This window comes from Triticum aestivum, chromosome 5D, assembly GCF_018294505.1.
Source record: "Triticum aestivum cultivar Chinese Spring chromosome 5D, IWGSC CS RefSeq v2.1, whole genome shotgun sequence".
Lineage (NCBI taxonomy): Eukaryota > Viridiplantae > Streptophyta > Magnoliopsida > Poales > Poaceae > Triticum > Triticum aestivum.
Genome location: NC_057808.1, coordinates 478320363 through 478464541, shown reverse-complemented (window position 1 = coordinate 478464541; position 144179 = coordinate 478320363). Strand labels below are relative to the sequence as shown.

General features: G+C 46.0%; 5 protein-coding genes and 1 pseudogene across 7 annotated transcripts; 3 read left to right on the top strand and 3 right to left on the bottom strand.

Annotated features, from left to right (window-relative positions):
- The first annotated feature begins 66198 nt into the window (after positions 1-66198).
- LOC123122943 (CCG-binding protein 1) lies at positions 66199-67874 on the top strand. The gene is made up of 3 exons (XM_044543332.1): positions 66199-66540; positions 67087-67160; positions 67286-67874. The coding sequence occupies exons 1-3, from the start codon at positions 66285-66287 to the stop codon at positions 67607-67609; spliced, it is 654 nt and encodes a 217-aa protein (XP_044399267.1). The 5' UTR covers positions 66199-66284; the 3' UTR covers positions 67610-67874.
- Positions 67875-73283: 5409 nt separating this feature from the next.
- Positions 73284-114461, bottom strand: LOC123120949 (uncharacterized; annotated as a pseudogene).
- A 9929-nt stretch (positions 114462-124390) lies between these two features.
- LOC123122941 (nuclear pore complex protein NUP58) lies at positions 124391-129567 on the top strand. The gene is made up of 6 exons (XM_044543331.1): positions 124391-125193; positions 125460-125574; positions 126295-126729; positions 126824-126985; positions 127177-127242; positions 128988-129567. The coding sequence occupies exons 1-5, from the start codon at positions 124484-124486 to the stop codon at positions 127213-127215; spliced, it is 1461 nt and encodes a 486-aa protein (XP_044399266.1). The 5' UTR covers positions 124391-124483; the 3' UTR covers positions 127216-127242; positions 128988-129567.
- Positions 129568-129919: 352 nt separating this feature from the next.
- Positions 129920-132888, top strand: LOC123122939 (probable thylakoidal processing peptidase 2, chloroplastic). 2 transcript variants are annotated; one of them, XM_044543329.1, is made up of 6 exons: positions 129920-131371; positions 131453-131521; positions 131600-131668; positions 131778-131864; positions 132218-132285; positions 132376-132888. In XM_044543329.1, exons 1-6 carry the CDS (start codon positions 130289-130291, stop codon positions 132503-132505), a joined length of 1506 nt encoding a protein of 501 aa, XP_044399264.1. In that variant the 5' UTR covers positions 129920-130288; the 3' UTR covers positions 132506-132888. The 2 variants fall into 2 exon arrangements, 1 of the variants encoding a protein (XP_044399264.1); XR_006460425.1 differs by lacking the exon at positions 132376-132888 and having other exon boundaries at positions 131600-131687; positions 132218-132257.
- An 877-nt stretch (positions 132889-133765) lies between these two features.
- LOC123122940 (uncharacterized) lies at positions 133766-136433 on the bottom strand. Its single transcript, XM_044543330.1, has 2 exons — positions 135772-136433; positions 133766-134757 (listed from the first exon to the last, which is right to left on the bottom strand). The coding sequence occupies exons 1-2, from the start codon at positions 136303-136305 to the stop codon at positions 133990-133992; spliced, it is 1302 nt and encodes a 433-aa protein (XP_044399265.1). The 5' UTR covers positions 136306-136433; the 3' UTR covers positions 133766-133989.
- Positions 136434-138029: 1596 nt separating this feature from the next.
- On the bottom strand, positions 138030-142062 carry LOC123122938 (serine/threonine-protein kinase Aurora-3). 2 transcript variants are annotated; one of them, XM_044543327.1, is made up of 7 exons: positions 141907-142062; positions 141571-141813; positions 140717-140812; positions 139388-139602; positions 139228-139300; positions 138999-139133; positions 138030-138320 (listed from the first exon to the last, which is right to left on the bottom strand). In XM_044543327.1, exons 1-6 carry the CDS (start codon positions 142000-142002, stop codon positions 139017-139019), a joined length of 840 nt encoding a protein of 279 aa, XP_044399262.1. In that variant the 5' UTR covers positions 142003-142062; the 3' UTR covers positions 138030-138320; positions 138999-139016. The 2 variants fall into 2 exon arrangements, with proteins under 2 accessions (XP_044399262.1, XP_044399263.1); XM_044543328.1 differs by having other exon boundaries at positions 139009-139133.
- Positions 142063-144179: the final 2117 nt, after the last annotated feature.

The following is a 144179-nucleotide window of genomic DNA, read 5'->3' as shown; positions in this document are numbered from 1 at the left end:
ACACCAAATAATGCACCACAAGTAGGATATAATTTCACTGCATGACTATTGACTTTCGTACTTGCATAGGGAATCACAAACCTTAACACCAATATTATTACTAAAGCATAATTACTCATCAACACAACTCACATATCACATCATCATATCTCAAAACTATTACTAAGAATCAAGTTTATTTTGTCCAATGATCTTCCTGATTTTTTTTACTTTATCCTTGTGCATATCTATCACTTTGGGACTAATTTTCATGTGTTGCTTTTCATAAGCTCAAACAAATATAACTGAAGATCATGAGCATAAAAATTTATTTCTCTCAAAATAATTTAAGTGAAGCAAGAGAGAATTTCTTCAAAATTTTACTAATTCTCAAATAAGTCTAAGTGAAGCAAGAGAGCATTTATTCAAAAAATACTAAGCACACCGTGCTCAAAAAGATATAAGTGAAGCACTAGAGCAAGTCCTAGCTCATAAAAGATTTAAGTGAAGCACAGAGAACAATTCTAACAAGTCATGACATAATTTTGGCTCTCTCAAATAAGTGTGTCCAGCAAGGATTGATGACTTCAAACACCATATAAAACAATCAAAGACTCAAATCATACAAGACGCTCCAAGCAAAACACATATCATGTGACGAATAAAAATATAGCTTCGAGTAATATACCGATGGTCGTTAGAATAAAGAGGGGATGCCACTCGGGAGCATCCCCAAGCTTAGTTGGTTGCTCATTTTTGGATAATAGCTTGGGATGCCGGGCATCCCCAAGCTTAGGCTCTTCTATCCTTCTTTCATCCATCGTAAGATAAACCAAAACTTGAAAACTTCAATCACACAAAACTCAACAAAACCTTCGTGAGATCCGTTAGTATAAGAAAGCAAACCACTACTATAAGTATTGTATCAAACCAATTCATATTTTGTTTTTTTATTATATCTACTGTATTCCAACTTTTCTATGGCAAAAACTTATCAAAGAAAACCATAGAGCCATCAAAATAAGCACACAACACAAAGGAAACAAAATCTGTCAAAACAGAACAGTCTGTAGCAATCTGACTATTTTGAATACTTCTGTAACTCCAAAAATTCATCCAAATTAGGACGACCTGGCTAATTTGTATATTAATCTTCTGCAAAAATAATAAGGGCAAAATCACTTTTATGTGATTTATGAAAATTATTTTCGTGAGTGCATAAGTTTCTGTTTTCAGCAAGATCAAACAACTATCACCCAAGAAGATCCTAAAGGCTTTACTTGGCACAAACACTAATTAAAACACAAAAAACACAATCATACCAGTAGCATAATTGTGCAAACACACAAGAACAGAAAGAAAAAAGCAAAAAATAAATTATATTCATTGGGTTGCCTCCCAACAAGCGCTATAGTTTTACGCCCTTAGCTAGGCATAATATTTCAATGCTGCTCACAAGAAAGATAGTAGTTGAAACACGAAGAGAGCACCATCAAACATGTGACAAACACATTTAAGACTAACATACTTCCTATGCATAGGAATTTTATAGGAAAACAAATTATCAAGACAAGAAATATCTAGCATATGCAAAGGAGAGAAATAAAACATTGACAATCTCAACACAACGAGAGGGAATTTAATAACATGAAAATTTCTACAGCCATATTTTCCTCTCTCATAATAATTATATGTAGGATCATAATCAAATTCAATAATATAACTATCATATAAAATTTTCTCTTTATGATCCACATGCATGCAAAGTTGACACTCTTCCAAAATAGTGGGATTATTTTTAGCTAAAGTTGACACTCTTCCAAACCCACTTTCAATATTATCGCAAACATATTCATCATGAGGCTTAAATAAATTTTCAAGATCATAAGAAACATTATCACCCCAATCATGATCATTGCAATAAGTTGCGAACATGACAAAACAAGCATCCCCAAGCTTGGGGTTTTGCATATTATTAGCACAATTGACATTAATAGAATTTATAGTAAAATCATTGCAATCATGCTTTTCATTCAAGGAGCTATCATGAATCACTTCATAAATTTCTTCATCACAATTCTCAGATTCACGAATGTCAAGCGAAACTCCATAAAGATAATCTAGTGCACTCAACTCACTAGCAATTGGTTCATCATAATTGGATCTCTTAAAAAGATTAGCAAGTGGATGAGGATCCATATCAACAGATTATTAGCAAGCAAAGATGCAAGCAAATAGAAGGCACATGGCAACACAAGCAAACATTAGATCTGACGAGAAAACAGAGAACGAAAAAGAAAGTGAATAAAACGGCAAATTTTTGTGAAGTGGGGGAGAGGAAAACGAGAGGCAAGTGGCAAATAATGTAAATTGCGAGGAGATTAGATTGTGATTAGGAACCTGGTATATGTTGAAGATCCTCCCCGGCAACGGCGCCAGAAATTCCTTTTGATGTCGCTTGAAGCTACGTCGGTATTTCCCCAAAGAGGAAGGGGTGATGCAGCACAGCGGTGGTAGGTATTTCCCTTAGTTATGAAACCAAGGTTATCGAACCAGTAGGAGAACCAAGCAACAAACCGTAAACAGCCCCTGCACACAAATAACAACACCTCGCAACCCGACGTTAAAGGGGTTGTCAATCCCTTTCGGGTACGGCGCCTCAAACAGTGCGTGGATGGAAAAAGTTGTAATAGATTGAATAAATAGATCGCAAATAAAATAAAGTGCAGCAAAATATTTTTTGTGTTTTTGGTTTAATAGATCTGAATAAAAATAGCAAATAAAATAGACCGCAAAGCAAATATATGAGAAAGAAGACCCGAGGGCCGTAGATTTCACTAGTGGCTTCTCTCGAGAAAGATAGCAAACGGTGGGTAAACAAATTACTGTTGGGCAATTGATAGAACCTCAAATAATTATGACGATATCCAGGCAATGATCATTACATAGGCATCACGTCCAAGATTAGTAGACCGACTCCTGCCTGCATCTACTACTATTACTCCACACATCGACCGCTATCCAGCATGCATCTAGTGTATTAAGTTCATGGAAAAACGGAGTAATGCAATAAGAACGATGACATGATGTAGACAAGATCTATCTATGTAGAGATAGACCCCATCGTTTTATCCTTAGTAGCAACGATACATATGTGTCGTTTCCCTTTCTGTCACTGGGATCAAGCACCGTAAGATCGAACCCACTACCGGGCACCTCTTCCCATTGCAAGATAAATAGATCAAGTTGTCCAAACAAAACCCAAATATCGGAGAAGAAATACGAGGCTATAAGAGATCATGCATATAAGAGATCAAAGAAACTCAAATAACTTTCATGGATATAAAAAGATATGACTGATCATAAACTTAAAGTTCATCAGATCCCAACAAACACACCGCAAAAAGATTTACATCATATGGATCTCCAAGAGACCATTGTATTGAGAATTCAGCGAGAGAGAGGAAGCCATCTAGCTACTAACTACGGACCCGAAGGTCTACAAAGAACTACTCACGCATCATCGGAGAGGCACCAATTGAGGTGGTGAACCCCATCCGAGATGGTGTCTAGATTGGATCTGGTGGTTCTGGACTCTGCGGCGGCTGGATGAATATTTGGTCGACTCCCCTAGGGTTCTGGGATTTTTGGGGTATTTATAGAGCAAAGAGGCGGTCTGGTGGGTGATACGTCTCCGTCGTATCTATAATTTTTGGTTGTTCCATGCCAATATTCTACAACTTTTACATACTTTTGGCAACTTTTTATACTATTTTTGGGACTAACATATTGATCCAGTGCCCAGTGCCAGTTCCTGTTTGTTGCATGTTTTTTGTTTCGCAGAAAATCCATATCAAATGGAGTCCAAACGGGATAAAAACTGACGGACATTTTGTTTGGAATATATGTGAATTTTGGGAAGTGGAATCAACGCGAGACGATGCCCTGGGCCCTCGTGGCCACTCCGTAAGGCGGTTGGTGCCCTTCTTTCGCTGCTAGAAAGCCAATATCCGGATAAAAATCGTGTCCAAATTTCAGCCCAATCGGAGTTACGGATCTCCGGGAATTTAAGAAAAGGTGAAAGGGCAGAATCAGGGAACGCAGAAACAGAGAGAGACAGAGAGACAGATCCAATCTCGGAGGGGCTCTCGCCCCTCCGCCGCCATGGAGGCCATGGACCAGAGGGGAAACCCTTCTCCCATCTAGGGGGAAGGTCAAGGAAGAAGAAGAAGGAGGGGGGCTCTCTCCCCCTCTCTCCCGGTGGCGCCGGAACGCCGCCGGGGCCATCATCGTCACCGCAATCTACACCAACATCTCCATCACCTTCCCCCATCTATCTACAGTGGTCCACTCTCCCGCAACCCGCTGTACCCTCTACTTGAACATGGTGCTTTATGCTTCATGTTATTATCCAATGATGTGTTGCCATCCTATGATGTCTGAGTAGATTTTCGTTGTCCTATCGGTAATTGGTGAATTGCTATGATTGGTTTAATTTGCTTGTGGTTATGTTGCTGTCCTTTGGTGCCCATCATATGAGCGCGCGCGTGGATGACACCATAGGTTTAGTTGTATGTAGATAGGACTATGTATTGGAGGGCAAGAGTGACAGAAGCTTCAACCTATCATAGAAATTGATGCATACGGGATTGAAGGGGGACCAATATATCTTAATGCTATGGTTGGGTTTTACCTTAATGAACGTTAGTAGTTGCGGATGCTTGCTAATAGTTCCAATCATAAGTGCATAGAATTCCAAGTCAAGGATGACATGCTAGCAGTGGCCTCTCCCACATAAAACTTGCTATCGGTCTAGTAAGGTAGTCAATTGCTTAGGGACAATTTCGCAACTCCTACCACCACTTTTCCACACTCGCTATACTAACTTAATTGCTTCTTTACCTAAAACAGCCGGTAGTTTTTATTTACGTGCTCTTTATATTCTTGCAACCTATCCCACAACACCTACAAAGTACTTCTAGTTTCATACTTGTTCTAGGTAAAGCGAACGTCAAGTGTGCGTAGAGTTGTATCGGTGGTCGATAGATTTTGAGGGAATATTTGTTCTACCTTTAGCTCCTTGTTGGGTTCGACACTCTTACTTATCTAAAGAGGCTACAATTGATCCCCTATACTTGTGGGTTATCAAGACCTTTTTCTGGCGCCGTTGCCGGGGAGCAATAGCGTGGGGTGAATATTCTCGTGTGTGCTTGTTTGCTTTATCACTAAGTATATTTTATTTGCTGTTCTAAGTTGTTCTCTATCTTTAGTTATGGATATGGAATACGAAATACCAGAAAAAATTAGGTTTACTTGCTACTCATGGAGATGGGGAACCTCCTAAAACCCTCGATGCTCATTATGTGAAAGATATTATGTACTATTTTAATAATCCTGAGAAAACCCCATTCAATTATGTTATGGGAGACACATTGGATAACGTGAATACTTTAGGGATTATCGCTTGACTCAAAAAGGAAAACTATTATGGGATCAAATTTATATGTTGCATTGGTATGCTCTGCAACTATGCTTGAGATATGATTATACTTGTTGCTCTAGGATGAAGGCTCGACACCTTACCTTTTCATGCAAAATTAATGATAATGATGAAGGAAATATGCCCTACAGGCAATAATAAAGTTATTATTTATTTCCTCATATCATGATAAATGTTTATTATTCATGCTAGAATTGTATTAACCGGAAACATTTAAATATATTATAACTGCGCACCTTTCCAGCCTTCTCAAGCCATTTGCATTTTTGGCCATTGGATCTTCATATCTATGCGTTTTTGGCCGTGTGATTTCTGCCAAGTCACACCCGTGCTTGCTTCCTTCAGTAACCACGAAGCAGTAAATGGGTGGGCCGCTGCTCCGGTAACATTTTTGGGCTTCGCTCGTTGAATTGGGCCTGATTGGCTTCTCTCTCCGCCGGCCCCGTAGGGAAAACAAGCATGAGAAAGGCCTTCCTTCGTCTCATCCTTGTCCGCGCAGACGCCACCGTAGTATTTTTGTGTACTCGAACGGACTGCCTTAATAAAAGCAGAAAAGGAAAGGAAGCTTGGGCGGGCGATTGAAGTGCTCCCTCGAATTGATGTGTTAAAGTTAAATTTCCGTTGCTACAACCCATTAATGGCACTATGGTAGTGAAGGTGCTTTACTCCCTGGTCGCCAATAAGATTAATGGTATTCCACCGCAGTCCCCTTGCCTCCCTACTGGTCCTATATATACCTTCTCCCGGTCTCCTGTTGCAATGTCTCCTTGGGGATACATCCTAGAGCAGCTATGTGGCAGTCTGAAGGTGATTTTTCTTTTCTTTTTTTGCGGGAAAGAAGGTGATTTTTCTTGTAGATCTGTAGTGTGTATAGGTTTTTTTAGGACCACGAGTAACAAAGTGTGTGCATAATTTCTGATCACAAGACCACGAGTAATAAAGTGTGTGCAAAATTTCTGATCACAAGAGAAGAATGAGGAAGCGGCGGCAGCCAGTTTTGCCGTGGCGGACTCTTGGTGAGCTGCCGCCGGTGTCTTGACGCTCCAAGTTGTCCCTACGTTGTTTTATTGTAAGGCATAGTGATCAGAACTCAGAAGGGATTGTATCTGTTGTTCTTGGACATGCTATTGCAGAACAACATCTAGGACCACGAGTAACAAAGTGTGTAGACAACTTCTGGTCCAATTTCCATATGAGAGAGTCATCTTGGCTAGAGCATCCAAAATTCAGTTGCTTATATCAAGAACCTCAAGTACCTGTAAGATTTATTTCCCCGGTTCTTGATTGTTAATTAAGCCATCTTGTTGCATACAAGAGTTTATATTATTTCTTGTTATCTTGCTCCTACGCACAGGAAGTTGAACAGCAAGAGCACCTATAATATTATATTAAAGTTACACCATCATATGCCCATGCTTGCTATTACGTATGTTTGTCAGTCCTTTTTGCTTTCCCTCTGTAGTTGCAGCATCATGTCTGGAGATAATTAAACACATGTGTCATGAGGGGAAATAGGTTAATGTTTTGCATGTTTGACCTGAACTGAATACTGAGATCATGATCACTATTTATATATGGGGAATATATGCATCCACCATATCACCGAACATGTCTTGTGATAATCCACTCTATATGGCTTTACAATGGTGTCTATGTCAAAGAAAACGAACTGGTGGGTGTCCTCTTACTAAACAAAACCCATTTCTAAACAAAGATGTATTATGGGTTGTTTTGCCGACATAACATTCAAGACTCCAGAGTATGTATCTTAATTTTTTACCTTATTAAGTTCATGAAATTTCCATATATGCATGTATTACTATTATAATTATTCCCACGAGCACATTCATCCATTTTTTGTCAGATTTAATACAAGTGCTCTGGTCTGGTTCTGGTCTGTTGGTTTGGAGGATTCTTGGAGGCTTGTTATCCCTAATTGTGCATGAAACATGTTGGGGACAAATGTACATGCCAACTTTTTGGGTACTAGGGAGTAGCAGCCAAATAATTATTAGGACGTGGCATATACAAAGAAAATGCACACAGTTCTCTCTTACAAAGTTATTTGCAGGGAATGGGTGAGAGCAGCTCACCCAATAGATTTCTTACAAAGAAGGTGTTGTTCAATTAAGGTATCTTCCCGGTAAAATTCACATCCTACACGTTTATTCGATCTCTTTGTGGATATATGTACACAGTATCTTTTGGAAAATCCAAATTGCTAAATACTACCTCTGTACACTTTTATAAGATGGATTAGATCACTAAATTAGTGATCTATAACGTCTTATAAAAGTTTACGGGGGGAGTACTTGTCTTTTGATGAAATAATACAGGATGCCCTCGTATCCCGAGAAGACGTTAGATCATCAAAACTAGATCACACCACGACCTTAGTCACTTTATTGGACATATATGGCTCATGCAAATGCACTTGTATGCCAACAACTATATATTAGTTCATATAAATTTTACTTTCATGCTTTGTACCACCCTTTAATTTAGAAATATCACTATCATTCTATTGCCAAAATAGACGGGCGCGGCAACGCGCGCCGTAATGGTCTAGTAATACATGTGTGAATACATAGACAAACATAGTGTCACTAGTATGCCTCTACTTGACTAGCTCGTTGATCAAAGATGGTTGAGTTTCCTAGCCATAGACATGAGTTGTCATTTGATTAACGGGATCACATCATTAGGAGAATGATGTGATTGACTTGACCCATTTCATTAGCTTAGCACTTGATCGTTTAGTTTACTGCTATTGCTTTCTTCATGACTCATACATGTTCCTATGACTATGAGATTATGCAACTCCCGAATACCGGAGGAACACTTTGTGTGCTACCAAACGTCACAACGTAACTGGGTGATTATAAAGGTGCTCTACAGGTGTCTTCGATGGTGTTCGTGGAGTTGGCATAGATCAAGAATAGGATTTGTCACTCCGATTGTCGGAGAGGTATCTCTGGGCCCTCTCGGTAATGCACATCACTATAAGCCTTGCAAGCAATGTGACTAATAAGTTAGTTACGGGATGATGCAGTACGGAATGAGTAAAGAGACTTGCCGGTAACGAGATTGAGTTAGGTATTAAGATACCGACGATCGAATCTCGGGTAAGTAACATACCGATGACAAAGGGAACAACGTATGCTGTTATGCGGTTTGACCGATAAAGATCTTCGTAGAATATGTAGGAACCAATATGAGCATCCAGGTTCCGCTATTGGTTATTGACCGGAGACGTGTGATGACCCACAAGTATAGGGGATCTAACGTAGTCCTTTCGATAAGTAAGAGTGTCGAACCCAACGAGGAGCAGAAGGAAATGATAAGCGGTTTTTAGCAAGGTATTCTCTGCAAGCACTGAAATTATAGGTAACAGATAGTTTTGTGATAAGATAATTTGTAACGAGCAACAAGTAACAAAAGTAAATAAAGTGCAGCAAGGTGGCCCAATCCTTTTTTAGCAAAGGACAAGCCTGGACAAACTCTTATATAGAGAAAAGCGCTCCCGAGGACACATGAGAATTATCGTCAAGCTAGTTTTCATCACGTTCATATGATTCGCGTTCGGTACTTTGATAATTTGATATGTGGGTGGACCGGTGCTTGGGTGCTGTCCTTACTTGGACAAGCATCCCACTTATGATTAACTCCTATTGCAAGCATCCGCAACTACAAAAGAAGTATTAAGGTAAACCTAACCATAGCATGAAACATATGGATCCAAATCAGCCCCTTACGAAGCAACGCATAAACTAGGGTCTAAGCTTCTGTCACTCTAGCAACCCATCATCTACTTATTACTTCCCAATGCCTTCCTCTAGGCCCAAATAATGGTGAAGTGTCATGTAGTCGACGTTCACATAACACCACTAGAGGAGAGACAACATACATCTCATCAAAATATCGAACGAATACCAAATTCACATGACTACTAATAGCAAGACTTCTCCCATGTCCTCAGGAACAAACGTAACTACTCACAAAGCATATTCATGTTCATAATCAGAGGAGTATTAATATGCATAAAGGATCTGAACATATGATCTTCCACCAAATAAACCAACTAGCATCAACTACAAGGAGTAATCAACACTACTAGCAACCTACAGGTACCAATCCCAGACTTGGAGACAAGAATTGGATACAAGAGATGAACTAGGGTTTGAGAGGAGATGGTGCTGGTGAAGATGTTGATGGAGATTGGCCCTCTCCCGATGAGAGGAGCGTTGGTGATGACGATGGCGATGATTTCCCCCTCCTGGAGGGAAGTGTCCCTGGCAGAACAGCTCTGCCGGAGCCCTAGATTGGTTCCGCCAAGGTTCCGCCTCGTGGCGGCGGAGTCTCGTCCCGAAAGCTTACTTCTGATTTTTCTTCGGACGAAAGACTTCATATAGCAGAAGATCGGCACCAGAGGGCCAACAGGGGTCCACGAGGCAGGGGGCGCGCCCAGGGGGTTAGGGCGTGCCCCCCACCCTCGTGGCCAGGGTGTGGGGCCCCTCTGGTATTTCTTCCGCTCAGTGTTTTTTATTATTTCCAAAACAACTTTCGTGGAGTTTCAGGACTTTTGGAGTTGTGCAGAATAGGTCTCTAATATTTGCTCCTTTTCCAGCCCAGAATTCCAGCTGCCGGCATTCTCCCTCCTTATGTAAATCTTGTAAAATAAGAGAGAATAGGCATAAGTATTGTGACATAATGTGTAGTAACAGCCCATAATGCAATAAATATCGATATAAAAGCATGATGCAAAATGGACGTATCAACTCCCCCAAGCTTAGACCTCGCTTGTCCTCAAGTGAAAGCCGATAACGATAAATATGTCCACATGTTTAGAGGTAGAGGTGTCGATAAAATAAAATACGGACATGAGGGCATCATGATTATTCTTATAACAGCAACATATATGGATATTGTCATATGATTTCTTATGCTCAAGTAATAATCTATTCACAATGCAAAGTATGAATCAGAAACTTTATTGAGAACTAACAAACTATAATCTCAGTCATTGAAGCAATTGCAATTTATCATAACATCAGAAAGAGTCTATGTCAGAGCTTTTTAGCAAGTCCACATACTCAACTATCATTTAGTCTTTCACAATTGCTAACACTCACGCAATACTTGTGGTTACGGAGTTTTAATCGGACACAGAGAAAGATAGGGGCTTATAGTTTCGCCTCCCAACCTTTTACCTCAAGGGTAATGTCAACAATAATAGTTCATGCTAACTTACATCCAATTAGATATATATATCAGGATCTTTCCAACACACTGTGCTTGCCAAAGGATAAAATGTAAAAAGGAAAGGTGAAGATCACCATGACTCTTGCATAAGGTAGAAGATAAAAGTAAAAGATAGGCCCTTCGCAGAGGGAAGCAGAGGTTGCCATGCGCTTTCAGGGTTGGATGCACAAAATCTTAATGCGAAAGAACGTCACTTTATATTGCCACTTGTGATATGGACCTTTATTATGCAGTCCGTCGCTTTTATTTCTTCCACATCACAAGATCGTATAAAGCTTATTTCCTCCACACCAATCAATCATACATATTTAGAGAGCAATTTTTATTGCTTGCACCGATGACAACTTACTTGAAGGATCTTACTCAATCCATAGGTAGATATGGTGGACTCTCATGGCAAAACTGGGTTTAAGGGTATTTGGAAGCACAAGTAGTATCTCTACTTGGTGCAAAGAATTTGGCTAGCATGAGGGGGAAAGGCAAGCTCAACATGTTGGATGATCCATGACAATATACTTTATCTCAGATATAAGAAAACATAACCCATTACGTTGTCTTCCTTGTCCAACATCAACTCTTTAGCATGTCATATTTTAATGAGTGCTCCCAATCATAAAAGATGTCCAAGATAGTATATTTATATATGAAACCTCTCTTTCTTTATTACTTCCTATTAATTGCAACGATGACCAAAACTATGTTTGTCAACTCTCAACAACTTTTAATCATCATACTCTTTCTATGTGAAGTCATTACTCTCCATAAGATCAATATGATCTCTTTTTATTTCTTTTTATTCTTTATTTTTCTTTTATTCATTCAAGATCATGGCAAAGTAATCAAGCCCTTGACTCAACACTAATCTTTACTATATAGCTCACGGACTCGATTACATAGAGGGATCATAAAGCAAAACTCAAAACTAGATCATACCAAAACTTTATTCTACTAGATCAAGATATTACTAAAAGGATCGAACTAAGAAAAAGGGTAAAGATAGAGATGTGATGGTGATACGATACTGGGGCACCTCCCCCAAGCTTGGCGGTTGCCAAGGGGAGTGCCCATACCCATATGATTATGTCTCCTTCTTCGGAGATGATGATGGGTTGTTGATGATGACAGTTGTGTCTTTAGCTTCTTCATACTGTAATTGAGAAGGGCAATTTCCTATTTTAAATCATCTGCCTCCGATTCCAGTTTCAAGATCTTGTCACATAAATCTCCTTTGCTTTTCTGCCGAAAACGAGAAGGAATAGATCGGTTGTTAGATAGTTTAGCCCTTTTAGGGAGACTAGATTTCTTGAACTTCCCGTGCATATCCCCAGGTTGAGGTAGAGGGACATCCTCCTCCTCCGAACTTGAATCATTGATCCTCATCAAATGAGCATCCTCCTCCTCATCTGTAGTTTGATCACAAGGGGTTAGATCCCCATAGGTCTTTGGGTCAGCAATGAGGTGTGAGACATAGCTCTCTCCGTCGGAATCCTGAGATGACATCTTGCTCCAAATCTGCTACAGAAACAGCTCGAAACAAGAGCAAAGGACAATTGCGTGATACGGGAGTCAAAACCTTCGGGAGATTATATAATGAATTTTTACCGACCAAAATACGTATCATGCAAGAAAATGGAGTACGGATAGCGCACGAGGTGCCCACGAGGCAGGGGGCGCGCCCAGGGGGGTAGGGCGCGCCCTCCACCCTCGTGGAGCCCTCGTGTCCTTCCTGGATTGCTTCTTATTTTTCTGTTTTTCTAAATATTCGAAAACGAAGGAAAATTGCCATTAGAACTGTTTTGGAGTCTGTTTACTTACCGTACCACGTACCTATTCCTTTTCGGAGTCTGAAACATTCTGGAAAGTGTCCCTTATGTATTCCTCCGGGGTTACCATTTCAATAACATTGGTTTCAACATTTATAGGATTACCTAAGATATAATGTTTAATTCTTTGACCGTTCACCACCTTCGGATTTGTGCCTTCAAAATTGTTGATTTTTATGGCACCGAAACGATAGACCTCCTCGATAACGTAAGGACCTTCCCATTTAGAGAGAAGTTTTCCTGCAAAAAATCTTAAACGAGAGTTGTATAGCAATACATAATCACCTACATTAAACTCACGCTTTTGTATTCTTTTGTCATGCCATCTTTTAACTTTTTCTTTAAACAAATTGGCATTCTCATAGGCTTGGGTTCTCCATTCATCAAGTGAGCTAATTTCAAATAACCTCTTCTCACCAGCAAGTTTGAAATCATAGTTGAGCTCTTTAATAGCCCAATATGCCTTATGTTCTAGTTCGAGAGGTAAGTGACATGCTTTTCCATAAACCATTTTATACGGAGACATACCCATAGGATTTTTATATGCAGTTCTATAGGCCCATAATGCATCATCAAGTTTCTTGGACCAATTCTTTCTAGATCTATTAACAGTCTTTTGCAAAATTAATTTGAGTTCTCTATTACTCAATTCTACTTGACCACTAGACTGTGGGTGATAAGGAGATGCAATTCTATGATTAACATCATACTTAGCAAGCATTTTACGAAAGCACCATGAATAAAATGTGAACCACCATCAGTCATTAAATATCTAGGGACTCCAAACCTCGGAAAAATAACTTCTTTAAGCATCTTAATAGAGGTGTTATGATCAGCACTACTAGTTGGAATAGCTTCTACCCACTTAGTAACGTAATCAACAGCAACTAAAATATGTGTATATCCATTAGAGGCAGGAAACGGTCCCATATAATCAAAGCCCCAAACATCAAATGGTTCAATAACAAGTGAATAATTCATAGGCATTTCTTGACGTCTACTAATATTACCAATTCTTTGACATTCATCACAAGATAAGACAAACTTACGGGCATCCTTGAAGAGAGTAGGCCAATAAAAACCGGATTGCAATACCTTATGTGCAGTTCTATCTCCAGCGTGGTGTCCTCCATAAGCCTCGGAGTGACACTTGCGTAGGATCTGTTCCTGTTCATGCTCAGGTACACAACGTCTAATAACACCATCTACTCCTTCTTTATAAAGATGTGGGTCATCCCAAAGTAATGTCTCAAATCATAGAAAAACTTTTTCTTTTGCTGGTATGTGAAACTAGGTGGTATAAATTTAGCAACAATGTAATTAGCATAATCAGCATACCATGGAGCAGTACGAGAAGCATTTATGACATTTAATTGTTCATCAGGAAAGCTATCATCAATAGGTAGTGGGTCATCAAGAACATTTTCTAACCTAGACAAGTTGTCTGCAACGGGGTTCTCAGCTCCCTTTCTATCAATAATATGCAAATCAAATTCTTGTAGCAAGAGAACCCATCTAATAAGTCTAGGTTTAGCATCTTTCTTTTCCATAAGATATTTAATAGCAGCATGATCAGTGTGAATAGTTACTTTAGAATCAACAATATAAGGTCTGAACTTATCACAAGCAAATACAACTGCTAAGAATTCTTTTTCAGTAGTAGCATAATTTCTCTGGGCATTGTCTAGAGTTTTACTAGCATATTGAATAACATTTAATTTCTTATCAACTCTTTGCCCTAGAACAGCACCTACAGCATAATCACTAGCATCACACATAATTTCAAAGGGTAAATTCCAATCAGGTGGCTGAACAATAGGTGCAGAAATCAATGCTTTCTTAAGTATTTCAAATGCTTCTACACAATCATCATCAAAGACAAATGGTATATCTTTTTGTAATAGATTAGTCAGAGGCCGAGAAATTTTTGAGAAGTCCTTAATGAACCTCCTATAAAACCGGCATGACCAAGGAAACTTCTTATACCTTTGATGTCCTTGGGACATGGCATCTTTTCAATAGCATCAACTTTAGCTTTATCAACTTCAATACCTCTTTCAGAAATTTTATGCCCCAAGACAATACCTTCATTAACCATAAAGTGGCACTTTTCCCAATTCAAGACAAGATTAGTTTCTTCACATCTCTGCAAAACTCGATCAAGGTTGCTCAAGCAATCATCAAAAGAGGATCCATAAACGGAGAAATCGTCCATGAAAACCTCACAAATCTTTTCACAAAAGTCAGAGAATATAGCCATCATGCATCTTTGAAAGGTAGCAGGTGCATTACATAAACCAAAAGGCATACGTCTATAAGCAAAAGTACCGAAAGGGCAAGTAAAAGTGGTCTTAGCTTGATCATCAGCTGACACAGGTATTTGAGAGAAACCAGAATAACCATCTAGAAAGCAAAAATGTGTATGTTTGGATAATCTTTCTAGCATTTGATCAATAAAAGGTAAGGGGTAATGATCTTTTTTAGTAGCTTTATTTAATTTGCGGAAATCAATTACCATCCTATAACCTGTAATAATTCTTTGCGGAATCAATTCATCTTTATCATTAGGAACGACAGTAATACCTCCCTTCTTAGGGACACAATGGACAGGACTTACCCACTGACTATCAGCAACGGGATAAATTATACCTGCCTCAAGGAGCTTTAGTATTTCCTTTCTTACCACTTCTTTCATTTTAGGATTCAGCCGTCGTTGATGATCAATAACTGGTTTGGCATCTTTCTCCAAATTTATTTTGTGTTGACATAGAGTGGGACTAATGCCCTTAAGATCATCAAGAGTATATCCAATAGCAGCACGGTGCTTCTTCAGAGTTTTCAATAATTTTTCTTCCTCCTTCTCTGAAAGGTTAGCACTAATAATAACAGGATATATCTTCTTTTCATCAAGATAAGCATATTTAAGAGTATCAGGCAATGGTTTAAGCTCAAACACGGGATCACCCTTGGGTGGAGGAGGATCCCCTAGGATTTCAACAGGCAAGTTGTGTTTCAGAATAGGTCCCTGTTTAAAGAACACTTCATCTATTTCCCTTCTTTCATTCATAAACATATCATTTTCATGGTCTAGCAAATATTGTTCTAAAGGATCACTAGGAGGTACGGCAATAGAAGCAAGACCAATAATTTCATCTTTACTAGGCAATTCCTCTTCACGGTGTTGTCTACGAAATTTAGAGAAATTAAACTCATGAGACATATCACCTAAACCAATAGTAACAACATCCTTTTCGCAGTCTATCTTAGCATTAACAGTGTTTAAGAAGGGTCTACCAAATATAATGGGACAAAAGCTATCTTGTGGGGAACCAAGAACAAGAAAATCAGCAGGATATTTAGTTTTCCCACACAAGACTTCAACATCTCTAACAATCCCAATTGGTGAAATAGTATCTCTATTGGCAAGTTTAATTGTGACATCAATATCATCTAACTCAGCAGGTGCAATATCATGCATAATTTCTTTGTATAAGTCAATAGGTATTGCACTAGCACTAGCACCCATATCACATAAGCCATGATAACAATGATCTCCTATTTTAACAGAAATAACAGGCATGCCTACCACAGGTCTATGTTTATCTTTAGCACAAGGTTTAGCAATTCTAGCAGTCTCATTACAGAAATAAATAACATGCCCATCAATATTATCAGCCAAGAGATCTTTAACCATAGCAATATTAGGTTCAACTTTAACTTGCTCAGGAGGTGTATAAGTTCTAATATTGCTTTTACGAACCACAGTTGAAGCTTTAGCATGATCCTTTATCCTAACAGGAAAATGTGGTTTTTCAACATAAGCAGTAGGAACAATAGGATCATTATAAGTGATAGTCCTTTCTTCAACTTTAATAGGTGCAGCTACTTTTACTTCTATGGGAGGATGATATTTAAACCACTTCTCCTTAGGGAGATCAACATGAGTAGCAAAAGATTCACAGAAAGAAGCTACTATCTCAGAGTCAAGTCCATATTTAGTGCTAAATTTACGGAAAACATCGGTATCCATAAAAGATTTAACACAATCAAACTTAGGTGTCATTCCTGACTCCTTACCTTCGTCGAGATCCCAATCTTCAGAGTTGCGTATAATTCTTTCCAATAAATCCCATTTGAATTCAATAGTCTTCATCATAAAAGAGCCAGCACAAGAAGTATCGAGCATGGTGCGATTGTTATCAGAAAGCCGAGCATAAAATTTTGAATAATCATTTCTCTTGAGAGCTCATGATTGGGGCATGAATATAACATTGATTTAAGCCTCCCCCAAGCTTGAGCGATGCTTTCTCCTTCGCGAGGCCAAAAATTATATATACAATTGCGATCACGATGAACAAGATGCATAGGATAAAACTTCTGATGAAATTCCAATTTCAATCGTTTGTAGTTCCATGATCCCATATCATCACATAGCCTATACCATGTCAATGCATCTCCCTTCAAAGATAAAGGGAAGACCTTCTTCTTGATAACATCATCGGGCATACCTGCAAGCTTAAATAATCCACAAACCTCATCCACATAGATTAGGTGCTCATCAGGATGTAATGTTCCATCTCCTGCAAAAGGATTAGCTAGCAGTTTTTCTACCATACCCGAAGGAATTTCAAAGTAGACATTTTCATTTTCAGTAGGTTCAGTAGGTTGAGGAGCAACTCTTTGCTCTACTGGTCGGGGTGAAGATACCCCGAACAAGCCCCTCAGAGGATTACTTTCCATAGTAACAAGTGACAGTAAATTTCAGCACACTATATAAATTTTTCCTTACCAAATTCCACCTACCAAAGGCGCTTCACTCCCCGGCAACGGCGCCAGAAAAGAGTCTTGATGACCCACAAGTATAGGGGATCTATCGTAGTCCTTTCGATAAGTAAGAGTGTCGAACCCAACGAGGAGCAGAAGGAAATGATAAGCGGTTTTCAGCAAGGTATTCTCTGCAAGCACTGAAATTATAGGTAACAGATAGTTTTGTGATAAGATAATTTGTAACGAGCAACAAGTAACAAAAGTAAATAAAGTGCAGCAAGGTGGCCCAATCCTTTTTGTAGCAAAGGACAAGCCTGGACAAACTCTTATATAGAGAAAAGCGCTCCCGAGGACACATGGGAATTATCGTCAAGCTAGTTTTCATCACGTTCATATGATTCGCGTTCGGTACTTTGATAATTTGATATGTGGGTGGACCGGTGCTTGGGTGCTGTCCTTACTTGGACAAGCATCCCACTTATGATTAACTCCTATTGCAAGCATCCGCAACTACAAAAGAAGTATTAAGGTAAACCTAACCATAGCATGAAACATATGGATCCAAATCAGCCCCTTACGAAGCAACGCATAAACTAGGGTTTAAGCTTCTGTCACTCTAGCAACCCATCATCTACTTATTACTTCCCAATGCCTTCCTCTAGGCCCAAATAATGGTGAAGTGTCATGTAGTCGACGTTCACATAACACCACTAGAGGAGAGACAACATACATCTCATCAAAATATCGAACGAATACCAAATTCACATGACTACTAATAGCAAGACTTCTCCCATGTCCTCAGGAACAAACGTAACTACTCACAAAGCATATTCATGTTCATAATCAGAGGAGTATTAATATGCATAAAGGATCTAAACATATGATCTTCCACCAAATAAACCAACTAGCATCAACTACAAGGAGTAATCAACACTACTAGCAACCTACGGGTACCAATCCCAGACTTGGAGACAAGAATTGGATACAAGAGATGAACTAGGGTTTGAGAGGAGATGGTGCTGGTGAAGATGTTGATGGAGATTGGCCCTCTCCCGATGAGAGGAGCGTTGGTGATGACGATGTCGATGATTTCCCCCTCCCGGAGGGAAGTGTCCCCGGCAGAACAGCTCTGCCGGAGCCCTAGATTGGTTCCGCCAAGGTTCCGCCTCGTGGCGGCGGAGTCTCGTCCCGAAAGCTTGCTCCTGAGTTTTCTTCGGACGAAAGACTTCATATAGCAGAAGATGGGCACCGGAGGGCCAACAGGGGGCCCACGAGGCAGGGGGCGCGCCCCCCACCCTCGTGGCCAGGGTGTGGGCCCCCTCTGGTATTTCTTTCGCTCAGTGTTTTTTATTATTTCCAAAAATTACTTTCGTGGAGTTTCAGGACTTTTGGAGTTGTGCAGAATAGGTCTCTAATATTTGCTCCTTTTCCAGTCCAGAATTCCAGCTGCCGGCATTCAACCTCCTTATGTAAACCTTGTAAAATAAGAGAGAATAGGCATAAGTATTGTGACATAATGTGTAGTAACAGCCCATAATGCAATAAATATCGATGTAAAAGCATGATGCAAAATGGACGTATCAACGTGTCCCGGTCATGTCTACATAGTTCTCCAACCCGTAGGGTCCGCACGCTTAAAGTTCTGTGACAATCGGTATTATGAGTTTTTGTGTTTTGATGTACCGAAGGTAGTTCGGAGTCCCTGATATGATCACAGACATATACCGGAGTACCGGGGGATTACCGGAACCCCCCGGGGAGTATAATGGGCCTATTGGGCCTTGGTGGAGAAGAGGAGGGGCGGCCAGGGCAGGCCGCGCGCCCCCTCCCACTCTAGTTTGAATTGGACAAGGAGGGGGGCGGCGCCCCCCTTTCCTTCCCCTCTCTCTCCTCCTTCCCCCTTCTCCTACTCCTACTAGGAAAGGAGGAGTCCAACTCCCGGTGGGAGTAGGACTCCCCCCTTGGCGCACCCTCCTCCTGGCCGGCCGCCTCCCCCCTAGCTCCTTTATATACGGGGGCACGGGGCACGCCAAGACACAACAATTGATCATTGATCTCTTAGCCGTGTGCGGTGCCCCCCTCCACCATAATCCACCTCGGTCATATCATAGCGGTGCTTAGGCGAAGCCCTACGTCAGTAACATCATCATCACCGTCACCATGCCGTCGTGCTGATGAAGCTCTTCCCGGAAGCTTTACTGGATCGTGAGTTCGCGGGACGTCACCGAGCTGAACGTGTGCTGAACGCGGAGGTGCCATACGTTCGGTGGTGAGGATCGGTCGATCGTGAAGACGTACGACTACATCAACCGCGTTGTTATAACGCTTGCGCTTACGGTCTATGAGGGTACGTAGACGACACTCTCCCCTCTCGTTGCTATGCATCACCATGATCTTGCGTGTGCGTAGGATATTTTTTGAAATTACTACGTTTCTCAACAGTGGCATCCGAGCCAGGTTTATGCGTAGGTGTTATATGCACGAGTAGAACACAAGTGAGTTGTGGGCGATACAAGTCATACTACTTACCAGCATGTCATACTTTGGTTCGGCGGTATTTTTGGATGAAGCGGCCCGGACCGACATTACGCGTATGCTTACGCGAGACTGGTTCTACTGATGTGCTTTGCACACAGGTGGCTGGCGGGTGTCAGTTTCTCCAACTTTAGTTGAACCGAGTGTGGCTACACCCGGTCCTTGTGAAGGTGAAAATAACACTAACTTGACGAAACATCGTTGTGATTTTGATGCGTAGGTAAGAACGGTTCTTGCTCAGCCCGTAGCAGCCACGTAAAACTTGCAACAACAAAGTAGAGGACGTCTAACTTGTTTTTGCACGGCATGTTGTGATGTGATATGGTCAAGGCATGATGCTATATTTATTGTATGACATGATCATGTTTTGTAACGGAGTTATCGGCAACTGGCAGGAGCCATATGGTTGTCGCTTTATTGTATGCAATGCAATCGCCATGTAATTGCTTTACTTTATCACTAAGCGGTAGCGATAGTCATAGAAGCAATAGGTGGCGAGACGACAATGATGCTACGATGGAGATCAAGGTGTCGCGCCGGTGACGATGGTGATCATGACGGTGCTTTGGAGATGGAGATCAAAGGCACAAGATGATGATGGCCATATCATATCACTTATATTGATTGCATGTGATGTTTATCCTTTATGCATCTTATTCTGCTTTGATTAGCATTATAAGATGATCTGTCACTAAATTTCAAGATAAAAGTGTGTTCTCCCTGAGTATGCACCATTGCCAAAGTTTGTCGTGCCGAGACACCACGTGACGATCGGGTGTGATAAGCTCAACATTCATCTACAACGGGTGCAAGCCAATTTTGCACACGCAGAAATACTCGGGTTAAACTTGACGAGCCTAGCATATGCCGATATGGCCTCGGAACACTGAGACCGAAAGGTCAAGCGTGAATAATATAGTAGATATGATCAACATAGTGATGTTCACCATTGAAAACTACTCCATCTCACGTGATGATCGATTATGGTTTAGTTGATATGGATCACGTGATCACTTAGATGATTAGAGAGATATCTATCTAAGTGGGAGTTTTTAAGTAATATGATTAATTGAACTTAAATTTATCATGAGCTTAGTACCTGATAGTATTTTGCTTGTCTATGTTGTTGTAGATAGATGGCTCGTGCTGTTGTTCCGTTGAATTTTAATGCGTTCCTTGAGAAAGCAAAGTTGAAAGATGATGGTAGCAATTACACGGACTGGGTCCGTAACTTGAGGATTATCCTCATTGCTGCACAGAAGAATTACGTCCTGGAAGCACCGCTAGGTGTACCACCTGCGCCGGCAACTGCAGACATTGTGAATGCCTAGCAGTCACGTGTTGATGACTACTCGATAGTTCAGTGTGCCATGCTTTACGGCTTAGAATCGGGACTTCAACAACGTTTTGAACGTGATGGAGCATATGAGATGTTCCAGGAGTTGAAGTTAATATTTCAAGCAAATGCCCGGACTGAGAGATATGAAGTCTTCAATAAGTTCTATGCAAGATGGAGGAGAATAGTTCTGTCAGTGAACATATACTCATAATGTCTGGATACCGCAATCACTTGATTCAACTGGGAGTTAATCTTCCAGATGATAGTGTCATTGACAGAATTCTTCAATCACTGCCACCAAGCTACAAGAGCTTCGTGATGAACTATAATATGCAAGGGATGGATAAGACAATTCCTGAGCTCTTCGCAATGCTAAAGGCTGCGGAGGTAGAAATCAAAAAGGAGCATCAAGTGTTGATGGTCAACAAGACCACCAATTTCAAGAAAAAGGGTAAAGGGAAGAAGAAGGGGAACTTCAAGAAGAACGGCAAACAAGTTGCTGCTCAAGAGAAGAAACCTAAGTCTGGACCTAAGCCTGAGACATAGTGCTTCTACTGCAAACAGACTGGTCACTGGAAGCGGAACTGCCCCAAGTATTTGGCTGATAAGAAGGATGGCAAGGTGAACAAAGGTATATGTGATATACATGTTATTGATGTGTACCTTACTAGAGCTCGCAGTAGCACCTGGGTATTTGATACTGGTTTTGTTGCTAATATTTGCAACTCGAAACAGGGACTACGGATTAAGCAAAGACTGGCTAAGGACGAGGTGACGATGCGCGTGGGAAATGGTTCCAAAGTCGATGTGATCGCCGTCGGCACGCTACCTCTACATCTACCTTCGGGATTAGTTTTAGACCTGAATAATTGTTATTTGGTGCCAGCGTTAAGCATGAACATTATATCTGGATCTTTTGATGCGAGACGGTTATTCATTTAAATCTGAGAATAATTGTTGTTCTATTTATATGAGTAATATATTTTATGGTCATGCACCATTGAAGAGTGGTCTATTTGTATTGAATCTCAATAGTAGTGATACACATATTCATAATGTTGAAGCCAAAAGATGCAGAGTTGATAATGATAGTGCAACTTATTTGTGGCACTGCCGTTTGGGTCATATTGGTGTAAAGCGCATGAAGAAACTCCATACTGATGGACTTCTGGAATCACTTGATTATGAATCACTTGGTACTTGCGAATCATGCCTCATAGGCAAGATGACTAAAACGCCGTTCTCCGGAACAATGGAGCGAGCAACAGATTTATTAGAAATCATACATACTGATGTATGTGGTCCGATGAATATTGAGGCTCGCGGCGAGTATCGTTATTTTCTCACCTTCACAGACGATTTGCGCAGATATGGGTATATCTACTTAATGAAACATAAGTCTGAAACATTTGAAAAGTTCAAAGAATTTCAGAGTGAAGTGGAAAATCATCGTAACAAGAAAATAAAGTTTCTACGATCTGATCGTGGAGGAGAATATTTGAGTTACGAGTTTGTTCTACATTTGAAACAATGCGGAATAGTTTCGCAACTCACGCCACCCGGAACACCACAGCGTAATGGTGTGTCCGAACGTCGTAATCGTACTTTACTAGATATGGTGCGATCTATGATGTCTCTTACTGATTTACCACTATCGTTTTGGGGTTATGCTTTAGAGACGGCCGCATTCACGTTAAATAGGGCACCATCAAAATCCGTTGAGACGACGCCTTATGAACTGTGGTTTGGCAAGAAACCAAAGTTGTCGTTTCTTAAAGTTTGGGGCTGCGATGCTTATGTGAAAAAGCTTCAACCTGATAAGCTCGAACCCAAATCGGAGAAATGTGTCTTCATAGGATACCCAAAGGAAACTGTTGGGTACACCTTCTATCATAGATCCGAAGGCAATACTTTTGTTGCTAAAAATGGATCCTTTCTAGAGAAGGAGTTTCTCTCTAAAGAAGTGAGTGGGAGGAAAGTAGAACTTGATGAGGTAACTGTACCTGCTCCCTTATTGGAAAGTAGTTCATCACAGAAACCGGTTCCTATGACACCTACACCAATTAGTGAGGAAGCTAATGATGTTGATCATGAAACTTCAGATCAAGTTACTACCGAACCTCGTAGGTCAACCAGAGTAAGATCCACACTAGAGTGGTATGGTAATCCTATTCTGGAAGTCATGTTTCTTGACCAAGGTGAACCTACGAACTACGAAGAAGCGATGGTGAGCCCAGATTCCGCAAAATGGCTTGAGGCCATGAAATATGAGATGGGATCCATGTATGAGAACAAAGTGTGGACTTTGGTTGACTTGCCCGATGATCGGCAAGCCATAGAGAATAAATGGATTTTCAAGAAGAAGACTGACGCTGACGGTAATGTTACTGTCTACAAAGCTCGACTTGTTGCGAAAGGTTTTCGACAAGTTCAAGGGATTGACTACGATGAGACTTTCTCACCCGTAGCGATGCTTAAGTCTGTCCGAATCATGTTAGCAATTGCCGCATTTTAGGATTATGAAATTTGGCAAATGGATGTCAAAACTGCATTCCTGAATGGATTTCTGGAAGAAGAGTTGTATATGATGCAACCAGAAGGTTTTGTCGATCCAAAGGGAGCTAACAAAGTGTGCAAGCTCCAGCGATCCATTTATGGACTGGTGCAAGCCTCTCGGAGTTGGAATAAACGTCTTGATAGTGTGATCAAAGCATATGGTTTTATACAGACTTTTGGAGAAGCCTGTATTTACAAGAAAGTGAGTGGGAGCTCTGTAGCATTTCTAATATTATATGTGGATGACATATTGTTGATTGGAAATGATATAGAATTTCTGGATAGCATAAAAGGATATCTGAATAAGAGTTTTTCAATGAAAGACCTTGGTGAAGCTGCTTACATATTGGGCATCAAGATCTATAGAGATAGATCAAGACGCTTAATTGGAATTTCACAAAGCACATACCTTGCCAAAGTTTTGAAAAAGTTCAAAATGGATCAAGCAAAGAAAGGGTTCTTGCCTGTGTTACAAGGTGTGAAGTTGAGTCAGAATCAATGCTCGACCACTGCAGAAGATAGAGAGAAAATGAAAAGTGTTCCCTATGCTTCAGCCATAGGCTCTATCATGTATGCAATGCTGTGTACCAGACCTGATGTGTGCCGTGCTATTAGCTTAGTAGGGAGGTACCAAAGTAATCCAGGAGTGGATCACTGGACAGCGGTCTAGAACATCCTGAAATACCTGAAAAGGACTAAGGATATGTTTCTCGTTTATGGAGGTGACAAAGAGCTCGTCGTAAATGGTTACGTCGATGCAAGCTTTGACACTGATCCAGACGATTCTAAATCGCAAACTGGATACATGTTTATATTGAACGGTGGAGCTGTCAGTTGGTGCAGTTCTAAACAAAGCGTCGTGGCGGGATCTACGTGTGAAGCGGAGTACATAGCTTCTTCGGAAGCAGCAAATGAAGGAGTCTGGATGAAGGAGTTCATATCCGATCTAGGGGTCATACCTAGTGCATCGGGTCCAATGAAAATCTTTTGTGACAATACTGGTGCAATTGCCTTGGCAAAGGAATCCAGATTTCACAAGAGGACCAAGCACATCAAGAGACGCTTCAATTCCATCCGGGATCAAATCCAGGTGGGAGACATGGAGATTTGCAAGATACATACGGATCTGAATGTTGCAGACCCGTTGACTAAGCCTCTTCCACGAGCAAAACATGATCAGCACCAAGACTCCATGGGTGTTAGAATCATTACTGTGTAATCTAGATTATTGAATCTAGTGCAAGTGGGAGACTGAAGGAAATATGCCCTAGAGGCAATAATAAAGTTATTATTTATTTCCTCATATCATGATAAATGTTTACTATTCATGCTAGAATTGTATTAACCGGAAACATAATACATGTGTGAATACATAGACAAACATAGTGTCACTAGTATGCCTCTACTTGACTAGCTCGTTGATCAAAGATGGTTGAGTTTCCTAGCCATAGACATGAGTTGTCATTTGATTAAGGGGATCACATCATTAGGAGAATGATGTGATTGACTTGACCCATTTCATTAGCTTAGCACTTGATCGTTTAGTTTACTGCTATTGCTTTCTTCATGACTCATACATGTTCCTATGACTATGAGATTATGCAACTCCCGAATATCGGAGGAACACTTTGTGTGCTACCAAACGTCACAATGTAACTGGGTGATTATAAAGGTGCTCTATAGGTGTCTTCGATGGTGTTTGTGGAGTTGGCATAGATCAAGAATAGTATTTGTCACTCCGATTGTCGGAGAGGTATCTCTGGGCCCTCTCGGTAATGCACATCACTATAAGCCTTGCAAGCAATGTGACTAAAAAGTTAGTTACGGGATTATGCACTACGGAACGAGTAAAGAGACTTGCCGGTAACGAGATTGAGCTAGGTATTAAGATACCGACGATCGAATCTCGGGCAAGTAACATACCGATGACAAAGGGAACAACGTATGCTATTATGCGGTTTGACCGATAAAGATCTTCGTAGAATATGTAGGAACCAATATGAGCATCCAGGTTCCGCAATTGGTTATTGACCGGAGACGTGTCTCGGTCATGTCTACATAGTTCTCAAACCCGTAGGGTCCGCACGCTTAAAGTTCTGTGACGATCGGTATTATAAGTTTTTGTGTTTTGATGTACCGAAGCTAGTTCGGAGTCCCGGATATGATCACGGACATGACGAGGATTCTCGAAATGGTCGAGACGTAAAGATCGATATATTGGACGACTATGTTCGGATACCGGAAGTGTTTCGGGAGGTTTCGGACATATACCGGAGTACCGGGGGATTACCGGAACCCCCCCCCCCCCCGGGGAGTATAATGGGCCTATTGGGCCTTGGTGGAGAAGAGGAGGGGCGGCCAGGGCAGGCCGCGCACCCCCTCCCCCTCTAGTCCGAATTGGACAAGGAGGGGGGCGGCGCGCCCCTTTCCTTCCCCTCTCTCTCCTCCTTCCCCCTTCTCCTACTCCTACTAGGAAAGGAGGAGTCCTACTCCCGGTGGGAGCAGGACTCCCCCCTTGGCGCGCCCTCCTCCTGGCTGGCCGCCTCCCCCCTAGCTTCTTTATATACGGGGGCAGGGGGCACCCCAAGACACAACAATTGATCATTGATCTCTTAGCCGTGTGCGGTGCCCCCCTCCACCATAATCCACCTCGGTCATATCGTAGCGGTGCTTAGGCGAAGCCCTGTGTCGGTAACATCATGATCACCGTCGCCATGCCGTCGTGCTGACGAAGCTCTTCCCAGAAGCTCTACTGGATCGTGAGTTCGCGGGACGTCACCAAGCTGAACGTGTGCTGAACGCGGAGGTGCCATACGTTTGGTGACGAGGATCAGTCGATCGTGAAGACGTACGACTACATCAACCGCGTTGTTATGAAGCTTCCGCTTACGGTCTACGAGGGTACGTAGACGACACTCTCCCCTCTCGTTGCTATGCATCACCATGATCTTGCGTGTGCGTAGGAATTTTTTTGAAATTACTACGGTTCCCAACAAATGAAACCTTAGCTTCTTATTCTAATGGTATATATGATTACTATGATGTGGAACGAAAAGAAGAATTTGTTGCTTTTAAGGGTGCTTGTGAAACTGAATCTTTGTTTAAAGAGTTTGAAGATTTTGATGATTCAGTTTATAGACCTGAAAATTTAGCTATCCTTAAATATTGCTATGAGAATTATAAATACAATTATGATATTTATGAATTTATTGAGAAAGTCTCCGCTGTCCAAGAAGAGACTAATATTTTGCACGAGTCTATGGAAGAAGGAATTGATGAAACTGTGGGCTCATTGGATGAAAAAGATGATGAGGAGAGCGAAGAACAAATGGAGGAAGAGCAGATTAGCTACCCGTGCCCACCTTCTAATGAGAGTATCTCTTCAACTCATACATTGTTTAATTTCCCTTCGTGCTTACCGAAGGATGATTGCTATCATGATTGTTATGATCCCGTTGATTCTTTTGAAATATCCCTTTTTGATGATGCTTGCTATGCTTGTGGCCAAGATGCCAATATGAATTATGCTTATGGAGATGAACTTGCTATAGTTCCTTATGTTAAACATGAAATTGTTGTTATTGCACCCATGCATGATAGTCCTATTATCTTTTTGAATTCTCCCGACTACACTATATCGGAGAAGTTTGCCCTTATTAAGGATTATATTGATGGGTTGCATTTCACTACTACACATGATGATTTTGATGAATATAATATGCATGTGCTTGCTGCTCCTACTTGCAATTATTATGAGAGAGGAACTACATCTCTGCCTCTCTATGTTTCCAACACGATAAAATTGCAAGAAACTGTTTATACTATGCATTGGCCTTTACTATGTATGCATGAATTGTTCTTTTATGACATGCCGATGCATAGGAAGAGAGTTAGACTTCGTCATTGCTTGATATATGTTGCTTTGTGCTCACTACTAAATCACAAATCATTGTTAATTAAAATTGGCTTTGATATACCTTGGGATTCGAGTGGATCCATTACTTGAGCACTATACCTAGCTTAATGGCTTTAAAGAAAGCGCTGCCAGGGAGACAACCCAGAAGTTATAGAGAGTCATTTATTTCTGTTGTGTGCTTTTATAAAGTTTAAAAACAAAATAAAATAAAGAGGGGAACCTTAAACTTTTTCAAAAAGAAAGGCGAAAGTGAGAAAGATGAGCATTGTTAAAATGGGAGCTAGCCTTGAACTTTGTTCATGCCCATGGAAACTTTGTGATCCTTGATTACAAAAACTTTTCAACAAAAATAATTATCCCCTTGTACAATTCCATTGTATTATAAAAATAATGTGCCAAGATTTGGCTTTAGGATGTTTACATTGCTTGTTGGTTTGTGCGGTGCAAGACAGAAACTTTGGCTGTAGTGCGCGATTTTACATTTTTTACTGGAATGTCAAACGGATCTGAAACTTTTTGCAATGTCTTTCTATACAAATTTTTTATTTTTCCTAATTTTTCAGAATTTTTGAAGTACCAGAAGTATGGTGAATGTTCAGATTACTACAGACTGCCCTGTTTAAGACAGATTCTGTTTTTGATGCATAGTTTGCTTGTTTTGATGAAACTATCAATTTCTATCAGTGGATTAAGCCATGAAAAGTTATATTACAGTAGATACAGTGCAAAAACAAAATATTAATTGGTTTGCAACAGTACTTAGAGTAGTGATTTGCTTTATTATACTAACGGGTCTTACCAAACTTTCTGTTGAGTTTTGTGTGGATGAAGTGTTCGAGGATCGAGGAGGTCTCGATATGAGGAAAAGGAGGAGAGGCAAGAGCTCAAGCTTGGGGATGCCCATGGCACCCCAAGTAAATATTCAAGGAGACTCAAGCGTCTAAGATTGTGGATGCCCCGGAAGGCATCCCATCTTTGTTCGACAAGTATCGGTATGTTTTCGGTTTCGTTTCGTTCATGTGAAATGTGCAAATGTTGGAGTGTCTTTTGCATTTAGTTTTCACGTTTCTTTTATGCACCATGCTGGTATGAGATAGTCCATGGTTGATTTATAGAATGCTCATTGCACTTCACTTAAATCTTCTGAGTATGGCTTTATAGAATGCTTCATGTGCTTCACTTATATCATTTGAAGTTTGGATTGCCTGTTTCTCTTCACATAGAAAACCGCCATTTGTAGAATGCTCTTTTGCTTCACTTATATTTGTTAGAGCGTGGGCATATCTTTTGTAGAAATAATTAAACTCTCTTGCTTCACTTATATCTATTTAGAGAGTTGAGAGGAACTGGTCATTCACATGGTTAGTCATAAAATCCTACATGAAACTTGTAGATCACTGAATATGATATGTTTGATTCCTTGCAATAGTTTTGCGATATAAAGATGGTGATATTAGAGTCATGCTAGTGGGTAGTTGTGGATTGTATAAATGCTTGTGTTGAAGTTTGTGATTCCCGTAGCATGCACGTATGGTGAACCGTTGTGTAACGAAGTTGGAGCATGAGGTATTTATTGATTGTCTTCCTTATGAGTGGCGGTCGGGGACGAGCGATGGTCTTTTCCTACCAATCTATCCCCCTAGGAGCTTGCGCGTAGTACTTTGTTTCGATGACTAATAGATTTTTGCCATAAGTATGTGAGTTCTTTATGACTAATGTTGAGTCCATGGATTATACGCACTCTCACCCTTCCATCATTGCTAGCCTCTTCGGTACCATGCATTGCCCTTTCTCACCTCGAGAGTTGGTGAAAACTTCGCCGGTGCATCCAAACCCTGTGATACGATACGCTCTATCACACATAAGCCTCCTTATATCTTCCTCAAAACAGCCACCATATCTACCTATTATGGCATTTCCATAGCCATTCTGAGATATATTGCCATGCAACTTCCATCATCATCATATACATGACTTGAGCATTCATTGTCATATTGCTTTGCATGATCGTAAGATAGCTAGCATGATGTTTTCATGTCTTGTCCGTTTTTTGATATCTTTGCTATGCTAGATCATTGCACATCCTGGTACATCGCCGGAGGCATTCATATAGAGTCATATTTTGTTCTAGATATCGAGTTGTAAGTAAATAAAAGTGTGATGATCATCATTATTAGAACATTTTCCCATGTGAGGTTATCAAAATAAAAGTGGCCAAATAAGCCCTAAAAAGAGAGGCCAAAGAAGCCTACAAAAAAAGAGAAAAAAAAGAGAGAGAAGGGACAATGTTACTATCCTTTTACCACACTTGTGCTTCAGAGTAGCACCATGTTCTTCATATAGAGAGTCTCTTGAGTTGTCACTTTCATATACTAGTGGGAATTTTCATTATAGAACTTGGCTTGTATATTCCAACGATGGGCTTCCTCAAATGCCCTAGGTCCTCATGAGCAAGCAAGTTGGATGCACACCCACTTAGTTTCAGTTGAGCTTTCATACACTTATAACTCTAGTGCATCCGTTGCATGGCAATCCCTACTCCTCGCATTGACATCAATTGATGGGCATCTCCATAGCCCATTGATTAGCTGCGTCGATGTGAGACTTTCTTCCCTTTTGTCTTCTCCACACAACCTCCACCATCATATTCTATTCCACCTATAGTGCTATGTCCATGGCTCACGCTCATGTATTGCGTGAAACTTGAAAAGGTTTGAGAACGTCAAAAGTATGAAACAATTGCTTGGCTTGTCATCGGGGTTGTGCATGATTTGAATACTTTCTGTGGTGAAGATGGAGCATAGCCAGACCATATGATTTTGTAGGGATAACTTTCTTTGGCCATGTTATTTTGAAAAGACATGATTGCTTTATTAGTATGCTTGAAGTATTATTGTCTTAATGTCAAATGATAGACTATTGCTTTGAATCACTCGTGTCTTAATATTCATGCCATGATTAGATTATGTGATCAAGATTTTGCTAGGTAGCATTCCACATCAAAAATTATCTTTTTTTATCATTTACCTACTCGAGGACGAGCAGGAATTAAGCTTGGGGATGCTGATACGTCTCCGTCGTATCTATAATTTTTGATTGTTCCATGCCAATATTCTACAACTTTTACATACTTTTGGCAACTTTTTATACTATTTTTGGGACTAACATATTGATCCAGTGCCCAATGCCAGTTCCTGTTTGTTGCATGTTTTTTGTTTCGCAGAAAATCCATATCAAACGCAGTCCAAACGGGATAAAAAAATGACGGAGATTTTGTTTGGAATATATGTGAATTTTGGGAAGTGAAATCAACGTGAGACGATGCCCTGGGCCCTCGTGGCCACTCCGTAAGGCGGTTGGTGCCCTTCTTTCGCCGCAAGAAACCCAATATCCGGATAAAAATTGTGTCCAAATTTCAACCCAATCGGAGTTACGGATCTCCGGGAATTTAAGAAACGGTGAAAGGGCAGAATTAGGGAACGCAGAAACAGAGAGAGACAGAGAGACAGATCCAATCTCGGAGGGGCTCTCGCCCCTCCGCCGCCATGGAGGCCTTGGACCATAGGGGAAACCCTTCTCCCATCTAGGGGGAAGGTCAAGGAAGAAGAAGAAGGAGGGGGGCTCTCCCCCCCTCTCTCTCGGTGGCGCCGGAACGCCGCCGGGGCCATCATCGTCACCGCAATCTACACCAACACCTCCGTCATCTTCACCAACATGTCCATCACCTTTCCCCATCTATCTACAACAGTCCACTCTCCCGCAACCCGCTGTACCCTGAACATGGTGCTTTATGCTTCATATTATTATCCAATGATGTGTTGCCATCCTATGATGTCTGAGTAGATTTTCGTTGTCCTACCGGTAATTGGTGAATTGCTATGATTTGTTTAATTTGCTTGTGGTTATGTTGCTGTCCTTTGGTGCCCATCATATGAGCGGGCGCGTGGATCACACCATAGGGTTAGTTGTATGTTGATAGGACTATGTATTGGAGGGCAAGAGTGACAGAAGCTTCAACCTAGCATAGAAATTGATGCATACGGGATTGAAGGGGGACCAATATATCTTAATGCTATGGTTGGGTTTTACCTTAATGAATGTTAGTAGTTGCGGATGCTTGCTAATAGTTCCAATCATAAGTGCATAGAATCCAAGTCAGGGATGACATGCTAGCAGTGGCCTCTCCCACATAAAACTTGCTATCGGTCTAGTAAGGTAGTCAATTGCTTAGGGACAATTTCGCAACTCCTACCACCACTTTTCCACACTCGCTATACTAACTTTATTGCTTCTTTACCTAAAACAGCCCCTAGTTTTTATTTACGTGCTCTTTATATTCTTGCAAACCTATCCCACAACACCTACAAAGTACTTCTAGTTTCATACTTGTTCTAGGTAAAGAAAACGTCAAGCGTGCGTAGAGTTGTATCGGTGGTCGATAGAACTTGAGGGAATATTTGTTCTACCTTTAGCTCCTCATTGGGTTCGACACTCTTACTTATCGAAAGAGGCTACAATTGATCCCCTATACTTGTGGGTTATCAGGGGGCACCCGAGGTGGGCACACCCACCAGGGCGCGCTTGGGCCTCCTGGCGCGCCCTGGTGGGTTGTCCCCTCCACGGGACTCCCCCCAGGTGCTACCAGGGCCCATTATCTTTCTTCTTGTCCATAAAAAATCTTCGCGAAGTTTCGTTGCATTTGGATTCCGTCTGATATTGATTTCCTGCGATGTAAAAAACATGGAAAAACAGGAACTGGCACTTGGCACTATGTCAATAGGTTAGTTCCAAAAAATGATATAAATTGACTATAAAATGATTATAAAACATCCAAGATTGATAATAAAATAGCATGGAACAATCAAAAATTAGAGATACGTTGGAGACGTATCAATGATCGGAGCAGAAGTACTCCTAGCAACCTACCTAAGGCTGCTACTAGGCAGAGGAGAAAAAGGAGCTCAAATTCAGAAGATGAAGACTTTATGGTTGATGAGGAAGTCACTTCCAAGAAAAAGGTTGTCAAGAAAGAATTTGGCATTGCTGCAACCACCAAGCCTGGGATGAAGAAGAAAGCTCCAGCCAAAAGGATTCCTATGTCCAAAGCCAGAGCCTCAACTCAAACCACAACTAAACCAAGTGAAAAGGAGGCTGGTGAGGGCAAGAAGAGGAAGGAAAGGGTCAAGAAGACCATGGCCAGAGTGATTGGCAGACCATCTATGGTCAGAGACTCAGATGAGGAGGAAGAAGAGCAAGATGCACCTCCTGCCAAGAATCAGAAGTTGATGGGGGATGCCATCAAGTCAGGGGCTGCTCCATCAAAGCCCAAGACTGCCCCCAAGGCTGTTGCTGCTGCTCAAGCTTCTAAGCCTGCAGCACCCAAGAGATCAACTAGGAACATACCAGCTGCTGAGAAAAACAAGGCCCTAGTGCCTGAAGTGGAAGAAGAGGAAGATCCCCAAGTGCTTAGGAAATTGAAGCCCAAGATCCCAGATCATGATGATACCCATCCTGTGGCTGAGAATATGAGGATAAGGAAGGATGCAGGTCTTAGATTATGGAGACAGTCAGATCCCTATGCCACAAGAAGAAGGACTGATGTAGACTACATGTTTCATACTAAGGAACAGCAAGATTTCTATGAGACTGTGCTCCTAGACAAGAAGCCTATTGTGTGTGATATGAAATGGGTTGACTGGAAATTCATTGATGACAATGAGGACTACTTCCCTGGAGTGCATGAGAGCTTCAGACTAAATGGAGTTGACAAGTTTGTGGGTCAGAAATTGACCAAATGGAATGATGAGTTGATCATGCAGTTCTACTCAACAATTCATTTTTACCATGATGGCAAGATCGTCTAGATGACAGAGGGTACTAGGTACCAATCTTCCATTGATGAGTGGGCAAAACTAATCAATGCCCCTGAAGAGGCTGAGGATGACATTGATGTCTATGCAAAGCCCAGGAAAGATCACAACTCCATGGCCAACATGTACAAGGAGATTCCTGACAAAGCCTTGGAGACTCATAAGCTTGGCTCAGTGTACTATCTGTTGTCTGGATTGGCCACTATGAACACTATATTGAGGCATACTTTACTGCCCAAGTCAGGAGATCACAGCATGATCAGAGGCCACTCCATCAACTTGCTTCAAATGTTTGATGTGCCACAGAAATTCAAGGTGATGAGCTTGATAGTTGAAACAATCAAGAGGACTGCAGCTGACCAGAAGAGATCGATCCACACATTCAGATGCTCATCAACTCCAAGATGGGCAAAGGAATGTATCTCTTGGACAAAGAGCACCTTCCCTTGAGGTCAGATTTTGAGGATAACACAGTTGTCATGGATGCTTCACATCCTACATCAGTAGAGGCTCAGGAGAAGAAAGAAAAAGTAAAAGCAGAGAAGGCATCCAAGACACCAAGTGCTGAAGAGGCATCCCAGATATTTCTCAAGTCCAAACAAGATCAACTTGGTTATCTCATTCAGGCTACTTTGAGGATTGAGAAAGGTTTGTCCACCCTGACTCAAAATCAAGAGAGTCTTGAAAGGATTATCGAGATAAAAATACGTGATGTAGATGTGAAGGTCACAGAAATGCAGTCAACTTTGGAGAAGATTCAAGAAGAGCTTGAAGATAGGGATGAGGGACCTACAACAGATGCTTTTCAGCAAGTCCCAAGGGGACCAAGGTCCACAGCTGTGCCAGTTGCTATTGATCCCAGACCTATAGTGTCAGAACCTGCATCTACCACCTCAGTTGCTCCTCCAGTTGCAACTCCACCAGCTCCTCAGACCTCTTCGGATGCATTCGTTGCAGTACTCCTCTCCACGCCACCTTCACACTCCGGAGCTCCCGGAGATCGTGCTTAGAGAGCCGCATAGCACTATGCATTTTCAAGCTTTTTGGTAACTTGTTGCCAAAGGGGAGAAAGTGTATAGATCATAGGCTTTGAGAGAGAGAGAGAGAGTGCTTTGGTCTTATTTGTCTCTCTTGCTACTTTATTTGCTTGCTTGTTTGGGTGATACACTATTTATGCTTGTGTGTGAGATACTCCTATGATCATATGTTTGATCACATCATACTTTAATGTTTGTGCTTGAATGATGATATTCTATCTCATATGTGTGATCATTCATACCTTGCCTTGGTGATAAGTGCATATTCCATATTCTATCATTTTGAGCGCTCCACCAAGATGTATGTGACATGGAAGAGTGACCCATGATCCTAATCGATTGTGCATTTGCATTCAAAAGCAAATTTTACATAATGCACAAATTTAGGGGGAGCTCTTGCTTACCACATACTTCTCAAAGCGACGATGTACTTCATTTATATTATCATTTGTCGAAGCTTTGATCTATATGTTGTCATCAATTACCAAAAAGGGGGAGATTGAAAGTGCAACTAATCCCTGGGTGGTCTTGGTAATTCATAACAACATATAGCTCATTGAAATAATATTCTTTCAAGATTAATGTTTCAGAAAGTTCAATGGTTGGTATGGCATGGACTAGAGATGTGGACCCCTCAACATGCTAAGGACACATATTGGCAAAAGCTCAAGACGCTACATTTTCATTTTAGTGATCCAAGATCACATTGAGTCCATAGGAAAAGCCAATACTATTAAAAGGGGATGAGGTGTTGCTTAATGGATTGCTTGCTCAAAATGCTTAGTGATATGCTCCAAAGCCCTCAACCACTTTCTCATTTCCACATATGTCCTAAACCTAAAGTCAAACCATGGGCTGCAAGTGAATCAGGTCACAACATCGGCCGACGACCCCGGCGCAGCAGCCCCCCTTCCGCCAGGGGAAGCACGCTGGGGGCTGCATGGAGGGAGCCAGGAGCAAGGCCCCTCCCCGCGTCGCGCGAAGCCAGGTGTCACCCGGAGGTAGGCCCCCTATCGGGGAGACGCCGGCGAGCGTTCCCCCGGCAGAGGACCTATGGTCGCCGAGGGCGCCGCTGGCGTCCCCTTTCCCCCCTTTGTGTCGTCCTGGTTGCCGGTTGGCTCAAAGGTGGTCGAGGGTGGCGCAAGGCAGGGCCCTCGCCTGGCGATATGAAGCAAGGATGGTACCTGTGAAGAAGGCCCAGTGCCCTTGAAGATCGCCGCCCGTGACACTCTCATGTAATAATGAGTGGGGCTGTACACGCCCTGGAGTCTCCGGAGAGCCGCCCTCGGGCCTTGGGGGCTCCCTCCCATGCCTAGTGGCAGCACTTAGCTCCGCGCTGGTGAGAAGACCAGAAGACTAGACTAGGCGCCGGACGCGGCCATTTGCTTTGGATCTCTTTTCTGTAACCTTGTCTTCTAGATTTGGATTTAAGTTGAAGTTCAATTTTTATCGATGCGCGCGGGGGGTGCCTCTTCTCGTTTAAGCGATTTCTTGCCATCTGGTTCTTGCCTTGTTCTGAAACTCGCACTCGCTGCCTCCCCCTCGCAGGCCCCTCGCGAGCGGGGCTGAGCTCGGCACACGCACCACGCGTGCCGATTGGCGCTAGATCCCCGCAAGGCCCGCTCGGGTGGACCAGCAGACCCTTCAGGAGCTCTGCGGCAACTCTCGACCTTACAATCCGATTCGGGGTCCGCCCCAGCTAAGGTAAACTGTAGCAGCAAAACTTGCCGCCAGACCCATGGATCCGCGAAGGCGCTCACTCGGCTTGGCATAGAAGAGTAAAAATTGCGATTTGTTTACATGAGGGGCTCCCCCTCTCAAAATGCTCACACAATCTTTAGGGGCCACGCCCAAGTTTTTGCATACAGGGTAAAACAGTAAAGGCACAAGGGATCAGCCAGATATGTCGCTCGCCGCGTCCTCCACGTCGTCTTCAGATGCACCGCTGGCGTCGCTGTCACCATCGTTGGCGCCGCCTCCACCTTCACCAACGCCGGCATCACCATCATCAACCACGTCGCCTTCGTCCGCAGCGACCACCACCGCGTCGTCTTCATAAGCAAAGGCTCTGACCAGCGCATCCACGTTGTCCTCCACCCACCGCGCCAGGTCGCCACGGATGGCCTGCGGTACGGGGGCAATGGCGGCGTCAAAGTCGAAGTCGGGGAAGGTGTTCCGAAGATGGTTGAAGACACGGGAGAACGCGCGCCCGAGCAGGCCCCGACTTCTCTCTTCCACAAGCTGGCGAGATCTATTGGACCGAGCTTCCAGGTGCGTCACCACGTCAGCAAAGAAGCGCAGCTGACTGGCGTAGTCATTCGAGTGTGGGTGCAGAGCATTCTCGTCACAGACATAGCCCAACGCCGCATTGGCCCTGACCCTGAGGTCCTGGAGCATGGGGGCATGCTCACGCTCCAGCGTCCACCGCTGAAGCACTTCCTCCCGACTATGCCGCGCAACGGACTCGGCGTCATCAACCCGCTTCTGAAGAGAGAGCAACTCGGCACGGGCGGAGGCCAATTCCGCCTGCGCTGTGACCAGGGCGGCTGCCGTAGCCTCCTCGCGCCTCTCCACTTCAGCCAGCTTGGGCCTCAGGGCGGCAGCCCTACCCGCATCCTCTGTCCCCGCAAGCTTCAACCTCAAGTCATACCTACCCTCAAGATCCGCGCGAGCCTCGGCCACCTGGCGATCAACCTCCTCCTGAGCCTTGGCCTCGCGCGCGCCAACGGCATCTTCCGCTTGGGCAACTTGACGCTCCCTCATCTCCAGCTGCTCAAGCTTGAGGCTACACTCCACGTCCTCCAAAGCCAGCGCCTCCTCGCACTTCCAGATCTCTTCTTCCTCGGTGGGTGTCCCCCTCAGCGACGCAAGGGCGGCTTTGCGCGCCTCCACCTGCTGCTCCAGGGACGCACTCCAGGCCAGGAGCTCCCACGCGCGCTTCTCCGCAGCCTCGCGACGGCGGTCAGCCTCGCGAGCCTCCTCCAGAGCTCGGGAGCAAGCTTCACGAAAAACCTTGAGGGACGCCTCGGCCTTCGCGTTATCAAGATCACACTGGTAGCGGCCAAGGTTGATGGCCACCTTCAGCTTACGCCGTTCCTCCACCAGCCGAAGACCCTCAGCCTTGAGGCGTGCGTCGACTCCCGTAAGTTCACCGCCGAGTCGGCTCATCGCGCTCATCGCCTCCTGAAAGAGCTCGTGGCGAATGATGCTTCGCTCGCGCTCGAGCTCAAGCACGCGGCCTGCCTCGTCCTCCGCCTCGGGGGCTGCAGGCAGGGCGTGAAGTGGCGCGCCCCCTCTCAGCAGGGGGCTGGGGGCTGGTGCCTCCCCAGGCGCCAGCCCGACCTCACGAGGGGCCCCGGCCAGTCGGGGCCCGCTGCTTGAAGAAGAACCGAAGACCGAAGCCAACCAGCTACTGTCCATGACTAGAGGAGAGGTCCGGGGCACGCCCGCCAAGCTCCAAGCCAGGCCGTGGAGGAAGGACGACGGGGCCGCAGATTCGAAGCGCCATGAAGGCGAGCGCACCTCCTCGTCTGGCCCTGCTCCAGGCGCGACATGCAGGCTCGGGGCGCTCAAGGCCAGCGGGGGAGTCGAGGAAGGCGGAGGTTGCTTCTCGGGGGACTCAGCGGCCCTGACGGAAGGGGTCCTGAAGAGCCAACGTCAGGGAGGAAAGCAGCAATTAAGAAATCACAACGTGTAGTATTACTCATCGACGGCGATGTACTTTCGTCGCTTCAACGGCCCGAAGATACCGCTGCTGCTCGGAGATCCTTTCCTCTTGTGGAGCTCCTCGAAATCCACGCACAGCCGGCCGAAGCGTTGGACGTGGCGGCCGGCACGGGGCGCAGCCGGGGAAGCGCTCGGAGGGACAGCTTCAGGAGCGCCGAGCTGAGGAGAGCAGTCTGGCGCCGTTTGACCGCAACCTCCCGAGGCCTCCGGAGCTTCGGCCTCGGGAGCCACGTGCTGTGTTGCCTCCGCAACCGGCGCCCCAGGGGAGGAAGCACGAGCTCTCGAGGACGACGCCCCAAGATCCCCAGGCGGCACATGCACCTCAGTGCTCAGGCTACCAGCTTCCGTCGAAGCTCGCCCCCCTGCACCCACACTCGGGACGAGCTCGGCGCTGGCGGCGAAGAAGGGAGCCATGTCGACGGGGTTCTCGCGGGACCCCGCCAGGCCGTCCGGGCGCAGTCCCCACTCATCAAAGGAAGGCATGCTCTCTGCAAATTCAGCCTTGTTCGTGCAGCGGTACAGCAGACAGCTCTTCCCAGGCATGTCGTCCGGCGAAGGGACACCTGTCAGGACCTCGAGCACCGTTTGCCGCGTCTTAAGAGGGAGCCCGGACTCCTGAAACCTCATGTGGTCTTGAGTGCTGAGCAAGGCCCACATCGGGCGAGAATGGCGCTGAAGCGGAGTGACTCGGTGTCTGACAAACTCCTTCACCACCATAGGCGCAATCACGCCGCGGTCCTTCAACCTCCTCATGGTGAGCCAGACGGGGACGAGACAGGGGCTCGCGAGCTTCTCGTGGCCCCAACCGGAGTTGGGAACGACAGGTGCTAACGGTGAGTGGAGCAGAGGGCTGAGCACCCCGGCGTCGACAAACACCCACCGTGTCCGAAACTCGCTCGTGGATGGAGGAAGCTCAAAGTCGATCCCCGCGCCCGCCGTCGCGGCCACGGCCTGGAAGCTCACGCACCCCGAGCTTTGCCAAGGATCCATCAGATGCAATGAGAAGAAATGACGGAGAAGGGCCACAGAAGGAGCGATGCCCACCATGGCCTCACACACAAAGGCGAAGACGGCAAGGAGAGTCATGGATTGGGGGTCGAGATGCAACATGTGGATCTGGTAATGTTCAAGCACCGCGTTGAAGAAGGCGGAGAAAGGGGGAATTAGGCCGGCCTAAAGGGCATCAATGAAGATTGGCACCTTAGTGGTCGCCTGGACAATGCGGGCGCGAGACGCAGGCCAAGCCGCCGTCTCCCCCCACTCATTGAAACTGGTGGCGAGCATGGGACGCACCTTGTCCATGGCCTCGTCGTTGAGCACCAAGGAACGGCCAACTGCAGGCTCGACGGCTGGAGGCGCACTTGGCGAGGACAGAGGCTTCTTCCCCTTGTCTGCTTGTTTCGGCGCCATGGCGATGAAGCGAGCAAAGCACATGTCAGATTGGAGAGGAGGGGCAGAGTCTCGAGGAAGCAGAGGGATTGAGAAAGTAAGGCGTGGGCGATGGAATAATAACTATGCAGGTAGCGGGGGCCGCATAGCCAGGCGGACTCCAAGGCAGCGTGGGGAAGCGGAGACGCCCATGTCCAATCAACCGCCATGCGTCGACCGAGGCCGCAGGCTTTTGGGGCCGCGGCGCTCCGTACTTAACCTTTGGCTTCGCCTCGAAGCCAAGCCCGAGCGCGCCTTGGGCCCGGGGGCTACTGTCGGCATTCTGGGAACGAGGGTCCCTAGACTTGCCTACCTGCGGCCCACGGCGTGGCTGCGCTAGCAGGCCTGTACGGCCCATCTTCATCAACAAGGCACTCAAGACCCTCGCGAGGGGCCAAGCCTCGCGAGGCGGACGACACAAGACCTCCTCAGGAGCGGCCTCGCCAGGCAGGCTCACGAGGGGCAGAGAGATCAAGGCGAGGCAAACCTCGCGAGGTTCTCGTGACGTGAGCCATGACGATCGAGACCAGGCGGGCGCCAGGCGAGCGCCAGCGCGCATAGCATCCTTGTTTCCTCTTTAGTGCTAAGGAGGCAAGCGTAGGCGCGGAGTACCGAGGCATCAAGCAAAGGTTTCCATATCAGTGCAACGAGACCAAGACCAGCAGGACGGCAGGACGGAGGTCACCATGGAGCCCAAGGCGGTGTAACCACCAGAGCCTTTTGCAGGCGAAGACTACTTTTGTTAGGATAAGCTGTACTAGTTGTCCCCTTTCAAATTGGCCATTGTTGGCTCCCTTCCCGCTCAATATTTGGGAGAGGACCAGGGCCTCTATAAATAGGACTAGCCACCACAGTAGAAGGCAAGCAAGCCTGAACTGATCGAATCCACACACACACAAGTTCGCCAAGCACAAGAACACCTCATCCTCAGGAGGCTGTTCTTCCCCTTGTAATGTTCATCATCAGCCCAAGAGGCAATCCACCACCACCACATTGGAGTAGGGTATTACAGCACAACGGTGGCCCGAACCAGTATAAATCTTGTGTCCCTTGTGTTGTGAGTTCGTCGAGTTCATTCTTGAGATCTTAGCTAGTTAGGACGTGGATCGGTAGGGAGGAAATCTTCGCGCACACCCCAGTGTTCGAACCTTGAGGGTTTTGCTGGAACCCGTGATCCGACAGCGGTTCCTGCACGCATGCGTGACATCATAGTAAAGAGGCGGCCCGCGCCTTCCCCATAAAAAGAGGGAGGCGTGGAGGCGCGGCCCATTTACTGAGTGGACTTGGGTCGCAGTCTTCAAGGCGCCCACGCCCCACGATCATGGGGCGGGGAACGGTCGCCTCACCCGTCCCCTTGATTCTGCTTGCTCGCCACGCGTCCTCCATGCAGGTGGTAGGCGGTGGAGGCAGAAAACCAGGCCATCGCTGATTGGGGCAGCGGGTCGGTCCTGATTCCCTGCGCCCCCGATGGCTGGATTGGCTGAATGGGGCGGCCGAGCCTTGACCCCTGCTACCTCTTGAGCACTGCGTTGGTTTTTCCTTGAAGAGGAAAGGATGATGCAGCAAAGTAGCGTAAGTATTTCCCTCAGTTTTTGAGAACCAAGGTATCAATCCAGTAGGAGTCTACGCGCGAGTCCCTCATACCTACACAAAACAAATAATTCCTCGCAACCAACGCGATAAGGGGTTGTCAATCCCTTCACGGTCACTTACGAGAGTGAGATCTGATAGATATGATAGGATAATATTTTTGGTATTTTTGTGATAAAGATGCAAAGTAAAATAAAAGCAAAGTAAAAAGCAAAGGAAATAACTAAGTGTTGGAAGATTAATATGATGAAGATAGACCCGGGGGCCATAGGTTTCACTAGTGGCTTCTCTCAAGAGCATAAATATTTTATGGTGGGTGAACGAATTACTGTTGAGCAATTGACAGAATTGAGCATAGTTATGAGAATATCTAGGTATGATCATGTATATAGGCATCACGTCCGAGACAAGTAGACCGACTCCTGCCTGCATCTACTACTATTACTCCACTCATCGACCGCTATCTAGCATGCATCTAGAGTATTAAGTTCATGAAAACAGAGTAATGCCTTAAGCAAGATGACATGATGTAGAGGGATAAATTCATGCAATATGATAAAAAAACCCATCTTGTTATCCTCGATGGCAACAATACAATACGTGCCTTGCCGCCCCTACTGTCACTGGGAAATGACACCGCAAGATTGAACCCAAAGCTAAGCACTTCTCCCATTGCAAGAAAGATCCATCTAGCAGGCCAAACCAAACTGATAATTCGAAGAGACTTGCAAAGATAACCAATCATACATAAAAGAATTCAGAGAAGATTCAAATATTGTTCATAGATAATCTTGATCATAAACCCACAATTCATCGGTCTCAACAAACACACCGCAAAAAGAAGATTACATCGAATAGATCTCCATGATAGAGGGGGAGAACATTGTATTGAGATCCAAAAAGAGAGAAGAAGCCATCTAGCTAATAACTATGGACCCGAAGGTCTGAGGTAAACTACTCACACTTCATCGGAGAGGCTATGGTGTTGATGTAGAAGCCCTCCGTGATGGATGCCCCCTCCGGCGGAGCTCCGGAACAGGCCCCAAGATGGGATCTCGTGGGTACAGAAGGTTGCGGTGGTGGAATTAGGTTTTTGGCTCCGTATCTGATCGTTTGGGGGTACGTAGGTATATATAGGAGGAAGGAGTACGTCGGTGGAGCAACAGGGGGCCCACGAGGGTGGAGGGCGCGCCTTGGGGGGGTGGGCGCGCCCCCTACCTCGTGGCCTCCTCCTTTGTTTCTTGACGTAGGGTCCAAGTCTCCTGGATCATAATCTTCCTAAAAATCACGTTCCCGAAGGTTTCATTCCGTTTGGACTCCGTTTGATATTCCTTTTCTGCGAAACTCTGAAATAGGCAAAAAAACAGCAATTCTGGGCTGGGCCTCCGGTTAATAGGTTAGTCCCAAAAATAATATAAAAGTGGATAATAAAGCCCAATAATGTCCAAAACAGTAGATAATATAGCATGGAGCAATCAAAAATTATAGATACGTTGGAGACGTATCAGGCATCCCCAAGCTTAATTCCTGGTCGTCCTCGAGTAGGTAAATGTTAAAAACAGAATTTTTGATGCGGAGTGCTACTTGGCATAATTTCAATGTAATTCTTCTTAATTGTGGTATGAATATTCAGATCCGAAAGATTCAAGACAAAAGTTTAATATTTACATAAAAATAATAATACTTCAAGCATACTAACAAAGCAATCATGTATTCTCAAAATAACATGGCCAAAGAAAGTTATCCCTACAAAATCATATAGTCTGGCTATGCTCTATCTTCATCACACAAAGTCTTTAAATCATGCACAACCCCGATGACAAGCCAAGCAATTGTTTCATACTTTTGACATTCTCAAACTTTTTCAATCTTCACGCAATACATGAGCGTGAGCCATGGATATAGCACTATATGTGGAATAGAATGGTGGTTGTGGAGAAGACAAAAAGGGAGAAGATAGTCTCACATCAACTAGGCGTATCAACGGGCTATGGAGATGCCCATCAATAGATATCAATGTGAGTGAGTAGGGATTGCCATGTAACGGATGCACTAGAGCTATAAACATATGAAAGCTTAACAAAAGAAACTAAGTGGGTGTGCATCCAACTCGCTTGCTCACGAAGACCTAGGGCATTTTGAGGGAGCCCATCATTGGAATATACAAGCCAAGTTCTATAATGAAAAATTCCCACTAGTATATGAAAGTGACAAAATGAGAGACTCTCTATCAATAAGATCATGGTGCTACTTTGAAGCACAAGTGTGGTAAAAGGATAGTAACATTGTCCCTTCTCTCTTTTTCTCTCATTATTTTTTTGGGCCTTTTCTTTTTTTTTTATATAGGAGGAAGGAGTACGTCGGTGGAGCAACAGGGGGCCCACGAGGGTGGAGGGCGCGCCCTGGGGGTGGGCGCGCCCCCCTACCTCGTGGCCTCCTCCTTTGTTTCTTGACGTACGGTCCAAGTCTCCTGGATCATAATCTTCCTAAAAATCACGTTCCCGAAGGTTTCATTCCGTTTGGACTCCGTTTGATATTCCTTTTCTGCGAAACTCTGAAATAGGCAAAAACAACAATTCTGGGCTGGGCCTCCGGTTAATAGGTTAGTCCCAAAAATAATATAAAAGTGGATGATAAAGCCCAATAATGTCCAAAACAGTAGATAATATAGCATGGAGCAATCAAAAATTATAGATACGTTGGAGACGTATCAACCCCGCCCCTTTATAAGGAGGGGGAGGGGGATGTCATCCCACGTTCTCCCAGCATCCATCTTCTCCCACTTCTGCTTCTTCCTTCCATCTGTCATGGCGAGAGGGGGCGCAGGCCCTTCAACGGTGGGGGCGAGGGTCACTGCTCGACAGCGCGTTCCTCCTCCCCACAAGCTCGCAGCGGCGGAGCCGGCCACGAGAGGATGGGGGAGGGGCGAGGCCGAGGTCGCCGCGGCGGTCGGGGGAGAGGGGGACGAGGCGGCGCGATGGTCGTGCCTCCACCAGCGATGCCTCCCGCAATGGAGGGCCACGTCGGGGACCAGCCCCGCAAGTTCTTCATCAGGCTGCGCCGGCCACTGCATCATCGTCTCCGCCTCCCCACCCCATTTGCTCGGGAGATGGAGCTCGATCCGCCTCAGACCCTCAGGCTGCACATGAGGGGCTGCGGGAACGGCGGCACGCGGGTCGACGTTGACTTCCCCGCTCCTCGCGTTATGTACCTCTGTCGCGGATGGAAGACGTTTGCTCGCATCCACAGCCTGACGGCGGGGCTCGTCCTCTACTTCAAGTTAATGGAGAGCGGCCTGCTCTCCGTCAAGGTCTTTGGAGATCTTGGAACTCGTCTAAAGTGCTGCGTGGAGAGCTCCTCCGACGATGAAGATTCCTCCTCGAGCGGGAGTGACGAGGAGGATAGCGACAGCGACGACGAGGGAGTCGAGCGGCGCGATGCCGACCCCGACTCTGACTGACCGCGCCGCCCCTCCCTCGGCCACGCACCCTGCCGAGGGCCATCCTTGCCAAGCTCTCCATCGGGGTGCTCCCTGTTGTCTCCTTGGGCGGCTGGTGTAGGAGGGTCGGAGAAGGTGAAGAAGGCGGGTGGCGGCCGTCAAGTCGGAGTACGCGGGCACCGACGCCTTCGTCGAGTATCGCCGGCCCGCTGCCTCGTCTTCCAGCTCCTTTGCCAGCACCAAGATGTTCTCTTGGTGACTTCTGCTCCTCGTACCTCGCCTAGGTGCTCTTTTTGCCCTCTTGCTGCCTTGTTCCACCTTCTGAGGAGAGGGACAAGAAAGGGATTACGGGCAACTTATCTCTTTTTAGTTTGTAAGCCTGCGGGCACTTGTTAATTTTAAGACTTGTAATCCCCTTGCTCATGTTTTTAATTCCGTATGAATTGTATGTGTATGGGATGTTTTTAATGAAAAAGGGCGCTTGCCGGGTTCTTTGTGCATGAGCGAGGCCCATGCCAAGGATGAATCCTTGTTATTTTTAAGATAAACATTGTCGCCCGGCAACAGGCCTTGCCGTCTCCCCACTTCAGCCGACCATTCTCGCGCTCTTGGAGGAGGCAGGGGCGAAGTAGAGTTAGGCTCCTCGTTCATTTCCTCGCCACCGCGACTACGACCAAGTTCCGACCCAGGAGATAGCTCTCAGGTATAGGAAAGGGGGAGCACGGTGGTTTAAGAATATAAACGAGGTTTCACATGTCCCAGTTCTATACGGAAATGCATAACAGGGGCATGAAAGACTTATCTGAATCCGCAGCCCCCAGCAACCTCGGCTTGCCGTGGTTGGATCCTTGTGTCTTCAGCCCCCGGTAATCTTGGCTTGCCGGGGCCGGAGCGCCGATCCATTCTCTTTCTCCCAAGCGGCTCGGCAGAAGTGTCCACGTGCCCTGTGAACCAAAGAGAACAGAAAGACGCACACTCGACCTCTAGGCTAGGGGTTAGTCGTCGCTAAGCACTATCAACCCTAACCGAGGGAGAGACTTAACCTAGCATGCATGCTATGACTTAGGGCGCCAGCGCTTCGTTTATTTATGCTCAAGGTCTGCGCCTGGCTTTGTACAGAGGGTTACATGCCTTGCCGGCAAGGCTTGTACAAAAGGTGGTTTGTCGGGAGGCCCAGCAAGCCGCGCCTTATGGGTAAAACTTGCGAAGATGTTCGATGTTCCAGGAGTTGCTCACTAGGACAGCATCTTCAGTCTCCAGGCGGACTGCGCTGGGCCTGGTGACCCGTATTACCCGATAAGGGCCTTCCCACTTCAGCGTCAACTTGTTGGAATTCTTGGCCGACTGAATGCACCGAAGAACAAGGTCACCTTTCTCAAAGCTTCGGGCACGAACCTTGCGGCTATGGTAGCGGCGCAAGGCTTGCTGGTAGCGTGCTGCTCTCACAGCCACCCGAAGACGATCTTCCTCAAGGAGCGTTGCGTCATCTTGCCGCAATTGCTCTTGCTCAAGCTCGTCATAAGCGAGCACTCGAGCTGACCCGTATGTGAGTTCCGTGGGGAGAACTGCTTTTGCCCCGTATACCAGGGCAAAGGGTGTCTGGCCGGTGGCTCGATTTGGCGTCGTTTTGATCGACCAAAGAACCACCGGCAACTCATCAATCCAGCGCCTTCCACTCTTGTGCAGCCTGTCAAAAGTCTTTTTCCTCAGGCCTCGCAACACTTCAGCATTTGCCCTCTCCGCCTGGCCGTTGCTCCGTGGGTGTGCCACGGAAGCGAAACAGACCCTCCTGTCGAGGTCTTGGACGTATTGCATGAAGGTGTGGCTTGTGAACTGCGTGCCGTTGTCGGTGATGACTCTGTTTGGCACACCAAAACGGCACACTAGCCCCTTTAAGAACTTGACGGCTGACTGTGCTGTCACCTTCGTCACTGCCTCCACCTCCGGCCACTTTGTGAACTTGTCGATTGCAACGTACAAGTATTCAAAGCCCCCGATAGCACGGGGGAAAGGGCCCAGGATGTCGAGCCCCCAGACCGAGAATGGCCAGGAGAGAGGAATTGTTTGGAGGGCTTGAGCTGGTTGATGAAGCTTTTTCGAATGTAACTGACACGCTTCACACTTGGTTACTAGTGTCGTTGCATCCTGCAGGGCAGTGGGCCAGAAGAAACCCTGCCGGAACGCCTTGCCGGCAAGGGCCCTCGACCCTATGTGGGAGCCACATATGCCTCCGTGTATCCCCACCAACAGCTCCAGTCCTTCCTCCCGGGGGATGCACTTCAATTTCACACCATTCGGTCTTTTTCTGTACAGGACGTCGTCGATGAACTGGTACAAGGCAGACCGACGGGCTACTTTTTCCGCTTCTTCCTGCTCCTCAGGAAGTTCCCCTGTCTAGAGGAAACGGACGGTATGCTGTGCCCACGCCGGAGCCTGGGGCTCGACGGCAAGGGCTAAAGGCATCTCTTCTGCCATGAGGGCGGCCGTCTCTACGGCCAGGGCTTGGCACCCTGCCAGAGTCAGCTGCCCCTCGGCAGGCTCAGAATCCACGGCAACGCCCTTGCCGGCGGCCCCCGGGGGCTCAGCGGGAAAGTACTTGCCGGGGCCTGACTTCCTCCTTTTGTTCTGCTCCGTTGATGGTTCGACAGATGGTTGAGTTAACCGAAGCAAAAAGGTACCTGGTTCCACAGGTAGCTTGAATGCAGCGCGCTTTCACAGGTAATCAGCGATGTCGTCTCCGCTCGGGGAACGTGCTCCGCCTGTATACCATCGAAGCGCTCCTCCAGCTTCCTCACCTCATCTACGTAGGCCTCCATCAACGGGCTCTGATAATCTTGACTTGTCTGACGACAAGCTGCGAATCGCCCCTGACGATGAGCTTCTTAACCCCGAGGTCTGCCGCAATCCTGAGACCGGCAAGCAGCCCCTCGTATTCGGCAGTGTTGTTGGTGGACATCTCCCTGGGAAAGTGCATCTGGATTACATACTTGAGGTGCTCTCTGGTGGGTGCGACAAGCAGCACACTGGCACCGGCGCCTTGCAACGAGAAAGCCCCATCAAAGTACATGATCCAGTCGCGACTTGCCTCCTTGCCGGGGAGAGTGGTCTCCTGGATTTCTTCGTCAGGTGTTGGGGTCCATTCTACAATGAACTCCGCCAAGACTCTACTCTGGATTGTCGAAGTACTTTCAAACTTCAAACCGAAGCTCGACAGCTCCAAGGCCCACTCCACAATCCTTCCGGTTGCGTCTGGGTTGTGCAGTATCCGTTGTAGCGGGAGGCGGGTGAAGACGGTGATTTCGTGTGCTTGGAAGTAGTGATGCAGCTTCCTCGAGGCCATAAGGAGGCCGAAGAGCAATTTCTGCACACCAGAGTACCTTGACCTAGCCCCCTGCATGAGGGAGCTGACAAAGTAAACCGGGTGCTGCATCATCTTCTTCTTCTGCACCACCTCATTTGATTGCATGGGCCCTGTCCTGATGGCGTCAGACTTTGCCAGGGGCCTTGCCTTGTCGGCATCGGGCCCTGCCGGGGGAATCTCTGGCTTGCCATCCACCAGTTCCTCTATCGCCACTGCCTCTTCATCGACCTCCCTCTGTGCCACTAGCGCAGCACTGACCACTTGATTCATCGCCGCCAGATACAGCAGCAATGGCTCTTGTGGTTTAGGCGCAACCAGTATTGGTGTAGAGGAAATGTATTGCTTCAGATCCTGCAACGCTGCCTCGGCCTCTGGGGTCCACTCCATTGGGCCCGCCTTCTTCAAAATATTGAAAAAGGGAAGGGCACGCTCAGCGAACTTGGAGATGAATCTGCTCATGGCGGTAATGCAGCCAGTGAGCGGGCGCACATCCTTGATCCGCTTGGGTGCCTCAATCTGCTCAATAGCCTTGATCTTGTCTGGGCTTGCCTCGATCCCACGCTGTGACACAAAGAACCCGAGAAGCTTGCCGGACGGGACACCGAAGACGCACTTCTCAGGGTTCAACTTGAGGTTGATCTTGTGCAGGTTTGCAAATGTCTCTTCTAAGTCTTGTACAAGGGTTGCCTTGTCCTTGGTTTTGACCACTATGTCATCCACATAAGCTTCCATATTTCTATGTAGCTGGGGCTCAAAACCAATTTGGACCGCCCTTGCGAACGTCGAGCCAACACTCTTCAACCCGAAAGGCATCCGTAAAAAGCAATACGTACCACATGGGGTGATGAATGATGTCTTCTCTTCGTCTTCTCTTGTCATGAAGATCTAGTGGTAGCCCGAGTAGGCGTCGAGGAATGATAACAGATCACACCCGGCCGTGGAGTCAACAATCTGGTCGATGCGCGGCAATGGGAAGGGGTCCTTAGGACAAGCCTTATTGATATCTGTGTAGTCAATACACAGCCTCCACTTCCCATTTGCCTTGCGCACCACCACCGGATTGGCCAACCACGTCGGATGGAGCACTCCTCTCACCAAGCTTGCTGCTTCCAACTTCCGGATCTCCTCTGTGTGAACTCCTGCCTTTCCAAAGCCTACTTCCTGACCTTCTGTTTGACGGGCCGCGCATGAGGACAGACAGCAAGGTGGTGCTCAATCACCTCCCTGGGAACGCCGGGGATGTCGGATGCTTGCCATGCAAACACGTCGACATTCGCCCGCAGGAAGGTGACGAGCGCGCCTTCCTATTTGCTATCGAGGGTGGAGCTTATGGTGAAAGCCCCTCCCGTGCCATCCTATTTGACGGACACCTTCTTGGTCTGTGGTGGTGCGGATCTGGATTTCTTGCTCTTGCTGGTGGAGCTCTCTGGCACGTCCTCGACGAAAGCGCAACACTCCGAAGAAGGCGCTTGCCGGAGTGGGTGCGAGAGGTCTTGCCGGTCTTCTTTTTCCCTCCCGGTGCTTCAGCAGCAGGAGCAAGTGCCTTGGCGGCAGCTGCTGCAACTGCCTCCCGGTAGAGTAGGTCGGCGCATATCAGCGCATCCTTCTTGTCGCAGGGGACGGTGATGATGGTCATCGGCCCAGGCATCTTCAGCGTGTTGTAGGCGTAATGCGCCGCCGCCATGAACTTGGCTAGTGCCGGGCGGCCGAGGATCCCGTTGTAGGGCAAGGGGATCTCGGCTACATCAAACACAATCCTCTCCGTCCTGTAGTTCAGCTCGCCCCCAAACGTCACAGGCAACGTGACCTTCCCCTTCGGCTGGCTCCTTCCCGGGTTGACCCCTTGAAACGTGACCGTCTCCTCGAGGTCTCCATCGGGAATTTGCAGCCTCTTGATCACAAGGGCGAGATTAAGTTCAGGCCGGCCCCGCCGTCAACCAGCATCTTGTTCACCTTGAGGTTGCATATCGTTGGTGAGACCAACAACGGCAAGCACCCGACCGCAGTGGTGCGGTCAGGGTGGTCCTCGGCGTCAAAGATGATGGGCGTGCTGGACCACTTCAGCGGCCTCTGAGCGTCGAACGATGGCTCTGCTGCTGTGATCTCACGCGCCCACTGCTTGAGATGGCGGTGAGAAGTGTGCAGCGAGGCGCCACCATCGACGCACATGGCCTCCGTAGCCTTCTGAAACTCTTGCTCGCCGGACTCGTCGTCCTCATCATGATCATCGTCTTCCTGCTTCTTGTCACGGCCCCAAGCGGGCCTCTCTTGCTGGTTATCCTTGCCGCGGCGGCCTCCTTGGCCGCCACGCTTCTTGTCGGATCCTTCAGCGCCATCTTGGCCCTTCTCCTTGTCCCGCCTCTCATACTCGGCCTTTTGCTTTTCAGCAAGCAGCTCGACTTGTCGGCAGTTCTGGAGGTCGTGGCCTTTGGTGCAGTGGATCTTGCAGTACTGCTTGTCGGAGCCTCCTGGCTTGTCTGCGGCTGCCAAGGCCCGGCAGGCGGCGCACCCGGCAATCTCCTTGCCCGGATCATCTGCCCTAGCCTTCTTGGTGGCGCCGGTGTCATCGGATCCCTCGATGGCAAGTACGGACTTGCCCTTGCGTTTCCTGTTGCGGCGCCGGCCCTTCTTCGTCGGGGCGGTGGTGTCTTCATCAGTAGAGTCGGTTTCCACGCCGGCGTCCTCGCCGGGGTACTTCCTTCCCTCTTCAGCCCGAGTGCACCTATCGGCCAGAACATAAAGTTCAGCCACGTCCTTAACCTTGTTCATCGCCAGCTCCTCATGCATCTTGCGATTGCGCACGTTCTGATGGAACGCGCTGATCACGGCGGCGGGATGAACGTCGGGGATGTTGTACTGCACCCGGCTGAACCTCTGTATGTACTTGCGCAGGGTTTCCCCTTCCTTCTGGGGAATGACATGCAAATCACTGGCCTGGCCATGAGCTTGGTGGCCTCCAGTGAAGGCACCAACGAACTCATGGCACAGATCCGACCAAGAAGAAATGGAATCCGCCGGCAAGTGCATCAACCAAGACATGACGTTGGGCTTCAGTGCCAACGGGAAGTAATTCACAAGCACCTTGTCGTCGCGAGCTCCAGCAGCTTGCATCGCGATGGTGTAGATGCTGAGGAACTCTGACGGATGGGTCTTGTCATTGTACTTCTCGCCGACGTCGGGCTTGAACGTGCGGTGGGACGGCCATTGGAACTGCTGCAGCTCACGGGTAAAGGCTGGGCAACCCACCTCGTAAGGTAGGCCACCGGAGCTCCCCGGTGCTGGGTGGTCCATAGCGGGTCCCGCCCGCTTATCCGACTGGTGGCGTGTATCGCGCCGGCGCTCGATGGTGGTTCGAGCATCTCCATGAGCCCGCTGTCGAAGAACTTGGCGTTGGTCGCGGTGGGTCCATGGGTCGGACGACGCTATGGAGATGTTATCACAAGCTTCATCACGACGGACCGACACCCGCGGTGGCTGGCGTGGAGGAGGAGAGTGCACCGTGGCCGCGACGCCTCCGGCCCCTCCACCGCTGGCGTGCGGTGGTTCGATGGAGCGCCGGCCTGAGGGCCCCGTCGGCCGTGGCTCATCTTTGTTGGCGACGGTGACGAGGCTCCGGATGGTGGCTCTCCACTCGTCGAGCTTCTTCGCAGCAGGAGGGAAGTCGAGGAGCAGCTGCGCGCGCGCCAAAGCTTCTGCTGGCGTGGGTGGTGGCGAAAGCTGTGTGGACCGTGGCGCGCTTCGACTTCTAACCACGTTAGAAGCAGCTCTATCACGGCCCAGCGGCTGCGCGCCATTTTCGCCAGCCGGGCATGCGGGCCTCCTTCGTCCCGCAGATGATGCACAGGGCTCTTCCCACGGCGGTGTCCAGGGTCACCGGCGTGGTGACACTGCTCGTCGCGCACACCATGGGAAGAGCGCGCTGTGGGCGCTGGGGTGGGCGTCTTGGAGGTCGCCGCGCCGCCCGTGGGTGGTACGGCGGCGACCCCGGAGGGCCCCGCGCCGCCCGCGGGGGCCCAACTCAGTCTCTGGATTTTGCGGCGTGCGGCCCGTCGTCCCGCGCACGAACGACGCCACTCGCCTGGCTCTGACTGCCAGAGCGATGTTGGTGCTGGCGGGTCACGCCTCGAGTTCTATCCGCGACCGGCCCGCTGCTCGCTCGCACCGGTACGGGTCGTCCAGCTCCCGACGAACCGACCGCCGTGGCCGCCTTCTTCTGGGGAGCCATGGCGACGAAGAGCTGCTAGGCTAACTCCTAGACCAGATTCTCACAACTACGCACCCCTACCTGGCGCGCCAAAGATGTCGGTGAGAACGACACCTATGGGGTCACTGGGATCCCTTCTACGGTCGGCGGGCGCGAGGTTGTGCAAAGAGAAGGTTTGACAGGAAGCACATGGGTCGTTTACCCAGGTTCGGGCCGCGAGGATGCGTAAAACCCTAGTCCTGCTTTGGTGGATGTATTTGAGTGTTCTTGTGTTCTTGAGCTAGCTACGGGTTGCAACTTGCACAAAAGAGCCGAATCCCTCTCCTGGTCGCCTCGGGCCTCCTTTTATAGGCAAAAGGGGTCGCCACAGTGGCACACGGGAGCTGGAAAGGTGTACAGCGCGTGAGCTTATCGCCTGGCGTTACAGGACATAGCGCATTAAATGCGCTACTTAGGTGTCCATTAGCTTTACCGGGGTCGGGAACGAAGCCCGTCCCGTCCGTCACCGCTCCGCCTCGCTTCGACACGCGCCTGGGCCAGTGATGCGTGCGGTGCCATGTAGGCAGGCAGGTGAGGTGGCGCGGTGGCAGGGCCTTCACGAAGATCTGCATGCCACCACGCAGGTGCTTGCTGAGCTGGCGTAGAGGCCACCCGTCGCCACGCAGGTGCCTGCCCAGCTGGTTGAGCTAGCAGCTACTTGGGGACGGCGGTGGAGTCTTGGCTGGCGCGGGCCTGGCAATGGCCCTGCTGATGCCTTCGGCAAGGGTCTTGCCGTGGCGTTGCAGTCGTCCCCGGCAAGGCGCTTGCCGGGGGTATTGTGGATTTCCTCGGCTAGGATCCCGCCGAGGATCGCCATCTTCTGGTCCTCACCTGATCTCACATGTTTATGATCTTGATGAAGATCTGCATGCCACCTCAGAGGCGCCTCCCGAGCCTTGGTTCCAACGTGGTTGGTTATGTCGGAAGCCGTGGGCTCAAGGGTGGCGCTCCCCGCTGGTGCTGGGTGAGCTGCCCCAGCAAGGGTCTTGCCGAGGGAACCTGCTTCGTCCCTCTGCCCTTCGGTGTTCCCGGCCTTGGCGTTGCCTTGGTTGTCTTGTGCTTTCGGCTTCTCTCCGGCTTCCCTCCTCTGCCTTGCTAAGTGTGGCCGCGGTGCGTGGCTCTGACTGCCCGTGCACAAGTAAAGGGGTCAAAAGGAGAGCCCCTACTGTTGTACACCGACACGCTGCTATACTCTTAGAATTGCATGTGTAGGTTGATTGCTTGACTTGTGTTAAGTTGCTAAAATCTGCCAAAACTTAAAATTGGGAAAAGGCTAGATTTTTATTCGGTCAAGTAGTCTAATCACCCCACCTCTAGACATACTTTCGATCCTACACTACCCCATCTCACATGATGATCGGACATGGGTTAGTTGATTTGGATCACGTATCACTTAGATGACTTGAGGGATGTCTATTTAAGTGGGAGTTCTTAAGTAATTTGATTAATTGAACTTAAATTTATCATGTACTTAGTCCTGATAGTATTTGCAAATTATGTTGTAGATCAATAGCTCGCGTTGTAGCTCCACTATTTTTTGATATGTTCCTAGGGGAAAATAAGTTGGAAGATGTTAGTAGCAATGATGCGGCCTGGGTCCGTGATCTGAGGATTATCCTCATTGCTGCACAGAAGAATTATGTCCTTGATGCATTGCTAGGTGACAGACCGATTGCAGGAGCAGATGCAGACGTTATGAACGTTTGACAAGCTCGGTATGATGATTACTTGATAGTTTAGTGTGCCATGCTTTACGGCTTAGAACCGGGAGTTCAAAAACATTTTGAATGCCACGGAGCATATGAGATGTTCCAAGAGCTGAAATTGGTATTTCAGGCTCATGCCCATGTCGAAAGGTATGAGACCTCTGACAAGTACTTTGCCTACAAGATGGAGGAGAATAGCTCAGCCAGTGAGCATGTGCTCAGAATGTATGGGTACTACAATCACTTGAATCAAGTGGGAGTTAATCTTCCAGATAAGATAGTGATTGACAGAGTTCTCTAGTCACTATCACCAAGCTACTAGAACTTCATGATGAACTATAATGCGCAAGGGATAGCAGAAAAGATTCCCGAGCTCTTCGCGATGCTGAAATCAGCGAAGGTAGAAATCAAGAAAGAACATCAAGTGTTGATGCTTAACAAGACCACTAGTTTCAAGAAAAAAGGGCAAAGGAAAAGAAAGGGAACTTCAAGAAGAATGACAAGCAAGTTGCCACTCCCGTGAAGAAGCCCAAAGCTAGATCCAAGCCTGAAACTAAGTGCTTCTACTGCAAAGGGAATGGTCACTGGAAGCGGAACTACCCCAAATACTTGGCGGATAAGAAGGATGGCAAAGTGAACAAAGGTATATCTGATATACATGTTATTGATGTGTACTTTACTAGTGTTCATAGTAACCATAGGGTATTTGATACCGGTTCAGTTTCTAAGATTAGTAACTCGAAACAGGAGTTGCAAAATAAACAGAGACTAGTTAAGGGCGAGGTGACGATGTGTGTTCGAAGTGATTCCAAGGTTGATAAGATCACCATCGCACACTCCCTCTACCTTCGGGATTAGTGTTGGAACTAAATAAATGTTATTTGGTGTTTGTGTTGAGCATGAATATGATTGGATCATGTTTATTGCGATACGGTTATTCATTTAAGTTAGAGAATAATTGTTGTTCTGTTTACATGAATAAAACCTTCTATGGTCATACACCCAATGTAAATGGTTTATTGAATCTCGATCGTAGTGATACACATATTCATAATATTGATGTCAAAAGATGCAAAGTTAATAATGATAGTGCAACATATGTGTGGCACTGCCGTTTAGGTCATATTGGTGTAAAGCGCATGAAGAAACTCCATATGGATGCATTTTTGGAATCACTTGATTATGACTCGTATGATACTTGCGAACCATGCCTCATGGGCAAGATGACTAAAACTCCGTTCTCCAGAACAATGGAGCGAGCCAATGACTTATTGGAAATAATACATACCGATGTATGCGGTCCAATGAGTGTTGAGGCACGCGGCGGGTATCATTATTTTCTGACCTTCACGGATGATTTGAGCAGATATGGGTATATCTACTTAATGAAACACAAGTCTGAAACATTTGAAAAGTTCAAGGAATTTTAGAGTGAAGTGGAGAATCATCGTAACAAGAAAATAAAGTTTCTATGATCTGATCGCGGAGGTGAATATTTAAGTTACGAGTTTTGCCTTCATTTAAAACAATGTGGAATAGTTTCACAACTCACGCCACCTGGAACACCACAGCGTAATGGTGTGTCCGAACGTCGTAACCGTACTTTATTAGATATGGTGCGATCTATGATGTCTCTTACTGATTTACCACTATCGTTTTAGGGTTATGCATTAGAGACAGCTGCATTCACGTTAAATAGGGCACCGTCTATATCCGTTGAGACGACACCGTATGAATTGTGGTTTGGCAAGAAACCTAAGCTGTCGTTTCTTAAAGTTTGGGGCTGCGACACTTATGTCAAAAGGCTTCATCCTGATAAGCTCGAACCCAAATCGGAGAAGTGCATCTTCATAGGATACCCTAAGGAAACAATTGGGTACATCTTCTAGCACAGATCCGAAGGCAAGATCTTTGTTGCCGAGAATGGAACCTTTCTAGAGAAGGAGTTTCTCTCGAAAGAAGTGAGTGGGAGGAAAGTAGAACTTGATGAGGTAAATGTACCTTCTCTCGAATTGGAAAGTAGCACATCAGTGAAATCCGTTCCCGTGATGCCTACACCAACTATAAAGGAAGCTAATGATGATGATCATGAAACTTCGGATCAAGTTACTACTGGACCTCGTAGGTCGAACAGAGCACGTTCCGCACCAGAGTGGTACGGTAATCCTTTCTTGGAAGTCATGTTATTAGACCATGGCGAACCTACGAACTATGAAGAAGCTATGATGAGCCCAGATTCTGACAGATGGCTTGAGGCCATGAAATCTGAGATAGGATCCATGTATGAGAACAAAGTGTGGACTTTGGTGGACTTGCCCGATGATCGGCAATCCATTGAGAATAAACGGATCTTCAAGAGGAAGACGGACGCTGATGGTAGTGTTACTATCTACAAATCTCGACTTGTCGCAAAAGGTTTTCAACAAGTTCAAGGTGTTGACTACAATGAGATTTTCTAACTCGTAGCAATGCTTAAGTCTGTCCGAATCATGTTAGCAATTGCCGCATTTTATGAAATCTGGCAAATGGATGTCAAAAATGCATTCCTTAATGGATTTCTTAAAGAAGAGTTGTATATGATGCAACCAAAAGGTTTTGTCGATCCTAAAGGTGCTAACAAAGTGTGCAAACTCCAGTGATCCATCTATGGACTGGTGCAAGCATCTCGGAGTTGGAATATACGCTTTGATAAGGTGATCAAAGCATATGGTTTTATACAGACTTATGGTGAAGCCTGTATTTACAAGAAACTGAGTGGGAGCTTTGTAGCATTTCTGATATTATATGTGGATGACATATTGTTGATTGCAAATGATGTAGAATTTCTGGATAGCATAAAAGGATATTTGAATAAGAATTTTCAATGAAATACCTCGGTGAAGCTGCTTACATATTGGGCATCAAGATCTATAGAGATAGATCAAGACCCTTGATAAGACTTTCAGTGAGTAGATACCTTGACAAGATTTTGAAGGAGTTCAAAATGGATCAGTCAAAGAAGGAGTTCTTCCTGTATTGTAAGGTGTGAAGTTGAGTAAAGACTCAAAAACCCGACCACGGCAGAAGATAAAGAGAGAATGAAAGTCAATCCCTATGCCTTAGCCATAGGTTCTATAAAGTATGCCATGCTGTGTACCAAACCTGTTGTGTACCTTGCCATGAGTTTGGCAAGGGGTACAATAGTGATCCAGGAATAGATCACTGGACAGCAGTCAAAATTATCCTTAGTTACCTTAAAGAGCACTAAGGAAATGTTTCTCGATTGTGGAGGTGATAAGGAGTTCGTCGTAAAGAGTTACGTTGATGCAAGCTTTGACACTGATCTAGATGACTCTAAGTCTCAATCTAGATACGTATTGAACGTGGGAGCAATTAGCTAGAGTAGATCCATGCAGAGCATTGTAGACATAGAAATTTGCAAAATGCATACGGATCTGAATGTGACAGACCCATTGCCTAAACTTCTCTCACAAGCAAAACATGATCACACCTTAGTACTCTTTGGGTGTTAATCACATAGAGATGTGAACTAGATTATTGACTCTAGTAAACCCTTTGGGTGTTGGTCACATGGAGATGTGAACTATGGGTGTTAATCACATAAAGATGTGAACTATTGGTGTTAAATCACATGGCGATGTGAACTAGATTATTAACTCTAGTGCAAGTGGGAGACTGAAGGAAATATGCCCTAGAGGAAATAATAAAGTTGTTATTCTATATTCCCTTATATCATGATAAATGTTTATTATTCATGCTAAATTGTATTAACCAGAAACTTGATACATGTGTGGATACGTAGACAAAACACCGCGTCCCTAGTAAGCCTCTACTAGACTAGCTCGTTAATCAAAGATGGTTAAGTTTCCTAACCATAGACATGTGTTGTCATTTGATGAACGGGATCACATCATTAGGAGAATGATGTGATGGACAAGACACATACGTTAGCATAGCATATTGATCGTTCAGTTTTATTGCTATTGCTTTCTTCATGTCAAATACATATTCCTTCGACTATGAGATTATGCAACTCCCGGATACCGAAGGAATGCCTTGTGTGCTATCAAATGTCACAACGTGACTGGGTGATTATAAAGATTCTCTACAGGTATCTCCGAAGGTGTTTGTTGGGTTGGCATAGATCGAGATTAGGATTTGTCACTCTGAGTATCAGAGAGGTATCTCTGGGCCCTCTCTGTAATACACATCATAAGAAGCCTTGAAAGCAAAGTGACTAATGAGTTAGTTGCGGGATGATGTATTACGGAACGAGTAAAGAGACTTGCCGGTAACGAGATTGAACTAGGTATGAAGATACCGACGATCAAATCTCAGGCAAGTAACATACCGATGGACAAAGAGAATTACGTATGTTGTCATAACGGTTCGACCGATAAAGATCTTCGTAGAATATGTAGGAGCCAATATGGGCATCCAAGTTCCGCTATTGGTTATTGACCGGAGAGGTGCCTCGGTCATCTCAACATAGTTCTCGAACCCGTAGGGTCCGCACGCTTAAAAGTTCGATGATGATATAGTATTATATGAGTTATGTGATTTGGTGACCGAATGTTGCTCGGAGTCCCAGATGAGATCACGAACATGACGAGGAGTCTAGAAATGGTCGAGAAGTAAAGATTGATATATAGGACGATGGTATTCGGACACCGGAAGTGTTCTGGAGGGTACAGGGTACATATAGGGTCACCGGAAAGGGGTTCCGGTCACCCCGGCAAAGATATGGGCTTAATGGGCCAAGGAAGGGGCAGACCAGCCCACAAGGGGCTGGTGCGCCCCTCCACCAGGCCGGCCAGCCCTAGGTAAAGGAAAGGGGGGAGGGCAAGTCCCTCCTTCTTTCCCCTCCTCAAGGGAGAAAGGAAAGGGGGGGCACCACCTCCCCCTTCCTTCCCCTGGCGCCTATACAAGGAAGGGGGGCGAACCAAGGGAGGAGCCCAAGTGGGATTCGGCCCCACTTGGGCGCCCCTTGGCCTCTCCCCTCTCCCTCCCACCTGTTGGGAAACGTAGCATGCAATTACAAAAAAATTCCTACACTCACGCAAGATCTATCTAGGAGATGCATAGCAATGAGAGGGGGAGAGTGTGTCCACGTACCCCCCTAGACCGAAAGCGGAAGCGTTTGACAACACAGTTGATGTAGTCGAACTTCTTCTCGTTCTGACCGATCAAGCACCGAACGTACGACACCTCCGAGTTCTGCACACGTTCAGCTTGATGACGTCCCTCGAACTCTTGATCCAGCAAAGTGTCGAGGGAGAGTTTCGTCAGCACGACGGCGTGGTGACGGTGATGGTGAAGTGATCCGCGCAGGGCTTCACCTAAGCACTACGAAGATATGACCGGAGGCGTAAACTGTGGAGGGGGGCGCCGCACACGGCTAACAATTGTTGGTGTGTGTTCTAGGCGCCCCCTGCCCATGTATATATAAGTGGGAGGGAAGGGGAGCTGCCTTGGGGCGCCCCAAGGAGGAGGAATCCTACTTGGGCCCCTAGTCCAATTCGCCCCCCTTCCTTATTACCGGAAGGGGGAAAAGGGAATAGAGGGGGAGGAAGGAAAGGGGGGCCGAACCCCCTCCTCCTTTTCCTATTCGGCCTCCTTCCTTAGGGGGGGGCGCCACCCCTTGTGGGCTGGTGTTCTCCCCTCCTATGGCCCATAAGGCCCATTATTCCCCCGGGGGGTTCCAGTAACCCCCCCCCCCCCCCCGATACTCCGATATGTACCCGGTACACCCCGGAACACTTCCGGTGTCCGAATATCATCGTCCTATATATGAATCTTTACCTTTCCACCATTTCGAGACTCCTCGTCATGTCCGTGATCTCATCCGGGACTCCGAACAACATTCAGTCACCAAATCACATAACTCATATAATACAAAATCGTCATTGAACGTTAAGCCTGCGGACCCTACGGGTTCGAGAACTATGTAGACATGACCGAAACACCTCTCCGGTCAATAACCAACAGCGGAACCTGGATGCTCATATTGGTTCCTACATATTCTACGAAGATCTATATCGGTCAAACCGTAATGACAACATACGTTATTCCCTTTGTCATTGGTATGTTATTTGCCCGAGATTCGATCGTTGGTATCTTCATACCTAGTTCAATCTCGTTACCGGCAAGTGTCTTTACTCGTTTCGTAATGCATCATCCCGCAACTAACTCATTAGTCACATTGCTTGCAAGGCTTCTTATGATGTGCATTACTAAGAGGGCCCAGAGATACCTCTCCGATACTCGGAGTGACAAATCCTAATCTCGATCTATGCCAACCCAACAAACACCTTCAGAGATATTTGTAGAGCATCTTTATAATCACCCAGTTATGTTGTGACGTTTGATAGCACACAAGGCATTCCTCCGGTATCCGGGAGTTGCATAATCTCATAGTCGAAGGAATATGTATTTGACATGAAGAAAGCAATAGCAATAAAACCGAACGATCAATACGCTAAGCTAACGGATGGGTCTTGTCCATCACATCATTCTCCTAATGATGTGATCCCGTTTATCAAATGACAACACATGTCTATGGTTAGGAAACTTAACCATCTTTGATTAACGAGCTAGTCTAGTACTAGGGACACGATGTTTTGTCTATGTATCCACATATGTATCAAGTTTCCGGTTAATACAATTCTAGCATGATTAATAAACATTTATCATGATATAAGGAAATATAAAATAATAACTTTATTATTGCCTCTAGGGAATATTTCCTTCACCGCCTATATATATGAGGAGGGGCGCCTAGCAGAGATAACATCAATTGTTAGCCGTGTGCGGCGTCCCCTCCACAGTTTACGCCTCTGGTCATATCTTCGTAGTGCTTAGGCGAAGCCCTGCGCGGATCACTTTACCATCACCGTCACCACGCCATCGTGCTGACGGAACTCATCTACTACCTCGACAACTTGCTGGATCAAGAAGGCGAGGGACGTCACCGAGCTGAACGTGTGCAGAACTCGGAGATGTCGTACGTTCGGTACTCGATCGGTGGATCGCGAAGAAAGTTCGACTACATCAGCCGCGTTGTGAAACGCTTCCGCTTACGGTCTACGAGGGTACGTAGACACACTCTCCCTCTCGTTGCTATGCATCTCCTAGATAGATCTTGCGTGAGCGTAGGAATTTTTTTGAAATTGCATGCTACGTTTCTCAACACAAAGATCATGAAAGCCCTCCACATCATTAATTTTGAGTTTTATTTTTCAACATTACATAATTGAACTTGAATTTCACATGACAATATAACGTGCATCCACCTTTCGTTTACCTCTAGGTTGAATATGGTGCGGGACTATTCTCATAAATTCTTATTTTATTTTGGTAAGTTCATTGCTAAAAAAATCGCAGCAACACGCAGGGTGTTATCTAGTTTTTCTAACGAGCGGTGAACGTTCATAGTATGTTTTAGTTAAATAAAAATAGTGCCCGTGCGTTACAATGGGATATAAATATTCTAGTATGTTATCTTTTCATTGCCTTTTCATATTAATGTGATTGTGTAAATAACTATTTAATAAATCATGTTGCACATTAATATGTTTATCTGGTGCACTCATGCTTGTGGTGCTACCGGTGCACCGTACTCATGTTGCGCATTTTAAAATGTTCAAAAAAAATTATGTTTTTAGGACATTCACACAACATTAATGTCGATTGTCATAAAATTTCAAGTCAAATTCGAAACATAGCTCGATAAATAAAAATGAAAAATCCAACACTGAATAGTACATAACATAACTTGGGCTTTAGATTTAGCCCATTAACACATTAAAATCACATTTATCATTTTTGTATCTCAAGAAATATTTCAAATTTTGCTACGAAATTTTTGTTACAACATACATTGATACTGTGTCGATGTGCTAGATTTTTCCTTAGATTTATAAAATTGTTCTATTGCATCCAGTGCACCGGATACATTCTCAAAGTTTGATAAGTAATTAAAGTGGAATTAGTTTAGAAGGTAAGTAAATTAAGGTGATTGAAACAGAATATAAATATGCTTATGTTAGCTTGTGATTACTTGACCATATTAATGCAATTGTGTAAAATAAATATTTATCAAATTATGTTTGTGATTTATCTTATAGTTTGATGAGAAGTTTGATAAGTATATTAAAGTAAAATTGGTTCAAAAGGTAAGTAAATTAACGTGATTGGGACGGAAGGGTGGTGGGAAGAGAAGTCAAAAAATGGAACCTTATATTCCTTTTAAGTATTACTACCTCCGTCCTAGTTTATAGATCCCCTTTGTAATTTGTGCCAAATTTTGACCAAAGATTTAACTAACGAAATGTTGATGCATGTCACCAAAAACTATAGTGTTGGATTCATATTTGAACATAGTTTTCAATGATATAATTTTTGGTGACATGCATGAACATTTTGTTAGTTTAATCCACGATCAAAATTTGGCATGAAATACAATGGGGGCCAATAAACCAGGACGGAGGTAGTAGAGGTTAAGTTTTGAAATATGTGTATTTAAAATATTTTAAAAATATAAACAAAAGTAAAAAAAAAGTAAAGCAAATGAATGAAGAAGCAGAAAAGAAAAACGAACGAACATACATGAAACTACTTCGGTCGGCCCAATAGAAGTTCAAGCACTACTTCACACAAGAACTGTGACACCTTGTGTGCGGCAGAAACGCCTCCATAAATACTCTCCTCCGCTCTTTGTTGGGACGATTACTCATTGCATACTTCTGCGAAAGTGCTACACTACTCTGTTTGGTCTGCAGGTACCACCGTGGGGAATGTCGCCTCGCAACAGCAAGCATCGCCCTTCGTGCATCATTTGTTGTCTCTCGCAGGCTCGAAGTAGTGTATGGCGAGCTCCGCCAACCGGGGAGGGAGGGGTGAGGCTTTTGGCGCTGGGTGCAAGGGAGGAAGAAATCCCGAAGACGATATTTATGTGGTACAAATGTTGTTGCGGATCTAGAAATGGGGACAAAGCCGAGAAGCTTCGGAGGAAGATAACGACGAGGAGTAAAGCGAGAAAGAAATGGAAGAAAATGACTACGGGGTGGCAAAGAGAGCATGCACGCGAAGAAAAGTAAAAAAACATGCCATTAGAAATTTCAAATATTATATTTTTCAATTATATGACTTTTGTTATAGTACAGTTTATTACATTGATCCAATTGATGATCTACGAATATGCATAGGCCTTGCAAACCACGGATGGATTTTCCAGCTGGTTCCGTGGACTCCCTCATCGAAGCTGGTGCTTCCGTTCCGTCGGCGTGCTCATCATTATCCACGGGAGAAGAGTTCTCCCGCGGAGCACGGCTCCTCTCAGGCTGGTCATAGTGGAGAGTATCATAATGCATATGATACTAGTATATGATACTACTCCCTCCGTTTCTAAATATAGGTCTTTCTACTGATTTCAATGAGTGACTATATTCGGAGCAAAATGAGTGAATTTAGACTCTAAAATATGTCTATATACATCCGTATGTGGTAGTCTATTTGAAACTCTAAAAAGACTTATATTTAAGAACGGAGGGAGTACATCATAGTGCATAGTATCATAAATTAGCATCATAGTTGGTCTCATTTATTGTCATGCATGACACATAGTAGCATCACATTTATTATGTCACGGTATTTATATATGTTACTATAACCGTCCCTCCTTTTTTAATTCCCTGCTGTGAGTTCCAAGTGCATTTACTTATATTATTCCCACTATGGCCAGCCTCATGAGTGGTAAAATCGGCGCCCGAGGTTTGTCGCCCATCGATCCATCCGCACGGTATAGCCAGCTTCCTGTATTGAAATCGACGGACCGGACACCCGCCGTTTCTGCACTTGGACGTAAAGACAGAGGTGGCTGCATGTCGCACTTGCCAACTGGACGAGATAACATGTCCAATACCGGATACACTTGCACTGGGAAGGTCTACGTGTAGTCGTCTAGTGTAAATAAGCTGGGAAATTGTCTACCTGCGCCTCCAGATATTTCTATCGCCGGGGGAGTCGATTGCTGACAGCGATCGGCAAAATATCAGCATTGGACATTCGACTCCCTACAAAACTAGAGTTTTGCAAATCTTGCATCACCGCCATGAAAAGAAAAAGAGGGGAACATGGGTGTTGTTGCGGAATGAATTTTTGCAACATAGATGGTTTTGCAAAAAAAAACATGTTTACTTTTCTGCAACATGGGTGTTGTTGCGGAAGAAGCTTTTGCAATATAAATGATCTTGCTGGAAATAATTGCCTTTACTTTTCTACAACACGGGTGTTGTTGCGGAAGAAACTTCTGAAACATGAATGATGTTGCAGAAAAACAATCAATGAAAATGAATGACGACGTTGCCAACAACACCGCCGTTGTTCGCGTCGTCGCTGCCAACCACAAGGCCATCCACTTCCGAGCACCGCCAATCCACATCACCGGCCGCATCGGCCAACGAGCTCGCATGCTACCTCCATGGCGCTTGCGGCTGTAGCCACTAATTGCTGCTTGCATACTACCTCCAAGGTCGCCCACAGACATGCGCTGCCGTCGCCGCTGTTGCAGGCGGCAGACACCCAGCGCTGGATCTACAGTTGTAGGAAACGGTCATGAAACAAGAGCTGGGTTGCAGGAAACAAACACGGAGCCGGTGGGCGCGGGAATGCTCTCGACTGTCTGATCAAGTCGCGATCGGGCGGGCACGGAGCCGGCGGACGCGGGAATGCTCTCGACTGTCTGATCAAGTCACGATCGGACGGACACGGAGCAGGGGGAACCTTCGCGCGGATCGGCCGGCAGGAGGTAAGAGTTTCCCAAAGGAAAAGGCATTACCATAAAATAATCAGCAAAAGGTATATAGTGAATTTCAGTTTTTCTCCCTCACTTTGATTTTTTCACATAAAAATATCTCATTTAACAGTTTTTCATCCGGGCTACTCCATTTAGCAAGAGTTTTGCCGGTTCTTACCCCCATTTAGCGAAAGGTTTGCAAATTCTTATACCATTATTAATGATCTATCATGTGGGCGTCACAATTTTTCCTTCTAGCGTTTTCTCTCAGGCCCGAATAGGTAGATTGGCTTGGTCAGATATGATTTTTTTTCCCCGAGTGCTAGTTGTATATATTCACCTCCTTTGTGTACACAACTAATACTTGTTAATTGCCTTCATCTCATTCTTCTTCACCAGATTTGCTTTTAGGCGTTGCATCGTACTGGACATAGATTGTTGTCTATTTTTCGACCCAGAAAAACCCGTGATAGATCTCTCGAATTTGTCATCGTGGGAGCCAACAGTGCCACGTGTGTCGTGGAAGAGGATGGGGCGGCTGCCGTGGATAGTACAGTGTCGGGAGAGTTCATACCGTCGGTGTGCGATGCCTTGGCGGAAGGTTCCCGTCCGATAACACATTTAGCTACTAGGCTGCATCCCCGCACGACGACGTTGTTGGGGAGAGTGGAGAGTGGAGGAGCTTGCTAGGGGAGGAGGCACCGAGGGAGGGGGGGGAGGCGGTGGCTAGGGTGTTGGTGATGAGAGCGCCTTTCCATCGGGCTTTTATAAGCGGAAACTGCAAGGAGCTGATGTTGCGTGGCGTCCATCCAATAGACCGCCATGGGAATCCAAGGGCCGATGGTTAGTGGTCACGTCACTCGCTGGTGATTATTTGTGTGTGATGGTGTGTAGAAGGGCCGCGGGGGCTTCAAAATCCACCCGTGGTGCGAGAAGGAAAAATATGAAACTTCTGTCTCACACTGGCAGTTGTCGATGAAGCAGACTGTAAATCGGGTCTCCACAATCTCCACGTTTGGAGGCTACGAGGTTTTTGAATCGAACTCCATTAATTTGAAGATCGCAACATATCGACAACTCTGTTAGTGTTTTCTTTTACTGATCATCATACTAACGGTTATTATGGTGATCGGTCATGCACGATGAATCTGCTAGAGTTGCTCGAAGGATGCGTATGCTAAAATTACAAATTAAGAGGTTATATTGCAAAAGGGGCAAAAATACAATAATATTTCCTGTGACACATACTAGATCTCAGGTTCAGAACCGATCCTTATCCGTTCTAGTACCACTCTTCCCCTTCCTGGTCCTTTATATAGAAAAAAACTTCGAGCCAATCCACTCCCCGATACAGCTCCCCCCATCCAAAACCCACCGAAGTAAAACCGACGAGACAAGGACCAAACACCAAAATGCTCTCATCCACCGCTCTCCGGCCGCTGTCGCCGGCGACGGCAACGACGCCCGCGTACCCAGCCACCGCTACTGCTACTGCTACCGCCACCGTCACCTCGGCCACGCCCGGGCGACGCTCGGTTGCGGTGCGCGTGCTGCGGGACTACGGCTCGATCCCGAAGCGGGAGCCCTTCAGCTCCAGCCGCAGCATCCTCGACGAGTTCTTCAAGCAGGAGAAGCCTCTCGTCCAGCGCACCAAGGACCACATCACAGGTATCCTGCTATGATAATCCCCTCTAATTCCTCTTTCAGCAGGGCTCGAGTTCCTGATTAACCTTTTTCTGTAATTTTTTAGTGCGTGTGGGTGTGATGCGGCTTCCTGCCAAGGTTAAAGCCGGCCAGTAGTGGTTTAGTTTAGGCATGTACTACTAGCTCAGATCTGGTTTCGGTTCTGTTGTTTGTTTGTTTAGTTTTCCGCGTGTTCCGTTTAATTTTGAGACCTTATACTGTTGAAAGCTTGCTTGGTTTGGTGTAAATTCGAGTGCTAAATGCAGAGTGGTTACAAAGTTTCGCGAGCTAAATACAACTAGTTCAGATAGACTAGCCTGAGATGTGAAGTGGGTCATTTACAGTCAGCACTCCGGTTTACTGAGTAAGTAAGTTCGTGTGTGTGCACCCAAATCGGCCGCATAAATCAGAGGTCTAACAATTGTTCTTCATAACATATTTCTAAGCATACGAAGTTTCTGGCTCGGGATTTGAACAGTGTTAATTGGATCTGAAAGAATTCTAACAGTGGTTCTTCTTATCTGGGTACAGATTATTGCACGACCCTTGAGGGTGATGATTGCTGCAGCTGCTGGGATGCCTATTTTGAACTCAACAAACTCGAGGTATGCACCGGCACCGCGGCCAAAATCATCTTTTCATAAATCAAAGTTACCAAATTCATCACGAGCATGCTGCACTCTCGCTTGCGACAATCCAATCCAACTAACCACTCTTCTCCATTTCCCAGCAAGAGCTACCGCAAGAAGAAATTTCAAGGATGGTGAAGGACTCGCGGTCAGACCCGAGGTACCTTATAAGCAGCATCCACCACCGGTCAGACCTACGGAAGAAGATGGCCGAGAAAGCTCACAATTCGGCGCCATCAAACTCCCCGGGGCAAACAGCGAAGCCGAGGCCTTTCCCCGTCCCCGACGGGCTGCCGAAAACGCAGGAAGAGATCGACGAGGATGAGGAGGCCCTCATGCCGGAGTCTCCTTACACGAGGCTGCTCAGAAGGATGGGGAGGTTTCCCGACTGGTATACCCCTCGCCCAGACCATGAGACCGACTGAATCACGCCATGAACCAGCCTTGCCTTCCAGATGTACAGCCTGAAGCTCTGTTCTCCTGGCATCGAGCATGGAACCTTGGATTGCCTGTTGCCTGCTTAGTTGGTTTTTGCTGAGTGGATAAATGGAACTATGTAATGGTGCGTATGTTTTTGTGGTGTTTAGTTCTTCGCTTTAGATTCAGATAACACCCTTTTTGCCGTTTTCGTATGATATCTGCTATGTATATCTGTATATATATGTTTGGGAATAGAGTTCTTGACTGCTAGTACTTTGTGTATGTGTTGACTACTACTATTGTCTGTGTGTGTGTGTCTGTTTGGCTATTAATTGTTGGCTGATGAATCTGATAGAGATTTCTTGATGTCTCTGGATCCAATTCTGATGAGCAACCACTAATAACATCTCAAGCCAAACGTCCTTTCCCTTTTGGTGTCTTAGCAAGAGGACATACTTGAGCCTAGAGCCTGACAAGCTTAACACTAAAGGTCTAAAACACACTGTACAGTACTATGTTCCTTCAGTCACATGAAAGCTCAAAAGGGATTCCTTAGCCGGCTCCCTACTTACTCTTCCCAGTAGTTGGCACAGCCCGATATTCAGGCACACAATCATCAGGGCTGAATGGTCTAATTGTCATCTGTGCCCTCGCTCTCTCTTTCTCCACGTAATCCGGATCATCGAGACCCTAAAGAAAATACAATGCACAAGCAAGCAAAGAACAATCAACCAAGGAACCAACATCATGTTGCTACAAATGGTACTATGCTGCCGCATAAGATGTGCCATTCATTACCTGGGTCTCGTAGAAACGCCTTACCCTCCTTTCCTCCTCTTCCAACTATACAGACATTGAAGTTAATAGTAATGAGCAGAGCAGCAAAATGTTAAACAGCAGCTCGGTAGGGAATGAATAAATCGTCGTTATACGTACACTTTCGTCACGGACCGGCAATCCCATATTACCAAACAGAGAACATGCACACTGAGAGCTAGCTTTAGCGCCGGTATATGCAGCAGAATTGTCGGGGTGCTTCACAACTGTAGACAGATGATTTGCAATACGATGATTGACTGGGATGCTGGTGCACGCATATATAATACAAGGGAAGGTCCCTACCTCAACTATACAAGACTAGGAGGTGGGCCACAACTCCAATATGCGTGCAGTACAAAATACATACTCAACACCCCCCCCCCCCCCCGCAGTCGAAGCGTCGCCGGAGACACAGAGACTGGACCGAAACTCCTCGAAGACGGTAGTAGGCAATCCCTTAGTCATCACATCAGCAAACTGTTGCGTCGTCGGCACGTGGAGAACCCGAACACGGCCAAGGGCAACCTGCTCGCGTACGAAGTGAATATCGAGCTCAATATGCTTCGTCCGTCGATGGTGCACCGGGTTGGCGGAGAGGTAGACCGCGCTGACGTTATCGCAGTAGACAAGAGTGGCCTTGTGAACATCACAAAGCAACTCCTGGAGCAGCTGACGTATCCAAGAGCACTCGGCCACGGCATTAGCCACGGCGCGATACTCTGCCTCGGCGCTGGAGCGGGAGACCGTGGGCTGCCGCTTCGATGACCAAGAGATCAACGAGGGCCCAAGGTAGACGCAGTAGCCTGACGTAGAGCGTCGCGTGTCGGGGCAGCTAGCCCAGTCGGCATCCGAGTAGGCCACAAGGTCGGTGGAGGCGGAGGCCGTCAGGGTGAGTCCCAAAGACATGGTGCCGCGTATGTAACGGAGAATACGCTTCACCAGAGTCCAGTGAGAGTCACGCGGGGCGTGCATATGGAGGCACACCTGCTGGACAGCGTAGTGCAGGTCGGGCGAGTCAGCGTCAAGTACTGTAAAGCACCGACAATAGAGCGATAAAACGCTCCATCGGACGCAAGAGACCCCTCGAGAGCAGAGACCTTCGCCTTCGTGTCGACGGGGGTGGGTGCCGACTTGCAGTTAAGCATACCGGCACGCGCCAGGAGCTCGTGGGCGTACTTCTGCTGATGCAGAAAGAAGCCGTCAGTCCGTCGGACCACCTCGATGCCGAGGAAGTAGTGCAGGGGCCCCCAAGTCCTTGAGGGCGAACTCATCACGAAGACGAGTAGTCAGCCGCTGAAGGAGGTCGGGGGCGGACGCCGTGAGGATGATGTCGTCGACGTAGAGCAGCAGATATGCAGTGTCAACTCCCTGATGATACACGAAGAGTGAAGCATCGGAGCGAGTGGACCGAAATCCGAGAGACTGCAAGAAGGCTGCGATACGCTGGTACCAAGCCCGAGGCGCCTGCTTCAACCCGTAAAGAGAACGGGAGAGCAAGCACACGAAGTCAGGGTGCTCGGCGTCGACGAAACCAGTGGGCTGCTCACAGAACACCTGCTCAGCGAGATGGCCGTGCAAGAAGGCGTTGGAGACATCCAACTGGTGCACAGGCCAGGCACGCGAGACCGCCAGCTGAAGAACGGCGCGAATCGTGCCCGGTTTGACAACCGGGGCGAAGGTGTCGGTGAAGTCCATGCCCGCGCGCTGCCGAAAACCACGAACCACCCACCGAGCCTTGTAGCGCTCGAGAGAACCGTCCAGGCGAGTCTTGTGTCGAAACACCCACTTGCCAGAGATGATGTTGGCACGAGGGGGTCGCGGGACAAGTTGCCACGTGCGGTTGCGTTGTAAGGCGTCGAACGCCTCCTGCATCGCAGCTAGCCAGTGGGGATCCCGAAGGGCAGCACGAGCGGAGGTGGGGACGGGTGAGGGCGTCGACGTCGAGGCGGCGCACAGATACTCGTCGGCGGAGTAGCGCGTGCTGGGCCGAAGCACTCCTGCTCGGGCACGGGTAGTCACGCCAAGTGACGGGGTAGCAGGGCCGGCGGGTGCTGCGGCGGCAGGGGCCGGGGCGATGGCGGGGGCCGGGCAGCGGGGGCACCCGGTGCAGCGGCGGGGGCGGCGGGGGCGGAGGCAGCAGCGGCGGCGGAAGAGGCGACGGGCGAGGTTGACGTCGAGCCCGTTGCAGGGGTGGCGGGCGGGGTGCCGGGCTCATCCTCGTATGAGGGAGACGGGGACCCGGGAGCCCGCTCGGACTCGACCTCGGGGAAGGGAGTCACGAAGCCAGGTGGTGGCGGCAGAAGGCGCCGTGCCGGGGGGCGCCGGGGCGGCCGCCGCGCATCGCTCCACGAAGGGGACGCGGGGGCCGGCGCCGAAGGGGCCGAAGCCGGAGGAACCTGAAAAAAAGGGAACACCGTCTCGACAAAGTACACATGCCTCGAGGTGTACACACGATGAGTAACAGGATCATAGCACCGGAAACCTTTGGTGTTAGGAGGGTAGCCAAGGAAGACGCAGGGGACGGATCGTGGTGCGAGCTTATGTGGCGTGGTGGACGCGGTGCTAGGATAACAGAGACACCCGAAGATGCGAAGACCATCATAGGACGGTGGTGTGCCGAAGAGAAGGTGGTGAGGGGCGTAGTTCCACCGAGGGCGACACGGATGAATGTTAACTAAAAGAGTGGTGGTAGCGAGGGCACCGGGCCAAAACCGAGCGGGCACGTTAGAGTGAAAGAGTAATGTCCGAACGCAGTCATTAAGAGTGTGGAGAATGCGCTCGGCGCGGCCGTTCTGCTGGGAAGTGTAGGGGCAAGTCAGACGGAAGGTGGTGCCGTGAGAGGCGAGAAGTGTGCGAAGAGCGACGTTGTCAAACTCTTTTCCGTTATCAGTTTGGAGTGTGAGTATGGGGCGACCGAACTGGGTGGTGACATATGAGTAAAAGGCGGTGAGTGTGGCTAAAGCATCGGATTTACGACGAAGGGGACAAGTCCACACATAATGAGAGTAATCATCTAAAATCACCAAGTAGTAAAGATAGCCTGTGTTACTCGCAACGGGAGATGTCCAAACATCACTATGAAGTAATTGAAACGGAAAAGTGGAAACTGAGGAAGACGCACTAAAGGGAAGATGAACGTGCTTGCCTAAGCGACAAGCCTCACAAGAGTGCTCGTCGAGCTTATCACATGAGAAAGAGAAACTCCTAAGAATTTGACGTAAGACGGTGTGGTTGGGGTGACCCAAGCGAGCGTGCCAAAGGTCAATGCCGGCCGCAAGGGCGACGGGTGTGGAGGTGGAGGCGCCGGCGTGCATGGGGTAGAGCTCATCGGGACTGTCACAACGGTGAAGGACCATCCGGGTACGGGCGTCTTTCACAAAAAAGCCAACACCATCAAATTCAACAGTAAGTGGGTTCTCACGAGTAAGACGACGAACGGAAACTAGGTTCGTGACTAAATCTGGTGAAACAAGAACATTAGACATAGTGATGGGTGTGGAAGTGGAGGGAAAGTTAGTGCTACCGATGTGAGTAATAGGTAAGGAGGAGCCGTTGCCGACAGTGATACGAGTGGGTGTGTGAACGGGAGTGGAGGAGGTTAGGTTACCGGGATGAGCTGCCATGTGCGCAGTAGCACCTGAGTCCATGTACCAGTCGCCTCCACCGACAGAGCTACTCGGCGATGGCGCGGAGTGCTGGGCGGCGAGGAGGGTGGGGTCCCATGGCACAGGTACCGGCGGCGGTGGAAGGCCCCGTAGGGCGGCGCTAGGACGGGCGGGCCATAACCACCGAGGGGCGGCGGCGCAAGGAGGGCGCCGTAGCCGGCGCCAGTCGGCTGGAAGGGCGCGCCGATGAACGCCTGGTGGCCAGCGGGGAGAGCCTGCTGATAGTGCGGCGCCCCCCGGGCGTCCTGGGCCCGCTGCTGCAGGCGGCGGCGGCGACCGCCGCCACGCCGGTTGCGTCGGCCCCCTCCCCCTTGCGGGTGCTGCGGGGGAGGCGCTTGTGGCGACAACGGGTAACACCCGGCGGGTGCGGGAGGACGCGACTGGATCGGCGCGATCGGTAGAGCGGTTCCACCGCAGATGGTGAAGTAGCCCGGAGAGTCCATGGAAGGCGTCAGAAGCGGCGGGAAGAGGAAGGGGGCGGAGGTGGTGCGCGCGGGGAGGCGCGGCGCGGTGGCGGCAGCGATGGGGAGCGGCCGCGGCGGTGGCGCGCGCGGGGAGGCGCTGCGCGGCGGCGGCGGCGGCGATGGGGAGCGGCGGCGGTGGCGGGGAGCGGCGGCGGCAGCGGCGCGCACGAGAAGGCGCTACGCGGCGGCAGCGAAGCAGCAGCGCGCGATGGCGCGGCTGCAGCGGGAGACGGCGCTGCGGCTGACGGAACGGCGGCGCAGGATGGAATAGCAGCTGCACGAGGCGCGGGGGCTGACTAGCGATGAGTCAACGAGCTGGCTAGCAATGGGTCAACGGGCTAGCTAGCGATGGGTGGCAACGCGGACGCGGCTAGCGAGCGAAACAGCGGGATGCGGCGGATTGCAACGCGAGCGCGGCTGCAGCGGGAGGGGGAAACGAGGGGAGGTGGGGCGCGGCGGCGGCGGCAGCGCGAAGAGGCGTCGCGGCGGCGGCGGCTACCCTAGGGTTAGATCGAAAAGGATGATACCATGTAGACAGATGATTTGCAATACGATGATTGATTGGGGTGCTGGTACACGCATATATAATACAAGGGAAGGCCTCTACCTCAATTATACAAGACTAGGAGGTGGGCCACAACTCCAATATGAGTGCAGTACAAAATACATACTCAACAACAACACAACCATAGCAATGACCTTTATTTATTTTTCAAGGAGGAAATTGTTATTTAGCTGCCACTGCCAAGTAAATCAACAAAGCACAACCAAAGGGAATGACTGACAACTGACGGGGGAAAGAAGGATATGTAAGGTAAAAGAAGAGTACACCACACCATTGTCAGTAGGTTCAACCATGCAGAAACAGCTGACCACCAGTTCTACATATTCTCCACCCTTGATTTTGACCTCAGCAAAGAATAAATCTTCACCACCAGAGTTACTATCATCAGCTCCTTTAGTCTTCATTGTGAAATTAATATGATAGTACCTATGGCCATTGCCCCCAGCAACTGATTTGAAGCGCACAACATCTTTGAGTTCATATGCAAGATCCTGAGATTAAGAAACATCAATCTGATCAGCAACCAACTGTTAGATGAAATATGACGACACAATGCAACCATGGAGAAAACAAAACAAAAATGAGTGCGGGAGAGAGGGACAGATATCAAACCCCTGAAAGATGGTGGTAATCATTATACTTGTCCACCAAAGTTTGAACCAACTGGCGCTTCCAATCACGCCTTTCATCCATTTGCTGCGATCCCAAAAGCTTCTTCCTTGTGCCATCAGGACAGTTAATAGATAGTCTTACCACCCTTTCCAGTCGAGAAACACCAGTGAACCTAGCTAATTTAAAATCAGAGCATATAACATATGATTGGTAGTTTTCAGAGAAGGCAGGAACATGTTGACGTCATCAGCTCAGAATAGGTTTAGGGTGAACTGTTAGGTTGATCTCCTCCCGTTGGGCCCACACGGGAGGAGATCAACCTAACATTCTCCCCCTTGATCTCAACTTTTACTTTTAACCATATACCTTTTACTTTACTCGTTTCATCATAGATCAATACATAGAGCATGTTTCATCGTCACAGCTCAATTGCCGATAGAATCAGACAGCTACAACACACCTCTCTGTCTTGAAACAAATTCTGTTCCTTTTGGGCCTCTCATGATTCAGGAATCGTAGGCTTTCCCTTAAATCCATGCCGGCTAAGTGTTCCTTGAACACATTGGGTGGTAAGCCTTTTGTAAGCGGATCCGCAAGTATATCCTTTGTCCTTATATGCTCGAGACTTATAGTGTGATCCTGGATTTTATCTTTCACAACATAATACTTTATCTCTATTGTTTTGGCAGCATTACTCGACTTGTTGTTGTGAGCATAGAATACTGCGGGCTGGTTGTCACAGTACATGTTTAGTGGTTTTTCAATACAATCTACCACTTTCAAGTCGGGTATAAGTTTCTTTAACCATATCGCCGGCCCTGTGGCCTCATAACATGTTATAAATTCTGCATATATCGTGGACGATGCAACTATTGACTGGTTGGAGCTTCTCCACGAAATAGCCCCTCTAGTGAGAGTAAACACGTATCCTGACGTGGATTTTCTATCATCTTTGTCTCCCGCAAAATTTGCGTCTGAATACCCTCTTATCTCTAGGGAATCAGATCTCCTATATGTTAGCATGTGGTCCTTCGTGCCTTGCGCATAACGCAATGCTTTCTCTACCATCTTCCAGTGCTCTGTGCCTATATTCTCTTGATATCTACCGAGTAACCCGGTGATAAAAGCTAAGTCAGGGCGAGTGCACACCGTAAACTTCCAACAGCCGAAGCATTTGGTACTAGTTTCATTTGATCGATCACGTACTGGTTCTTGGGACATTGGAATTTTCCAAAACTGTCGCCCTTGACTATTGGAGCAGGTGTGGCTTTACTCACATGCATATTATACTATTTAAGAACCTTTTCTAAATATGCCTTCTGCGATAGTCCTAAAACTCCATTTTTTCTATCTCGGTGAATTTCTATGCCCAAACATATGATGCTTCACCAAGATCTTTTATATCAAAATTTGAGGACGAGAACTTCTTTGTTTCTCGTAGTAGACTAACATCGCTGCTAGCAAGCAAGATATCATCCACATACAAGTTTAGGAAAATATATTTCCCATTTTTAAACTTTGCATAAATGCAGTAATCCTCAACATTCTCTTTAAATCCAAATCTTTTAATTGTCTCATTAAACTTTAGATACCACTGTCTAGAGGCTTGCCTTAATCCATAAATGGATTTCTTCAGGCGACATCCCATATCTTCCTTGCCTTCCATGATAAAACCCTTGGGTTGTTTCATGTAAACATTTTCTTTTAAATCCCCGTTTAGAAATACCGTCTTTACATCCATTTGATGTAGCTCTAAATCAAACACTACTGGAATCAGCAGATTTGTCGTATGCCGACTCTTTGCCGTCAGCCAGCGGACGGCAAAGGAAGGCTTTGCCATCAGCCACCAGAAAGCGGACGGCAAAGAGGCAGCGGACGGCAAAGATAGAGTTTGCCATCAGCCGTATCTTTGCCGTCTGCTAGCGGACGGCAAAGAAGCTTTGCCATCTGCTAGCTGACGGCAAAGAGGGTGGGTGGCGGGCTTACGAGGACAACCTAATGGCCAGTTTCTTTGCCGTCTGCTGGTGGACGGCAAAGAGAAAGCACACCACGCGGATCGATCACACGGATCAATGACATGGCATGATCTGCTCCACACATGCATCTCCACAATGCAAAACTGATGCGGCCCATCCCACGCCCCCACCACTGACTCTCTCTCTCCCTTATCCTCCTGAGAGCCACCCCCACCACGATCTGTCTCCCTTCTCTCTCGTACGCCTCTGCTCCCCGCCTCTCGTCGCCCCAGCCGGCTGTCGTCCCCGGCTCCCGTCGCCCCCTTCCGGCCACCACCTTGCCCGCCGGCACGGCCCCTTCTCTCTTCTCCCCCGACGCCTCCGTGCCCGGCCCCGTCCCCATTTGCCCCCACCGGCCCCGGCCCCCATCGCCCCCTTCCGGCCACCACCTCGCCCGCCGGCGCAGGCCCCTTCTCTCTTCGCCCCCGACGCCGCCGTGCCTGGCCCCGTCCCCTTTTGCCCTCGCCGGCCCCGGCCCCCATTGCCCCTTCCGGCCACCACCTCGCCCGCTGGCATCGGCCCCTTCTCTCTTCGCCCTTGACGCCGCCGTGCCTGGCCCGGTCCCCGTTTGCCCCTGCCACCTCGAGCAGCGGCGGCCTGCGGCAGCTCTACCCGCAACCAAGGGTGCTGGGTGCTAGCCCTCATCGAAGGGTGGGGTCGCAACCGGATCCAGCGCCCGGATGAGCGTGGTGAGCTCCGGCGCAGCCGCGGGCGGATTGGAGCTCCTCGTTAAATCAAATCTCTTGTAATTTGTTCGTGTATACTGTAGTGTTTGTGGGTAATGTATTGTGAAATTCATTCGTCGATTCTTGGAGCAAGTGTTGATGGTACTGTAGTGTTTATCGTCGTCCGTTCATTCCTCTCGTCGGTTTGTATTGTTGGAGTACTGCTCGCCGGGCACCGGACACGCCAAACGCAGGACGCCGGACAGGCTGCTCACCGAACGTTTTTTTTAATATTTACTAAGTTCTTTGCCGTCCGTGGTTTTACGAGGCTGACGGCAAAGATTGTGTTTGGCAGACGGCAAAGGGAGGGCATCTTTGCCATCAGCCGCTGATGCCAAAGGCCCCTTTGCCGTCCGCTTCAGAAAGCAGACGGCAAAGAAGCTCTTTACCGTAGCCTACTTTGTCGGAGCCTTTTGCCGTCCGCGGCAGACGGCAAAGGCCTTTGCCATCCGCCATCCTTGCCTTTGCCGTCTGCCGTGGCAGACGGCAAAGTAGCTGATTCCTGTAGTGAAAATGTGCAACTAATGCCATTATGATTCTGAAGGAATCCTTACATGAGACTGGGGAAAATGTCTCATTGTAATCTACCCCTTCTCTTTGTGTAAATCCTTTTGCCACTATATTCCCAATAGAGTCATACTTAGTTTTGTAGACCCATTTACAGCCTACTGTTTTGGCTCTTTTAGGAATACTAGATGATACCCCGCGCGTTGCTGCGGGTATTTATAGCACTGGGTAGGAGGAGGATTTATGGAGCAACAGATAATGAAACATAAAAAGTATGTTACTTTGAACTTTTGGTGGAATGATATTAAAAGTAAAAATTGCGTAGTTAGAGTGCGTCTAACAATCCAAAAAAACATCTAGCAGGATCAGATTTTTATCATAATAATTCTATATAATATAATTTGCGCAAGAAACAAAAAGGCTTCACGCTAATTTGAGATCCTTTTGTATTAATGCAACCAAATGAGAATTAGCTGGTATTCCCACCTTCATCCAAATTTGGCCAGAAGAATAACCAAAGGTATGCAAAATGGCATTGTTGCATAGTATGACAACACACAAACTCCACTTTCATTACGTTCTATTTAACAGGCTGCATGCAAACATAGAACAATGAAACAGAAGGATGTCAGAATGGGCCATGTTTGATCCTCTCGGTGAGGACATCCATTTTTAAGATCAAATTGTCATTAACACCAGAACAATAAAATAGTGATACTCAAACCATAGAAAAGTATTATTCATTAGTAAGAACTACAATCAGTACAATGATTGAATATTTGGCAAGACATTATTTAATCAGAATCTTACATATCAAGTGAAGCTATATGTTTAAATAGATAATATCCAAGTGCTTAGCCTTAGAGAACTGTAACTACACATTCTTGCTTGAAAACTGAACATCAGTTTCAATTCTAGCATAGATAAACAATAAAATTATAGCATAGATAAACAATAAAATTGAACATCATGTACCAGGAAATGTTTGATTATGGGATATACTACCACATATCTAAAGGGTATATGTATGTTCCTTTATATATTTATCCAACATTATGCAGGCCATCTGTTTCAACCAAATATTTGTTAGCAAGCATGTAGTATAGGGCTATAGGAACCTATAGTCATCTTGTATCACAGAGAGAATGCAAGTATTTTCATAAGAGTCACTTCATATTCCATTTCATTTTCGTATGTAGATGATTATCTGTGAAAGTAATAAAACCCGGTAGTAGAGGGAATAACATCGATGTCAATCACCACCATTGTATCACTCAGGTGTTGGCCAATCCAGTGCCATTAACGATGGAATAATACTACCAGGGAACAACATACCTGAAAATGAACTTGAATATGTGGTACATCCATTTTGCATCATGCTTTTATATCGATATTTATTGCATTATGGGTTGTTATTACAAGTTATGTCACAATACTTATGCCTATTCTATCTTATTTTACAAGGTTTACATGAACAGGGAGAATGCCGGCAGCTGGAATTCTGGGCTGGAAAAGGAGCAAATATTAGAGACCTATTCTGCACAACTCCAAAAGTCCTGAAACTCCACGGAAGTTATTTTTGGAATTAATAAAAAATACTGGCGAAAGAATCCACCAGAGGGGGCCCACACCCTGGCCACGAGGGTGGGGGCGCGCCCTACCCCCCTGGGCGCGCCCCCCTGCCTCGTGGGCCCCCAGGCAGGCCTCCGGTGCCCATCTTCTGCTATATGAGGTCTTTTACCCTGGAAAAAATCATAAGCAAGCTTTCCGCCACGAGGCGGAACCTTGGCGGAACCAATCTAGAGCTCCGGCAGAGCTGTTCTGCCGGGGAAACTTCCCTCCGGGAGGGGGAAATCATTGCCATCGTCATCACCAATGATCCTCTCATCAGGAGGGGGTCAATCTCCATCAACATCTTCACCAGCACCATCTCCTCTAAAACCCTAGTTCATCTACTGTATCCAATCTTTGTCCCAAAGCCTCAGATTGGTACCTGTGGGTTGCTAGTAGTGTTGATTACTCCTTGTAGTTGATGCTAGTTGGTTTATCTAGTGGAAGATCATATGTTCAGATCCTATATGCATATTAATACCCCTCTGATTATGAACATGAATATGATTTGTGAGTAGTTATGTTTGTTCCCGAGGACATGGGAGAAGTCTTGCTATAAGTAGTCATGTGAATTTGGTAGTCGTTCGATATTTTGATGAGATGTATGTTGTCTTTCCTCTAGTGGTGTTATGTGAACGTCGACTACATGACACTTCACCATTGTTTGGGCCTAGAGGAAGGCATTGGGAAGTAATAAGTAGATGATGGGTTGCTAGAGTGACAGAAGCTTCAACCCTAGTTTATGCGTTGCTTCGTAAGGGGCTGATTTGGATCCATATGTTTCATGCTATGGTTAGGTTTACCTTAATACTTCTTTTGTAGTTGCGGATGCTTGCAATAGAGGTTAATCATAAGTGGGAAGCTTGTCCAAGAAAGGGCAGCAACCAAGCACCGGTCCACCCACATACCAAATTATCAAAGTAACGAACGTGAATCATATGAGCGTGATGAAAACTAGCTTGACGATAATTCCCATGTGTCCTCAGGAGCGCTTTTCCTTCATATAAGAGTTTTTCCAGGCTTGTCCTTTGCTACAAAAAGGATTGGTCCATCTTGCTGCACTTTATTTACACTTGTTACTTGTTACCCATTACAAATTACCTTATCACAAAACTATCTGTTACCGATAATTTCAGTGCTTGCAGAGAATACCTTACTGAAAACCGCTTATCATTTCCTTCTGCTCCTCGTTGGGTTCGACACTCTTACTGATCGAAAGGACTACGATAGATCCCCTATACTTGTGGGTCATCAAGACTCTTTTCTGGCACCGTTGCCGGGGAGTGAAGCGCCTTTGGTAGGTGGAATTTGGTACGGAAAAATTTATATAGTGTGGTGAAAATTACTGTGACTTGTTACTATGGAAAGTAATCCTCTAAGGGGCTTGTTCGGGGTATCTTCACCCCGACCAGTAGAGCAAAGAGTTGCTCCTCAACCTACTGAACCTACTGAAAATGTTTACTTTGAAATTCCTTCGGGTATGATAGAGAAACTGCTAGCTAATCCTTTCACAGGTGATGGAACATTGCATCCCGATTTACACCTAATCTATGTGGATGAAGTTTGTGGATTATTTAAGCTTGCAGGTATGCCTGAGGATGTTATCAAGAAGAAGGTCTTCCCTTTATATTTGAAGGGAGAGGCATTGGCATGGTTTAGGCTATGTGATGATATGGGATCATGGAACTACAACTGATTTAAATTGGAATTTCATCAGAAGTTTTATCCTATGCATCTTGTTCATCGTGATCGTAATTATATATATAATTTTTGGCCTCGCGAAGGAGAAAGCATCGCTCAAGCTTGGGGGAGGCTTAAGTCAATGTTATATTCATGCCCCAATCATAAGCTCTCAAGAGAAATGATTATTCAAAAATTTTATGCTCGGCTTTCTCTCAATAATCGCTCCATGCTCGATCCTTCTTGTACTGGCTCTTTTATGATGAAGACTATTGAATTCAAATGGGATTTATTGGAGAGAATTAAACGCAACTCTGAAGATTGGGATCTCGACGAAGGTAAGGAGTCAGGTATAACACCTAAGTTTGATTGTGTTAAATATTTTATGGATACCGATGTTTTCCGTGAATTTAGCACTAAATATGGACTTGACTCTGAGATAGTAGCTTCTTCTGTGAATCCTTTGCTACTCATGTTGATCTCCCTAAGGAGAAGTGGTTTAAATATAATCCTCCCAATATAGTAAAAGTAGTTGCACCTATTAAAGTTGAAGAAAATACTATCACTTATGATGATCCTGTTGTTCCTACTGCTTATATTGAGAAACCACCTTTCCCTGCTAGAATAAAGGATCATGATAAAACTTCAACTGTGGTCAACAAAAGTAATATTAAGACACCCAAACCCCTTGAGAACATTAAAGTTGAACCAAGTATTGCTATGGTTAAAGATCTCTTGGCTGATAATATTGATGGGCATGTTATTTACTTCTGCAATGAAGCTGCTAGAATTGCTAGACCTGATACTAAAAATAAACATAGACCTGTGGTAGGCATGCCTGTTATTTCTGTTAAAATAGGAGATCATTGTTATCATGGCTTGTGTGATATGGGTGCTAGTGCAAGTGCAATACCTCATTCCTTATACAAAGAAATTATGCAGGATATTGCACCTGCTGAAATAGAAGAAATAGATGTTACAATTAAGCTTGCCAATAGAGATACTATTTCACCAGTTGGGATTGTTAGAGATGTTGAAGTCTTGTGTGGGAAAGTTAAATATCCTACTGATTTTCTTGTTCTTGGGTCCCCACAAGATGACTTTTGTCCCATTATATTTGGTAGACCCTTCTTGAATACTGTTAATGCTAGGATAGACTGCGAAAAGGATGTTGTTACTATTGGTTTGGGTGATATGTCTCATGAGTTTGATTTTGCTAAATTTCGTAGACAACCCCGTGATGAGGAATTGCCTAGTAAAGATGAAATTATTGGTCTTGCTTCTATTGCTATGCCTCCCAGTGATCCTTTAGAACAATATTTGCTAGACCATGGAAATGATATGTTTATGAATGAAAGAAGGGAAATAGATGAAGTATTCTTTAAACAGCGACCTATTTTGAAACACAACTTGCCTGTTAAAATCCTAGGGGATCCTCCTCCACCCAAGGGTGATCCTGTGTTTGAGCTTAAACCTTTACCTGATACTCTTAAATATGCTTATCTTGATGAAAAGAAGATATATCATGTTATTATTAGTGCTAACCTTTCAGAGCATGAAGAAAAGAAACTATTGAAAACTCTGAAGAAGCATCGTGCTGCTATTGGATATACTCTTGATGATCTTAAGGGCATTAGTCCCCTCTATGCCAACACAAAAAAAATTGGAGAAAGATGCTAAACCAGTTGTTGATCACCAATGACGGTTAAATCCTATGATGAAAGAAGTGGTAAGGAAAGAAATACTAAAGCTTCTGGAGGCAGGTATAATCTATCCTATTGTTGATAGTCAGTGGGTAAGCCATGTCCATTGTGTCCCTAAGAAGGGAGGTATTACCGTTGTTCCTAATGATAAAGATGAATTGATCCCACAAAGAATTGTTACAGGTTATAGGATGGTAATTGATTTCCAAAAATTAAATAAAGCTACTAAAAAGGATCATTGCCCTTTACCTTTTATTGATCAAATGCTAGAAAGACTATCCAAACATACACATTTTTGCTTTCTGGATGGTTATTCCGGTTTCTCTCAAATACCTGTGTCAAAAGAGGATCAAGAAAAGACCACTTTTACTTGCCCTTTCGGTACCTTTGCTTATAGACGTATGCCTTTTGGTTTATGTAATGCACCTGCTAACTTTCAAAGATGCATGATGGCTATATTCTCTGATTTTTGTGAAAAGATTGTTGAGGTTTTCATGGATGATTTCTCCGTATATGGAACTTCTTTTGATGATTGCTTGAGCAACCTTGATCGAGTTTTGCAGAGATGTGAAGAAACTAACCTTGTCTTGAATTGGGAGAAGTGCCACTTTATGGTTAATGAAGGTATTGTCTTGGGGCATAAAATTTCCGAAAAAGGTATTGAAGTTGACAAAGCTAAAGTTGATGCTATTGAAAAGATGTCGTGTCCCAACGACATTACAGGTATAAGAAGTTTCCTTGGTCATGCCAGTTTTTATAGGAGGTTCATTAAGGATTTCTCTAAAATCTCCAGGCCTCTGACTAATCTCTTAAATATATTCCTTTTGTCTTTGATGATGATTGTGTGGAAGCATTTGAAATACTTAAGAAATCATTGATTTCTGCACCTATTGTTCAGCCACCTGATTGGAATTTACCTTTTGAAATTATGTGTGATGCTAGTGATTATGCTGTAGGTGTTGTTCTAGGACAAAGAGTTGATAAGAAATTAAATGTTATCCAATATGCTAGTAAAACTCTAGACAGTGCCCAGAGAAATTATGCTACCACTGAAAAAGAATTTTTAGCAGTTGTATTTGCTTGTGACAAGTTCAGACCTTATATTGTTGATTCCAAAGTAACTGTTCACACTGATCATGCTGCTATTAAATATCTTATGGAAAAGAAAGATGCTAGACCTAGACTTATTAGATGGGTTCTTTTGCTACAAGAATTTGATTTGCATATTATTGATAGAAAGGGAGTTGAGAACCCCGTTGCAGACAACTTGTCTAGGTTAGAGAATGTTCTTGATGACCCACTACCTGTTGATCATAGCTTTCCTGATGAACAATTAGTTGTCATAAATGCTTCTCGCACTACTCCATGGTATGTTGATTATGGTAATTACATTGTTGCTAAATTTATACCACCTAGTTTCACATACCAGCAAAAGAAAAAGGTTTTCTATGATTTAAGACATTACTTCTAGGATGACCCACACCTTTATAAAGAAGGAGTAGATGGTGTTATTAGACGTTGTGTACCTGAGCATGAACAGGAACAGATCCTACGCAAGTGTCACTCCGAAGCTTATGGAGGACACCACGCTGGAGATAGAACTGCACATAAGGTATTGCAATCCGGTTTTTATTGGCCTACTCTCTTCAAAGATGCCCGTAAGTTTGTCTTGTCTTGTGATGAATGTCAAAGAATTGGTAATATTAGTAGACGTCAAGAAATGCCTGTGAATTATTCACTTGTTATTGAACCATTTGATGTTTGGGGCTTTGATTATATGGGACCGTTTCCTTCCTCTAATGGGTATACACATATTTTAGTTGCTGTTGATTACGTTACTAAGTGGGTAGAAGCTATTCCAACTAGTAGTGCTGATCATAACACCTCTATTAAGATGCTTAAAGAAGTTATTTTTCCGAGGTTTGGAGTCCCTAGATATTTAATGACTGATGGTGGTTCACATTTTATTCATGGTGCTTTTCGTAAAATGCTTGCTAAGTATGATGTTAATCATAGACACTACTGGAATTTGCTTATTTGCCGTCTGCCTATTCTTTGCCGTCTGCTGGCGGACGACAAAGAAGGTCTTTGCCGTCAGCTTGCAAAAAACGGACGGCAAAGAACTGGCTGATGGCAAAGAATGTCTTTGCCAGCCAATTCTTTGCCGTCTGCTGGCGGACGGCAAAGAGAGAGGCGGGCCCCACTAATGAGCTGCTTAGAAAAAACCTAACGGCCCCCTCTTTGCCGTCTGCTAGCAGACGGCAAAGAGCAAAAAAGCGGACGGCAAAGGGGGCGGACGGCAAAGAGATAACCTAACTAACGGCCGTCCCCCACCCCGCTCCCTCCCTCTCTCTCTCTCTCTCTCTCTCTCTCTCTCTCTCTCTCTCTCTCTCTCTCTCTCTCTCTCTCTCTTTTTGTCCTCCCCACCCCGACGACCACCGCCACCCGCTGCCGCCCCCGCCACCAGCCACCCGCCGCCACCCCCACCACCCGTCGCTGCCACCCGCCCACCCACCACCTCTCGCCCCGTCGCCCCGACCACCTGCCGCCCCCCTTGCCCCGTCGCCCCACCGCCCGCCGCCGCCCCCTCGCCCCACACCCCTTCACTGCGGCGCCCCTTCCACGCTGGCCAGCCACCCCTCCCTCCCCTGCGTGGCCGTCCCCGCCCCGTCCGCCGCGGCCTCCCCCTCCACCGGGCCGCCGCTGCCCCCACCCGCCGCGGCCTCCCCCTCCACCAGGCCGCCGCTGCCCCCACCCGTCGCGGACTCCCCTCCACCGGGCCGCCGCCGCCCCCACCCGTCGTGGCCTCCCCCTCCACCGGCGATCCCCTGCGCAGGTGAGTGATCTTCCCCCCTTTTTTAGTTTAGTTTCTTTTAGTTACTTTTAGTTAATTTAGTTTCTGTTTTAGTTATAGTTTTACTTTAGTTTTAGTTTTAGTTTAGTTTTAGTTTTATTTTTAGTTTAGTTTATTTTAGATTAGTTTTAGTTTTAGTTTAGAAGAATAAGAGGAGTAGAAGGAGGAGGAGGAGGGAGGAAGAGGTGGAGGGAGAAGAAGAAAGAAGAAGATGATGAAGAAGAAGAAGAAGAGGAAGAAAGAAGAGGAAGAGGAAGAGGAGGAGGGAGGAAGAGGAGGAGAAGAAGAAGAAGAAAAGAAGAAGAAGAAGAAGAAGAAGAAGAAGAAGAAGAAGAAGAAGAAGAAGAAGAAGAAGAAGAAGAAGAAGAAGAAGAAGAAGAAGAAGAGGAAAAAGGAGAAGAGGAAGGGGAAGAAGAAGAAGAAGAAGAAGAAGAAGAAAAGAAAAATACAGGAAGAAGAAGAAGAAGAAGAAGAAGAAGAAGAAGAAGAAGAAGAAGAAGAAGAAGAAGAAGAAGAAGAAGAAGAAGAAGAAGAAGAAGAAGAAGAAGAAGAAGAAGAAAAAGATACCCTGACACCCCGACACCCCGACACCCTGACACCCCGACCCCGACACCCCGACACCCTGACACCACACCCCGACCCACACCCCGACCCGGACACCCTGACACCCCGACCCCGACACGCCACCCCGGCATGACACCCCGACCCCCGACACGACACCCACGACACCAGAGGCCGACGAGGTCATATATTTGTGAATTATGAGTTAGGTCATATATTTGATGCCACTGAACCCTATGAGCCCGTCATTGATTATAGTGATGATGATGATTATGCATTTATTGATGATAGTGATCGAGATTATTAGTAGTGTCGGGTATTCAATTTTTTTATGTTGTACTTGATGATGATACATAAGTGATATACATATTATTATTCATGTCGGTATTTTTTTTATGCTGTACTAATTTCGTTTACTCTTTGTCATGGCAGGTGTTGAAAGATGGTGGGCGCTGGTCGGGAGCGCTCCGAGGCCCCTTCTTCGTCGGCGCATGGTGGGAGGTCTTCCATTCCACACGCACCTCTCCGCCGAGCGTTGCTGGACAGTATGGCAACACCGCCGGGCCCTTCTTCGTCGACAGCGGTGCCCAGCAGGGGACGAGGTAAGGGAGGGAAGAAGAGAGGAGTTGGAGCACGTGGTCGCGGGAGAGGAGGTAGGGTGACTGCTAGGGCGCCTTCCTTGCCGCCACCCCCAGCTGTTTCACCCGAGCACGTGACTGCTAGGGTGGACTCGTCCGAGGAGGAGGCTACACGGACTCCGGTCCACGAGCCTTCGGCCCACGAGCCTTGGGTCGATGGGCCTTCGGCCCATGAGCCTTTGACCCACGAGACCCCGGAGGAGCACACGTCTGGATGGGGTACCTGGCCGGATGAGCCTGAGGGGCCGAGTGGCCATGCTGATGATGGCGGGGAGCCGACTGATATTGAGGAGGAGGGGGCACCGTCTACCAGCGTGGTTATACACGGCTCCCGTCCGTGCCGGCGACCCGCGAGCACAGGTGGTTGATTTTCCCTGATGGGGAGAGGTAAGTGCATTTAATCCTTTTGTACCTTCTGCATTCACATTTCTTCAAATATCTAATGTGTTGGCCTTGTCATGCTGTAGGGGTTGGGACCACCATCATAGTGTCCGCCGGCCCAACTCCGTCCTTGGAGTGCTTTGCCGGCAAAACTTCCCGGGGTTTGTCACGTTGCCTGGTGAGGGTCGGCTTCCAGAGCTTGGATTGAGCTGGGAGCACTACTGGCTGCCCCGGCCCCGTCGGGTGAGATTATCGACGGTGTCTTGTGCGACACGAGGGCAGATGTGGTAATCAGAAAGTTCTGGGTAATTTCTCCTTTACACATTTAAAAATCTTCAACTAGCTAGTTATTAATTGTACTAATCAATATTGTCTCATTTGATTGCAGACATTCTATAGGTGTGAGGAGGGATACGAGGAGGAGGCGGCAAATGTTATCGAGAACGTCTGCAAGCGCCTACTACAGAACTTACGGCACGAGGCTCAGGTGCAGGCTGTTCGAGACTACTACTCCTTGCATGGTATCAAGAAGCCCAAGCCAGCGTGCCGCGATGAGTTCCTGAGTAAGGAGCAGTACATGAAGGTAATTCTTAAGGCCTTGTACTTACTTCCTTCATTTAGTAATTCATAGCCGTAGCGCTCAAGTTTCTATTTGCTAACTTAGGCGCCTCCGAGATGGTGTGCGGATTGGATGGATTGTTGGGAGGTGTTGGTCAATGAGTGGTGCTCAAAAGAATGGCTAGCCGTCCACAACGCGGCCAAGGACAAACGTGCCCAAATGGAAGGTGTGCCACACCATCAAGGCAGCTCCAACTTATATCAGTTCGGGCGGAACTGGGTATGTGGTTTGCTTCATGATTCATGCAATTCATTCATCATGCTAGCTTGAGCCCTTTAATTACTAATTTACTTTGTTTCTCTCTTTCAGGCACGCTACAATAAGGCGGATAAGGTGCCAGAGGTGTACGACCTGTATGCCATGGCCCACACTGCCTCTTTCAAGAAAGTCAAGGCATTCTCTCCGTCTGACCTCGATGATGCAAACAACTTCACCAACATCTCCTCCCACGACAAGCTCGTGAAATATAGAGATGAGGGGAAGGCGAGGAAAGGGGAGGACTTTAACCCGAGCCAGGGTCCCATTGATCCAGAGCTGGTGATGATATCTGGTGGCGGGAGGTCCCATGGCTCCATAGCCATTGGAGATGGACTTATCCGTTGTCCTAGCACTCTCCCGGAGATCAAGGCGCGCCAGTCGAGCTTCGCTCCTGAGATAAGGCCTCGTGAACGGCCAGTCCAACTCGCCATCAAGGTTAGTTATACGTACTCAGTTACCTTTCTCCATTACATTGTCTGTGCTTCCATCAATGATTACAAATGGTAACGAGGAGTGGTGTTGCAGGCTGCTATACAGAGTGAGAGAGATAGAACGGAGAAACTTCTGGCGGAGGCGGCGGAGAGGCAGCGGGAGTTGGAGGAGAGGACGACAACGATGTTGGAGGAGGAGAGGGCACGGAATGACATGCAGGCAAGGGCCATGTACGAGCTCCTTGTGGTAAGTTTCTTCTGCAGATTAGCCAAAACATTCATGTAGTGTTTGTCTCATTACTAACTAGTATGATTGAGTCGTCAAAACCAAATGTGTAGTCTGTGTGCGAGAAGACCGGTCAGACCGCTCCGCCGATGCTAGTGATTGCTCCTGGGACCATGGTGAGTTTAATTTGAATGGACATTACTTGCTAGTCTCAACATTTGAGTGTCATCATGCTAACGAGACATTGGAAATGATCTTTGGTGCAACGTAACTCCAGACAAGCATCGCACGATCCTTCTCCAGCTACCGGCACGAGCCAGCCCGCTCCTACACCTCCACGATCATGGTAAGTTTCTCTAGTGTTTTGCTTAACAAATGCATAAAGACTTAGACTTAGCCTTATTTCCTCCAAAATGCTTACCACAATGACCTAGACTTAGCTTTATTTCCTCCAAAATGACTTAATAAGCTTACTGACCTCCAAAACCATCCATTTTACCTAAGTTAGCTCTAAAACGATCTATACTTAGCTTTGTTTCCTCCAAAATGACCAAAGTTAGCTCTAATATGCTTAGTTAACTAGGTTTGCTCAATAATGACATGTACTTAGCTTACTTATGTCAAAAATGGCATAATTAGCTTAGTTAGCTCATAAACGATCCATTCTAAAATGACCCATTTTACCTTACTTAGCTCATAAATGATCCATTTTACCCAAGTTGCTCTAAAATGACCCATTTTACCTAGGTTAGCTCCAAAATGATCCATCTTACCTAGGTTAGCTCTAAAATGATGCATTTTACCTAAGTTAGCTCATAAGTGATCCATTTCACCTAGGTTAGCTCATAAATGATCCATTTCACCTATGTTAGCTCACAAACGATCAATTTCACCTAAATTAGCTCATAAATGTCATATATTCTTCTTCTTCTTCATTTTCTTCTTCTTCTTCTTCTTCTTCTAATCTTCTTCTTATAACTTTCTTATTTCCCATTTTGCAAAATTCATTCGCTTCACGGAAGCTAGCATAGATGGAGTGCTTATTTGGATGAACTATGTTTCTTTTGTATCGATGAACTATGCATGTATGGTAGGATGACACTATTGTAATATGTATGGTTGGATGCATGTATGTGGAACTTGCTATGTATGGTTGATGGAACTATGCATGTATGATGAAATTATATGTGTTGGATATCTCATATGTTTGCTGTGAACTTGCCATGTGAAAAATATATATGTATCATCTATTTGCTATAAAAATGGTTGGGTATAAGAAAAAACAGAAAAAAAGAGGCAATGCAGGCTCTTCGCCGTCTGCCACCGACGGCAACGGGCTCTTTGACGTCCGCGGCGGACGGCAAAGAAGCCACGTGGCAACCACCTGTGCTTCCTGGCAGCTGACCCATTTGGTTAGTTTGCCTACAGTGGCAGACGGCAAAGGCTTGATGCTCTTTGCCGTCAGTCACGGACGGCAAAGACTGTCGTTAGCCACCTAACGGACAAACAGCGAATTTATTGCCGTCGGCTTTCTTTGCCGTCCGCCGCTGATGGCAAAGGCCCCTTTGCCGTCTGCTTCAAAAAGCAGACGACAAAGAAGCTCTTTACCGATGCCTACTTTGCCAGAGCCTTTTGCAGTCCGCCATCCTTGCCTTTGCCGTCACAGACGGCAAAGGAGCTGATTCCTGTAGTGAGAATTGCATCTCCGTATCACCCGCAGTCTAGTTGTCAAGGAGAATTGAGTAATAGAGAGCTCAAATTAATTTTGTGAAAGACTATTAATAGATCTAGAAAGAATTGGTCCAAGAAACTTGACGATGCATTATGGGCCTATAGAACTGCATATAAAAATCCTATGGGTATGTCTCCATATAAAATGGTTTATGGAAAAGCATGTCACTTACATCTCGAACTAGAACATAAGGCATATTGGGCCATTAAAGAGCTCAATTATGATTTCAAACTTGCCAGTGAGAAGAGGATTTTTGACATTAGCTCACTTGTTGAATGGAGAACTCAAGCCTATGAGAACGCCAAACTGTTTAAAGAAAAAGTTAAAAGATGGCATGACAAAAGGATACAAAAGCGGGAGTTTAATGTAGGTGATGATGTGTTGCTATTCAACTCTCGTTTAAGATTTTTTGCAGGAAAACTTCTCTTTAAATGGGAAGGGCCTTACGTTATCGAGGAGGTCTATCATTCCGGAGCCATAAAAATCAACAACTTCGAAGGCAGAAATCCGAAGGTGGTGAACGGTCAAAGGATCAAACATTATATCTCAGGTAATCCTATAAATGTTGAAACTAAAGTTATTGAAACCGTAACCCCGGAGGAATACATAAGGGACACCTTCCAGAACGTTTCAGACTCCGAAAAGGAATAGGTATGTGGTACGGTAAGTAAACTGACTCCAAAACAGTCCTAATGGCAATATTCCTCTGTTTTGGAATATTTAAGAAAATAGGAAAACAAGAAGCAGTCTGGGAAGGACACGAGGCGTCCACGAGGGTAGAGGGCACGCCCTACCCCCTGGGCGCGCCCCCTGCCTCGTGGGCACCTCATGCGCTCTCCGGACTCCGTTTTCTTGCACGATACTTCTTTTGGTCGGTAAAAATTCATTACATAATCTCCCGAAGGTTTTGACCACCGTACCACGCAAATATCCTCTGTTTTTGTTTTGAGCTGTTTCCTGCCAGAGTTGTCAAGGCCAGGCATCATGTCGTTCCCCTCCTCTAACAATGAGGGCAACGATGCTTGGCTAATGAAGATAGAGCTGAAGAGGGAAGAACCGATGGAGATCAACAAGGATGATGGGATCAAGAAGGCCACGGAGGATCAAGCTCCGGCAGCAAAAGAAGAAGACATGCTTCAACCTCATCACAATCTTCTTACCCCAACTGAGATCGAAGCTTTCAAGATGATTGAGTTAGCTCGTATACAAAACAAGTATCTCACACGTGAAAATATTTTGTTGAAGGAGCATATCATTGCACTCAATGGCATTATCCGCAAATTGGAGGATCTCCTACGCTCGATGTGCGACTACCCATCGTCACCACCATTTTCTTCACCAGCAAAGGAGAATTGAGTATATGGGTATGGGCACTCCCCTTGGCAACTGCCAAGCTTGGGGGAGGTCCCCTGGTATCGTATCACCATCACACTCCTATCTTTACCGTTTTTCTTAATTCGATCCTTTTCGTAATATCTTGATCTAGTAGAATAAAGTTTTAGTATGATCTAGTTTTGAGTTTTTCTTTATGATCCTTCTATGTAATCGAGTCCGTGAGCTATATACAATAAATATTAGTGTTGAGTCAAGGGCTTGATTACTTTGCTTTGATCTTGAGGGAACAAAAGAAAAAGAAAGAATAAAAAGAAATAAAGAGGTCATATTGATCTTATGGAGAGTAATGACTTCACATATAAAGAGTGTGATGAATAAAAGTTGTTGAGAGTTGACAAACATAGTTTTGGTCATCATTGCAATTAATAGGAAGTAATAAAGAAAGAGAGGTTTTCACATATAAATATACTATCTTGGACATCTTTTATGATTGTGAGCACTCATTAAAATATGACATGCTAAAGAGTTGACGTTGGACAAGGCAGACAACGTAATGGGTTATGTTTTCTTATATCCGAAATAAAGTATATTGTTATGGATCATCCAACATGTTGAGCTTGCCTTTCTCCCTCATGCTAGCCAAATTCTTTGCACCAAGTAGAGATACTACTTGTGCTTCCAAATATCCTTAAACTCAGTTTTGCCATGAGAGTCCACCATATCTACCTATGGATTGAGTAAGATCCTTCAAGTAATTAAGTTGTCATTGTTGCATGCAATAAAAATTTCTCTCTAAATATGTATGATTTAGTAGTGTGGAGGAAATAAACTTTATACGATCTTGTGATATGGAAGCAATAAAAGTGACGGACTGCATAATAAAGGTCCATATCACAAGTGGCAATATAAAGTGACGTTCTTTCGCATTAAGATTTCATGCATCCAACCATAAAAGCACATGACAACCTCTGCTTCCCTCTGCGGAGGGCCTATCTTTTATTCTTGTCTCACACCTCATGCAAGAGTCATGGTGATCTTCACCTTTCCTTTTTACATTTTATCCTTTGGCAAGCACATTGTGTTGGAAAGATCCTGGTATATATATCCAATTGGATGTAAGTTAGCATGAATTATTATTGTTGACATTACCCTTGAGGTAAAAGGTTGGGGGGCAACACTATAAGCCCCTATCTTTCTCTGTGTCTGATGAAAACTCCATAACCACAAGTATTGCGTGAGTGTTAGCAATTGTGAAAGACTAAATGATAGTTGAGTATGTGGACTTGCTGAAAAGCTCTTATATTGACACTTTCCGATGTTATGATAAATTGCAATTGCTTCAATGACCGAGATCATAGTTTGTTAGTTCTCAATGAAGTTTCTGATTCATACTTGACATTGTGAATAGATTATTACTTGAGCATAAGAAATCATATGACAATATCCATATATGTTGTTGTTATAAGAATGATCATGATGCCCTCATGTCCGTATTTTATTTTATCGACACCTCTATCTCTAAACATGTGGACATATTTATCGTTATCGGCTTCCGCTTGAGGACAAGCGAGGTCTAAGATTGGGGGAGTTGATACGTCCATTTTGCATCATGCCTTTATATCGATATTTATTGCATTATGGGCTGTTATTACAAGTTATGTCACAATACTTATGCCTATTCTCTCTTATTTTACAAGGTTTACATGAAGAGGGAGAATGCCGGCAGCTGGAATTCTGGGCTAGAAAAGGAGCAAATATTAGAGACCTATTCTGCACAACTCCAAAAGTCCTGAAACTCCACAGAAGTTATTTTTGGAATTAATAAAAAATACTGGCGAAAGAATCCACCAGAGGGGGCCCACACCCTGGCACGAGGGTGGGGGGGCGCCCCCCTACCTCGTGGGCCCCCTGGCAGGCCTCCGATGCCCATCTTCTGCTATATGAGGTCTTTTACCCTGGAAACAATCATAAGCAAGCTTTCGGGAAGAAACTCCGCCGCCACGAGGCGGAACCAATCTAGAGCTCCGGCAGAGCTGTTCTGCCGGGGAAACTTCCCTCCGGGAGGGGGAAATCATCGCCATCGTCATCACCAACGATCCTCTCATCGGGAGGGGGTCAATCTCCATCAACATCTGTTGGGGAACGTAGTAATTTCAAAAAAATTCCTACGCACACGCAAGATCATGGTGATGCATAGCAATGAGAGGGGAGAGTGTTGTCCACGTACCCTCGTAGACCGACAGCGGAAGCGTTATCACAACGCGGTTGATGTAGTCGTACGTCTTCACGATCCGACCGATCAAGTACCGAACGTACGGCACCTCCGAGTTCTACACACGTTCAGCTCGATGACGTCCCTCGAACTCCGATCCAGCCGAGTGTTGAGGGAGAGTTTCGTCAGCACGATGGCGTGGTGACGATGATGATGTTCCACCGACGCAGGGCTTCGCCTAAGCTCCGCAACGGTATTCTCGAGGTGTAATATGGTGGAGGGGGGCACCGCACACGGCTAAGAGATCTCAAGGATCAATTGTTGTGTCTCTGGGGTGCCCCCCTGCCCCCGTATATAAAGGAGCAAGGGGGAGGCAGCCGGCCAAGGGGAGAGGCGCGCCATAGGGGGGAGTCCTACTCCCACCGGGAGTAGGACTCCTCCTTTCCTTGTGGGAGTAGGAGAAGGGAAGGGGGAAGGAGAAAGAAGGAAGGGTGCGCCCCCCTTCCCTGGTCCAATTCGGACCAGACCATGGGGAGGGGTGTGGCCACCTTTTGAGGCCTTTCTCTCCTTTCCCGTATGGCCCATTAAGGCCCAATACGAATTCCCGTAACTCTCCGGTACTCCGAAAAATACCCGAATCACTCGGAACCTTTCCGAAGTCCGAATATAGTCGTCCAATATATCGATTTTTACATCTCGACCATTTCGAGACTCCTTGTCATATCCCCGATCTCATCCGGGACTCCGAACTCCTTCGGTACATCAAAACTCAATAAAACTGTCATCGTAACGTTAAGCGTGCGGACCCTACGGGTTCGAGAACTATGTAGACATGACCGAGACACGTCTCCGGTCAATAACCAATAGTGGGACCTGGATGCCCATATTGGCTCCCACATATTCTACGAAGATCTTTATCGGTCAGACCGCATAACAACATACGTTGTTCCCTTTGTCATCGGTATGTTACTTGCCCGAGATTCGATCGTCGGTATCTCGATACCTAGTTCAATCTCGTTACCGGCAAGTCTCTTTACTCGTTCCGTAACACATCATCCCGCAACTAACTTTATTAGTCACAATGCTTGCAAGGCTTATAGTGATGTGCATTACCGAGTGGGCCCAGAGATACCTCTCCGACAATCGGAGTGACAAATCCTAATCTCGAAATACGCCAACCCAACAAGTACCTTTGGAGACACCTGTAGAGCACCTTTATAATCACCCATTTACGTTGTGACGTTTGGTAGCACACAAAGTGTTCCTCCGGTAAACGGGAGTTGCATAATCTCATAGTCATAGGAACATGTATAAGTCATGAAGAAAGCAATACCAACATACTAAACGATCGGGTGCTAAGCTAACGGAATGGGTCAAGTCAATCACGTCATTCTCCTAATGAGGTGATCCCGTTAATCAAATGACAACTCATGTCTATGGCTAGGAAACATAACCATCTTTGATTAACGAGCTAGTCAAGTAGAGGCATACTAGTGACACTCTGTTTGTCTATGTATTCACACATGTATTATGTTTCCGGTTAATACAATTCTAGCATGAATAATAAACATTTATCATGATATAAGGAAATAAATAATAACTTTTTTATTGCCTCTAGGGCATATTTCCTTCAGTCTCCCACTTGCACTAGAGTCAATAATCTAGTTCACATCGCCATGTGATTTAACATGAATAGTTCACATCACCATGTGATTAACACCCATAGTTCACATCGTCATGTGACCATCACCCAAAGGGTTTACTAGAGTCAGTAATCTAGTTCACATCGCTATGTGATTAACACCCAAAGAGTACTAAGGTGTGATCATGTTTTGCTTGTGAGATAATTTTAGTCAACGGGTCCGTCATATTCAGATCCGTAAGTATTTTGCAAATTTCTATGTCTACAATGCTCTGCATGGAGCTACTCTAGCTAATTGCTCCCACTTACAATATGTATCTAGACCGAGACTTAGAGTTATCTAGATTAGTGTCAAAACTTGCATCGACGTAACCATTTACGACTAGCCTTTTGTCACTTCCATAATCGAGAAACATATCCTTATTCCGGTAAGGATAATTTTGACCGCTATCCAGTGATCTACTCCTAGATCACTATTGTACTCCCTTGCCAAAATCAGTGTAGGGTATACAATAGATCTGGTACACAGCATGGCATACTTTATAGAACCTATGGCCGAGGCATAGGGAATGACTTTCATTCTTTTTCTATCTTCTGCCGTGGTCGGGTTTTGAGTCTTACTCAATTTCACACCTTGTAACATGGGCAAGAAACTCTTTCTTTGACTGTTCTATTTTGAACTACTTCAAAATCTTGTTAAGGTATGTACTCATTGAAAAAACTTATCAAGCGTCTTGATCTATCTCTATAGATCTTGATGCTCAATATATAAGCAGCTTCACCGAGGTCTTTCTTTGAAAAAACTCATTTCAAACACTCCTTTATGCTTTGCAGAATAATTCTACATTATTTCCGATCAACAATATGTCATTCACATATACTTATCAGAAATGTTGTAGTGCTCCCACTCACTTTCTTGTAAATACAGACTTCACCGCAAGTCTGTATAAAACTATATCCTTTGATCAACTTATCAAAGCGTATATTCCAACTCCGAGATGCTTGTACCAGTCCATAGATGGATCCCTGGAGCTTGCATATTTTGTTAGCACTTTTAGGATTGACAAAACTTCCTGGTTGCATCATATACAACTCTTCTTTAACAAATCCATTAAGGAATGCAGTTTTGTTTATCCATTTGCCATATTTCATAAAATGCGGCAATTGCTAACATGATTCGGACAGACTTAAGCATAGATACGAGTGAGAAACTCTCATTGTAGTCAACTCTTTGAACTTGTCGAAAACCTTTTGCGACAATTCTAGCTTTGTAGATAGTAACACTACTATCAGCGTCTGTCTTCCTCTTGAAGATCCATTTATTTTCAATGGCTTGCCGATCATTGGGCAAGTCAACCAAAGTCCATACTTTGTTCTCATACATGGATCCCATCTCAGATTTCATGGCCTCAAGCCATTTTGCGGAATCTGGGCTCACCATCGCTTCTTCATAGTTCGTAGGTTCGTCATGGTCTAGTAACATAACTTCCAGAACAGGATTACCATACCACTCTGGTGCGGATCTTACTCTGGTTGATCTACGAGGTTCAGTAATAACTTGATCTGAAGTTTCATGATCATCATCATTAACTTCCTCACTAGTTGGTGTAGGTGTCTCAGAAACAGGTTTCTGTGATGAACTACTTTCCAATAAGGGAGCAGGTATAGTTACCTCATCAAGTTCTACTTTCCTCCGACTCACTTCTTTCGAGAGAAACTCCTTCTCTAGAAAATTTCCGAATTTAGCAACAAAAGTTTTTGCCTTCGGATCTTGTGATAGAAGGTATACCCAACAGTCTCCTTTGGGTATCCTATGAAGACACATTTCTCCAATTTGGGTTTGAGCTTATCAGGATGAAACTTTTTCACATAAGCATAGCAACCTCAAACTTTAAGAAACGACAACTTTGGTTTCTTGCCAAACCACAGTTCATAAGGCGTCGTCTCAGCGGATTTTGATGGTGCCCTTTTTAACGTGAATGTAGCTGTCTCTAATGCATAACCCCAAAACGATAGTGGTAAATTGGTAAGAGACATCATAGATTGCACTATATCCAATAAAGTACGGTTATGACGTTCGGACACACCATTATGCTGTGGTGTTCCAGGTGGCGTGAGTAGTGAAACTATTTCACATTGTTTTAACTGAAGGCCAAACTCGTAACTCAAATACTCTTCTCTACGATCAGATCATAGAAACTTTATTTTCTTGTCACGATGATTTTCCACTTCACTCTGAAATTCTTTGAACTTTTCAAATGTTTCAGACTTATGTTTCATCAAGTAGATATACCCATATCTGCTCAAATCATCTGTGAAGGTCAGAAAATAATGATACCTGCTACGAGCCTCAATATTCATCGGACCACATACATCTGTATGTATGATTTCCAACAAATCTGTTGCTCTCTCCATAGTTCCGGAGAACGGCGTTTCAGTCATCTTGCCCATGAGGCACGGTTCGCAAGCATCAAGTGATTCATAATCAGGTGATTCCAAAATCCCATCAGTATGGAGTTTCTTCATGCGCTTTACACCAATATGACCTAAACGGCAGTGCCACAAATAAGTTGCACTATCATTATTAACTTTGCATCTTTTGGCTTCAATATTATGAATATGTGTATCACTACGATCGAGATCCAACAAACCATTTTCGTTGGCGTGTATGACCATAGAAGGTTTTATTCATGTAAACAGAACAACAATTGTTCTCTAACTTAAATGAATAACCGTATTGCAATAAACATGATCAAATCATATTCATGCTCAACGCAAACACCAAATAACACTTATTTAGTTTCAACACTAATCCCGAAAGTACAGGGAGTGTGCGATGATGATCATATCAATCTTGGAACTACTTCCAACACACATCGTCACCTCGCCTTTTACTAGTCTCTGTTTATTCTGCAACTCCCGTTTTCGAGTTACTACTCTTTAGCAACTGAACCAGTATCAATTACCGAGGGGTTGCTATAAACGCTAGTAAAGTACACATCAATAATCTGTATATCAAATATACCTTTGTTCACTTTTACTAGTCTCTGTTTATTCTGCAACTCCCGTTTCGAGTTACTACTATTAGCAACTGAACCAGTATCAATTACCGAGGGGTTGCTATAAACACTAGTAAAGTACACATCAATAATCTGTATATCAAATATACCTTTGTTCACTTTGCCATCCTTCTTATCCACCAAATAGTTGGGGTAGTTCCGCTTCCAGTGACCAGTCCCTTTGCAGTAGAAGCACTTAGTCTCAGGCTTAGGACCAGACTTAGGCTTCTTCACTTGAGCAGCAACTTGCTTGCCGTTCTTCTTGAAGTTCCCCTTCTTCCCTTTGCCCTTTTCTTGAAACTAGTGGTCTCGTCAACCATCAACACTTGATGTTTTTCTTGATTTCTACCTTCGTCGATTTCAGCATCACGAAGAGCTCGGGAATTACTTTCGTCATCCCTTGCATTCTATAGTTCATCACGAAGTTCTACTAACTTGGTGATGGTGACTAGAGAATTCTGTCAATCACTATTTTATCTGGAAGATTAACTCCCACTTGATTCAAGCGATTGTAGTACCCAGACAATCTAAGCACATTGTCACTAGTTGAGCAATTCTCCTCCATCTTTTAGCTACAGAACTTGGGAGACTTCATATCTCTCAACTCGGGTATTTGCTTGAAATATTAACTTCAACTCCTGGAACATCTCATATGGTCCATGACGTTCAAAACGTCTTTGAAGTCCCGATTCTAAGCCGTTAAGCATGGTGCACTAAACTATCAAGTAGTCATCATATTGAGCTAGCCAAACGTTCATAACGTCTGCATCTGCTCCTGCAATAGGTCTGTCACCTAGCGGTGCATCAAGGACATAATTTTTCTGTGCAGCAATGAGGATAATCCTCAGATCACGGATCCAATCCGCATCTTTGCTACTAACATCTTTCAACATAATTTTCTCTAGGAACATATCAAAAATAAAATAGGGAAGCAACAACGCGAGCTATTGATCTACAACATAATTTGCAAAATACTATCAGGACTAAGTTCATGATAAATTTAAGTTCAATTAATCATATTACTTAAGAACTCCCACTTAGATAGACATCCCTCTAATCCTCTAAGTGATCACGTGATCCATATCAACTAAACCATGTCCGATCATCACGTGAGATGGAGTAGTTTCAACGGTGAACATCAATATGTTGATCATATCTACTATATGATTCACGCTCGACCTTTCGGTCTCCGTGTTCCGAGGCCATATCTGTTATATGCTAGGCTCGTCAAGTTTAACCTGAGTATTCCGCGTGTGCAACTGTTTTGCACCCGTTGTATTTGAACGTAGAGCCTATCACACCCGATCATCACGTGGTGTCTCAGCACGAAGAACTTTCGCAACGGTGCATACTCAGGGAGAACACTTATACTTTGATAATTTAGTGAAGGATCATCTTATAATGCTACCGTCAAACAAAGCAAGATAAGATGCATAAAGGATTAACATCACATGCAATCAATATAAGTGATATGATATGGCCATCATCATCTTGTGCTTGTGATCTCCATCTCCGAAGCACCGTGCTTGTGATCTCCATCTCCGAAGCACCGTCATGATCACCATCGTCACCGGCGCGACACCTTGATCTCCATCGTAGCATCGTTGTCGTCTCGTCAATCTTATGCTTCTACGACTATCGCTACCGCTTAGTGATAAAGTAAAGCATTACATGGCGATTGCATTGCATACAATAAAACGACAACCATATGGCTCCTGCCAGTTGCCGATAACTCGGTTACAAAACATGATCATCTCATACAACAAATTATATCACATCATGTCTTGACCATATCACATCACAACATGCCCTGCAAAAACAAGTTAGACGTCCTCTACTTTGTTGTTGCAAGTTTTACGTGGCTGCTACGGGCTTAGCAAGAACCGTTCTTACCTACGCATCAAAACCACAACGATAGTTTGTCAAGTTGGTGTTGTTTTAACCTTCGCAAGGACCGGGCGTAGCCACACTCGGTTCAACTAAAGTGAGAGAGACAGACACCCGCCAGTCACCTTTAAGCAACGAGTTCTCGCAACGGTGAAACCAGTCTCGCGTAAGCGTACGCGTAATGTCGGTCCGGGCCGCTTCATCTCACAATACCGCTGAACCAAAGTATGACATGCTGGTAAGCAGTATGACTTATATCGCCCACAACTCACTTGTGTTCTACTCGTGCATAGCATCAACACATAAAACCTGGCTCGGATGCCACTGTCGGGGAACGTAGTAATTTCAAAAGAATTCCTACGCACACGCAAGATCATGGTGATACATAGCAACGAGAGGGGAGAGTGTTGTCCACGTACCCTCGTAGACCGACAGCGGAAGCGTTATCACAACGCGGTTGATGTAGTCGTACGTCTTCACGATCCGACCGATCAAGTACCGAACGTACGGCACCTCCGAGTTCTACACACGTTCAGCTCGATGACGTCCCTCGAACTCCGATCCAGCCGAGTGTTGAGGGAGAGTTTCGTCAGCACGACGGCGTGGTGACGATGATGATGTTCCACCGACGCAGGGCTTCGCCTAAGCTCCGCAACGGTATTCTCGAGGTGTAATATGGTGGAGGGGGGCACCGCACACGGCTAAGAGATCTCAAGGATCAATTGTTGTGTCTCTGGGGTGCCCCCTGCCCCCGTATATAAAGGAGCAAGGGGGAGGCAGCCGGCCAAGGGGAGAGGCGCGCCATAGGGGGGAGTCCTACTCCCACCGGGAGTAGGACTCCTCCTTTCCTTGTGGGAGTAGGAGAAGGAAGGGGGAAGGAGAAAGAAGGAAGGGTGCGCCCCCCTTCCCTAGTACAATTCGGACCAGACCATGGGGAGGGGTGTGGCCACCTTTTAAGGCCTTTCTCTCCTTTCCCGTATGGCCCATTAAGGCCCAATACGAATTCCCGTAACTCTCCGGTACTCCGAAAAATACCCGAATCACTCGGAACCTTTCCGAAGTCCGAATATAGTCGTCCAATATATCAATTTTTACATCTCGACCATTTCGAGACTCCTCGTCATATCCCCGATCTCATCCGGGACTCCGAACTCCTTCGGTACATCAAAACTCAATAAAACTGTCATCGTAACGTTAAGCGTGCGGACCCTACGGGTTCGAGAACTATGTAGACATGACCGAGACACGTCTCCGGTCAATAACCAATAGCGGGACCTGGATGCCCATATTGGCTCCCACATATTCTACGAAGATCTTTATCGGTCAGACCGCATAACAACATACGTTGTTCCCTTTGTCATCGGTATGTTACTTGCCCGAGATTCGATCGTCGGTATCTCGATACCTAGTTCAATCTCGTTACCGGCAAGTCTCTTTACTCGTTCCGTAACACATCATCCCGCAACTAACTTATTAGTCACAATGCTTGCAAGGCTTATAGTGATGTGCATTACCGAGTGGGCCCAGAGATACCTCTCCGACAATCGGAGTGACAAATCCTAATCTCGAAATACGCCAACCCAACAAGTACCTTTGGAGACACCTGTAGAGCACCTTTATAATCACCCATTTACGTTGTGACGTTTGGTAGCACACAAAGTGTTCCTCCGGTAAACGGGAGTTGCATAATCTCATAGTCATAGGAACATGTATAAGTCATGAAGAAAGCAATACCAACATACTAAACGATCGGGTGCTAAGCTAACGGAATGGGTCAAGTCAATCACGTCATTCTCCTAATGAGGTGATCCCGTTAATCAAATGACAACTCATGTCTATGGCTAGGAAACATAACCATCTTTGATTAACGAGCTAGTCAAGTAGAGGCATACTAGTGACACTCTGTTTGTCTATGTATTCACACATGTATTATGTTTCCGGTTAATACAATTCTAGCATGAATAATAAACATTTATCATGATATAAGGAAATAAATAATAACTTTATTATTGCCTCTAGGGCATATTTCCTTCAACATCTTCACCAGCACCATCTCCTCTAAAACCCTAGTTCATCTCCTATATCCAATCTTTGTCCCAAAGCCTGAGATTGGTACCTGTGGGTTGCTAGTAGTGTTGATTACTCCTTGTAGTTGATGCTAGTTGGTTTATTTGGTGGAAGATCATATGTTCAGATCCTATATGCATATTAATACTCCTCTGATTATGAACATGAATATGATTTGTGAGTAGTTATGTTTGTTCCTGAGGACATGGGAGAAGTCTTGCTATAAGTAGTCATGTGAATTTGGTATTCGTTCGATATTTTGATGAGATGTATGTTGTCTTTCCTCTAGTGGTGTTATGTGAACGTCGACTACATGACACTTCACCATTGTTTGGGACTAGAGGAAGGCATTGGGAAGTAATAAGTAGATGATGGGTTGCTAGAGTGACAGAAGCTTAAACCCTAGTTTATGCGTTGCTTCGTAAGGGGCTGATTTGGATCCATATGTTTCATGCTATGGTTAGGTTTACCTTAATACTTCTTTTGTAGTTGCGGATGCTTGCAATAGAGGTTAATCATAAGTGGGATTCTTGTCCAAGAAAGGGCAGCAACCAAGCACCGGTCCACCCACATACCAAATTATCAAAGTAACGAACGCGAATCATATGAGCGTGATGAAAACTAGCTTGACAATAATTCCCATGTGTCCTCGGGAGCGCTTTTCCTTCATATAAGAGTTTGTCCAGGCTTGTCCTTTGCTACAAAAAGGATTGGGCCATCTTGCTGCACTTTATTTACACTTGTTACTTGTTACCCGTTACAAATTACCTTATCAGAAAACTATCTGTTACTGATAATTTCAGTGCTTGCAAAGAATACCTTACTGAAAACCGCTTATCATTTCCTTCTGCTCCTCGTTGGGTTCGACACTCTTACTTATCGAAAGGACAACGATAGATCCCCTACACTTGTGGGTCATCAATATGCTCTGATCATGATTCTACGAAATAACCATAGAAATACCAATAAAATCTGTACTTAAGTATCATGGGAAAGATATGAAGACATGCAGGATTGCAGATGGGCATAGTAATGGTATGGAACATGATTGTAGTTGTTGTACTACACGACGATGAGAGATAGAGAGGCTAACCTGACTTGCTGCCGCATTGAGATTTTGAGGAGGCTGCTAGAGACGGAACAGAGCTTCCTAGTAAGACAATGCTCTCTACAACACATAAATCAGAGACTCATTCAGATCTAAGGATAGAAAGGGAGCAGGGGCGCCCCTACCTCTCACGGTTCTGATGTTGTAAGAGGACGCCAGGGCTGGAAAGTGTGGCTCACCGGGAGGTTGATTCAATGTCGGGGCGCGGGGCATGTGCTAGCGGATCTCGCAACGGTGGCAACAATCACGGCGCTCCGAGTGAGCAGCAGCACGCGGGTCTTCGGTGATGACTGCCTACGAAGGCTAGGCTGGCGGCGGTGCAATGCGGAGAGAGGAAGATCGAGGCAAAGAGAGAAGAATAGCGCGCCGGGATCAGGGCCATCTTCCACCGCAGTCAATTAGCACCGTCACCGCCTCCAATTTGCTAGTGGCTGGTTGCTGTTGCGGTGAAGATTTTATACATTGAGGGGAGATGAAGCGAACCACTGGAGGAAGACATCGGACTTTGGGGCAATAAGAATCCACCAAGGAGATGAAGAGGTGGAGAGTAGACGAACAGACCAAGCATGCGTGTCGTGGAGCCGATAACGCCTTTGGGAATAGCGTTGGGAGAGAGAGATTGAGAGGGGCTGGTCAATGATTAGCGATGATTGCCGGTTTATTAGGCATGGTTAGCGATGGACGCTTGCATGCACGAATCCAGCGAGGTTACGTTTTCCTAATTATCTATTGCATGCGGACTCTTCGGGGAACAAAAAGTTAAATCAAAACACTTAATGAGAGATGTGGCCCAGTACAGCCCATTCGAACTGCCTTTTGGTGAGTACTGGCTAAGTACAGCCCAGCCGCAAGAAATCAACACGCAAGGATTACCTAAAAAAATCAACACGCAGGAGAGGCAGCCAGAAGTTTATCGTGCAGGGTGGTGCGAACAAAGGAGGATGACGTGGCTGCATGAGAATGGATGAAAATCAGTGGGGTATGTAGGATGATGTGGATAGCTTGCATGTCAAGAGAAATAGGATAGTGGGGATTAACTATTTAGGTATTATAGATTCTCTAAGTCCCAAACATCTTTGGAACTCATTGATTTCACCTCTTGTTCCATTGCCTCCAGCCACTTCGATGAGTGAGGGCTTCTCATGGCTTCTTCATATGAAGTGGGATCACCTTCCATATGAATCATTTCTGTGTTATGAACTTTATAATCAGTAGAAATAGTTGATCTTTTAATTCTTTTAGACCTTCTAAGGGCCTCATTCTCTGGCACATTCTGTGCCTCATCTTCTAAAAATGGTTGTTGCGCCTCCCCTTCATGCTCAACAACGGGTTCGGTCGGCTCCTGACAGACAGGTTCCGAATCTTCTCCCATAGTTGTCATGGGTGGAGTTACAACAGGTGCTTGCACCACAACCTCAGGTACAACAGGTAATGAGAAAAATGGCTCCTGAACCATCGGATTAGGTGGATGCACCCTCTTCTCCTCAAGATCAATTTTCCGAGCTACCATGCTCCCCCTCATCATTTCGTCCTCTAAGAAGACTGCATATCTTTTTTCTACAAAATTTGTGTATCTCTCTAGACAGTAGAAATGAAAACCTTTTGATCTATAAGGACAGCCAATGAAGTGGCAACTGACTGTTTTGGGATCTAATTTTGCAATATTTGGATTAAACACTTTGGCCTCAGCTGGGCTCCCCCACACCCTTAAGTGTTGTAGGGAGGGCACTCTTCTTGTACTCTATTGAGAATGTGAATGGCAGTTTTAAGAGCATCCATCCATAATCCCAATGGCAAGGTGGAGTAACTCATCATGCTGTGCACCATATCGATAAGTGTACGGTTACGCCTTTCAGCTACTCCATTTTGCTGAGGCTCGCCGGCATTGAATACTGGGAAACTATGCCAGTCTCCTGTAAGTACCTTGCAAATGGTCCACGGACTTGGCCATATGGAGTGTGCCATCCGTAGTACTCCCCCCCATGGTCAGATCTTACTATCTTTATTCTTTTATCATGCTGATTTTCAACTTCAGCTTTGAATATCTTAAATTTATCCAACGCTTCACATATTTCTTTGATTGGATAAATATAACCATATCGGGAGTAATCATTTGTGAATGTTATGAACGGGTCATAGCCATCCACACTTTTCACAGGAAATGGTCCACAAATGTCAGTGTGAATGATTTCTAGTGTTCCTGTGCTACGGTTTGCATGCTTTTTGATTTGTTTTACATACTTTTCTTTAATGCAATCTATGCATTGTTCTAAGTCTGAGAACTCTAATGGAGGAAGAATTTCATTTTTAACTAGTCTTTCTATTCTCCCCTTCAAAATATGGCCCAAGCGACAGTGCCATAATTTTGATGAGTCATGAGTTCTCTTTCTTTTCTTTTGTTCTTTATCCGACGCAGAAACATGCCCATTCACATTACACACAAAATACACTTTTTCACGTAGTGATAATAAATAAAGCTCATTGTGAAGGAAAGCAACACCCACATGAGTATTATTAAACCATATGGCACACTTGACATGTCCAAAATGACATTCATAATGATCTTTATCCAAACATGAAACACTAATAAAGTTTTTGTGTAATGAAGGAACATATAAAACATCTGTAAGCAGAAGCTTTAATCCATCAGCTAACTCCAGGGAGACGTCGCCGACAGCTTGAACTTCTGCTTGAACTCCATTTGCAACTTCAATGCATCTTTCGCTTCTTTGCGTACTCCGCATCGAATGGAATCCCTGTAATGAATTTGCAACATGAACGGTTGCACCTGAGTCAATCCACCAAGTAGATTTCGAAAACTGTGTATACAAGGATTTATTTACAAAGGAAACAATATTGTTACCTCTCTTTGCCACTATTGACTTTAGCCAAACAGGGCAATCTTTCTTGTAGTGCCCAGTCTGCTTACAATGGAGACATGTATATTTGTCCACTGGAAAAGACTACTTTTGATGATGCTGATATTGCGTGGGAGCTTTTCCATGTAGCTTTGAAGGGGAACCTTTGCTACTTGGATTGTAATTCTTTTTCTTATTATCCTTCACATAGTTCAGAGAACCACCATGTGAGGTTCTAAGTCTTTCCTTTTCTTGCACACACATGGCTATAGTCTTTTCAATGTCCCATTTTTCAGGCGACATGTTGTAGTTGACAACAAAAGTGTCAAACTCTTTTGGTAGTGAAGTCATAACCAGGTGAACAAGGAGTGCAGGCTTGAGCTCCAAATCTGAATCCATGGGTTTAAGCTTAGCTGCCATGTTGCTCATCCTGAGGATGTGCTCTCTTATGCCATGTCCACCGCCTGTGTACTTTTCTGTCACCAGTTGCTTTAGCAACTGGCTAGCATATATCTTTGAAGAACCAGTGAACCGGCTCTTTACCTTTTCAAGAAACTCCCCTACGAAAGTACACTCTGCAATTGAGCCCACAATAGAGTTCTCAGTTGTGTTCTTTATGAAAGCCATGCACTTTTTATTGGCGGCTGATACGTGTCCAACGTATCTATAATTTATGAAGTATTCATGCTATTATATTATCCATCTTGGATGTTTAATGGGCTTTACTATGCACTTTTATATTACTTTTGGGACTAACTTATTAACCCAGAGCCCAGTGCCAGTTTCTGTTTTTTCCCTTGTTTCAGTGTTTCGCAGAAAAGTAATATCAAACGGAGTCCAAACAGAATGAAACCTTCAGAAAAGTTATTTTGGAAAGAAAGCAATACAGGAGACTTGGAGTGCATGTCAGGGGATCAACGAGGAAGGCACGAGGCAGGGGGCGCGCCACCCCCCTGGGCGCGCCCTCCACCCTCGTGGGCCCCTCGTGGCTCCCCTGATGTATTTCTTCCTCCTATATATACCAATATACCCTAAAACCATCGGGGAACAGAATAGATCGGGAGTTCCGCCGCCGCAAGCCTCTGTAGCCACCAAAAACCAATCGGGACCCTGTTCCGGCACCCTGCCGGAGGGGGGATCCCTCACCGGTGGCCATCTTCATCATCCCGGCGCTCTCCATGACGAGGAGGGAGTAGTTCACCCTCGGGGCTAAGGGTATGTACCAGTAGCTATGTGTTTGATCTCTCTCTCTCTCGTGTTCTTGAGGTGATACGATCTTGATGTATCGCGAGCTTTGCTATTGTAGTTGGATCTTATGATGTTTCTCCCCATCTAGTCTCTTGTAATGGATTGAGTTTTCCCTTTGAAGTTATCTTATCGGATTGAGTCTTTAATGATTTGAGAACATTTGATGTATGTCTTGCGTGGGATAACCGTGGTGACAATGGGTTATTCTATTGATTCACTTGATGTATGTTTTGGTGATCAACTTGCGGGTTCCGCCCATGAACCTATGCATAGGGGTTGGCACACGTTTTCGTCTTGACTCTCTGGTAGAAACTTTGGGGAACTCTTTGAGGTTCTATGTGTTGGTTGAATAGATGAATCTGAGATTGTGTGATGCATATCGTATAATCATACCCACGGATACTTGAGGTGACATTGGAGTATCTAGGTGACATTAGGGTTTTGGTTGATGTGTGTCTTAAGGTGTTATTTTACTACGAACTCTAGGGCTGTTTGTGACACTTATAGGAATAGCCCAATGGATTGATCGGAAAGAATAACTTTGAGGTGGTTTCGTACCCTACAATAATCTCTTCGTTTGTTCTCCGCTATTAGTGACTTTGGAGTGACTCTTTGTTGCATGTTGAGGGATAGTTATGTGATCCAATTATGTTATTATTGTTGAGAGAACTTGCACTAGTGAAAGTATGAACCCTAGGCCTTGTTTTAACGCATTGCAATACCGTTTGTGCTCACTTTTATCATTAGTTTGTTTTTATATTTTCAGATTACAAAAACCTATATCTACCATCCATATTGCACTTGCATCACCATCTCTTCGCCGAACTAGTGCACCTATACAATTTACCATTGTATTGGGTGTGTTGGGGACACAAGAGACTCTTTGTTATTTGGTTGCAGGGTTGCTTGAGAGAGACCATCTTCATCCTACGCCTCCCACGGATTGATAAACCTTAGGTCATCCACTTGAGGGAAATTTGCTACTGTCCTACAAACCTCTGCACTTGGAGGCCCAACAACGTCTACAAGAAGAAGGTTACGTAGTAGACATCAGCGGCGAGCCACTTTTGGTTGTCGAGGGTATATGACATCTCCACTGGAGCAAGATCCCTCTTGTTTTTGTTCCAAGCATCATCATCATCTTTTGCATCTCTAGGTGGCTATGTTGGTTCGACCGGCAGTGGAGTGTCCACAACCCTGCCCACCTCAGCACAAACAAAAGCCAAGTCGACCTTCTTTCTCCATTCAGTGTAGTTGTCACCTCTGAGGGTTGGAACATTCATGATGCAGCTCATGAAGTAGTACCCTCCTGAAAACCACAATGAAGTGAGATCCTTGATGCAGTTCACTGGTTCTTCAAAGATATATGCTACCCAGTTGCTAAAGCAGCTGGTGACAGAAAAGTACACAGGCGGTGGACATGGCATAAGAGAGCACATCCACAGGATGAGCAACATGGCAGCTAAGCTTAAACCCATGGATTCGGATTTGGAGCTCAAGCCTGCACTCCTTTTTCACCTGGTTATGGCTTCACTGCCAAAAGAGTTTGACACTTTTGTTGTCAACTATAACATGTCGCCTGAAAAATGGGACATTGAAAAGACTATAACCATGTGTGTGCAAGAAGAATAAAGACTTAAAACCTCACATGGTGGTTCTCTGAACTATGTGAAGGATAATAAGAAAAAGAATTACAATCCAAGTAACAAAGTTTCCCCTTCAAAGCCACATGGACTCCCATGCAATATCAGCATCAGCAAAAGTCTTTTCCAATGGACGAAGATACATGTCTCCATTGTAAGCAGACTGGGCACTACAAGAAAGATTGCCCTGTTTGCCTAAAGTCAATAATGGAAAAGAGAGGTAACAATATTGTTTCCTTTGTGAATGAATCCTTGTATACACAGTTTTTGAAATCTACTTGGTGGATTGACTCGGGTGCAACCGTTCATATCGCAAATTCATTACAGGGATTCCATTCGACGCGGAGTATGCAAAGAAGCGAAAGATGCATTGAAGTTGCAAAGGGAGTTCAAGCAGAAGTTGAAGCTGTCGGCGACATCTCCCTGGAGTTAGCTGATGGATTAAAGCTTCTGCTTACAGATGTTTTATATGTTTCTTCATTACACAAAAACTTTATTAGTGTTTCATGTTTGGATAAAGATCATTATGAATGTCATTTTGGACATGTCAAGTGTACCATATGGTTTAATAATACTCATGTGGGTGTTGCTTTCCTTCACAATGAGATTTATTTATTCTCACTACGTGAAAAAGTGTATTTTGTGTGTAATGTGAATGGGCATGTTTCTGCGTCGGATAAAGAACAAAAGAAAAGAAAGAGAACTCATGACACATCGAAATTATGGCACTGTCGCTTGGGTCATATTTCGAAGGGGAGAATAGAAAGACTAGTTAAAAATGAAATTCTTCCTCCATTAGAGTTCTCAGACTTAGAACAATGCATAGATTGCATTAAAGAAAAGTATGTAAAACAAATCAAAAAGCATGCAAACTGTAGCACGGGAACACTAGAAATCATTCACACTGACATTTGTGGACCATTTCCTGTGAAAAGTGTGGATGGCTATGACTCGTTCATAACATTCACAGATGATTACTCCCGATATGGTTATATTTATCCAATCAAAGAAAGATGTGAAGCGTTGGATAAATTTAAGATATTCAAAGCTGAAGTTGAAAATCAGCATGATAAAAGAATAAAGATAGTAAGATCTGAACATGGGGGTGGGTACTACGGTCGGCACACTCCATATGGCCAAGTCCGTGGACCCTTTGCAAGGTTCTTACAGGTGACTGGCATAGTTGCCCAGTATTCAATGTCGGCGAACCTCAGCAAAATGGAGTAGTTGGAAGGCATAACCGTACACTTATGGATATGGTGTGCAGCATGATGAGTTACTCCCCCTTGCCATTGGGATTATGGATGGAGGCGCTTAAAAACGTCATTCACATTCTCAATAGAGTACCAAGCAAGTCGGTGCCCAAAACACCATACGAGTTGTGGACAGGAAGAGTGCCCTCCCTGCAACACTTAAGGTGTGGGGGAGCCCAGCTGAGGCCAAAGTGTGTAATCCAAATATTGCAAAGTTAGATCCCAAAATAGTCACCTGCCACTTCATTGGCTATCCTGATAGATCAAAAGGTTTTCGTTTCTACTGTCCAGAGAGATACACAAAGTTTGTAGAAACAAGACATGTAGTCTTCTTAGAGGACGAAATGATGAGGGGGGGCATGGTAGCTCGGAAAATTCTCTTGAGGAGAAGAGGGTGCATGCACCTAATCCAATGATTCAAGAGCCATTTTTCTCACTACCCGTTGTACCTGAGGTTGCGGTGCAAGCACCTGTTGTAACTCCACCCACGACAACTATGGGTGAAGTTTCGGAACCTGTCTATCAGGAGCCGACTGAACCCGTTGTTGAGCATGAGGGGGAGGCGCAACAGCCATTTTTAGAAGATGTGCCGGAAGTTGAGGCACAGAATGTGCCAGAGAATGAGGCCCTTAGAAGGTCTAAAAGAATTAAAAGATCAGCTATTTCTACTGATTGTAAAGTTTATAACACAGAAATGGTTCATATGGAAGGTGATCCCACTTCATATGAAGAAGCCATGAGAAGCCCTCACTCATTGAAATGGCTGGAGGCAACGAAAGACGAGATGAAATCGATGAGTTCCAAAGATGTTTGGGACTTAGAGAATATTCCTAAAGGAGCCAAAACAGTAGGCTGTAAATGGGTCTACAAAACTAAGTATGACTCTAATGGGAATCTAGAAAATTATAAAGCACAACTTGTGGCAAAAGGATTTACACAAAGAGAAGGGGTAGATTACAATGAGACAATTTCCCTAGTATCATGTAAGGATTCCTTCAGAATCATAAGGACATTAGTTGCACATTTTGATTTAGAGCTACATCAAATGGATGTGAAGACGGCATTTCTAAACGGGGATTTTAAAAAAATGTTTACATGAAACAACCCAAGGGTTTTATCATGGAAGCCAAGGAAGATATGGGATGCCGCCTGAAGAAATCAGTTTATGGATTAAGGCAAGCCTCTAGATAGTGGTATCTAAAGTTTAATGAGTCAATTAAAAGATTTGGATTTAAAAAGAATGTTGAGTATAACTGCGTTTATGCAAAGTTTAAAAATGGGAAATATATTTCCCTAATTTTGTATGTGGATGATATATTGCTTGCTAGCGGTGATGTTAGTCTACTACGAGAAACAAAGAAGTTTTTGTCCTCAAATTTTTATATAAAAGATCTTGGTGAAGCATCATATGTTTTGGGCATAGAAATTCACCGAGATAGAAAAACATGGAGTTTTAGGACTATCTCAGAAGGCATATTTAGAAAAGGTTCCTGAAAAGTATAATATGCATGCGAGTGAAGCCACACCTGCTCCAATAGTCGAGGGCGACAGTTTGGGAAATTCCAATGTCCCAAGAACCAGTACGAGATCGATCAAATGAAAGCAGTACCATATGCTTTGGTTGTTGGAAGTTTATAGTATGCACAAGTGTGCACTCGCCCTGACTTAGCTTTTATCATCGGGGTACTCGGTAGATATCAAGAGAATCCAGGCATAGAGCACTGGAAGATGGTAAAGAAAGCTTTCCGATATGCGCAAGGCACGAAGGACCACATGCTAACATACATGAGATCTGATTCCCTAGAGATGAGAGGGTATTCAGACGCAGATTTTGCGGGAGACAAAGATGATTGAAAGTCCACGTCAGGATACGTGTTCACTCTCGCTGGAGGGGCTATTTCATGGAGAAGCTCCAAACAACTCAATAGTTGCATCGTCCACGATGTATGCAAAATTTATAACATGTTATGAGGCCACGGGGCAGGCGATATGGTTAAAGAAATTTATACCCGACTTGAAAGTGGTAGATTGTATTGACAAACCATTAAAGATGTACTGTGACAACCAGCCCGTGGTATTCTGTGCTCACAACAACAAGTCGAGTAATGCTGCCAAAACAATAAAGATAAAATATTGTGTTGTGAAAAATAAAATCCAGGATCACAGTATAAGTCTCGAGCATATAAGGATAAAGGATATGCTTGCGGATCCGCTTACGAAAGGCTTACCACTCAATTTGTTCAAGAAACACTTAACCGACATGGGTTTAACGGAAAGCCTATGATTCCTCGATCATGAGAGGCCCAAAAGGAACATAATTTGTTTCAAGACAGAGCGGTATGTTGTAGCTGTCTGATTTTATTGGCAATTGAGATGTGACGATGAAACATGCTCTATGTATCGATCTGTGATGAAACGAGTAAAATAAAGGTATGATTAAAAGTAAAAGTTGAGATCAAGGAGGAGAATGTTAGGTTGATCTCCTCCCGTGTGGTCCCAACAGCCTACCGGGCCCTTAGATCCGTGCCCTGATCAGGGACGCCCAAGCAACAATGGTTGGCGGCCCCTGTCACCTGCGCTAGATAAAGAGGTGGGGGCCAGCGGCATGCAACACGAGGTTCGTCGCGAGCCGTACACCCCACCGACACGCCTACCGATCTAGGTTAGCGCAGTAGTGCCGGGAAGTTCCACCGCCGCCGCCTCGACCACACCCTGCCATCACCGTCGCCTCCACCATGTCCGGCACTACGGGCACATCGAGCCAAGGAGAAGGTACTCCTCTACTTCCCCATCTTTCTGTCCTCCCTTCTCAAATGACTAGACAGATCAATGAATAGAGATTACTACCGATCTAATCTAGCCGCCTAGGTGATCTTAGAGAGTCTATCATGAACTAGTAGCATCGTAATGAAGAATTAAACCAACGAAAATCTAGAATGAGGTTAGAAAGGTTACATTGTTGGATGCCGATGTTCTTGAAGATAGCGATCGATAGCGTCATGAGCTTCCTGCAAGCTCTGAAACGGTCCGCCCACGTGAGGATTCGTGTGGAAAGATCCCTTGAGGTCAACCCTAGTGAAAAATATGATCCCCCAATCAAAGTGGGCCAATGCCCAGATAGGTGACGAGGAAAGACAGCGCCAGGGCTGAGCCTCCGTCTGCACGGAGGACGGCTAGGACGCCGATTCCTCCAATGTTGTAGCGTTGAGCAGGTCCTCCAAGGACGAGAGGTCCTGCTCTTGCATTGTTCGTGCGCACGCAGGCTCGGCCACATGATCTTCCTCCTCCTTCTCACACCTGAAGTGAAACAATAACAATCAGGCTAGATCAGTAGAATAACAATTCAATTTGGAGATGAATGAATAATCAATTCATATTACCTACTAATACAATTCGAATTCCACTAGATGATGGTTCCTAAAAAAAACTGATGATGAGGGGCATACGTACCGAGGAAGATCGCGGCAGGGGGCGGCGGGCAGAGTAAATTGCAAAAAACCACCACAATTGGGAACCCTAATTCAAAAAACCATCACCTTTCAAAAAAAATTCAAAAACCCACCACCAGTGTACTGACAGTTTGCAAAAAACACTGATGGGTTGATTAGAGCTTTTTATTAGGAAACTGACAGCTGGGTCCTGGTGTAAATGATGACGTGGCATGGAAACAACTCACGCCGTTTGACTCAAATATTAGGCTGGCGTAGGGCCCACACGTCATCCTCACTGCCACCCCTCTTCCTCCTCTGGTCAACACAAACGCACTCATTCACGACACGGACACACCGGTGCCCTCGCCGGCGTCGTCCCAGCCACTGGTGCTTGCCAAGAGACACAGGAGAGCGGGAGAAGGGGAAGGAGGAGCTCACCAGGAGCTTGTAGTCGACGCAGAGGTGGCAGGGGAAATCGAGGACGATGGCTTGGGGCGCGGCGGCTGCTGCCGGAGCAGGGCGACGACGGGAAGTAGTAGGAGGTTGCAGGGCTCGTCATAAAGATGCCATGCGGCACCGGGGTGTTGATGCGAAGCTGCTGGAGGCGACGGCGAGGTCTGGCGCTCGACCTCCCGATCAAATCGAGCTCGGCCGCGCCGAGCGGGCAGGGGCGCGGGCGCGCTGGAGCTCGGCCTTGCCGAAGCGGGATGGGGCGCGGCGCGCAAGAGATCGTACTCGACGGAGCGGTCATGTGCGAGGGCTCGCTGAAGCTCGGCCTCGCGGGATTAGGCGGCGTCCGCTTCGTGTATGTACGCATCTGGCCGGAATCAATTCAGGTGCTTCCGAAGCAAAGTTTGCAGGGACATGTATTTCCTCATTCACGTGTACTTGCTCGAAGATCCACAACGCAGCCCAATGGAATCCCGAAGCCGCCGCAACAGTTCGTTTGGAGGCTGGGTGTGGTCGACGGCGGAGTGCTCTCGATGGCGATGCCGACACGCTCGAACGCCTGATTTTGCGCTGCAAGTGCCAGTGCAGAGCGCAGCATGTCACAGCGGGCCAAGCAGGTGGTGGCGCGCCGGGGCGGCGGCTGCCGACGAGGTGGGCGGCCGGCGGCTGCAACTCTGGTGCGCCCGCTACGTGTTTGGCAAAATGCCAAGGAGGCAGAGGAGCCATTGACCGGTCACTTAACGTCTCCATCAAGTTTCCCTGCCACGTGGCACCCGACAGTGGGACCCATCTGTCAGGTTTTCACTTAAACTGCTTTAATCGATCCATTAGTGTTTTTTGCAAACTGTCGGTACAATGGCTGTGGGTTTTGAAAAAAAAACGAAAGGTGGTGGTTTTTTGAATTAGGATCCCCAATTGTGGTGGTTTTTTGCAATTTACTCCGGCGAGCAGGTGGGCACTGGCGGCGCGGATTGCTTTCGAGGGGCTCGCCGGGAACACGATGGTCCGTGAGGAAGTTCCCGTCCATGTCTATGTCTACGAAGACCATCGGCCCGTCGTCCAAGCCGGAACGGGCTGCGGCGGCGAGTAGCCCATGCGAATCGACGGAAACGATCACTCGCCCGTTGATGATGGGGACATCAAAGTGCAGTACGGGGTGGAGCGGAAGGTGGTGGCCGCGAGTGCCGAGACTGGTTGCCACGGGGTTGGCGACGGGGGATCCGACCCCGCGGCCGCGCCCGCGCCCGCGACTACCCGGAGGAGGGGGTGGCATGTTGTCGGCTGGGATTAGGGTTTAAGAAATCATTTATATTGCATTCCATGAGAATGGTTTATTGGTCTCTTCTTTTTTTTTTTGCTAAATTTTGATCATTGATTTAAGTACCAAAATATTAATGTATGTCACAAAAAATTATATCGTTGGATTCGTATTTGAACATAGTTTGCAATAATATTATTTTTTATGACGTACATTAACCTTATGTTAGTTAAATTTAAGGTTAAAATTTAGCACAAAATACGAAGGGGATCAATAAACAAGAACGAAGGTAGTACCTCTTGAAAAAACTATACTAATTAGTTTTTCTATGATGCAATACACGGTGATGCGGGGACGGGGAACCGGCGACTGCAGCCACGGTGGCTCGACGAGTAGGAGATGGTCGTAATCCTTGACCACTTTCGGAGGAGGGGGTTTGTTTGGATTGCGCCGGTGCTGTCGTGCCAACCGTGGGAATGCCAATTAATTGGTGACTGATTTCATCGCCCGTGTCTCGTCGAAAGATTCATGAAATGAACTACGAGGGCTGGGGAAAGGTGGGCGCGCCAATTATTTGGTGCTCATCCAAGCGGGTATGCAAAGCCTGATTTTTTCATCCATTAGTCACTTTCACAGGAACCACTAGATTTTCGTCCATTAGTCATTTTCAGAGGAACCACTAGATCTTAATCCAAAAGTCCAAAACTGATCGAACTTTTCATCTTCAACCTCCTTCTCTTCTTCCTCCCTATCATGGCGCCCCCAGCCTGCCCTACTTATAAAATCGGAAATTGTTTGGATTGTGCATACTTATAAAATCCATACACATAAGAAGCCATTCGTTAAAAATTCAGAAGCCGATCAGGCTATGTGTGACCACTTTTGATAAATGGATTTTTGCAAGATGGCAGCTACGGATCCCCTTTGCTTATGTAAGTCCATCTCAAACCACATGTCCTTTCCTTTTTGGTCTAGCGAAAGAACATAGTATTACTTTTGAGTTTACAACTAGAAAACCTTAACGTAGAAGTAATAATTAAGAAAGTTCAAATATTTCTTTCACGCGAGTGCCATTGTTAGTCTCTTCCCCGTAGCTGCCACACCCAGATATTTAGGTCTGAATGGTTGTCAATTTTCGATTCATTCCCTCTGGATCATCACGGCCCTAAAGAATACACAAGCAAAGGAATAATCAACCAAGCAGCCAACATCATCATGCAACTAAAAAAGGACCTATGCCTAAGATAAGATGTCATTACCTCGTAGTAACGTCTTACTCTTTCTTCCTCCTCCTTCAACTATAGTAAAAGACATGTAATTAACAAAAAATAAGGCAACGAAAAACGTAAACACAAGCTCAACAGGGATTAAACCATACATACGTCTTCGTCATAGCCCACATACACAATGTTACCAAGCTTAGCATATTCACCCAATGGGCTTATTTGATGAGTGTATGCGGCATCATTGGGGTGCTTCGCATCACAAGCATCGCAGCGACCTTCAGTTTTTACAAGGAGGGAAATCCTCATTAAACTTTTAAATAACTAACGACACACAATCACATAAGAATAAATGAAGAGCAGATGGCAAAAAAGAAAGCGTGTATGCAGTTATTATTACACATGACTGCACAAACCACTAAGCAGACATTACAAATGTAAAAAGCTCAAATTTAAGGGATGTGCTGGCACAAGGGTGAGTACTAGGTAACAGATGAGTTCAAATTAGTGCAACCCACAAAACTGTATTTGCACAAGATGCAGGCAAAGATAAGAGCATGTCATACCGTTGTCGGTTGGTTTAAGCACGCAGAAACAGCTGACCACCAATTCTATACGTTCACCTCGCTCCCACATGAGTTCAGCGAAGAATAGATCCTCGATGCCACAGTTAGAATCATCATCGGCTCCTTTAGTCTTTGCAGTGAAATTAATATGATGGTACAGCCTAGTATGGTCATTGGGCCCATGAACAGACTCGAAGCACACTACATCTTTGAGTTCGTATGTGGGATCCTAAATTAAGAAATGCATACGCCTGATCATCAATTAATTGTTACATGAATAAGTAAAACGATAACCATGAACTAGTACAACCCTAGCCACAAGACAAAGAATGAGAGAAGTAGGGAGGGACAGAGAGCAAACCCGGAGAGCAAACAGGGAGCTTGAACCAATTGGCGCATCCAGTCACGCCTTTCATCAATCAACTTCTTCCTTGTGCCATCAGGCCAGTAGAGACATTGGCGTACGACTTTATCCACTTGAGACATCCCAGGTTGATCCATGAACCTAGTTGCATTATACAAGATTAGTACAGTATGTTATATATTTTGAAAGGAGGAGAACACAAAGTGATACTAAGCACCATGTCGTTGTTATCAGCACGACAATGGTCTTTTGGAGTGAACTAGTAGTTTGTGTGCAAGGTTAGTTGGATAGGATCAAACAGCTCTGAAGTGACCTCTTGACATGGCTTATGGTAGTAATCAACAATAAGTAAGAACAGCATAATACAACACTGAAATGTTTTTACATGTGTATAAGTTCCCAATACATTATCCTTCTGTGAAGCTATCACCGCTGTTTAGTCCACGAGGTAACAAAGATGTGTGGATGTGCCTGGATAAGAGCTAACAATTATTTAAGTTACAATCCAGATAAAAACAGATCTACTTACAAAGCAGTAGTACAATATCTATGTGCACTTTATTAATAGTCAGCTGCACTATATCTGGACAATTCCCTCAAAAATACAGTTAAAAAAAGGTTTCATCAACTGAAGGTGATCCGAAGGCATGAAATAAGAAAATAATTCAGGATGGTAGTTTTACTCATGTCAACTATTTAGCTTTTCTACAGTCTTAACTCCAGGGTCATAAGTTCATTCGAGATTCATGCTGTACAAACTGCGATTATCTTTCATGGACTACATCTACATGACAAAAATCACTTTATTGGTAGTGTGCACACCAAATAGGAAAAAATAAACAATGAAAATCTGGAATGAAGTTGAGAGACCCTACATTGTGGGATGTCATTGTTCTTCAAGATAGCGGTCGATAGCGCTGCAAGGCTGCTCTAAGCTCTGAAATGGCCCGCCCACTGGAGGATACGTGTGGAAAGATCCCTTGAGATCAATCCTGATGTAGAAGAATGCGTATCCCCAGTCCCCCCGGCGCAAGCCCCAAATGGGTGACGATGAAAGAAAACGCAGAAGTGGCGGCAAGACATGAACGGTGTCCTCCTGAGTTACCGCTGCATCGGCCTGAACAGAGGCCGAGGATGTCGGTGTGATGGGTTGCAGCATCTGGGCTGAATGTGCTGATGCAGTCTCAGCCACAGGCTCCTCCTCACGCCTGAAGTGAAACAAGCAGTTTTGTCAGCAGAACTACAGCAGTTCAGCTTCAAATTACCATTGTAGTATGGGCACATTAAGAGATAAAGTGAACCTTTTCCCTATTACTTTCTATGAAAAAGGTAAGAGGCCAGAAATCTACAGGCAGCTTCTGCAGACAATTTTGTGTAACTGTTGGCCATGTGCCCGTGTTAGTAGAAAAAACATCTTCATTTTGTTTTTTGCTTTGTATACAAAATTGATAATATGCCAGAAATCTACAGGCAGTTAGAAGACGGAATTTCAAATCTCTGTACGAGAACCTAACTAGCCCAGGCATCCAATCAATCAATCCACATTCCACATGATAAACCAAACAATTAGATAAGACTGGGAGGGAGATGCAGCGATTGTCATACAACAGATAAAGTGAGGCTTCGGCGTGGAGATGCTGGGGTTCCGGAAGAGCTGTTTCTGAAGATGCAGTGCCCCCTCCCTGCTGGTGCCCCTCACACCTGAAATGGAACAAGCAGGCTGAATCAGCAGGTGTGGCCAAGCTAACAGAAAATAACAACTTGTCATTTCGCTCTCTACAGGCGAAAAATGATACGAGGCCAGAAATCTGCATGCAGCTTGCAATTTACTAAAGACAGATAATCTAACTGAAATAGTACACTATTTCAGTACGAGCCCCATATAGATCGATAAACAAAAGGTACTCCCCCGTTCCATAGTGTAGTGTCAAAAAAAGGTCTTACATTAGAAATAAGAAAATTGATGATGTAGGCGTGGAGAGGGGCATACGTACAGAGGCAGATGGGCGAAAGCTGCGAGCAACTGGAGACCGGCTGATTGGATGAGTTGAGTGACGCTTTCAAACGGTTCGCCGGGAAGACGGCGGTCCCTCGCGATGTGGTTCTTCCCATCCACTTGGTCCACAAAGATCACCGGGCCTTCCTCCACACAGGAACGGGCAATCCCGCTCGAATCGACGGAAACCATCTCTCGCCCGTCGATGGTGGGCATGTCAAAGTGCAACACAGGGTAGCGCGGAGGGGGCGATCCGTCCAGTGTCGCGGTGTTGAGCAAGTCCTTCAGGGAGGACGAGACATCCTGTTCTTGCGGCATTGGCGCTGGTGCAGGGCCCTCCTCGCACCTGACGTGAAATAGTAACGAATAAGCAGGCTGGTCAGGTCAACAGCAGAACAGCAGTTTATCTTTCTGAAGTACAGAGGGCTCCGCGCGGAATCAATCCCCATAATAGGTCGGCGGCCCGGAAGAGTCCAACTTTGACGATCAGATCGGAAACAGAGAATTGACGACGGGGGCATCGAGAGGTGCGTACGGTGGCAGATCGTGGGAGGGGGCTGCGCGCAACTGGCCGCCGGCCGCGTCACTGCCCGTGGATGGTGGCAACACCGAAGTGCGGTACGCGGTGGCGCGGAGGGGGGTTGCGGTGCGGCGACTGGTGTCGGCGCATGGATCGTGCTCCTGGCGCGCTTCCTCGGACGTGCTTGGCTCGGTGTCCGGTTCGCTTCGAGTCATCCCGTTGTTGGGGCTCTGGCAGCGAATCGGATCGACAGTTTTTTTTTTCAAGACACTCTCGCCAAGCTTTATTCAAATCTCCAAAATGTTTAGGCTATGTTTGGTAGCAAAGTATTAGGAAAACTGAAGTATTGAAAACCATAATATTTTTGTCAGTTGGTACAAAATACCATAGTTTTGACATACCAAAGTATGTTGAAGTATTGAGATTATTGTGACCTGTTTGGTTGTTGCCGTAAAACACAGTATTGATGCATTCAAACACTCAGTACCTATCTGTTAGCAGTGCAAGCACACGCCTGCTGGCCGGAGCTGATCAACATGCTCAGCTAGCTAACATACGGGCCATCCCATCAGGAGCCCGGAGGAAGAAACAACCAGCTCATATGTCCCACTCACTCCTTCCCGCCGGCTGAGCCACCGTTCCATGCACTCGCCTCTAGCCCCCACCCCGTGCTAAAAGTACCAGGTGTAGTTTGTTGTGGTATGGTTTGAACAAGGATACCTGAATCTGAATTGTCTGAATGAAAAAACAGCAAAATCGCTATGGTATGACTGTTAGATTTCAGACAAATCATGTGTGGGTGTGGTGGCTGATGACAACAGAGCAGCCGTCTCTTTGCTTCCCCATGGCTGCTGAGGGAGATTTCTCCAAAGACGACAGGGCGGCGGCGGTGGCGTGGGAACGAGGCCAGAGCAAGTAGCGAGTTGTTGAGGAGAGTGCGGAAGGATAACGACGCCAGCCCTTCTTTTCACCTTCTCTGTTTTTTAAAAACAGGTCTGGGGTTCTTTTTATTATACAGAGAAAAAACTGCAGTTTGACGAATACTACAATATTAAAACAACAGTTTTAGCTGCAATCAAACAACTCATTGTAAATAAAACTATGGTAATCTAGAAAACTACAGTATTATGAAAAATGCATGGAAAATACTTTGCTATCAAACGGGGCCATAGAGATAAAAATAGTAGCTCCTCTGGTCAGCCTAACCATACATGCATGCCAAACCCGCGAGTTAAAATATGCTTAGCAAGATTGTAAGCCTGGAAGTTCGATATCCTAAACTCATTACTAACGATATTACAAACCAAAAAACACTGAGAGCGATCTATTATTTCATGTATTATGTTACTATGCTCAGCCGCTGAATTCTGCTTGATGTCGTTCACCACCGTCTTACAGTCCAATTCGGTCTAGATCGGATCGACATATACGAGACCCCCACCACCATATGGGCTTTCCAGGTGGTACCCTTTTTTTTCAATCAAGAGCTTATATTACTCAAATAGGACTTTGTAAAAAATTACAAATAGAGGGTTAGAGCATCTCCAACGCCGACCCGCAAACCGGACACCGCATCCGTCCGCAGATACGAATACGGGAGCAGGCCATTGAAAGCTAGCCGCATATTGTCCGCCAGTAAAGTAAATTTGAAATTCAAATCTGCCAGGTCAGAAAGCACGCGCCGCATCTCACAGCAGTGCCAGGGCACATCATCGCCCGGTCACAACAAAAAAGAGACAAGTATGATTTAGTTTACATGACCAATCGCAAAAAAATATCAGTCCGACACGCCATGTCAAAAATTGGATTTTCTGCCCCACCGGACCGACAATTCGAGCCTCAAGCTTAATTTGACGTCGCCACCTATGACCGACGCCGGCTCACGGCTCACCCTCTTTAGGCATACCAGCGAACAGCGTGCGGGCACCTAGCTCCTCCACGCCCGACGCACGAGTCTTGACAAGCTACGGTGACGAACACTTCGACAAAAACAGCGGCACCGGGTTGACGTCGACGATGAAGGGCAGTTGCCTGGCAGTGGATGCCGAGGGCTGCCTCCCAGATGCTTGGTGGCATAGTAGTACGGGCCTTGTAATGGTCCGGCCATGGCGTTGTCTGCACGGTCGGCGAGGATGGAGGGTCCCCGAGGCCCAGGCCTCGACCTCCACCATGTCCGCCACCACGACCACCACATATGCCTCCGCGCGGCCTTCTACTTCTTGAGCGTTGCCGCCTTTGCGGCCTTCGCTTTGACGCGGCGATTTCACCGTGACGCCGAATTGATCTTCCGGACAAGCGCGATCCCCGGATCCTCCACCACCTCCGTCTCCGGCAGGGTCTCATGCGGGTCCATGCGTTAGCGGTGGGAAGGAATAAGAGAGTGGACGAAAAAGGGCAAGAATTTGAGTGGAGTGTGGCAGGATGGAAGAAGAGAGTGGGGGATTTTGCCGCGAAAACAGTGCGGCCAGCTGCAAAAACGTGGGCGCCGTCGTAGTTTTGGGTGGGCCTGGGTTTTCGGAGTCCTGTGTGGCTCGTGTCCGAACGCCCGCAAGCCCCACTGATTTAGTTCTGGCCGTTTGCGAGAGAATTGCGGTCCCAGACTGCTCTGAGGACTGATGGGTCAGTGTTGGATGGCTTGCGGGGTCCGGAGAGTCGGCATCGGAGATGCCCTTAGAGCATCTTCAGTAGCTCCCCTTTCCTCAATAAAATTCTGGTATTGGGGAGTTGCGGAAAAAAACTGCTCCAATAGTTTGTTATTGGGGAGCCACAATAGATGTTTATTGCTTTTTTTCTATGAGCTATTAAAGATGCTCTTCGATGAATATGAATACAATCAGTTAGAAAAGTAGGCATATAATTTATCCAAAGGCTTCTCCTCCACTTCATTGTAGGGGTGAGAAGGATCAAAAACTCAAAAGATGGCCATGAATCATCGCTCATCGGTGTCTCTATAAAGGCCCCCAATACTCGCTTCTCTTTTCTTTTCCATTGCAGGATTTTCGTTTCAACAGGGACACTAGGGGCGTGTTTGGTTGCCTGGGTAAAGCCCAACCAGGCCCGCGCGGGAAGCAAGAGGCCCGTTTGGTTGCCTGGTTTCACTGTTGGGCCTGCATCGCATGCTTCTTAAAGCAGCCCAGAGCATGGCTCGCTGGAAACCCAGGAATCGGCAGTTTCTCGTGAGCCAGGCCGAGCCGAGCGCAACCGAGTGGGCCCTTGCACGAGTGGAGACGGGAGGGATGCGAGGCGTTTAAGTGGTGTCTTCTTCAACCTCCAGTAAGCTCCTCTCTAATCTTGTCTCTTCCATGCCCCGCTAATCTACACAACGATTCTTCCATTCATGGTAAGCTCTACACGAAAAAGATGCACCTCGATGCTACGGTTCCATTCAGGCGATCGGTTTGTAGTTTCGTTGGCCGTAAATTCTTAATCTCGTCCTCCCGTTTGGAGCTATTCTGGACGAATTTTGTCAGATTCGTCGCACACGATCGATCATTTGAAATTTCCTTTGACCAGCAGCCTAATCTCACAGTTCCTCACAACATTCGTGTTGTAAGTTTTTGGTTTCGACGATCGTAGCTGCATCTCTCTTTGAACAGCAGTGTACTGCACTGATGCCGCCATGTCGAGCTCCTCTGTCCTCTGCTCAAAGCCCTCCTATTCGTCCCTCTCGACGCCGACGCCCTTCCCCTTGATCTCCTTGCACGCGTCCTACTACACTAGAGTCGTTTCCGGCGTCGCTCATCTCGGCCTACTCTCTGTCGTCCTCCTACTGCAGTGACGCTGCAATGGCGCGCACACTGCTTCTTGTGTCCTCTGCCTCCGTGCACACTGCAGTTCGCCGCGCCGCCGACGGGGTCAATCATCTTGGCCTCCTCTCTCTCGCCCTACTACACTCGAGTCATTTCCGGCGTCGATCATCTCGGCCTCCTCTCTCTCGTCCACTGCACTGACGATACCATGGCGTGGGCACTGCATTCTCCTCCTCTGTCGACTGTCTTTGCGCGAGCACCGCAACTAGTTCGCCGACGGTGTCGCTCGTCGTGCCGCCGACGGGGTCGCTCGTCCCCGACTCCATGCTTGTCATGTCTGACACGGCGCCACGGCCACTGTCCACCGTAGTCGCCATTGTTCGGCGCACACTGCACTTCTTCTGCCATTCCCTCTGCTAGCTCTTAACCCTGTCTGCTAAGTGAAGTGCTAGCTCTTAATCATACCTCATGCGTGCAACCAAACACCGAGTTCATGTGTCGCTTGAGCCAATGCGGGCAACCAAACAAAGTGCACTTGCGTATTACCTAATGCAGGGACCCTAGATGCAAACAACCAAACAATTTGCAGATGATGTATTTGGGGCTGTTTTTACTCAACCAGACTAGGTTGAGAATTGTATGCAATGCGACTACTGTTTAAAACTTGAACCAAACACGCCCTAGGTGAAGTACTACTACCCTTTTTTTAAGTGATGAAGAAAAAAAATCACTTCCACTTTTCTTTTCCACTGTAAAGTAGCGTGGTTCGGAAGCCAAACCAGCCCCAAAGCCCAAACCCATAAATACCCTCGCGTCAACCATCCGGACCCCCCGTGACATCCACCGCTGGCCGCCTGGCCCTCTCGCAGCTGACGGCCACCCGAAGGGGCAAACCCGTCCATCCACCCACCCGCCCGGAGCCCCTCCCTCCGGTTCGAACCGCCATGTCGCGGCTGGACGGCCACACCGACCTGGACGGCGTCGCCAGGCGCCTCAGCTTCTCCTCCGCCTCCCCGGGCCAGCCGCCGCCCCTCCCGCCCCGGACGCCCCGGAGGCAGCCGGCCCTCCCGCCGATCGCGGAGGACCCAGGGGAGCAGCAGTCGTCGGCGGCGGCGACGGCGCAGACGCCCCCGTTGTCGCAGGCGCCTCGCGCGACGACGCGCGGGAGGTTCACGGTCTACACGGAGGTACCGCCGTCCGTGCCCCACACGCAGGCGGCCCCCGTCGTACCTCCCGCGCCGTCGACGTCGCCGCTCGAGACGCAGCAAGCGACCCCCGTACCCCCCGCGGCGTCGACGTCGTCGCTTCAGACGCTGCAGGCGGTCGCGGCCGCGTTGGGGCACTTGGAGCAGCAACGCCAGGCCGGGCTGCAGCAGGCGTCGGTGGCGGCGCAGCAGCAGCAGGCGTTTGTGGCCGCGTACGAGGGATGGGAGCGGGGGCGACAAGCCGGGCTGCAGCAGCAGCCGTGGGCGGCGGCGTGGGCGCAATTGGGGCAGAGTCGTTCACCGTGGCCGCGTCAGGCGTGGGCGCAGCCGCAGCCGGAGCAGCAGCAGCAGCAGGTGAGGCTGTACACGGCGGAAGGGGAACCGGCGGGGTACACGACCAAGTGGGAGGAGCTCCATCCGGTGTCCCAGCACCTTCTCCTGCAAATCGAGTAGGTTCCTGGTCATATCCCATCTCGTGTCCGTCATTCCTGTCGAATTTGGTACCCGTGGTTTATCGGCTTCCGCCGCTGTGACGTTCTGGGGTTTCGAAAACATCTCGTGGTGGTGGATTCTGCAGGTATTGGGGATGAGAGGAGTTTAATTTGTGTATTTATTAATTGCGTCTCCCTTGATTGGTTTTGTACGTTGCCTCGTGTTCAGAATGATTTGCCTCATTGCTCTCTGATCATCATCTGCTTCATCTGTGATTTGGCAGGGACAAGATAAGGGATGAGAGGCATGCGTGTGAGCAGTTGGAACAATGCAGGCGCCTCAGTGACCCATCAGTCTCCAACAAGGGTTTTGAACTGGATGCTCGTCAGATTACCCAGGTTTGGTTTTATTCTGTGGGTGGATTGTCCTTTAACTTGCAGAACATGTTTGAACAACGTTTCAGCCTTCACACGGATTAGTGTAGTACCCTAATTAACCGTTGCAGAGAAGAGGAAGAAAGTAAATGCAGTACCATATTATATTAAGCAATGTCAAGTTATCTGCATTGCTCGTTTGGTTATTGCTTTGAGAGAGCAATTCTTCACGGATTGCCCGGTACCGGCCAATATTAAGCGCCCTTGTGTACCTGAATTGCCGCACGATTGTGCTAGATAGTACTGCATTAGATGTTTATGTTTGATATAATTGAGTTGTACTTTGTATACAAATCCATTGGTAGAGCCGTTCTTACTTCATTGAAAGGCTTGAAATGCTACCGTTGCAATGTTCTCCACAAGATATAGATATTTTTTCTGAGGTCAAGTAGGCACAGGGAAGTTTTAGCATCAAATAGCTGGTGTGGCATGTTGTATGCATTGAGGGTACACCATCAAGATGTCTATGTGATGCAAAAGCAAAGATACACATCTTACTTGGAGAGCTATCTCTTCAGCTATGCTTTAAATTGGCGGGTTTCTGGGACTTAAACCTCAAATTGAAAAGACTCTGGGGACTACCAGGGCAACTTTTTGATATAATGCATGAACCCAACTTGCCGAAAAGCACCTTTAACTTGAACAAATGTTTTTGACAGGAGCAATTTTTTCTTCCTGTAACAGGAGATTGGGTTAATCTCCACCATCATCGACAGGGAGAAGGCTCCCATTCAGAGCTTAATGGCTGATATCAGAGAAATAATGTCGCATGTGGATTTTGCTATATGTGCATATGCAGAAGTGAGACGAAGGTTCGTCAGGGGAGGTGCTGAACTTGCATACTGTGCTGGATCTTCAAGCGCCCCTACTGATTTCAGCCGGCACTCGACAATGGCCCGAACCTTTCGTAACTGTTATGGTTCTGTATATCGGCCTTCTCTCTTTATGCAACACATTGTTGAAAGATTTGAGAAGCAGCTTGAAGAATGTTGCAAATCGATTGGAGAGCTAGAGCAGCTTGTTCAAACGAAGAATGATAAGACCCATCCAGCTTCTTTGAAATCTCTGCCAAAAGTTATGTCGAATGTGCATGATTATCTTATGTATGCTGCTTCTAAGGTAATATACCTTACACACAATATCCTTGTTTGGCAACTATTGTTTGATGCTTTCACAGAGAATGGACCTTATCTGACATTTTTGTTTTGTCCAGGTGGAAAATCTTCATCAACATGCCGAAACAATAAGAACTCAATATCTTAATGATCTGCGAAACAGTGGTAACTGGAATGATCCATTTGTTGAAGCGGATAGAAAAGAGGCAGCGAAACAAGAAGCTGCTGCCAGAATAGTCCATCCAACATTGCCTGTAACTGTAAGTAAACCTTTTGTATAGCAGTTCTCACAAATAACATCTCATATAGTCAGGTTAGTAAACATTGAATTTTATGCAGCAGTTCTCAAAATTAAAATATCACGTGCGTCATGTTGAACTTTGGTTCTCATCCTATCCTTGATTGGTTTCCAATTTACATTTATTGTCATTCTCATGTGTAATTCACACAGTGTGGCGACACCCGAAGCAGGCACCAGATGTGTAATTGAATCAGCTTCAGATCAGTCCTTTGTCATGTATGTCCTTTTGTCTCCATCCCTCTTCCCTCCTTTTTTGTTTTACAGCAGCTTGTGATTAACATGTTTAATGAGCAACTGTAGCGGAGTTGTCTGACTCTAGCTACTAAGGATAGACTTCTCTTCCAGATGTAAAAATACCTGGTAATGATGTCGAAATCTGTAGGGCTCAATTTATAAGAAGATGGCTATGGCCACCTCAGTTTTACTTCTTTCTGTGGCAAAGCTAAAATTGCGTCAGCAGTTTAGCCCATTTAAAGTTTAAAATACCGACATCGATTTCTGTAGATCAATCAATAATGAAACCTTTTTGAGTCTTCCAACAACTCAGAATGTAATCGAATTTTTGAATTTACTGTAACCTCCGTCCTGAAAAGATTGTCTTAGATTTGTCTAGATACCTTTTCGGACGGAGGGAGTATATTATAATCTTCTTTGACCAAAGCTAACTATTAATGTATTGACCGTGATAAGCCATGTCGTGTTTGAATTTGACACATAAATGATCTTATCGTGGAGCCTTGCACTTGAAGCCTTGATTAGCCGTTACGCGTTTAGGTTGTGAGCTGGGAATCGGGATACAAGATTTGTCTCACAAAATAAAATGAAATTCCATGCGATTGTGAAATCTTCCACGCTATCAGATTATAAATTCCACCAGACGTGGAACGTTGAAGGTGTTTTTGGTCAAACAAAATTTAGGGCTTGAAGGTGATTGCTGTCGAGGCTTCTCACTGAATGGTTTGGATTAGTAGTCGGCGAACTTTTACACACAGGAAGGACTTAGTTAAACAGTATTTGAGAATGCCTAGGTCCACATTCTAACTGCGGAACTGCTCCACACAAGTCAATCATTGTCCGATTTCTGTACGAAAAGCAATCCAGTGGCGCTCGTTAGTTCAGTCTGTCGCGTGTATGATGTATGGCTCGATTTAAGGCGTTGTACGGGGATCGGATGAAATCTGTCGTACGTATAGGGTATAGCATGATTCTTCTATTTGCCGTCTGTACATGACTTTTGGTCTTTGGCATGCATGATGCATTTGATGCTTCCCTTCTTTCTTTACTTTTTTCCGCTTTTGCGGAATAAACTATTCTACCTTTCCAAGGTGGTATTTACTTTTTTGTTTACTACTAGGAGCTCCAGCTTGTCAGGGCTTCTAAAGTGCCGAATTACATGCTTCCGTTGCTTTTTTTTTTTACAATTTTTGAATGGTACAGTGTCTGTTGCTTTGCTGAGAACAGCCATATAGTATGTTGCGACGGGGTCGGAGAGGGTCCTTACTCGGTTGTCGTATTCCATTATCACATTCTGGTGGTCTGCCCTCTTGCCTTGCCATTTCCTCATTCGTTGTATATGGAATAATATTGCCTTGTTGGCCAGCGGGAGCGTAAGCGCTGACGGCAGTTCATATGTCATACTACACCCCAAGGATAATCGGAACTTTTAGCTGTTTGACGTTTTGCTACTTGACGAGTTCAGCATCTGGTCGTATGCAGTATACCAGAGGCATACATGTCATTGACCCACCCTTGCCCAACGACCATCTCTGAATTTTTCTACAGTAGTATTAACAATAACTGACCAGCCTACAGCGCCATCACGATGGGTGGATTTCAGTCAGTCAGAATTTATCTACTACTATATCTGTTGTTCAGTTTGTGTATCGCAAACCCTGGTGGCGTGTTGTGGCTCAAGATGGGTGGGTGGATCTAACCGTGCTCCTTGAATTGGCCTTGTGTAGGTTGCTCGTGGGCGGCAATGGATGGCGTGCGTAATCGGTGACCTCGACCGCGACTGGGGAAGGAAGCTGCGGAGAAGCAACCAGTCAGGAACGAACGAGCGGTCAACTTTAGCTTGCTTGGCCTGGCCTGGCTTTTAGGAGGAGGATGAGACGGTGGCACTTGCTGTATTCTAGTGCGAATATGCATGCTTCTTCAGGTCGTTGTCCCAGTTGAGATGTGGCACGATTCAGTCGGGTCGTACAGGTTCCCTCCCGGCTAGTGGCTGCCTGGTGCCACAGGAGGCATCCCGATTTGCTACCTTCTTTGATTCCCACAGCTTGGGATTCTCTGTTTTCTCTTTTGGCATCTATGCCTGGTTTCTTTTTGGGTTTTTGAACCGTGTGCACAGGCGTTAGTGGATCGTAGATGTGATTACTGTATGATCAGATAGATAGATAGATAGATAGGGATAAAAGTTGCACATGAACTGTAGAGGAGTCGACGGGGAGCAAACTCCCTCAAAATAGTGCTCACGATGTGTGGATATAACAGTTACGCCAGAAGAAAAAAAAGTGGATGTAACAATTCGGTTATCATCTGTTTTTGCGCCTCGTTTGAATTGATCATGGGTTGTGAAAACTGTATTCTTCCTGTGCATTCGTGCCAGAAAATTCGATTTATTGTTTTTCGTCTGTTCAGCACAGTGACTGTAAAAAAACTTTCTGAAGAGAGAAAAGAATCAGAAGAGTCACAATCGCACGTGGGGCATAACAACCAAATACAACACGGGTAACAAACAAGATGGCCCAAATAACAGGAGATTCACCGCTTCTTTTCAAAATATTTTCGAAACTTATCCGGCCATCGCACTCCGGCCTAGTTGGGGCCAGGCCAACCGCGATCGAAAAAAGATCTCCAAAATCCTGGCGGCCCGCACGCTGCCACGCATCCCTACAGAGCATAAAGAAGCCGCCGCTCACCCTCCCTCCACCTTCCATCTCCCACTTCTCCGCCCCCTCGCCCCCTCCGCCGCTGACCTCGTCGGCCACCGCCGCCGACGAGGCCTCCTATCGCCGGATACCCATCCCCTAGGCACCGGCCCCTTCATCAATCTGAAACCCCCCTCCTCGCCCCGGCGAGCCGTGTTACCATCCGACTCCGCCGATCCTCCGAACCCTAGATCCCCTGGGCACCCGATCGCGCGCCCCTTCCGGAGGGGCGCCGTCCCGATCGCCCCGGAGGAAATGCTCCGCCGCGTCCCGTGAGATCCGGCCGCCAAGACTCGACCTTTTTTGCCTCCGAGGCGGCGTGACGCGGCGCGATGGCGATCCGCATGACCGTCTCCTACTCCGGCTACGTGGCGCAGAGCCTGGCCACCTCCTTCGGCCTGCGCTGCACCACCGCCGCCGCCGCGGGCTCCGGGGCCGCGCCCGGCGCCGGCTGCCGCGTCCTCCAGGACGCGCTCTCCCGCCCCTTCTGCCTCTTCGCCTCCTCCCGACGCGTCGAGCAGCACAATGACGCCGAGGACCACAACCACCCCAAGCCCAAGCCCAGGCCCAAGCCTCTCCCGCCCGCCGCCGGTGCCGGCCGCCCCACCAAGGCTCTCCCTGTCGCAGCCGCCGGAGGCAGGCAGCTGACCAAGCTTGTCCCCGCCGACGGGGGCAGCTACTCGCTGTTCGTCTCGCCGTCCGGCTCGGCAAAGGCGGATGACCCACCGTCGCTGGCGGTGGGGTTGCTGTCGGTGCTCGCGTCTGGGGTCGGCTCGGGCCCTGGCATCGCCGGCGTGTCCTCGCTGTCGGCGTCGCCGTCGATATCGTCCGGGCTGAACCCCGCCACGCTGCTCCCCTTCTTGCAGGCGACGAAGTGGCTTCCCTGTAGCGATATCATCACCGGCGCATCATCCCGCAGGTCGGTACGCCCTGCGGATGTGTCGACGGCGCCCACACATGTGCCTTCCCGTCGCCCTTCGCCTTCGCCTGTGCCCTCCCCTGCGGTGGCTGCCCCTTCGAAGGCGGGCGTGATGGCGTTGCTTGGCAGTAGCGGTGCAGCGGCTGCCCCCACCAAGATGGGCGTCAAGGCATTGTTTGGTAGTAGCGGTGCGGTGGCTGCCCCTTCCAAGGTGGGCAGCGTAGTAGCGCCGTTAGTTGGTAGTAGTGCAGTTGCTTCTGGTGCTGCTGGGGTGGTGAGACAGAGCAGTGCTGCTCTTGGTGCTGCGGCAGGGGCAAGCAAGAGAACTAGCTGGCTGTCAAGGTGGGTGAACTCCTGCTCGGATGATGCAAAGACCGTCCTCGCTGCTGTGACTGTGCCACTGCTCCATAAATCCTCTCTAGCTGAGCCGAGGTCCATCCCTTCAAAATCGATGTATCCAACATTTGATGTTGGTGACCGGATTCTCGCCGAGAGGGTACAGTTAACTCCCAGTCTTCCATGAGTAGCAGTTTTCTGTGATGTATGTCTGCTGATGGTGCATACTTGCAATTTGCAGGTTTCATATATTTTCCGGGAGCCACAAGTTTTGGACATTGTGATCTTCCGTGCACCTCTGGTCCTTCAGGTATGATATCCAGTTTATCTTGTTATTTCTCTCCGGTTCATGATGGGATGTGTTATAATTTGGACTTCTTTCTTGCAGGCATTGGGCTACAGCTCAAGTGATGTGTTCATCAAGAGGGTTGTGGCCAAGGGCGGGGACATCGTTGAAGTAAGCTTTTATCCGAAGGGTAGTGGCTTCTATTTGTTTCCATTCCCCTCTTATTTCGTTTTCTTGTTGGCATGAATTCCAACCATTTGTATCCTCCTTATCTGAATAGGTGACTGATGGTCAATTATTAGTTAACGGAGTAGTCCAGGATGAGGACTTTGTGCTTGAGGCACCCGATTATGAAATGGATCCAGTGGTACGCCATCTTTGCTTCCTGCATCATACTAATGATCAAATGTTGTAGCTTGACAAAATCACAAGTTTGATGATACCAAGTAGCTTGACAAAATCACAAGTTTGATGATACCAAGTTTCTATCATTAAACTGTTGAACCTCATATGTGAAGGTATTAATGTGCTGACGTATTTGTCGCTTAAAATGTTAAATTAGTTGTGTTTTTAAGTTGATATAATGTGACATAGAACTCACTGGTCCATTGGTGGTCCATAAGAGCCTACGTGACTTGATCATAAAGCAAGTAGCTCCATTTTCTGAATGAGTTTACACTGGAGTATACATATTGATCAGTTGTTATTTGCTTTTTCCAGAGTGTGCCTGAAGGCTACGTGTTTGTGCTAGGGGACAACAGAAACAACAGCTTCGATTCCCATAACTGGTATGCCAAACCTCTATGGAGGATACCTGCTTGATTTCTTGAGACTAATTTGCAGGACATGTAGCTCATGTTCTATTTTTGTCATTACAGGGGACCGCTACCCGTGAAGAACATTCTTGGGAGATCTGTGCTTCGATACTGGCCACCATCGAAAATAACAGATACAATCTATGACCACATTGACCATGATGTGGTTCATGGCATGGCAGGCATCTCCTGAGATGCACAGTTGGTTCGGCAATGCTAAACCAACCCATTTTTTTTGGCAGAGTATCACTGATGACCTCTGCTGCATTTTTTTTTCTCCTCTAGCTATTTATTTTGATTGATGTCGCCTTGCACGTAAGCCTGGCTGACTCTTCAGTTTTTCCCCTGCCCTACCAGCAGATGCTTGTTTAGAGGCAACAATTCTTGTACTGTAACCAAAGGTCTGGCTCGCCTGTCGAATGAGCATCCATGGCAGCGCATGGAAATTTTGTTATGTTTGGGCGTTTGGCACAAGGAGAGTTGGTTGATCTGTTTCAGATCATAATGTATAAGAAGCAGAAAGCATGCCATATTGTTCATCCTGTTCCTTGTAGAGAGTTTTGGTTACCATCTGAATCCGACATGTTTGTTTGATGAAGGAAACCATGGCCAATTTTGAAACGCGTCTTATCACAGACGATGTTCTGGTCTTGTGTTCTTCGATGTTGTTGATTGTGATACGTAGTTGTGGCATTTTGTAATGATTGTGAGTTGTTCGTAAGAAATGATATGCTGCGACTTTTCAGCTTTTAGTATGTTGGCCGCATCCGCATGGGCAAGATGTTTGTTTAGCAGTACACTTGACAGCCAACTGAGCGAGTGCAAAATATGTGCTTGTGTGTTTTTTCAGCGGTTTATGTGCTTGTGTGTTGTTGATTTTGATCTTGTATTCAAAGAATCTTTTCTTTATTTGAGCAAGTATGTCAAGGATTGTTGTAGCTGACAATTATTTGAAAGAAATATGAGCAAAATATGTGCTTCTGTGCTGTATTCAAAGAATCTTTTCTGTTTTGGGCAAGTATACGAAGGATTATTGTAGCTGTCAATTGTTAGAAAGAAATATGAACATCTGAGCTTATGATCCTTGCTAAAAGATCTATGATGTCGCGCGCTTCTGTCAAAACATTGAACTAGCAGAGATCAAAAGAAAGACTCAAGCTTGCATCCATTAGCCGTCATTTCTTCTAAGACAGACCTCCCTTTTTCTTTGCAGTGTCAATTGTCTAATTTTCTCTTGTAAGATGTGTGCGTGATGGAGTGATGAATGTTCTTTTTTTTCTCAAGAGAGTGATGAATGTTCTTCCTTGCCACATTAGAAACAAAATCAAGTGTCATCAATGTTTCAATACTGACCAGTTCAAAAAAAAAAGTTTCAATACTGACAAATACTCCATCCCATCATCACCACGTTGCATTATGAAGTGGTAGTTGTTTCGAGACTGACAAATAGATATATCTGCAACTTCAGGTAATGAGCTCAAATCAACCACCCCACTGTGGTCCGGACAAAAGGCAGCAACGTAGTCAAGAACAGTACAAAATTTCAACATTGCGTTACAGACAAACCACATTTGCAGGTACACTTCCGGCCCGACAATTATACACGGAATTGATGTATATGTGCAATTTCCTATCAGCCCCTATCACTAACAGAAGTAAATAAACAAGAAGAAACTGTTACCACTTTACATCCAGTGACAATGGATCAGGCGGCAGAACCAACGACGTGAAGTCAGCGAAGGAGACGTTCGAAGTCAGGCTGCTCCACGAAGTAGCGTCTGCTATCTGTAAAGATTTCCTCACCTTCTTCACCGATATAGCCTTGAGCCTTCCCTCTTCCTCAACCCTAGCGATGACGTCAAGCGTGATTCGCTGGACCACAGGCAAGGTTTTCCACTCTGGAACATCGTCCCAGATGTCGTCCTCTTCAGTAATGTCCCTCTCGAGCTCCAAACGGAATTTTACCAGGGTCATCGACGTCACTCTAGCTTCGAAGAAGTTCATTGTTCTGTTGAACCCATTCCTCTCACTGAACCAAGTCTTCAGGAGTTTTTCAAGCCTAGGCAGCCTTGGACTAACTGAGCAGAACGCACATGCTGAGATCAACCGATCTGACATGTCGCTCACTTCAGACTGGTCTGACAGTAACTCGATAGCGTCATCAGAAGTCAACAAGGGCTTCATGTGGCCCCCAGAGACATTGGTTTCATGTGCAACTATTGTAACTGATGATCCTACAACACGCATGTGAAGTAATGGAGCACAGGTTGAGTGGCTGAGAGGCAATATTTGTCTTAGGTCCTTGTTAGTGGCAACCAAGCTTCCATTTGCTAAGAGACCTATACTGTGAGGATGGGAAAAGAACACTCTCTGTGCACCAGTAATCTTTAATGCAACACCAGCAGCAACAAGTACCCTCTTCAACCCTGTATACGTGGCATTCAACTGCATATGAGGTGCAACATAAGATTTTGCAGCAGTTGATTGATGAAACAAATAGGACAACAACAAAAACTTTTGAACATTATGATGAAGTTTATATAAAGTAGTCCATGAAAGATGGTAACGTAATTAGTCATGAGCAGCAAACAAAGATATCCAAGAGCAGTTTATCTCAGTTCTCCAGCATACAACAATCGAAGATATACAGACTTGACTGCTATACACTATAATTAAGTATAAAGGCAAAATTGCATATGTCTGATTATCCTATATATGTCCATTCCTTTTCCACCCGGAACAACCCCTTGCCCAGGCATGCTAGAACAAAATGTTTGTATCCTGTCTTTGGTATTCTGGAGGTAAGTTAAATTCAAAATCAAACATTCAGGAAGTTATATTAAGCCAACTACATAGAAGTAGAAGGCACTGAGAAGAGTCCAGTGTTTTAGTATCTCGCATATTGGGCATTGATTTGCCACCCCTAGTAAAGGCATTCCCATATGTGTGTTAATGTACTTAAATGTATAAACATAGCAAATTTAAATGCACATAACATGTCACACACGCTATACTCCCTATCCTCTTCGATTATTACCATTCAACGATTCAGTAACACTTTGGCGGTACTGTTAGTTCAGGGCCAGAACGACAAGTGGAACCAAACTGGAGGTTTAGATGTTCAATTTTGTTGCATATCCTTACAATTACACCTGCAAATCTAGGAGAAAATTGTTCCAATTGACACGATGTACACACCACGAAAATTAAACCAGATATATCTGTACTAAATAGTGTCCAGACGACGCTGCAACAACCGCAACCAATTTGAAGTCGCAATCAAAACTAGTAAAAGGAGTAGGCAGCAGCTAGACCATTCACCAATTAGAGCAATCGCTTCATCTTAAAGGTGACACAACTTCAATTCCGTACCAATACTACCGCTAGCATAGCAAGCAAGCAAGCAAGGAGCAAAATCTGAAGCAACAGCAAAGCAAAAAGTCAAACCGCAGCACTCACCGACGGCAACTGGAGCTCCGCGAGGCCCCCGCCAGCGCCATCGGAGACGAACACCTCGAGCGGCCCGACGAGGTCGAGGTCCCTGACGCCGGAGCCGAACGCCAGGGCGCCGTCGCCGGCGACGAAGTCGACGCCGTCGGGCCCGAGCACCTCCTCCACGGCGGGCGCCTCGGGGTGGCTCCAGTCGACGAAGCCGTCGGAGGCCCGCGCCAGCGCGGCCGCGGCGCCCCCCGCGCGGGCGCGGAACTCGTAGCGCTGCACGGCGCCGACGAGCGCGCCCCCGGCGTCGAGCGGCCAGACCCGGACCTCGGCGTCGGGGTCCCAGCCGTACTTGTCGGCGACGGCGTCGACGACGTCGTCGAAGAAGGTGGGATCCGGGGCGGGCGCCGGCTCGCGGCCCGCGAAGGCGTAGGCGTGCGCCGAGGCGTTGGAGGTGGCCGGGAGCGGGGAGAGCGAGGCGGCGCGGGCCGGGGCGGGGGAGGGGAGGAGCGGCGCGAGGAGCAGGAGGAGGAGGAGGGGGAGGGGCGTGGCCATGGTGGCGGAGGGGGGAGGATCTAGAAGCTTCGAGAAGGATGGATTGGGGTTTGGCCGGTGAGAGGTAGGTGTCGTGTCGGGTCGAGCCCCCCGGAGGAGGATCTCTTGGCGGAGGGGGGAGGGGGACGGGGACGGTTCTGGAGATATTATTATGGCGCCCGTGGGGGTGGGGGTGGTTAAAGGCTTAATGGGAGGCTGACTCGTGGGACCCGAGAACTGGATTAGAGGTGGGCAGGTGGCTTTCTGCGTGCGTGTTTGCTTGCGATCACATAAGAGCTTGCTTTCATCTAATAAAAAAAGGAAAAAGATAGGAGTAGTAGTAAGAGTTTTTTTTCGCGTGGGCTTGGGTACCCTGTAGAAAACTTTACAGATTCCGTTGCAGATTAAAAATGGAGATTATGAGTTTTTTTCTTGCGGGAGAAATTTCCAATTTTATTTATCAATCATAGCAGCTGGCAGTATAGAGAACACAAGAGGTAATAAAAATTACAACCAGGTCTATGGGCCACCTAGCGACGATTACAAGCATGGGAGCAAGCCGAAGGCCCGCCACCATCATCACCCTCCCTCACTGGTGTCGGACAAACCTTGTTGTAGTAGACAGTCGGGAAAGTCGTCGTGCTAAGGCCCCAAAGAACGAGCGCACAAGAGCAGCAACCAGGGCCGTACCGGGGAAATCGGAGGCCCTGTGCAAATCAAAATTAGGCCCTATGTATGAAAGAAAAACCATCATATTTTTGTCAGCCAGTGTAGTTTTTCACACGCCAGTTGGAAGCAGAAGGTTTAAAGACATGTAACCATGTACCATGATACTTTCGAAGAGCTGTGAGACTGAGAGATATGCGTAGGCTGGCTTGGTGTAAAATATTCAAACATTTGTTTATTCTAGTACCTAATGCTTTAGTTAACACCGTGATTAACCAAAAACTGGGGCCCGTCTGGTGCTGGGGCCCCTGTTCGGTCGCTCCTGTTGCACATGCTCATATACGGCTCTGGCAGCAACCATCGCCGATGAAGAGACTTGTAGATCAGAAAGATCAAACCTGAAACTAGACGAACAAAACTTGATCCAAATAGGTCCACTGAAGACCAACACCGATCGAATCCCACGAGATTCGACAAAGACACACCTCCACACATCCTCGGACGACACTATTCATACCATCTGGACGGGGATAGGATGTGGCAGACATTATTCCTACGAGGGAAATCGCCACCGCCACACAGCCCCAACCCAAGACGTTGGACCTAACAAAAACGAACACGGGGTCCCTCCCGTCGGCGGGGGGGCCGAGATCCTCCACACCTCCACGGCCCAAAGGCCATCCAAGATGGGGTGGATCGGCGATGGCGCAGGCGGGAGGAGGAAGGAGACTTTTCTTCAGGAGGAGGATTTACCATGACAATTGTTGAAGATTATGAGTTACCCCTTCAATCCAAAAGATCATATTCTTCTGATCTCTTGTTTGATGGAGAATATGAATTAGAATTAGTTGACCGTAAATGCATGAGAATACCCATTTTTAGTAACTTTACTATCCGCGTAAACTTTTAAGGTGGGTATACCCAAGCAAAACTCGTTTTCGCGTAATACTATAAACGAAACCATGCCAGTTTTGAATACAAATTCGAACTCGGGTTGGCAGTTCCACAACGATGATTAATGATGTGATTGCAATTTTGCGAGACATCTGAAGCAACGGAACAAAGATAGTATCCGACAGTTCAGAACAGTGGTAGCGCTGCAGATGCACTGGACAGCACACTGGAGATGCACTGAGATCATATTTCAGAACACTGATTCACCACCAAGAGAGCATTAGTAGTATTAGGTTAACTTAAGAGAACCTCTCTGGAGAAAGGCCAAATTCTATGGTACAAATAGCCCGAAAAGAAAAAAAAGAAAAAAATCTATGGTACAGATGATGCTAACTGTTCACTTCTTCTATGTTCGGCATGTTGGCAAACAAGAACTTCGCCAAAATCCAGGCCCGCTCGCAACGGCAAGAAGTGCCCTGCGGAGAAAACAACTACAGTTCATCAGGACAAGCAACACCAGTGGGGCAACGGATAGCACCAAACCATTTGTAGCACATGCTAAGCATTCAGGTTCATACATTGCATCTGTGAGTTCAGTTCTAAGAGATTAGTTGGGAAAGATTAGAGAAATAGAAATGTCGTTCGATCCTCCACAACCAAAATAGAGATTCATCATCTACGACTGAAGAAGATTTTCTAGCAATTTTCTTAGTAATTTATAACTGAATTTTCGAGTTCAGACAACAAACAACAGGGAGCTGCAAAATATCACAAAGTAATTCCACCAAATGACATATTCTACCCACTACCCAGGAGCAATGTATAGCTCCCATTCGTTATCAGGAAATCCGTTATATGAATTAATTAAACCATGTTTGAACTGATCTTCAGACAGGGTAACCTAGCATGTTACGTAATCCATAGTTTGCATTTCCAGATGATATATTCCACGCTACCAAAATTCAGAATAATACAGTAGAAAAACTGTCTAGAAATCGATCCAGAACTTTAAATTTATATAGCTCAGAGAGTTATCTCGATTAGCAAATGTAAGGTGCTAAGATTTCTGAGTGCAGTGCAGGATTATATGTTGGACAGTTTTTCGATTCTAATATAACATGCATATTCAGTTAGCCTTTTAGCAGAACACATACGTGGACTTACTAAGGAGCTTAGGCACTAGCTTTTTGCTCAATGCAACTCCCTGAAGGTTCTGCATTCTTTACAATCCACGCATGCTTCAGAATATCGTCAAGAGAAATCCTCTTGCTCGAATCCTTCACTAGCAGCTGCATACAAAATTCATACTTTCAACTTCATCACCTTAAAGGATATGGCCCATTTGTCCAAAGAAAAGATATAACAAAGACTTTCAAATGTTACCTTGCAAATGAGATCCTTGGCATCTGCAGATATGTCACGAGTTTTAGGGAACAGCAAGTCCACTTTGACTATCCTGCTCAAAATTCATGTTGCAGAGAATGTGTATCAAAGGAAGATCGGGCAAACACAAATATAGCTACACAAACATTGTAGCTCTTACCTCATCAGGGTGTCTTGCTGTTCTGCAGCTTCAAAGGGTGGCGAGCCATACAAAAACTCGTAGCACAGGATTCCTAAAGTCCAGTTGTCAACAGCGTAATCGTGAGCCTTCTTCTCTACCATCTCTGGTGCTAGGTAATCTATTGTGCCACAGAGTGTGTGACGTTTAGCATTTGATCGAACCGCCCATCCAAAATCTGCAATTTTAAGCCGGCCCTGTAAAATGGAAGTTCAGTGACTTCTATAAAAAAAGGCTCAGCAACTTATGCACAGACACAGAGTTAAAAGTGTCAACAGCAATCAGCTCTGACACACCAATGTGGACAGCACAACAAATGATGTTCTTTACTGGTTTCTTACTCATATGGATGTGGACAGCACAACTAATAAGGACAGTATTTGATAGTCTCTATAGCGCCAGAAGTATCTCTTCAGTAATCTCGAGAAAGTTATACAGGACATGCATCTACAAAGTAACCAGGTGTTCACAGCCATATATAGTACACAAGTGCAAGTCGGTATAATCATGTATGACCAGCAGTACTTACCAGCAAAACGTGTACTATTAGTCAAAAAGAAATGGGATGCCCGTGTACATTGCGATGTCAAATTTATACTGCACTATTTTACTTACAAATAATTATAGAGTAAGCTACTGCTTATCTGCTATTTCGTCTCTCTATAAAGCCAATTTTAAAATGCAAGCTATATGTGCCATAACCTAAAATTTCTCTACAGTTGGATTGATCACCAACAGTCATAAGTTCCCAACAATATGAGATGCATAATGCTTCAATTCACAATGCATAGCTCCTGAAATTTTCCACATATATCTTAATAAAAGTTCAGGCCACAAGGATATCTGGATAGTTTATGCTTGCAGCAAGACCAAGGCAAATGGGATATATTGTCTGTTTTATTTTATCTCAAGTATTTTTCACATATCGGTCATATCTATAAAAAGAGATTGTGTAACTGATCACAACACACAACATGCATTTCGCGGAAACATATATATTGCTTCATTAGAGTACAAAATGCCACTAAAATTACCGCAGCAATGAATAGGTCCAGCTATTGTTTAATCAATCTGTGGGCAGGCATAATTTACAACAATGATGTAGTCTGAATCCATCTGTGGGCAGGCATGATTTACAACAATGATGTAGTCGGATTCCATGTTGTTGACAAACACGGATGGCAAAAAAATAGTGCATTTAACTCACTGGCTTATCAAAATATTGCCCATATAAATTCTTAAAATACGCAGTTTGGTATGATGACACATAACAGTGGCAGAGAGGCAGCAACTGCATACAGAAGAACCAACCTCGATATCAAGGAGCAAATTTTCCGGCTTGATGTCCCGGTGAATTACCTGCTTCTTGTGACAGTATGCCAGTGCACCAGCAAGGCTTGCTACATACTAAAGCAAAATAAAATGAATTGGATCAACAGAAAATCCAGCACAAAAATGGTAAGTCAGTAGAAAAGCAATGTAGGTCCACCATGATTGACAGCCTGATGTGCTGTATATCAAAAAATGAGTACATGTCATGCTAAGCAGAGTGCAGTTTGACTGATTACTGTTCAGACAAAGGAAATGGTTCTATTGTGTTTGGATCTTTGGGTTGGATGGTTTGGATCTCAGACTGAGCTGGAAGTGTCACTCCTGAGGTGGGTTTTCTGTACTGAAAATGCTAGATTTGTTTTCACTCCCATTCATGAAAGAGGGGTGAGGCTTTTCCTTGTGTTTCTAAAGATGTTCGGGAGTTCTTAGGTTCTTCATCTTGCGGTGAAATACATAGCTATACCAAAATTCTTAACGATCAAACAGTATACTACTTTCAACAATTATTGAGAAACCAACATAACTAAACACAGATTGTTTCAGAACACCTACTAATGAATATACTAAGTTACTAAGAGCCAGTACTCTTTTAACTCATCTTTCTACCTCTCACGACCACAATCGAAGTAAAATGCCCCCTATCGATTTTTGTGGGCTTTTCTACGGGACAGTCAGAGCTCCGAGTATTCCAGCTTCATTGCAGATTTTGAGATTTCAGATAGTTAATTCCACAAACGATAGCGAATAACAACTGGGCCGATCCAAATCAATAAACGCCACACGGCTGGGGAAAAGTAACACGGCAGGAAAGGGACAGGGTGGGGATGGCTCACGGTGGCGGCGGTCCGCTCCGAGAAGTGGCCGACGCTGCGGAGGAGCTTGTAGAGCTCCCCGCGGGCGGCGTACTCGAGGACGAGGACGACCCGGTCGGCGTCGTGGAACCAGGCGAAGAGGCGGAGCACGTTGGGGTGGTCGAGGCCGTGCTGGATCTCGATCTCCCGCCGCAGGTGCCCGTGGAACCGGTACTTCTCCAGCTTCGTCTTGTATATCACCTTGAGCGCCACCACGTAGCCGCTCTGGACCGCCGCGGTTCTCCGGCGCGTCAGCCTCATCGGGGTTGAAGATTTTGGGGGGAAATCGAAGCTCGAAGGTTTGGGGCCTAGGGTTACCTGCTTCTCGCGGCCGAGATAGACCTTGCCGAACTTGCCCTCGCCGATGAACTTGCCGACGTCGAAGTCGGTGAGGCTCCACTGCCGCCGCTCCATCGGAGGTGAGAGGGGGACGGAGGCGCTGCGGAGAGACGTTGGGATTTCGTAATGGAGCGTGCGGAAGCCAACTTCTGTGTTCAGAGTAAGAAATCGATGGGGTGAATGTGGAATGGGCCTCGGCTGATTTTGGCCCGATCCCATCCCTTCTTTTAGATGGGCCCATTTGGAGCTACTTATACCAGCCACTGTGAATACCAAATACTAGTGCCGCAGCCCGCAACTCAAAACAAATATAAATACTAGAGCTCCTATTCGGTGCGTCACGTGGCGGTGGTGAATTTAAAATATGATCATGAATTGAAAAAAGTTCAAGATTTGAAAAAAATGCTCTTGAAATTTAAAAAGGTCTTCATGAATTAAAAAAAGAAATTCAAAAAAAAATCATGAATTCGAAAATGCTCACTACTTTGAGGAAAAGCTACAGATTTCATAAAATGTTCATGAATTTGGAAAAAAGTTCGTGGGTTTCAAAAAGTTCCCAAATTTGAGAATTTTCTCGGATTTCAAACAATATTCATGAATTTGAAAACACGTGATGTCAAAAAATGTCCTCAAAGCTTAAAAGCATTCACGAATTAAAAAATGTTCTCATTTTTCAGAAAAGTGGACGAATTTGAAAATTGTTTCCGTATTTCTAAAAATTTCATAAAATTAGAAGAAAAAATAAAAAAAGGAAAGAAGAAAAAGGAAACCAAAAGAAATAAAAAATCAATTAAGGAAACAAACAGGGGGAAAGTAGAGAAAAAAACACAAAACAAACAAAATGGCTGGCCCACTACTGCGGGCCAGGGTGCATGTTTGGTCGCTATACCTCGACCCGCACGGGGAATGGGGTTGATGTGGCACTCCATGTAAGAAGGGGGTGGCACCTTAAGTAGGATTAAGATCTACTACTACAACAAACCCTATGTTGTATTGAGTTGGACCAAAAAGACTAAATAAAACGAGCTTATTTGGCATTATTCAGGGCAATCATATTCTATGTTGGGTAGTTTCTCCCCACCACCTTGATTTGGTTCGCTGACAACCAAAATGGCACAAATCAAACCTAAACAACGTACTAACAAATACATTACGGCAATATTAAAAGGTCACATCATTGCATCAGCGGGTTGAAACTCCTGATCAAAATATATAGTTCAGAGTTATAGACAACATGGGCTTGCCATGCCCGACACTAACATCAGACATCAAAACATACATGCTTTCAGACAATAAGGGGTGTTAGAACCACTAATCAAAATATACATTGCTACTAAACACTTCCAACATAAAAATGTAGCACAAAACTTAACATAATAGTCAAGATCACCTTAACTTCGATGATCAAGCAAAATACACACTCTAAGATTGCTTAACCACACTGCATAGAAATAAATCACTTCACTCATCACATTCCAAACATTTCATAGCAGCCTCAACCATCGACTTGTTAAAAATGGTTACTTCCCACACAAACTCAAGGGCCAACTCGAAGTGCATACTGGCTTCAGCTCACGACCATTGACGAAATTGAGCCAACCTTCGTCCAGGTACACAATTTTGCCCGACTTCCTCACCTTCACATGCCACATGTAGCTTCCACCAACCCTCAGGTTCATAGTGATGTGTGTACCATTTGTACCTTTGAACATCCTTGCTCCAACCTTGTTTGGTAGAACTAAATCAGTGGATTCAAACTTATCGACATAAATCTGGCACATAAATTTTCCGGCTTTCCTGGGACGGTGCAAATGTCCTACCAGAGGTGGGCGACCTTATTGTTGCTCATGACAATGCTCACGGTGGTACCTGCCTTGTGCACCATATGTTTCTAAAGGCCTTTCAACTGCTTACGTACTTCCTTCTTGCGTTTTCACATAACAGACTTGGAGCATTGACCACCTTTTGATTTGCCTTTCACATTATGGCTCTGGCGTAAAAAAACGGATGCTTGGCGTGATGAGTAGGCCGTGCAAAATCAAAGCCAGAAGAATCTTGCTCCGAATCTAACTCGGTGACGCTAACCATGGTATGATCCGGAGAATAATTGTCCATAGGCATATACAACAAAAGACATGAAACAAAAAATTATTGGGTCACCTTTTTATCCGAACGCCAACAGATTAAGAGTACAAGCTTACTTCAGACATACTGTAAAACATCCACACTACAACAGGGGCTCACACTAAGAC

Bases quoted from the DNA above. Each gene is read 5' to 3' on its own strand.
- LOC123122943 (XM_044543332.1), top strand. From the start codon at position 66,285: ATGCTCTCATCCACCGCTCTCCGGCCGCTGTCGCCGGCGACGGCAACG. The intron at 66,541-67,086 runs GTATCCTGCTAT...ATCTGGGTACAG, and splicing joins CACCAAGGACCACATCACAG to ATTATTGCACGACCCTTGAG. The intron at 67,161-67,285 runs GTATGCACCGGC...TCCATTTCCCAG, and splicing joins TTGAACTCAACAAACTCGAG to CAAGAGCTACCGCAAGAAGA.
- LOC123122941 (XM_044543331.1), top strand. From the start codon at position 124,484: ATGTCGCGGCTGGACGGCCACACCGACCTGGACGGCGTCGCCAGGCGC. The intron at 126,730-126,823 runs GTAATATACCTT...TGTTTTGTCCAG, and splicing joins TTATGTATGCTGCTTCTAAG to GTGGAAAATCTTCATCAACA. The intron at 126,986-127,176 runs GTAAGTAAACCT...TAATTCACACAG, and splicing joins ATCCAACATTGCCTGTAACT to TGTGGCGACACCCGAAGCAG.
- LOC123122939 (XM_044543329.1), top strand. From the start codon at position 130,289: ATGGCGATCCGCATGACCGTCTCCTACTCCGGCTACGTGGCGCAGAGC. The intron at 131,372-131,452 runs GTACAGTTAACT...TGCAATTTGCAG, and splicing joins ACCGGATTCTCGCCGAGAGG to GTTTCATATATTTTCCGGGA. The intron at 131,865-132,217 runs GTACGCCATCTT...TGCTTTTTCCAG, and splicing joins ATTATGAAATGGATCCAGTG to AGTGTGCCTGAAGGCTACGT.
- LOC123122940 (XM_044543330.1), bottom strand. From the start codon at position 136,305: ATGGCCACGCCCCTCCCCCTCCTCCTCCTCCTGCTCCTCGCGCCGCTC. The intron at 134,758-135,771 runs GTGAGTGCTGCG...CCTCATATGCAG, and splicing joins CGGAGCTCCAGTTGCCGTCG to TTGAATGCCACGTATACAGG.
- LOC123122938 (XM_044543327.1), bottom strand. From the start codon at position 142,002: ATGGAGCGGCGGCAGTGGAGCCTCACCGACTTCGACGTCGGCAAGTTC. The intron at 140,813-141,570 runs GTGAGCCATCCC...ATTTTGCTTTAG, and splicing joins CGGAGCGGACCGCCGCCACC to TATGTAGCAAGCCTTGCTGG. The intron at 139,134-139,227 runs GTAACATTTGAA...TTTTGTATGCAG, and splicing joins CCAAGGATCTCATTTGCAAG to CTGCTAGTGAAGGATTCGAG.